At 41.5% G+C, this 141894-nt stretch overlaps 1 protein-coding gene across 1 annotated transcript; it reads right to left on the bottom strand.

Annotated features, from left to right (window-relative positions):
- Positions 1–26841: 26841 nt before the first annotated feature.
- LIN28B (lin-28 homolog B) lies at positions 26842–113535 on the bottom strand. The gene is made up of 4 exons (XM_074923186.1): positions 113502–113535; positions 106596–106783; positions 66242–66426; positions 26842–27261 (listed from the first exon to the last, which is right to left on the bottom strand). The coding sequence occupies exons 1-4, from the start codon at positions 113533–113535 to the stop codon at positions 26892–26894; spliced, it is 777 nt and encodes a 258-aa protein (XP_074779287.1). The 3' UTR covers positions 26842–26891.
- Positions 113536–141894: the final 28359 nt, after the last annotated feature.

Here is a 141894-nt window from a genome sequence, read left to right as displayed (position 1 = left end):
TGTGGATAAAACAGTCAAAAGAAGGCTGCCGACACATGATTTTTGGTGGTAAAAAAATCATGTAACCAACTCATTTGACCATGCTGAAAATATGCAAAAAACCCTCTCCTCCTCCCTGGATTATAAACAAAAGATCTTTTACACATAGGGAGCAAGTGGATCATTGGTTCAATGTCTCAAGGACAGTGGCTATATCTCTGAGGTTGCCTCTTGACTACTGGGAGAGTAAGAGAGGAAATGGGAATTATTTTACTTATGAGGAGATACAGGGAGCCATGTCCTTGTCCTGATGTAATTTTTCCAAACTTCTGCCATTTTTCATGTCCTTGAAGGAGAAAAACTAAGCTGGTGGAATAGAGTTCATACCTAGGATGACTGAAGTAAAAGTACCAGCTTCCTTCCTTCTTCCCTTTCCAGCAGAACAGTTTCTCTTCTACTGTTATCAATGCAAGTAATATTCAATGCGTGAAGAGATTACATCTCCTGAACAGAATCTGTCTTAAAAATCAGGGAGGCCCTGCAGGAGCAGAGCTCTGCATGCCCTGTTGTGTATCCCAGCCTCAGGACCACAAAGTCTTTGCTGTCTGGGAACAAAAACCAAGTCATCTCTATGCCTGCAAAGCACCACACATGCTAAGGATACTGCAGCAATAACACTGCAAATAATGATAAATAACTGTGTTAGTCTACTGGAAGCAATACATTTTATTACCTAAAATTATGTAACTGGAAGTTTTTATATCCTGATGAATGGGTAAAATTAATAGCAAATAAGTTTACTTGATACACATAACTTGCAAAGTCTGTTTACCTCTGTTGTTTCAAATAGAGTTGTTTCTGAGACAACAGAAATTAAAATAGACTGTAGCTTGCTTTTCTGTATCGAATGAGGCAACCCTTCCCATTGCTGTTGCAGAAGGTAAGGAAAAGCATCCTGTGATAATGCAGATTTAAAGAAGTTTTTGTGTGCATGGGTAGAGGATGGCCTGTAAACCCATTTTTAGCTCATTTCAAGGTGTGATTAGTAAATCAAACATAAACCAACATATATTTTAAAATCATAACATCATGTTCTGTTGGTCATAACTGTAAGTGTGCAGCGGATATGAATTGTACTAGCAAATAGTTCTTTTTACTAACCAGAATGCCTGTGAGGAAAAAGAGGAAAGTACTTATCAAATTGTATTTTTTATATTTTTTTAAATAATTCTGTGATTTCAGTGCATTTACATAAACATAGTAAAATGCATATTGAGTGCTATATTTGTCAGGAGGACTGAACTAAAAGGCGTCAATTAGCTTTATCAAGAATTGTCCCTGATTCACAGAATCATCTTGGAAAAGACCTTGAAGATCATCCAGTCCAACCATTAACCTCACACTGACAGTTCCCAACTACACCATGTCCCTCAGCGCTATGTCGACCTGACTCTTAAACACCTCCAGGGATGAGGACTCCACCACCTCCCTGGGCAGCCCATTCCAACGCCTAACAACCCGTTCTGTAAAGAAATGCTTCCTAATATCCAGTCTAAGCCTTCCCTGGCGCAACTTGAGGCCATTACCTCTTGTCCTATCGCTTGTTACTTGGTTAAAGAGACTCATCCCCAGCTCTCTGCAGCCTCCTTTCAGGTAGCTGTAGAGGGCGATGAGGTCTCCCCTCAGCCTCCTCTTCTCCAGACTAAACACCCCCAGTTCCCTCAGCCGCTCCTCGTACGACCTGTGCTCCAGACCCTGCACCAGCTTCATTGCCCTTCTCTGGACACGCTCGAGTCATTCAATGTCCTTTTTGTAGTGAGGGGCCCAAAACTGAACACAGGAATCGAGGGGCGGCCTCACCAGTGCCGAGGACAGGGGTAAGATCCCTTCCCTGTCCCTGCTGGCCACACTATTGCTGACACAAGCCAGGATGCCATTGGCCTTCTTGGTCACCTGGGCACACTGCTGGCTCCTGTTCAGACGGCTGTCAATCAACCCCCCCAGGTCCCTCTCTGACTGGCAGCTCTCCAGCCACTCCTCCCCAAGCCTGTAGCGCTGCTGGGGGTTGTTGTGGCCCAAGGGCAGCCCCCGGCATTTGGCCTTACTGAAACTCCTCCAGTTGGCCTCAGCCCATGGCTCCAGCCTGTCCAGGTCTCTCTGCAGAGCCTCCCTGCCCTCGAGCAGATCAACACTCCCACCCAACTTGGTGTCATCTGCAAACTGACTGAGGGTGCACTCAATCCCCTCCTCTAGATCATCAATAAAGATGTGAAACAGGAGTGGCCCCAAAACCGAGCCCTGGGGGACACCACTCGTGATCGGCCACCAACTGGATTTAACTCCATTCACCACAACTCTTTGGGCCCGGCCATCCAGCCAGTTTTTTACTCAGTGAAGCATCTGCCCATCCAAGCCTCAAGCAGCCAGTTTCTCCAGAACTGTGGGAAACAGTATCAAAGGCCTTACTAAAGTCAAGGTAAACAATGTCCACAGCCTTTCCCTCATCCAATAAGCAGGTTGCCCTGTCGTAGAAGGAGATCAGGTTTGTCAGGCAGGACCTGCCTTTCACAAACCCATGCTGACTGGGCCTGAGTATCTGGTTGTCCCACATGTGTTGTGTGATGGTGTTTCGGATGAGCTGCTCCATCAGCTTCCCGGGCACCAAAGTCAAGCTGACAGGCCTGTAATTTCCCAGATCATCCTTCCGACCCCTATTATAGATGGGCATCACGTTGGTCAATTTCCAACCTGTCGGGACCTCCCCGGTCAGCCAGGACTGCTGGTAAATGATGGAAAGTGGCTTGGCGAGCACCCCAGCCAGCTCCTTCAGCACCCTCGGGTGTATCCCATCTGGTCCCATAGACTTGTGTATGTCTGTGTGATGCAGTAGGTCACTGACTGTCTCCTCCTGGATTGCAGGGGGGTTGTTCTCCCAGTCTCTGTCTTCTGTCTGAGGAGGCTGCATTCCCTCAGTACAACTAGTCTTGTTTCTAAAGACTGAGGCAAAGAAGGCATTAAGGACCTCAGCCTTTTCCTCATCATTCATTGCCATTTTTCCTCCTGCATCTAGCCAGGGATGGAGGCTCTCCCTGGTCTTTCTTTTGCTGTTGATGTACCTATAGAAACATTTCTTGTTATCCTTGACTGCTGAAGCCAGATTAATTTCTAGCTGGGCTTTAGACCTCCTGATTTCTGCTCTGCATAGCCTCACAAAGTCTTTGTAATCACTGTGAGTGGCTAGCCCCTTCTTCCAAAGGCTGTAAACTCTCCTTTTCTCCCTGAGTTGCAGCCAAAGCTCCCTGTTCAGCCAGGGTGGTCTTCTCTGGCGTCAGCTTCTCTTACAGCACCTGGGGACCGCCTGCTCCTGAGCCATTAACACTTCCTTCTTAAAGAGCGCCCATCCTTCCTGGGCCTCTGTACCCTTCAGGAGAGTCTCCCAAGGGATTCTGTCAAGCAGGTGCCTGAAGAAGTCAAAGTCTGGAAGTCCAGGATGTCAGTTCTGCTTAGCCCTCTCCTGGCGTCACTAAGAATAGAGAACTCTGTTATTTCATGATCGCTGTGCCCTAGTCATCCCCCAACCACCACATCATCCACCAGTTCTTCTCTGTTCACAAAGAGGATGTCCTCCTTCTCTGGTCGGTTCTCTCACCAGCTGTGTCAGGAAGTTATCTTCCACACATTCCAGAAATCTCCAGGACTGGTCCCACTCTGATTTGTTGTATTTCCAGCAGATGTCTGGGAAGTTAAAGTCTCCCACAAGAACAAGGGCGAGTCTCTGTCCTGCTCTCATAGCAAAGCACTGTTTGTCTCACTCTTAAATCATGTGGAATAAGCTTCATGTGGAATAAGCTTCATGTGGAGCTGACCCGGCATCTCCAGCTGTAACTCACACACGCAGAAGCTTATGTACTCCTACCCCAGGAGGTAAATCTGCTTTGGAGAAATTGTCTGAAGCTTGAAAAAATTAATTTGAGCATTTAGAGAGGATTCAGAAAATCAGCTGTAGCCCAGCAGTCAGGAAGTCAGGTATGTAAAAAATGCTCCAGTTGTGGAGCTGGTAAACCTCTAGACCTTGATTACTGTAAAGAAAAGTGCTAGTCATTACCCACATCACATTTCTACAGGCTGAAAAGCAGCCTATTCTAGTCCAGGATGGATATTTGCAGTAAATAGCAAGCTTAGAACAGGTCGATTCAGTGATCAAAACTATTTCAATAATATGAAAGTAGTTTAGATAATCTTGCTTTTTAAATGGTCATTTTATAAACAAGCCCAATGTATTTAAATTTTTTTTAAAAAAAAAAGTGTTAAACTGATATGTAAATACTAAATGCTTATTTTTTTTCCTATACTATTTCCCTTTAAGAAATAAGTACAATGGAATTACAATCTTTTTATGGGAAATAGGCTACTTTATTCGATATATACATTAGAAAGCAAATCAAAGGTCTAACAAAAAGAAGCACTTCAGTAAAAAAATGGGAGAGTAGCAATGCTGATATAGTTAAAAGGCAAGGTCTTGGTTCTTCAGTACATTTTTGGCATCTAAGTAGAACCTATTGCAAAAGTCAGTACTAGGAATGTATCTTCACATGCAGAAGGCAGTAATTTCTTGAGCAACATTGTGCATGATAGGTAGTCACAGATACATTCACAAATCATTTTGGATGGAGTTTCAGGAAGTGAAGTTATAGTGACACATTTTAACTTTATCACTGGAATTACAGCAACAGTTACTTGAACTATTGTTTCAGAAATGTAGTCATAGGAAGTGCCTGCCAGTAAAACGTTGTTTTTCCGTCTGGTGCCATGTTGGTCACAGCTGCTTCTGATTAAAGGGGAATGGGTTCTCAGTACTTAAGGGATTAATAAGAGAGGACAAACCATCTTAATTAATTAGCCCTGACATTTAAACTTAGAGCATGATGATGATAATATGAGAGTCATTAGATAGTGCAGAGAGACAGTACAAAAGCAAAAGTTGCAGGATCACTCCCTATTGATTGCAATACAGTCTCTATACTTTTTCAATAAGGAGAGCACTGTGGACTGGCTCAACAACATGGCAAAAGTTGATGGGCTCATGCTGGGCCATTTAAGAGGACAAACCGCAAACAAAATTTAATACAACTATAGGTAGATTAAATAATCTTCAGTGACCTTAAATATTAGCTGAGTTTTAGTTCACAAGAATTAGCATTTAATGAACATAAAATAATTTACAAATCTAAATAACTTACAGCCATGTCACACCACACCTGTGTGTTTGCTAAATACCTCTAGAAATCTGAGAGCTTTCTTTTCCAGAAATCTTTTTAAGACCTGTAAGTCAGAGGTCAAGTAGAAAATAGGGCTTTGCACAGGGATGGATGTAAGTTGTGTTACAATCTCCAGACACCTGCTGTAGCTATCAGCTACCTCAAATAAATACAACCCAGCCCCTGCAATTTACCCTACTTGGATTCCTCCCTGACTTTCTCCTGGGGGATTAATATCTGTTACAGCCGCATCCTGATTTCCTGTGCAAAGTGCTTTTGGGATGACAGTTCCCCATCATCCTTTGTAGCAGAGATCAAAAGCAATGCCTCTCGACATGCATCCACTTGTATGCTATTCCATCAATAATGTTGTGTTCACTCTTCCTCGGTGCTCTACTTTGTTCCAGAAAACTAAGGAATGTATTTATAGTCTAGACATTGTCTGCCAAAATATTGTAAAGAAATATGAACCATCTAAGCTTTTAAATGCTGAAGAAAGCATGCTCTCCTTCAGATTTTTAACAATCATTTCCTTGATCACACCACCTTCTGGAGTTTTAAAAACTGTGCTTTTTTTATTGTTCAGTGTACTTGGACTTCTCTCCAAATGATGTACAACACACAGCAGCAGGCAAAATGGCTTATGGTGAAGGGACCAAGCACAACTGATAGTACATAAAATGCTCCAACACAATGAAAACACATTTCTGTTCTTATTCCATTCATGTGGAGGTGACTTAGGATGACAGGTTTGTCTAGACAGAAGTAAAAGAAAACCTGGACTGCTATCTGTTTGCAGTTGCTCAGATTGGGACAGTCCATATACTGCAGAGGTAAATGACAAAAGGGTGAGAATCAGATATAATGGAGGTATTGCTAAACACAAACCAATCTTCCACTTTTTTTTTTTTTTTTTCCATTTTATTAACTTGTGCTTGCTACACAAACATGTCACTATAGTTTGAGAGCATGGATTTCTCTTTCTAGCAGACCCTCAGCAGCCAACCTGACCTGCTTGCTGGGGACTCAGATCCAGGACATTGTGGAGAGTCTGCCAAGGTAGGCAGGTCCCATGTGTCTCATACAGAGGAACCCAACCTGGGTGCAGTACTGCAGGTCTGGCATCACCACTGCTAATGGAGGGGAAGGATCACCTCCCTTGACCTGCTGGCAACAGGTTCCTGAGAACTGGAAGAAAGCAAATGCCAGTCCTATCTACAAGAAGAGCAAGAAGGAAGATCTCGGGAACTCCAGGCTCATCTCTCATCTTAATTACTGGGACGGGGATGAAGTGTATAATCCTGGAAACAATCTCCAAACATTAAGGATACAAATGTGATCGAGAATGATCAATAAGGATTTATGAAAAGGAAATCCTGCTTGACCAACCTCATGGCCTACAGCTTTTCAAAAGCTGTCATAAGACTGAAGAGGGGATAAGGGAGGAGGGAATCCCTTTCAAAAGGCTGTAAATTTAATTTTGCAGTAGAGTCCACAGCTGGTCCTTTAGGCTACTTCTCCATGCAGGGGTAGGCAGGACAGTTAGCCAGTGACACTGCTCTTTGGCTGGGTTGCTGGCTTAGACTTAGGGCATGTAGCACACCTGCCTCTGGCTAAACAGGACATGAAGTTGGTATTGTGCTGATTTCTAAGGGCTCTGGGATAAGTGCAGAGGCATGCAGTTACTTCCAGGGGAGCAAGACAGAAACCTTTTGTACTGCTGAGAGGCAGGACTTTAAAGAGACCTTTTTATATATTAGTTGAATGTTAAAATCACAGCATTATTGTTGTGTTGATATTTTCCCATCACAGCAACACCACCATTTCCCCTTCCTCAGGCACACAATCTGTGTGGCCTGTGCTAAAACACAGACAGGACTGAGCTGTGAGCTAGTGGAAATAGGGTTTTCATTTCAGCATGGGGATTGCACTAGGACGAGCAGCAACAGGGAAACCCAGGTGGAGATACCTGATTCATTTGGCTGGGTGTGAGGAGAGAGGAGCAAGTTAAGCCAGCAGAAGTAAATCAGCACATGGATGTGGTAGAGGTGATCTCTGTCTTCTTGGAGTTGACCTGGGTCATCTTTTGGACGGCCAAAAATCCACTGAAGATCTGTCTGTGGGGGCGTGCTTAAATTGCTGCTGCTGCTGCTGTGGTGTGTGTCTGTGGTGGTTGTTGCTTGTGGGTTGGGGACAGGTAAGTGATCCTGAGCACAGGGCAAACAGTCTGCATAGTCTCTGCAGTTTATACCTCCACAGGAGTTTGTCCTTCTTAAAAATAAGGCTAGATTAGTCCTGTATTCCAACTCACATTTCATCTTTGCAAGTGTAAGGATGAATTGCAATGATATAATTGTGTCTAAAATTAGAGGATGAGGATGGGAAATTGCTCTTCTGGAAACTGTAGTTGCTCTTCTGGAAACTGTATGTTGCTCCTCTGAAAACTGTGTAGAGAAATGAAGCTCACATTGTGGGACTTGTCTGCCTGTCTCTTTCCTGCTCCCTTCCCTCTTTCCTTCTCGAATGAATCTTTATTATGCTCATTTGTAGACATTTATATGCTCACGACTAAACTATATAATTAGCAACAGCAAAAAAAAGCCCTCTTGAATTTACTTAAGTTAGCATTGTATTTGGAGGAATAACTGTCTAACAGATTACTGCTTCTTTTGACTTAGAGCATATTGGATAGAAAACTTTTTTACATGCACAAGGTACGTTACATCACACCTTACAGAATGTGAAAGTTTAAATATGTATTCTTACTTAAATGTCAAAGGAGAAATCATATGACTTAAATAGAAAAACGAGGAGTTTGTTAAAAAGTGGGGGCTTTTTTCCCCATAAAAAACTCTTCTGGTGTGTCTCAGACATCCTTTAGTTGCATAAACCTAGTACTATGAGCTTTTTTTGAGGAGGGTAGGAGAAGTAAAAGACCAAGAAAATGTATTTTTAGTGTGTGATTCCTAGAGAAACTGGGATTCTTCTCAACACTCTGTAGTGAACATTTGCTCCCTCTGCTGCCTTGTCCTAGAAACAGGGGGTCTGACCTTTGCAGGTGAAAAGACGATAGACAAATAAAACCCCCTAAATAACCTCCTAAAACAAATCTGTAACAAGATGAGTGGGGGTTTATTTTTACAGGTTTTTTTTTAGTGGGCTGAGAACCCTGGTTCACAAATAGACCACAGTTTGGGTTCAGAATATTTAGTTTGTGTCCTAAATGGCACATGAATACATAGGTGGCATGTATCCATGGGATATTACCATGGAATTTTTGTGTTATATTCTTTTAAACCAGTCAGTTAGAGCTAATTACAGTTTGTCTACAAGTTGCTTATATTGCATTCAGTTCAAACCAGTTTATTTTTACATTGACTGTCTTTAATAGATGAAGACAATTTTAAATCTTATCTCCACTCATCATAAGCATCTCAGAAGACTGACTGCTTTCTGAATGCTACCTTAAAAAACAGAACTGAATTGGTAACTCTACTGCAGGTAGGGTATTCACTGCTCAGAGTCGGGGAAGGTGGAGCTGTGAGGCAGCATTATGGCCAAGACTGTTCCTAAACTTCTTCTAGAGTGTACTCAGCCAGCACAACCCAATGCCCTGACTGCAGCTGAGCTCTGATCAACGGTCAGACGCTGTAACAGAAACAAGTTATGTGCAAAAGCACCCTGGAATTTGTGCTGTTTTGCTCAGCACAGGAGAAATCTAAAAATTGTTCATGTTGGAAGACAAAAATGCAGACAAACAGCAGCCTCTACTGGGGAGAAACCTCCCATGCTTTTTGCAAATGCTGTCGATGTCAGTGGGGAAGCCAAAAAAAATCAGTTAATAGGAAAAATATCAATTTGGCAAAGACTGTGGAAACACATGCAAGCTTCAGGCTTGGTGATGAACCAAATGATCTTAGAGTATGTCTCATGGTGCCCAAAGTAAGTGATGGATGTAACACTTCTCTAGGCTGGGATGAATAAGTATAGTTATGATCAAAAACTTTTGGGGGAAACTAATAAAATGAACAGAACTGTTTTGATAACTGGTAGATCTGTAAGTTGCCCCTGCACAGCTTCACCAGATAGCTATTCCCATTGAAGACGCATGTAGAAGCACGTAGTGTATCACAAGCGATGTTGCAACTCAGATCTCCCACCTCTCTTACCAATTCCTCTCCACCTCTCTGAGTTAGATGCAATAGAACCTACTGCAGAAAGACAAGGGAGAAATTAGTTGTGCAGTGAGTAACTTAGTCATGTCATGAAAAGAATGATAACTAAGCTACTTGTGTCTTGAAGCAGTTGATTCAACTTCTGCTCTTGTCCAGCATCATATTTATCATGCTATGCAGTGCATTCAGAAGTGTTAAAAAGTGCTGAACGATGAATGTAAAGGAAATCCTCAACAGGTAGTCTGAAAAAGGGAGACAATATATGTAAACAGTAGAGGAAATATTTTAATGCCTTCTGGAATGGGGAAAAACAATATTTTTCTTTTCCAAAGAGGAAAATGTTTCTGGAGAATTTCCACTGTTGTGTTGCACTTTCCAGCACTAAACTAAACTTTGGTTTGGAAAAACAAACTTTTATGTTCTTTCTTGTACTCCTTGTCAGCTGTGTTGACTGCATGCTATGTATATTAACCTTAATACACTAATATCCAAGCCCAGCTCTGGCTTCTTCAAAGAAGAGAAAAAAATAACACCTACTGAGCTGTTATTAAAGGAATTTTTGGCATCTGCAGCCAGAAGTGTTGCCCTCATGGCTGGGTAAATGCGATTTTCTCATCAAAGTCTGCCTTGTTATGATTTTGATACATTGTGCATCATAGGACAGAAGCAGCAGATTCATTTTGGCAGCTAATGCTGTGATGGTCCTAAGGCACCCAAGATCCCAGCTACCTACTCTGCTTCTTCCCTGATGGTCCCTACCCCTTTGGAATGGAGCAGGGAAAGAAAAGATGAACCCGCCTCTCCTGGGTTTGTCTGGCCTGACCTGGGAATTTCCTCCTTGTAAGGTCAGGTAGGTGGGTGTTCAGTGCTTGCCTGCTGCTGACCTCTTTTAAAACTGCCACAAAAAAGGTTTTTTTGCCTCTCCTTTGGACTTGGAGAACAATTTTTTTGTTAGTCCTTCTGAGCCAGCCTTCCCTGTAAAAAGAGGCTGCTAAAAAAGAGACAACGCCACCTGTTTCTTTCAACTTACTCTCATAGCTGTCATTTTTTTGCGTTTATTGCTTGTACCAGAAGCTGTCACCTTATGGTGTGGTACATTCAACTAGAAAATCTGCTCCAGCTGGATCTTTGGCACTAACGCCAGGAGTGAATTCCCACAGATGTTTGCTTATATGATGTTTTGATGTGTACTTTCTCAAACAAACTTCTTTCAGTATCAATTACATGTCGATACAGTTTCAGTAGCTAGCCCATCACAATTTTCCTATTTTTTTTTTCTTCTAGTGCTGCCAAATAATCTGCAGATACTCTGTGTCCTCTGGATAGGCCTTGCACCCTGCTTGGCACTATTGAAATCCACCACGTTAAATGTGTATGTTCTTATTCTAACCCTATCCTCTAAAGTGCCTGCAGTCATCCCTTTCAGCTTCATGCCATATGAAGGCACTTTCCATCCCCTCCTTGGTGCTGAGAGCATTGAGCAGGACTGGACCCATGACTGGGGCTTTCCATTCCCTTTCACAGGAAGAGGGTCACTGGTGTAACTACCACAGGTGAGACAGTACCACTAGTGCATTTTCACTGCTCAAGAGAAGCCCTGTCCTGAACTTCAACTGCAGTGGAGAAGATCTATCTATCTGGACATGTTTCAAGAGAGGAGCTCTCTGGAAGAGTGACACCAAAAATATATGGGACTTGTAATATTAGTAATTACATGAAAACATGAGGGAATACATTGATTTTCCTCTTTCATCTGTTGCTGATTTCCAGCAGAGATAAGGCTGACAGTGCTGTAGAAAGAAGAGAAAAATAATAAAGTGCTTGTGTTGGCATGTAGATAAACTGTGGGAGTGAAAAATAAGAGCTTAGCCTAAGGGGGCCTTAGCAGCAAGTCTGCGGTGCCTTGGCAAGCACAGGGCTGAGATCAGTGGTGGGAGACTTGCTCTGGCACCAGAGCAATGCCATGTCAGCCACGAGTAGACCGAGAAGTTGTTTACACACACTCCCCCCTGCCTTTTCATAGAGCTGTGCCTTGAGGCAGCTGGGCTCTTCTCACCTCAGGTGGCAACAAGAATAACAGCAGAGGTTTCAGGGTGTCAGATGCAAGTTCCCTCCACCAGGCAGGAGCAGCTGAGTGCATGAAGGAGGGCAATAATTCTGCTGGTGCTGGCAGACAAAAATTGACTTGAGCCCTTGGGAATCATAAGATCAGCTCACAGACTGGAGAGAGGTTGTTCAAAATCATAGATGGGATGTTATTTTGCAATGTATAACCTCTATGGCCCCACCTCTTCTACCTGAGCTAAAGTAACAAGTCTATACTTTCCCAGGAACATCCATTGGATACAGAGGGTTATGCTTCTTTTTGGGATCAATTCCTCATGTAAGCAACATGGCCTTGTACAGGCTGCTGATCTGCATTGATAATGCTCACAACAGCAACCCTGCAGTTGTGTGTCCTCGGATTTCTTTTGAATGGGTTGCGTAAGGTATGTGAGCATCCTTCATTCATGGGATCCTGTGAGGTGGATTTAAGTGTGTATCTAGAGATACACCTCTGAAATAAGGATCTTTGCGCAGGGCAAAACAGCTTTTATGTACAATAAATTCAACAGAGCCTCACAAAATCCTGAGTGAGGTAAGTGTGTGCCAGGGGTTGAATAGTGTGACATTCTCCTCTTGCTTTGAGCTTAAACTATGAATAAAAAATATATCCCTCAAGAAGATGGCCTTGTGTTAGGACTGCAGCCTGTCTTGTCTGAGCAAGAATCATGTCATTGCTTTCTTTGCCTTTTTTTTCTTTTTTTTTTTTTTTTTTAATGGGGAAAATACACCCAGGTATTTCTGAGTGCTTCGGTCGTGTATGGTTCGAAGTCATGCTTTTCTTATATGGCCTTATCTGTACTGTCCAGTAACATCACCAGGAGCTATCTTTGCTTCAGTGAATTCTAGATCAAGCCTTACAGCTAAAGGGGAGTATGTTATATTTGGAAACACACACTGCCATTTTTTTTTTGGTTAGCTGAGATTCCCCCCAATATCTATTTGTGTCTATGTGAGGCAGTTTTTCTGATGATCTGTGGGAGATAACTTCAAGTGGGACCTTCTATTTCCATTACCTGTAAGCATCTGTAAACTCGTCAAAGCTGTGTGGTGCCTGTCCTGCAGGCAGTGGTCTGAGGGATGCCCAGCAGCTCTAAGTGCTGCTCTAAACACCTCGCACTCTGCACACCAGGTCCTGGGTTTCAAAAGCAAAATCAGCAGGCAAAAAGCTGATGACTGGAAATAGTGAGGGTGGTGGCAGCAGAGGTGAGGATGCCAAGGGAAAGTTAGCCACTGCAGGCAGTTGGACTAGCTCTGTGAAGCTTTACAGCTGCCAACTGAGAGTTGATCACCCTTTCTGCTGGCAGGGGGAAGGCAGAGCATGCTCTGCCTGCATCGCTGTGTCCCAAGAGGGCAGCTCTTGCCTTGAGGAAGGGACAATGTGGGTATTCAAAGACCTGAGGTGGTTTAACAGTTTGATAAGCCTGTTGTGCTTTTTGTTGCCAGAAGCACTCCTGGTGACACTGGCCCACCACCTCGTTACCTGGAGGTGGCGATGAGCCATCCTGACATTGGCACCTCTCTCTGCCAGAGCCCCTGTCTCGGGCACTGGGATGACCTCGCATTTCCCATAGTTTCTCATGTCCCAAGAACAGCTGGGTTAATAGCTCTCAGCTGTTTAATCACATGTCCCTCTGGGACCATTGTGGACCATTTGGTAGCCTGGTTCTGATCTGTCCAATCTTGCTGGCTACCAGCAGAAGTTTGTTACAAATAATTCCTGTGCATAGTCTGGTTTTCCTGGTTCTTCATAGCAGGTATCCAAATGTGGAGGTGGTAACAGTGCAGGAATAACAATACATGTTCCTGTTGGCTGGCTGAGTGTAATCTGGGGATTTGGCTTCTGGTACAGCTACTACTACATATGAAGTCAAGACCAAGTGTTTTTTGAATTGTTAAAGTTAGTTATTTCAGGAAATTCCTTCCATGTAAAAGACTTTAAAATAGAAAAACACATATCATAAGAAGTTAGAGGAGCTGTTAGACATCTGTACACATGCTGAGCACTATCTCTAATATAAAAAGTCCAGATAAAATCTTCAACCAGGCCTTAGAGGAAATGTACAATTGCTCTGTGACCATTAATAACAACAATAGCAAAATTATGCACTGAATTAAAACCAGTTAAAGATACAGAGGAGGCAGATGAGTAGATCTGAAAATTTGCAAGGCAAATACCTTGCTATATAACCTGTGGGAATAAAGCAGTGCACTATAAAGAGATTTGGCATACATTAACTTTCCTCCTGAGGCTCTCAACAAACCAAGTAAAGTTAAGAGAACGAAGTGCAGGAGCAGTGATTTCCAGGCCCCTCGTCTCCTCACCGTGTCGCTGCTGGTACAGTTCACCAAAGCTGCTTTTTCAGAAGGGATGGGCGCTTTCTGGAGGCTGCTGAAGCTGCACTTAAGACATTTCAATCTTTCTCAGGGAAACAGAGGCTTGTCCTCTGCACTGACCTGTGACCTGGCTGTCGGGGCCTTGCTGAGAGCCAGTGAATAGCAGACAGGGATGAGACAGAGTAATTACAGCTGGTGAATGGGGAAAATAAAGATGGACCTCTTTCTTCCTTTTATCTCAAATAGAGGAGCTAATTTAGGGAACCTTTCTGACAAAAGCTCACAGTGACCATAATCCTTCCCCCTTTGAATCAGTGGGGACAAAACCAGGCTCAGAAGCCCCTCTGGAATAGGTTAGATGGACACTTAAGAGGTGCCTGGTGACGAGTGTGTGTGGATTCTGGTAGTGCCAGCATGGGCCTGGGGAGCTCTGGTGGGGGCTCCAGGTGACCCCAGGAGTGCTGTGGCCCTTGGGACCTGCCATTGTCTCTCTGCAGCCAGAGGAAACCAATTGAAAGAAACTCTTGACCTTCTTTATTCTCCCACCAGCCTTTTCTTCTTGTATCCTGTCACTTTACTTTCTCTCTTATGCTTTGTGGTGGTAGTGTTCAAGGAAACGGATGATTTTGTTTTTATTTTGAGTGAGTATAGCATGTCCCCATGTGAGACACAGGGGTGACACAGTTTTTCTGGTAACTGCTTGTGGCTCTTAGCTGCAAGCTAATAAATACCTTGTATTACTTAGGGGCTCAAGATCTGTGCTTATCAGTGTATTTTCTTCAATTACCTTCCCTGTTCCTGTTGTGTCTCTGTCTAGCTGTAGCTCCTCATATCTGTATACCCACGTAAAAGGTAGGTAGGCTTTTTTTCTCTGCAAAATTTCACCTGGAAATCAGTCCTAATCCCTGCTCTGTGGAAAATGCTGTCAGGGCTGCTGATTTGAGAACTTCTTAAGCTTGCAGAGAAAATACCTCAGAGATAGATCAGCCCATTGTCATTCCCAGCCCCCAAAACTTGCCAGTTGCCAGAGTGCTCAGAAAATGTTTATCTTGCAGCTGAATTGGGGAGAACCCTATGCCCAGCTTTGACACCTCGTCAAGTTGAACAGTAGGAAAGTGTGACTAGACAACATACAGGAGGTTTTATGTCATTATCTGTAAAGATACTGCTGTCTGATCTAAGGGCTGGAGGCAGGAACTGGAATTTTAATCTCTTCCTTGCTGCTTTCTTGGATCTGTGGGAGGATCTGTGCATCAGTGGAGGTTTCTGCAGAGGTGGCTGTTGCTCAGTTAGTACTGGCTCAAGGTGAAATTTTCTTAGCCTCTCTTGGGTTTGGACAGTGTGCTGGGTTGACCCTGACTGGATGCCAGGTGTACACCAAAGCCACTCTATCAGCTGGACATGGAAGAGAAAATATAATGAATGTCTCATGGGTTGAGATAAGGACAGGGAGATCACTCAGCAGTTACCATCACGGGCAAAACAGACTCAACTTGGGGAAATTAGTTTAATTTATTACCAATCAAATTAGAGTATGGAACTGAGAAATAGACCTAAATCTTAAAGAAAACCCCACCTTCCCCCCACCCCTCCCTTCTTCCCAGGCCTAACTTCACTCCTGGTTTTCTCTACCTCCTCCCCTGCAGTGGTGCAGGGCTTCGGGGAATGGGGGTTGCAGTCAGTTTATCATATGTCTCTGCTGGCCCCTCCTCCTCAGGGGGAGGACTCCTCACACTCTTCCCCTGCTCCAGTGTGGGGTCCCTCCCACAGGCGACAGTCTTCCATGAACTTCTCCAATGGGCATCCTTTCCATGGGCTACTGTTCTTCATAAACTGCTCCAGTGTGAGTCCCTTCCATGGGGTGCAGTCCTTCAGGAACAGACTGCTCCAGTGGGGGTCCCCCAATGGGGTCAAAAGTCCTGCCGGCAAACCTGCTCCAGCATGGGCTTCCCACAGGGTCACAGCCTCCTTTGGGCATCCACCTGCTCCGGCATGGGGTCCTCCCCGGGCTGCAGGTGGATCTCTGCTCCACTGTTAACCTCCACGGGCTGCAGGGCACAGCTGCCTCACCAGGGGCTTCAGCACGGGCTGCAGGGGAATCTCTGCTCCAGTGCCTGGAGCATCTCCTGCTCCTCCTTCTGCACTGACCTTGGTGTCTGCAGAGCTGTTTCTCTCACATATTCTCACTCCTCTCTCCAGCTGCAGTTGTGCAGTTTTTTTCTCCCCCTTCTTAAATACGTTATCTCAGAGGTGCTGCCACTGTCACTGATGGACTCAGCCTTGGCCAGCGGTGGGTCTATCTTAGAGCTGGCTGACACTGGCTCTATTGGACATGAGGGAAACTTCTAGCAGCTTCTCACAGAAACCATCCCCGTATCCCCCCCTGCTACCAAAACCTTGCCATCCAAACCTGATACAGGCAGGGATCAGTTATTGGTGCTAAAGCATGTGGTACCAGCTGGCATGTGATGCTGTGCTCACCCATTTGGAAACCACACATGCTGGAGAAACTTTTGAAACAAGACCAGATGGTTCACAAAAGCCGTCTGCTGCCTTGGTGATAAAAGTTTGTAGGTTTTAAACTGCCCTTCAGCTGCTTCATAGCCCCAAACAGGTATCTGACACAGTTGCGCTTACCAAAGCTGCATCTTACAGATGCTCTTGTCTTCCATGCTCTTACCAGAGGCTAGAGGAAGTCAGGAAGAGATGCTGGTGGCTGCACTGGGAGGGGAGGGAGGCTTTCACGGGTTTAATTGCTCTCGTGACCATAGCAGAGCTTCACAGAGGAGATAATCGTGTCTGTTCTTTGTGCCAAGGTGGGTTAGTCTGGTCTAAATTCAGATATCACCCCTCTTCTGTCCTTGTAAGTAGTAATTGCACAGCTTTGTAGGGGAAAGTCTGGGCAATGATGTTCCCTGGGTTGGGATCCACTCTCTTTAATGGTCTGCAAATACCATACAGAGGGGACACATGCAGCAGTGCATGTACTTGTGGTACTGGTCCAACATGCATAGACATCGAATGCACAAAATAAAACCTAGCCTCGTGAAGTGCTCTAGGGAACAGCTACAGCACATGCTCCAAGGCAGGTGTGATGTGAAAAGCTTTCAAGCACCCAAGGAAACAGTTAAACAGAATATAGGCAAGTGGGGAAGGAAACTGCACTGTGGGCAAACGTGTGGTACCTAAATGTCCACTGATGGGAGTGGTCCTCCTTGAGCTGAGCTGTTAAGAGGAACAGCAGGACATGTTCTGCTGCCTGGCATGAGGTTGGCCTGAATCCATAGAGCTGTCCCCAGCAGGGAAAAACATTTTCATCCCTAAGAGCCTATGTCTTGTCAGCACTCAGAACAGTGAAGTGATTTGTTCAATAATAACAGTGAGATTCGACTGGTATCAATGTACCTGATGCTTCTAATGTAATTTGAAGCTTGCTTTAACATCTGTATGCAATTTTCTTAATTGTGTGACAAATTCTTCTTAAAGTTTGTTGCTCATTTCAGGGTTGTGGGTTTTTTTTTTTTTTTTCCATTTTCATCCAACAGTGCAATGCTGAGAAATGCTAGTGAAAAAAAGGGCAGTAGCCAAGCTGGTGGAAGAGAGAACCTTAGGTTCCCTTTCCCAAATGCACTAACCAAAACATTTGTGTCACTCAGGAAGCTGTACCTGCCTACAGCAAAGTTCCTTCCTGCAGTCTAACTGTCCTGTCCAGGGGTTTCAGGAGACCAGGGTGAAAAGCCTCAGGGAGATGGACTAAATGCTCCTCCTGACACTTATCCTCTCTTTAGCATGTGAATGTGTATGTCAAGTTACTCCCAAAGATGCTAATACGGCTAATGGCACTGTCTGGTGTGGGCTGAGAGTGACTAAGAGCTCATCTAAAATGACTTCGGGGAAACAAGGCTGTAACTTTTAATATAGACGCCAATTCAGGGTCATCACTTCTTCATGAGTCATTGGGAAAAGCAACCCTAATCCCTGGTCTGGAAATGCAGCATTAGAGCAGTGGGTGGAAGGGGAGCTGAGTCTGTTGCTGCTCCTTGAAACCCCCTCATAGGCTGTCCCTAATCTCCAGGAGCTGAGCCTGTTGCTGCTCCTTGAAACCCCTTCATAGGCTGTCCCTAATCTCCAGGAGCTGACAGTAATCCTATTTTTTCCAGATTCTTTGGTCAGAAGGGCTAGAAAACCTTACCTTCTTTATTTTTAATTCTTTTTGAAATCACCTGGTGCTGGAACCATGTCTATTTCAGTTCTTTTGGTTTCATTCCCCTTGGCCTTTAAGACAGAAACGGATCCTAGTGCTCACAGAACACTGCGATGGCGCTTGCACCTGCCCCCTTTACCCTCCCGTGCTGCGGCTGCCGAGCAGAGGGTCTCTGCAAGGGACCCTCTGCTCCTCTCTGCGCAGCTTTGTGCCAGATAACTGCTTTTCAGGAACTCTCAGGCTTAAAACTATGCAGAAGTTATGGTTCAGCAGGCTTGACTGACTTTTTGTAGGTCAAGGAGGGATGAAAGAAATGGGGGCTGGATGGAAAGGAACTTGTGCTCTTCAAGCCTTGCTGTGCTGCCTTGGGGGAGAAGGAGCATTTCTGCTTTCTTTCATGGGCAGCTTCTAAAATACTTCCAAATTTAACTTAATTTTTAAAGTTACTCCAGTTCAGCCAATGTTTCCCAAAATATCTAGTTAGTCCGATTACCTCAAATATTTTAGATGCTTCAACTTAAGTTTTTTAAATTTTGATTGGTTTGTGTTTGGTGGGGTTTTTTTTAGCTAATTTCTTTAAAGGACATAGGGCATGATAATTCAGCATGTTTCTAAAAGGGAAAGAAGGCAAAAGAACATTTTCTAGAATACTGAAGACCAAGACTGTGGCAGTGCAATCACCTGCCACCTAAATCTGTGTAGTAAGCCAGAATGACCGAAAAACCTGAATTTCCTGTAGTACTGCCAGTAACAGATTTACTTAGCAATGGCCAAGATGACTCCATCAATTCTTTTCCAGCTACAAATAATCTCTAGATGTTTACTCTTGAAGACATCAAAAGAAGGAATAGCATTCCAACTCAATCTGCCCCGTGCCCCTAGTGGGTGGAATTCTGCTGGTTAATTATCTCCACTACTGGAAATGTCCATGTACTTCTGTCCCAGGCTTTTTGCTTTTCTCCTGCAGGGAGGAAAGCAGTGTTCAGGTTCCAGCAGTGGCCCAGTAAATGCTGTATGGCCATGGCTAGTACGACTATTTTGTTGAGCTAGTGTTTGTTTTGGGTAATGCAGCCTTTGAACCATGGCCTGCCTAGCTAAAGACAGGGGTCTGGTTTTAAAGCCAGAGCTGGATACATTATTCCAGAATCAAACCTGAAGGACTCTGGAGGAGGAGAGTAGCAAGTTTCTCAAAACGATGACGAAGGAGGAGGAGGCAACTCCTCATTTAAAAAAAAAAAAAAAAAGAAAAAAAAAGGCAAAAAAAGTGCGCTATTGGGTCTTGGCTATCATTTTAAAAAAGAAACTAAAATAGGTTTTGCATTTTCTTACTGGTGCACAAAGGGACTTTTTACTCTAGTGGACAAAGACAAAAGAGCTGGAAGTTGAGGCCAAAGGAATTGGAAATCAGGCACTACTTGTTAGCAGCAGGTGATTAAAACAAGATGTCACAGAGCAGAGCAGCATCTCTGTTTTTTCAAGAGCGTTCAGGTCTGATCTGAAGCCTAACTGGAAAATATGCTTAAGGCAGCCAAGCAAATAAGGCTCCAGTTAAAGCTGAGTGCTAAAATTCAATACAGTAGTAACTGTCCTGAATTTAATAGCCTGTGTCATGCAGCAGGTCAGACTAGATAAACAACTGATACTTTCTGGCCTTGAATTTGTATTATTTGGAAAAAAATAAGTTGTAGGTATCTAAAGCTGGATGGATACCTAATCTCAGAATGTTACTCTTCTTGCCTAGTCCACCTTCTCCTGGCTGGCAAAATGGGGGTAATGACACCAGTTCATGTGTTGGTTTATGAACTGTTTGGCTGCTCCAGCCCTGAATATCTAAGCTAAGTGCTGCGCAGCAAGTAATGCCCAGGGCCAAATATTGAATGGCCAGGAAAACAAAAATTGACCAGCTGCATGTTAACTGAGCATCAGCAGCCCAAATACGTGCCTGGAGCTTAATGGCAACTACTCTGCAATCATGCAGTGGGTAACACTTGCAAAAATTAATGGGTACAGAGTATGCTGCTCTCAAGGGGACTGGTTGTCCCCGAGGTCAACAGCAAGAAGCAGATGCCACTAGGCACAGCAGAGTGCTTTGCTGAAAAGGTTTTTAATTAATCAGGCTGTCACCTAAATGATGCTAATAAACAGAAGCAGGACAGCCACAGAATGCAGTCCCTCCTCTCTGTCATGAGTTTCTTCCTGTGCAAATATACAGGAGTTTTCAATATGTAAGCAACTTGAAAGTACATGAAATTATTTGCATCTGGGGTATTTTTATTATCAGGGAAAAGACAACTGGTGTGGAGGGAAGGAGATAGGTATGGAGCCTTTCATGAACTGAGAATAATTTTGACATGACTGACTTGTGTAAACAGCTCCTTGTTCCATCAGATTGCAGGGAAAAACACAATTCTTTCAAAAAAAGACTAAATTAGTTTTAGCACTTAGTGTTACAGAAAGGCTGGAAATAGCTTGTAAGCATGCACCCTAAGATCTACAGAACAAGGAAGCAAATGAACATTCTACTTTTGTAATTATTTCAAAGGGCTGCTGTGATTTTGATGTTACTCTGTTGACTAATTTAGAAGCTTCAACCCAAGAACAACTTCTTGTTGTCATGAATTAATGTCGTTAATGCCATGTGGCAGCTGCCTCTTCTCTGCAAGGTTAGGAAGGGGAGGGGCTTAACTTGAGGCAGTGGATTTAGGTACTCCTTGATGATCTGTCTTTGCCTCGTGGACAAGACATGACTTCCTGTCTTTAATACGAAGAGAATAGTTCCTAAGTGTCTGGGGGAGCTGCTGAAAGGATAAAGACCATTGACTTCTAGATGCTGTGGGGAGGGATGCATGCATGGATGCCATAGATGGGAAGAACCTGGTGTTGCTGCTCTTCCAGGCGCTTTGGTTTCAGTCACTATTAGGCACTGCTGGATGGGAGGTTTCTATGTTTTACGTGTTCCAAGGGCTTCTTACATCCGTGCATGTCCAGAGCTGCTTACAGCTCCCTGAGGTGTCGTCCCCTGCCTGTGTCATCTCTCGGGGTCTGCAGAAGTTAGGTGGTGGCATGCCCAAGGTGTCCCCTCCCATTCCCCAAAACACTGGGGTCAGGCAGGCCAGGAGCATGTGTAACAACCTGGTGTGAACTGTGTTCTTCAAAGAACACACTCGTTAAGATGTTTTAAAGAAAGTCTTGCTCCATGCAACTGACCCAAGAAGTGGGACATATGGGAAATCTTAGCCAAGGGGATTCAGAGTTGACTCTTTGCCTTTCCAGGAAAGTGATGAAACCATCTGGCTACATGCTAGGAGTGGAGTGGGGACAGGACTGGATGTTACGGAGCATGTGTTTGGGACACATGTTCGTAGCTCAATCTTTTCTGAAGTCATGAATCAGAGGGGTGTGGGGAGAAGTAATTGAAGTTTTCTGTGACTAGAAGTGTAGATGATGGACTGAGTAGATGGTAACCATTCATGCAGATCTTTGTACCAACAGGAAAAAAAATCAAACCTTTTCTGCCTTGTATTTAGTAGACAGTGATGAATTTTGCCATTAATCACCTATATGTAGAGCCCTGTACCGAAACAGAGGCACTGGAAATAGCATATACAAACCCTCAAATATTGTAATACAGAATGATGAGCTAATGCTATCCAATTCACTAATACCCTTTACGTAATTCAGAGATGGAATCTCCAGGTAATGGTAGATTTAGCACTTTAATTTCTAAAAAAGAAGCAACTCTTCAAATTTTAATTTAGCATGTAATAAATATGTACAAACTTGTAGATTATGGAAGAAGTAAAAAAGATGGGATGAGATTTAAATACCAAAAACTTTTCATCCCAGAGAATAACCCAAATGTCTGATAACTTTAATGACCAGTGTATTCTCTCAGAGAATAAGTACCAGAAGCTATAATCTTGCAGTGTAATTTCAATAGCTGAATAGGGTTTGGGGTGCCACTTCTGCAGCATTGTTTGTATGATCCAGGTATGCATTAATCACTTATTTCTCCCTCCCCCCTACAACAGCTTCTATAACTAAAATTATCTTTGCTGAAGATTATATCCTAAAACTAAGTGAACATAGGGACATATGAAAAGTCTGTCCAGTCATTTATCATGAAAATAAAATCTCAAAGACTTGCTGTAAATGCCAACGTTATATGTTTTATTTTTAATCAAGTAATTCTTTTAAACCTCACAATATCCATGACTGACAGGAAAAAAAGACATTAGGCATGAAATGAGAATATAAAATACATGATATGTAGAAAGGCAATCAGTGCTTTAGTCCCTCAAGACAGTAAACAGGTGAAAGCTTCAACTCAATGTCTTTTTCTTAAAACATAAAATTCAAGTGATTTTTCTTTTATTTCACCTTGTAAACAAAATACAAGTCAAAATGGACAATGAGGTAATCTATACTACAGAAGATAATTTAAAAACACTAGATAAGACACAGTATTAAAGACATATAGAAATCAGTGTTCACTTTGGTCTCTAGTATGGTTATTGTTATTATTACCACAAGCAACACATACTAGTTTAAGCCAGTCTGGTGATGTTTGTCAGCCAGTTGTTGCTTAATTTAGTAATCCAAGAGGTAGTCAAAACCATTATCCTTTGTAAAGATGGTTGCGCTTATGTTTGGTTCAATGACAATGGTAGCAAATACCTTGGTACTTTTCAACATTCTCATAAAAACACTGCTGAAGCTGCTAATACACAGCTCCAGTTTAATATAAAAAAAGAAGCGTGTGTTCATAGATCAACCTCTTATCAGTCAACAGTTTTAACAGAGGTAACACAACCAACGGATCTTAAAGAAGAAGCTGTTGATATACTAAGCAAAATAACATCAACGCATTTAACAAGGCTCCGCTTGTTTCTAAAACAATACTCAAATCTCAGTAAGACTTCTAGAAAATTAAAATCAGTGCATCTGCACATGTACATATCTTCCCAATTACTTTTATATCTAGCACAGGGGAATACATATATATTTTTAATGATAAACATTTCTTACAGATAAATTAATTAAATTAAATTTAAGACTCGATGAGATTTCCCATGTTCTTTTATAATTCTTCTTACAAAGAATGTTACAAGATCTATAAACACTTTATGGGGCTCTATTCACAAAACTATGACTAAGCAGGAACTCCAGGGTAACACTGGTGCAGAGTAAAACTGGGCTGAAAACGGTGGCCTGCAAAGGGAAGAGGTAGGATCCAAATGTGGTGTTTGGCACTCCCTGAAAGCTGGCTAAAAGCAAAATATTGCAAATGTTATTACAAAGCCAGATTTACCCTCTGCTGCAGCAAAAAGTTATTTGCCTCTTCCTCCAAATGCAAGTCTTCCTCATGGCCTAATTTTTGTAGCGTGTAAATAAATACCATGACCTCTCCTTGGGGGAAGAATAAAAAATGATTAAATCAAATTGAGTATTTTGAGGTGGGGGAATGGGAGGGAGAGAGATTCTTGTTCCAGGTTTAACCTTATCTCCGCTATTGTTAGGAGAAAAATACATCTCTCTTAGCAGTTATTTGAAATACTTCTACTCAAATGAGTTTTATTGTGAAGCCTTCTGTCAAGGATAGGCTGGTGAACAGGGGAAATCTAGATCGAACAAATGCTGCAGAATATTAATTTTGTCCTTAGACATGAAGAAAGAATCCCAAACTCAGTCTGTGCCTCTTCCTTTAAAGGGTTCTTTGCTTATTTGGAGCAACCTATTGAAGGAGTACAACTAGATTTTTTTTTTTTTTTCTACTGCAACCCAGTGCTAAGTAGTTACCTGCCACAGCTTGTGCTGCTATATGTTTAACTTAGGCGTGTATATTTTTGACTCTTCTGGAGATGTATTTATTTTCGTGAACAGTGCCCATAATCCTTTAGACAGAAAAAGAAAAACTTTCAAATAAATGTTTGGAAACGTCTCATAATTTCAAATGGATGCTTCATCTTAAACAAGTATTTGCCATAATGTATGCAGTGGTGAACTATCGGTTAGACATTTAGTACAGATAAAAAGTATGTACCATAGATCAACAGCCACCTTTAAGGCTAGAGCAGCACAAAGGTGTGTTTATGCAGTAAATATGAGGTAGCCTTTTGCTGTAAACAGAATAATAATTTTATTGTCACCTATGTAAACAAAGTGGGCTTGATGCTTCTGTGTTTTTTGTTCTTCCCCCTCCACCCCCCATCCCTCCCCTCCCAGAAAAGCTAAGCTACCAGTAACTCCAGCTGAAAGCCAGTAGGAGCTGCGGTTGCCCAGCATCTCTGAAAACTCAGACCCTGTGAATGTAAAGACACAAATGCTCACATAAGCAACCAGTACAGAATACCACTTTATCATTTCACAGGAACTTACATTACAAAACGCTGAGATCTGATTATCAGAAATGTAGGTCTATGTCAACTCAGAGGTAGTTACTAATATCAGTACATAATACTTATATAGAGATAAAAAGGTCTAAGACTATTTGGTTTGTTCTGAGTAAGCAGGTCTGTAGACTATTCTGTAAAGAAAAAACAACATTACATGGTATATTCCCTGAGCAAAGTTCTTTGTCCTGAGTATGTTATGTAATAGTGATAACATTCTAATATATAAAAATAAAACCTTAAGCTTTCAACAATAAGATAGAGTTTGGTATGTGCTCTTAGCAGTTCAGTCTGACTTTGGTGCACACAGTGATTTCAAACAGCACCAATAAAAAATCTGCATGTTGAAAATATTTCCTTATCTCAGCTCTGAACTTCTTACATATAAACAGGGAATGACCAGTTTTCAAATCCACAATTGCCTATTTCTATAAGGAACTTTGGTTTAAATTTTCAAAGTGACCTAAGTTTTGCATCTTTGCTGTTTAACCTGGTTTTTACACCGGCTAGAAGGTTAAGCAATGCCACTTTGATTTGTCTACATAATTTAAATAAGTTTACTTTCCTTACGTAAGGCAAGGAAGTTCTTCTCTATAGATATATCACATTCAATATCGTCAAAGGTAAGCTTTGCATTAGCATATTGAGAACTTCAGTATAAACCATCGAGATTCTCGCAAACACTGGCAAGGAATTCACACAAATAGTTTTCTTGAAATTGTGCCCTTCACTGAGGTGTTTGATTACTACCTGTTTACTGAAGCAGCAGCAGCAGCAACAGTAAAAGTCTCATCTGGCAGGCCAATGGGAAGGGGAAGGCCACATAACGAGCCAGCTGAATACCTGTTGCAACTATCAGCTGCAAAACAGTTACCACGGGTAGGACTTCGGCTTGCTGTAGCCTTTCAGGCAGGCTGTTCCTTTAGTTTGATTATCCAAGCTTAAACCTACCCGACTCTTTCAAGCTTTAACAGCCTGTGTTTATTGCCAATGTTAAGGATCATACAGGTTTCTCCAATTAACTTTCATCCGCAATGGGATTTGTCAAAGTACGTTATCTTACGTATGACTTGGTAATTCAGAAGTTACAAATGGAAAGAGACTTGAAGTTTTGATAGGCTCCAACTCTATTAACCCCGAGCAAGAGCTGCAGCCCAGGGAGTCTCACTCTGAGGCCACCAATCTCTCTCCTCTTTAATGCAGAAGTGTGTGGTCCCAGTGCACTCCGGACCAAGGCTGGTCAGCAACAGTCTCCAGTTCACAAGAAGCAGATGATGCCCAGGGCTTCCGGCAAATTTGCAGGTGCCTTCACTCAGGCCTGTCTGCAGCAGACACCTGTCCTTCTTGACTGTACACATGCTGCATCATCAGCAAAGGAGGCTGGCTGAGCAACCCCAAATACCCATACACCTTTATTCTGAAGAAACTATTTATCCCAGCATTTTATTAACTTTGCATTCAATTTTCTTTAAAACCAAACCAGACAACAACAACAAAAATCCCTAGGGAGTTCTCCATGGCATGTCAGTAGAAAACAAGGGGGTGGTCCCTTCAAACTGAGGGGCGCTACTTGGGACCAAGAGAAGTTGCTGCTGCTGCTGCTGCTACTGCCACCAAGGTCCCCTAAATGTTCACAGAATACAAAGGGTCTCAAAAAGGTCTGTTTGGTAACAACTTTTACATTCTCCCCTATGTAACAGTCATCTAAATTACAGTTACAACCATATTAATTTAACAAAACGTTTTGAGAAACCAGCAGAGAAACTACACATTCATTGTCTTTTTCTGGAGCTTTAAACTCCTTACCAACAAAGAGTGGTGGCAATGAGAGCCGTGTTGAGTCATGACACTGCCCTGTGAGGGCACAGGGAGGGGAGGGGTTTTGATACTTTGCGGAGATGAGAAAGAAAATAACTCAAATTGATGGTATGGGGGATGTCTTAGTATTTTTAGTACCATATGGCAGCCTTAAAATGTGAAAGTATCCTTTGGTTCGTAAGAGAAGTAACAGTCTTGATCTCAGTTCTGTGTGTGGTTTATCAGGTTTGGTTTCTTTCTGAATGAGATTTCTCAGGTTTTCTTGTTTGTGAACTAGGAATGAGTTCAGGAACGTTTGTGGATACTGTGCCTATTGCTTCACAGTAATGTCTTGTGGGAGCTAGAGAGTGGTCTGATGGAAAAAATATATATTTATAGATACATACACAAACACACACGCGCGTGCACACTCATATACACACACATACAGAAGGTAAAACGTAATGCACCCTGCTCAAATGTATTTTTCTTGGAGTGATTTGTCTAATAAAGAACAAAAATTCACAGTTCCTCAACAGTAGTTAAAATTCAAGGTCAGCTACTGATTATGAAATTATTTCCCCTGTACTTGCATGAGGTAGACATCCCAAGAGGATAAAGAAAATGGAAAGTTATAACAAATGCTTTAAGTTTTTTTCCTTTTCTGAACAGAAGGCCCCTTTCTGCTTGGTTCTTCGGGCGACGCAGACAACTTACTCGACGAAGCTTCCTGTGGTGACCTGCCCGAGCGCTCCGAGATCTCCGACCTGCCCTCCTGAGAGTACGATGGAGACGAGTAGCCGTGCGTCCCTCCCCCTTCTCTCAGGAAAGCAGAAGTGGAAGGCTGCGGTTCAGCTTCGTGTCTTCCCTGAGAACTAGTGGGCTGCTGCGAGACAGTTTTATGGGGGCAGTTAGCCACCATGTGCATGATGCTCTGACAGTAATGGCACTTCTTTGGCTGTGGAGGTAGACTACATTCTTTCGCGTGGTGGTCAAGGCCACCACAGTTGTAGCATCTAAAAGCAAAGAGAAACAGCTGGTTATAAAACGTGTCATCGGACAGTAAGATTTTCTATGGCCAGGGAAGCTCAGCGTGAGCGTGTGCAAGGTCTGCTGGTGAAATAGCGGGGGCTTCCGCACCGGTACTCCCACTGCCGCGGGCTGCGGTACATTTGAGTCGCTCGGAAGGTGCCGCTTTGTGGCACCGGTGCCAAAAACCACCCGGTGCTTGGGGCCGGGAACCTCCGGCCGGGGGACCTGGCCCGCCGGCCCGCCCCGCCCCACAGGGCCGCCGCCTCCCGGGCAGGGCCCCGGCCCCCGGCCCCACTAGAGGGCGCCAGAGGTTCAGGGATCCGGCCGCCGCCGGTGCCTCCGCTCGGCCCGGCACTGACGGCACGGCACGGCCGCGAGTGCGGGTGCCGCGGCGCCTGGCAGGGAGAACACCGCGACGTGGGGCGAGGAGGGGAGGCAGGGAAGTCACCAGCGCCGGCATCTCCCCCTGAGGCGGCGCCGCCCCACTCTGCGTGCACCCGTGCCGTAAAGAAACCTGCAAAGAGGCGATACTCGGCCTCCGCCGTGCCCGTGCCCTAACGGACACGCTGCTTTCGGCCAGGGGAACCCAAACGTGGAGGAGGGACGCGGCGCCCTGCCACTAGCCAGGCTCTCGCCCAGGGCCCCGCACCTTGACTCGTCCGCCTCGGCCAAGGCACGGCCAGGCACGGGCCTGGGCCAAACTTTTACAGTGCTTGTGTTGCAGGGGGCTCGTAACGGCACTTAGGGTTTCGATTCAAAAGAAAATAAATAAAGGCCCTGCAAGAGTCATAAAACAGGGTTGGTTTGTTTTCTCTTTAAATTCCCAAGCTACGTGCTTCCCAAGCGGTGGCGACCTGGGGTGCCATCGCCAACAGGACACGGCTGCCCAGGAGCCGAGAGGCGCAGAGCGTCTCCACCAACGCCCCACGGCAAGGCCTCCTCCTCCCCAGTTCTCAAAACTGGCTAACATCCACAAATACTCTTCTATTAACCTTGTTAGCCAGGGGAGTCCTGAAGAAATCTCCAGCAATTCCTTACTGAATCCTCTTGCTTTGTAACACGCGCCAGGAATGCCAGTCCTTGGATTACATTATTCTAACACGTGATACAAAGAAATAATTGTACGGCTTTGGCATGGTGACCCTATGCCGGTTATGTTCATCACTGAGCTTTCTCTTTTGGCTATTTTTCCATGGTTTCTGTTTCTTTGTTTTATATAACTTGCACTGAATGCACAGATACTTAATTTATTATAATCCAACATGCTACTGGAGAGAACCAGTAACTTTCTTTACTTTCCCTTAATCATCAACTAATTTAAAAATGAATGCACAAATACTTAGGCCTGGTAGAGTCAATTGAAGGATTAAAAAAGAGTGTAAGTATAACTAACTATATGTACAAAATAGTACAAAATGTTGTGGCTTGAGCCCACATGATGATATTTTAAATTTTCAGATTCCTGGACAGTAACAAGGCACTGTTTCAGTTACTATTTAGTGGTCACTACTAGACTATATAAGCCCAAGAAGTTTAGTCCATGCTAAGTTCTATGTACAGCTGGAGTCTCACCTACAGAATTTACTTCACCTTCCAAAGAAATGCTATTGATAAAACCTGCCTAATTTTTAAGAAGATTGCAAAATGGCTGTTAACATTTGCAAATCCACTCCAAGAAACAATCCCTCCGCACCTCTCTTTTCGTATCTCCTCTTCACTATTAGCCATACTAACCAGATCTTTATTTTAACAAATAAAAAAACCAGCATAAGTTGCCCATGGCATGCTGTCATGTCCTACAAGACTGACCTATAATTTAGAGAAGTTAAATGATGAACAGAACTTCATTATCTTTCAGAAAACATTGTCATTAAATTGTCATTTCTTCTCTAAAAATGGATAAGAAACAGGAAAACAAAGCCATTATACTGAACTCTGCGCTTCTGTGACAACTGCAATAACATATTTTAGGTGAACCAGTTCCATTTTTATGTTACCACTGCACTGAAGTTTTATGGGATTTTTCAGTGGAATTTGAAGACTGCTTACACAGTCTACAGACTACAGAATAACCCATGAAGAGACACGCAATATAAATCTTTCCTTGAATCAAGAAGAAAATAACATGTACAAGTCCCATTGTCATTTGGTATTGATTTCCCTAGCATAGGAAGGGAAAGGACACACTAGAAGTGTTGTAAAATACAGACATCCTGATCAAGACTGAAACATCAAGCTTTTTTTCTTCTATAATTAAAACAAAAGTTGTAAGTTATTAAACAATATCCATCTGACTTTTTCCCAAATCATTGCAGATATTTTCAAAGTAGTGATCCCCACTTAGTAGTAGAACTCTTAACTGGCATTCAGCTATGTTTTCCCAAAGAGCTTTCTAAACATCTTCTTGATAAAATAATAAGGAAGTGAAACTTGCAATTAGAGAAACAAAGAACAGCAGCAACAAAAATCCTTAAGTGTTTTACTTTCTCCTCCAATAAATACACCTAAGAATTCACAAATGTGGTATTCATTGTCATTTAGGTTATATTAAAGAATTATGTTTATTATTATCTTCTTTGTTTTCTAGTAGTGTATTTGTTTCTGGGCTAAGTAAAATACAGGATAACATGGGAATGTGCAGACATTCCACAAATCATGCATTTTATCTTAATTCAGAATACAGTATTTTATAGCTGTGAATGCATTTGCACTTGTTTATTTCCCTTAATATCACATATATTTAGAATGGTTAAAAAAGAAAAAGTTTGAAAATAGGTTAAAGGGCCTCAGTAGCAGGGTAGGTGGTAGCCATGGACAAATCAATTTAATCAGTCACTATGGTATGCACTGTGTTATCCAATTCAGTGAACCATTTCACCTCACCAATTGACCAAGAACCTGCTGTCAGGGCCCCTGCTTCCACTCAAGAGGCCTCTGTCACCTTTTGCATATATATTTATCAATACATCCTATTTGCAAAATATTGTAATTCCCTGCATGTATTCAAGTTACTGCTAAAATGTCACCATAAAAGAAAACTCTATCAGAAGCAGTTGTGATTAAACTATGATTTGGCTTTTCAGGAATGTTTTTTGTTACCAACCAAATCAAGCATCTGGCTAAAGTGTCACACTAGAATATATGTGCCAGCCGGGGTGTGCCTGGACTTAAACAGGAGGGTGGTATTTATTCAATTCTTTTTAACTATTTATTCATTCCTTGTCAATCATTCTTACCAGGAGAACAGATCACACCCCGCTCTGAACTGCCTTCCCTCTCAAGGGATTTACACCAAAATGGAAATGGTCAGCCACCTCAGAGCTCACAAATGATACCACATGGCATCATCCACGCACATTAAGGTATGGTATTAACCCTTTTGTCCAAAACGCTTCAACTCTTTTCTCCTCTCTGCTGTATATACTTATGTTACAACGTAATGAAACCTGATAGCACATGATATGTGCACATAAGCTCATACATCTACATCTCTATGTATACATAAATATATTGAACAACATACAAACTTGCTCCTGCTAAGAAAATTGGCAAATTCTCATTTGACTGTGTTCTCAGAAACTCTAGATTAGTACAACCATAACAAATGTTTCTTCACTTCAGAAGCACTACAAAAATAATGTATGTTAGCTTAAGCACAACATAGAAGTTTATACGTAAATTACATCATGAAATGAATAAACCACAAAAAGCCCTTAAAAGTGCAGTTATAGTAGAAGTAACACAAAAAATCAAAGGCAAGAAGGATTTGTTAAAATAGTACTGTCTTTCTCACAGTAGGCTCCCATGATTTACTAGGTAGCTTCAGGCTCAAAAAATGATGCAACAGAGTAAATAAAAGAGATAGCAATTATCCTAACAGGGAATCCTTTCTTCACTACAGCACAGGGTGAATCAGGGTGATTCTTTTTGACATAAAATAGATGAAAATTTTATTAAAGGAACACCCTGAGGCACTTGTCTAGCACTGTATTTCAATATTCTTAAGAAAACAGTAACATTAACACCTACTAATGAAGAAAGAAGAGAGCATACGGGGACGTTAAAAAACTCTGAAATTCTCCTCCACTACATATTTGTGATTGCACCAAACTGTAGATATTAAAGGAAATATGAACAAGCAAAAAGTGTAGATTCCAGCATAAACTATGATGTATTAACTGCAATAAGCTGATAGCTAAAATTCATTGGAAGTACTCAATTTCACAACTAAATGAAGATGCAAAATGAAATACACTCTAGGTTTCAGTTCTTTTCCTTGTCCCAGCAGTCAACTCCTAGGAAGCACACCCTAGCCCTACTCCTTTTAAAATTACAATACCCCTGCCTTGCAAATACATTCACCACAGTAACAGCTCAGCTGAGCTAAGCAGTAAGGAGGGTAAGCACAACTGCTTGCTTCTTCAATGCTGCTTTATAATATGATTTAGATGATAAACTAATATACATGAAAAGTAGAGGATCATTTGTGTGGCTCCACCCCATTATCTGTTGAAACAAGAAGATTTAAAATTACCCTGATGACTTTTCTTGGAGGGGTGGGTTTAACATCTAACAGGGATAGCAAAGAGAAAAAGAGTATACAGTCAGAGTAAGATTAAAATAATTCACCAATAAACCAACTCCTCTTCTGTTTTTCCTTTTCAAATGCTATCAGACAACAAAAAACTGCACCTTCGCTAACAATGCTCCATCTAGCAATGTTAATGCTTTAAAAAATGGTGTGGTGTTCTAACAGCATGTACAAGTGAGATGTTTTTACAGTACACTGAATGCCAACTAAGCGGTTAAATAAAGCATCAAGGAAATGTTTAAAATTGTACCTAAATGTGCTGTCTTTTTTAGCAATTACTTTCACAACATACCTAAAGAAAGTCCAGCTCTTGCAGACAGAATACATGGATCACTTGAACTACCCTGTTTTGCTGTAAAAGGAGGTTAAACTACCCATGATCTAACAGAAGTATGGATCTTAGACAAAACTAAGATGTTTTACTCTTCAAGGGCTTCAGTAACTTGTCTTGAAAATCAGGCCACGGGGCAGTGTAAGGGACACTTCTTGCTGGTGGATGTGAGTATTTAGAAAAGCTCCAGAAGGCATGTGCTTGCTCAGGCACCACCTGGGACGAGTGAGAAACACCCCCAACACCTCCGCAGGACTGAGTCTTCTGGACTGTTGAGGATCTGCTAATTTCAAATTGTCTTTGAGATAAACACAAGTATATTTTAATGGATTAATTAAAACATTCCAGTAACCACATCCTGGATATAAAATCTGTCACATCAGCACTCTAAAGACTGGCAGGATCACAGGTGATTGCTACTAAATGAGCACCTCTTGTATGTTACCGTATTATAAAAGGGCTAATCGCTTTTATTTAATACAGTCATAATACAAAAATCCTTCTTGCTGAGAAGCCTACACTTAACAGTGAAAAAAAAGCTTGAGTATTTTTTGAAACAGGGCATTACCCTTATGCCTTAAAACAGACTGCACATGCAGACCTCATCCTTTTAAAGCAAGAAATGCTGAAACTAAGTATGAGACTGCAGTTGCTGCAACTGAGAAACAGGCAGCAACTGTCCCTGGAAAACAAAAAAGTTTGATCAGCTGCCAAGGCAACCCACTGCAGGAGCAGCAGGAGCGGCAGCGGGTGGCAGGGGAGGAGCGGGAGGCAGTGGGCACCCCCGCGCACCCCCAGCAGCTGCCAGTGCCCACCGGCAGCCCCGCACTGGGCACCAGCTCCTCCCTCTGCCACATTTAACGGGGGATTCCCTCGCAGGCATTGTTTCGGGAGATTTCTTCCCCGCCCCAAACCTTTTAAGCAGCATTTTTTTAAAAAAATCACGGGGCGCAGGAGGGAGTCTCGCCACGGTGCATGGCTGTGTTCCCTCCCTCACTGCCGAGCCGTACCCTGCTCCCCGCACCCTGCAAGGGACTTAACACACAGAAACGTGACCCAGCTTTTTGTTTTTAAATGATGAAAACCACTGGTGAGTCAAGGAGACATACACAAGACATACTGAATGTACAACACTCTGCCCGCACCCTCCGAGAGGGAAATTGCTGGAATGTTTCTGCTCACATGCACATTGTCGTGTTTTATGTCATTTTGTTTATCAGCCTTTAATTCTGTGGCTGAATGCAGGAGAGAATACAGGTAACTCTGAAAACACTCTATAGAGCTATTAGTATTGAAAATACTGAATACTGAAATAGTACTGAAAAAAAAAAAAAAAAGATCAAGTGAAACTATCTTGTTAAATAAACTAGAGAATGGAACATTCAAACATCTTCATCACAGCATTTATGGTGTGTCCAAGCAAGCAGGTTCATACTAAGGCAGAAAATGTCACTAGCACTCTCATTCATCAATCCATTAAAAAAAAAAAAAAATCAGTTTAATTTTAAAACTCTAATTCTTTTTAATGAAGTATGTTGGGAAATGGTTTATTATCAGTTCACAAAGCAGCACATTGGGGCCACATTTAGATTTGTGCTGATCCTGTATTTGCTACCCTGTACCCCTCATTCACTCAACACCCTGTGCAGAGGCAACAAACTGGGAAAGTTAATTGCAGGCTGTTGTTCTTCAGTAAAATTCAGTTTGAAAATTTCTGATGTTTTACTAGCTTTTTGAGATTAACAGAAATACCATTTTCTAAAAAACACCCAAAAAGCCCAAACCAAAACAAATGAACTCCTAAAGAAATAAAGATTAAATAAAAGAAAAATGCTCATCTATTTCTCCTCCAAATTCTACAACACATGATAATGTACCAGGGATCAGAGACTTTCAATTTCATGAGAAAATCAAGGTCTCTCCATTTTTTTCAGCTTGCCTTCTTTCATCTTACAGATAGCCCCAGCATGCTGACACAAACCCACTGTCTGAAAGGCTTACAATAACACAGGGTCGAATACTGATGATGTTTACTCTTGTTACAAATAAATAAATAAAAACGCTCCATTGTAAACTCATCAGATCGGCTAGTTTTCTGGGGTTAGTTCTAAATCAATCTGTTTCCCCTGGTGTATCACAGAAGTAATATCAATAGGTTACGGTCTTTTGTTGCTTGGGTTTCCCCTCCCCCTTCCCCCCCAACAAAGAAGCTGACAAACAAAGTGGGGCATTTGCCTGATAAATCAGGCCTGTCGGAATACGATTTAGTTTTAGTTCGTGAGGAAATAAATCTGTTTAAAATCTGCTAATATGATTTTATTGGAGGGTGGATATTTTTTTTTTTTTGAAGACCAAGAACAACAATGAAACAGAAAGGTGGTTCAAAATGCACAAAATGCAGTCTTTTTCTCCACAAAAATTGAAAGGACTACATGAACAGCAGCTCTTAAAAAATAACCTCAACGATGTCGTTTCCATTCTTTTCTCCTTTCCATGAAATCTTATCTCTGCTATCCACTCCCCTCCTTACAGGCATGGAGGAAAATGATTTTTTACATAATCACATAAAAATCCTTACGAAATGCATCCTCACAGAGGAATGCTTTGGATGTACTTTCATTTCTTACAACAAAAGGATTTTCTTTATATATTGAGAGTTAAGAACTCCTGAAACAATTTACAAAGCAAGGTCTTTTTTCTAAATAACATGAAAGATGGTTTTGCTCCAATAGTATCAATACAGCATGGAAAGAATGTGTATATTTTAATGGCTTTAACCCATTCAGCTAAAGCAGATACAAGATCAGTGAGATGGTTTAAGTAAGTTATGTTTTAAACAGTCATATATCACGCATTTCAAACGTGAAATGTTATACTGTGATTTTAAATAAGTCTACTACTGTTAATCTTATTGCATTATGAAACCACACACACAAATATCCTCAACCACAAATTTCCCTTGTAAACCTTAACTTCTGTGGGAATAGTAAAATAAAAGGGATTTTAAATTAAAACAGTTCTGTATGCAGCACTTTTAAAAACAGTATTTTCCACAGTTCACGGTGGTGGAAAGGCTGCCAAACAGGTTTGCTCTGGGTGTCACTGCAGTGTGTACCCACATTTGCAGCCTACTGCCAGAGTTTGCCGGTGTGCAGTGCTGGGCGAGCATGGGGGTGACCAGAACGAAGGAGACCTTGGCAGGCTGAGTTTGAAACCACTCCTTGGTGTCCCTGTTTACATAGTTCACTAACACCAGAAGTCTTCACAGAGGTGGCTTGAACCTCCTGGCCATGTGGATAAGGGTGCACGCTACATAAAACCGGCTCAACTCTTTCTGGGTCAGTGAGGTGCTGTTCATGAGCTAAGAGGCATGCCTGACCTTATCTGCTGCTCAGCAGAGCTGGTTCCAGGGTTTCTACATCCACTGATCAGCTAATCCACAGATGAGATAAAAGGGTACTAGGTAACTGGGAATTAGCTGTTAAAAATTGTAATTTCCCTTTGGTTCCTTATTTTATCACTAATGTTAGCAGCAAATACAAGTAACACCAACTCATCACAACAGCAGGAAACAGCAAACAGCATCCTGGCAGTAGATCGGAGCACTGAAGCAAGTAGTGGTAGAGGAAGAGGAAGAAGGCTGATCTGGAAGTTCATAATCTGTTCTTCTTCCCCAAATACCAGTTTAACATCATATAACTTTAGGTAACCCTTATCAACTGGTATCATCCACAAAGTTTCAGATACATCTGGTGACTTAGATCCTAGCCTTAAAAGGGATTTTCCTATTACATTTACCAAATTCGATGGCTTCCATGAATATGGGCTTCACAAGTGTTAAGGACTGCAGGATTTGACCAGCAATTCGCATCTTCATTTCATTCTTCAGAACTAAAGGGAGGGTTACTGTCTGACACACTATGAGGAGGCGAGGCCAGCTATCTCTATAGGGGTTCCTTCCGAAGCTCATGGAATTGCTAGAGTAAGCTGTGTCATATGAAATACTGCAGGGCCTCCTTTCCCAACTGTGTAACAAAAGGACATCAAACATGGTGGTCTGTTTTCCTTGAAATCACACCTATAACTTCACATGCTCAATACCTGCAAAAACAATTAAGCCATTCAGATGCTCTATAGCCACAATTTACTGGTAAGGGAAATCTGTATCACCCTGATACACTCAGAAAGAAAGCAGTCAGTTCCCAATTCACTTTCCCAAGGTTATATCCTAAGCTGTCTAAAATGGACTAGCTCCATATATAGACATTACTAAATGGTTGTGTTCAGCATTTTCTGTAAGACATTTTTTAAGAGGTTTTCAACATCTTAAAGAAAAAATTAATTTGGAAACCTTTCATATCAAAATGCAGAAGCAACAGTAAAGCGGCTGCAACAGGATTATGCCTCATATGTTAAAGCTTTTAATTCCCACCTGAGGCAGGTACTTCTGTTGTCCCACACTGCCTGATCCCTGAGAATTAGAAGTGAAATAGTGCAATTTTCTACTATTCTGCCCTATCCCACCACCAGATTTATCTTTGTTGTTAGTTCTCTCTATAATTGTGTACATAGAAATAATAAACCACATTTGCGCACATAAAACCTACATTATTAATTCAAAATTTTACATTTCTTTTTTCTTAATATGGGCTCAGGATGGCAAATCTCATGCACAGGTGTGAGTTTAATACTTCTTTCTCTGAATTCTGTTAATTCTGTGTACAGTTAAAAATAATGAAACATAACTGAAAGCATTTCACTGTATGTGGTAAACTAGATCACTTTATCCGTCCTGGTTGTGATTACATACATTAAGTGATACCACTCCAGTAAAATGATAACGAGGTTAATAAAACTTTTTTTAAAAGATTGCATCTTCCCAGAAACAGAGCAACTTAATGGTCTTAATTCTGCTCTCGGTCATATGGGTGTAAATCTAGAGCAATTTTGATGACTTCACTGAGCTTATTCTCTGTTAACTTTAACAAGTGTAACTGAGAAAATAATTTCCCACTGTGTGTGAATACTGAAAAGTCACACTGCAGTAGCCAAGGCTGGTTGCAGAGGTCAGGCTGATATAAGCTGAGAGGCAATGCAGCAATGCAGGCTGAAGCCCCTCAGTTCCACCTCTAAATCTGTTTGTTAGTTGATGGAACATTTCAGAGCATAACGCAGCATAAATCACAATGTTGAAAAAAGAAAACCAAAGAATTACAGCCAAGGTAGACGAGTGATGTATTTGATTCTTCTTCCCATTCATGTTCAGCCTTTCGGGTTGAGAAAGAATGAACGATTTCAAAAGTAAGGATGTTTATAGGCCAAGGATCAATTTTCCTGGCATGACTGATGAACTCTGCATCAGGAGATTTAGATAAAATAGAAACCGTAGACTTAAATAAAATGTCTGAAAGCAAAGAACAATTCAGATAAGGGCACCCCAGTTGTGATCAATGCAAAGGGACAGCAGATTACAGGTCAGGCATTGAGTGCACTGGCCAAAGAAAATTGCAATGGATATGCTTACTGAGCACAGCACAACCAGCTATCTGTACTTTTGATCAGAAATTCGTACCCAAGCCACAACTTCAATTATGGAAGTCCTGAATTTACAATTTTGAAAGCAGTCACAACCAGAAGAGCGATTAATGCTAGCATCGTGTCTGTGCCCTAACAATTTATCTGCACTCTAACCAAACCACCTTCCAGTTATCAGTAGCATTCACTGTGCAAGGCAGAAAAGTGTACATTAAGACTGGGAAGTGCATGGAGGCAGAAAGCGCAACACATTTTTAATGCAAGCCCTGAAGTTGCTAGCAATGAATCTGACCTCTGGTTGGGATAGAAGGTGGCATGTATTTCTCTGCAGCCTCATATGCGAAGTGTACACAGACCAGCAAGGTACTGAAAATTTCTTGAGGGGAAAATAGTTACGAGTTCTTCTGTTTTGGAATGCAAATCCCAACTTCTGGAAAAATAATGGAATACTCAGTTATGCTGGTAGCCTGTCTGTTCTCCTCAGATTCCAGGCTCTGGAGACAGGTTAGAAGACAGAGGGGTGACTGAGACATACTGTGTTGGATGGGAATCTTACATAATAACATGTGAAATCCATAGAAATTCATAGGATTTCATTATCCCTGACTGAAACCCAGTTTCTTCCCCTTTTAGTGATTATTGGCCATACTACTACGAGGTTATGGAGACAACTCTTACTATTCATTGAACAGTTAATTATTCCAGTGATAGATCTTCCACAGGAAAAATTATGAGTATCCTTCCCCCACAAGGCCTTAAAATTATTGCAGCTGAACCAGCTAGGGCAGTGGATTTGAATTTACAGCTAGACAGAGACCTGGATCTATTTTTTTTCCATTCTGAATAAATGCCCATTGCTGGGTAGAGGGAGCAGGGAGTTCACTGGCAGGCAGAGTAAGGGAGCCCAGCTGCTCGGCACCAGGCTGGAGCAGGACCCCTGCTCTCCAGTCAACATCCTCCATTTGCGTGAACCCTTCCTCACAGCTACTCCTCAGGGGTGGCAATGGGTGCCACAACCCTCAATTTGTGCAATAAAAATTGTATCAGGTGTCAGTGTTAGGTGTCCATATTACTGCACCATTGTAAAAACCACACCACCAGTCAGGAGTTGCCATACGCTTTGTAGCTGAACTCTTCACCCTGTGCTGCCCAGAGCCTCCATCGCTGCCTGCCCTCCTCAGGCACAGTCTCCCCCCACACCTCCTGGTGCTGCTTCCACCACTGGGTGTAATCCTCCTGGAAATGCTCAGTGACCCCTGCTCCCCAGAGAGTGAAGATGAGAAACCCTTGTCTCTTACCTACAATCTACTAATCCTTCTTCAAAAGGCTGAACAACAACCATCTGGAGATCACAGCAACCTTCTGACAGAGGGAAGACTTGCATCCAAACATGTCATTCACACTGAGGTATGTGGTGAACTCTCAGGGACCTTTTGTGTAAAATGTGCTCACTGGCTTGGGCCATACAGGTGAAGGGGAGGGCTCAGAAGCCAACCTGATAATTTTGCAGGGCTCAGCTGTAAGCTGGAGCACTGAGTTGCTGGCTGTCCCATAGAAACTCCAACTGATACAAGACACAGCAAGTGAATTCAAGGATTCGTTTGAGGCTCTTGGCAGGACCCAAACATTAAATCTAGAAACCCAATGCCTTCTGTGTCGTTGAAAATAGTAGCATGTGAACGGTTTTAGCCATAGAAGACAAGGGACCAGACCTTTAAAAGTCTGATACTTCCCACACTATTCCTAAATACTTCCAGGAATAAGTCAATTGTTTATTAAATCAGCCTCACTCTTGAAAACCTGCAAGGCCAGAAAGCCTTGCTCCTAAATCAAAATCCCTTTGGCCCTCCTCCTTACAAACCTTCTAATTCTAAATATCAAAAACACCTGGAAATACCCAATTCCAAATAAGCACAGAATGACTGTATCCTGCATCCAGGACTCAGGACCTCAAGCACAGCCCACAGATTTCCCTCAAAAAAAGTCTCATCCTTCCCAGGCTCAGAGGCTTGTAATGGAGAGCGTGGCATCACCTTCTTTCTCTGTTACTGGGCACCCTGTGTGATCCTGTTGTGTATAATCAAACGTTTACAGGTATTTAAGTGCTTAAGTCCCACTGACTTCAGAGATAAGCAAGATCCTCATAGCTTTGAGGATCTGACCCTGTGCCCCTAAGAATTAAATCTAGAAAAAGCAAGGAAAAAAGAGTTATGGCACAACAGTACAACCATATGGTGATGAGGCCACAAGTTAACCGGCATTCACTGAACTAAAGCAGGAATCAAGCACCTTCTGAACAACACATGAAATACTTGATTTTGAAATTGTCATCATTGTTATGGCTATTTCACTGCTGTCCAACCCGTGGGATGAAAAGTCATAAACAAGCTGTGAAAAGTCATTTCACTTATGTCTACAACTGAAGCATTATGTGGAAAATGAGAGCTTAATTGGACCTCGCACAAATGCAGAAAAACCCTCCACAGGTCTTTTTCATTCCCTGTTGGCAGGAAGCACAAAAATGAGAATCGGATGTGGAAAACACACACTTTCTACATGGTTGAAAAGCCTGAACCAGAATATCTTCAATAAACTATTGTGCTTAGCTTTCATCCTGGTTTCCCACAAAGCTTTGCACAGTGAGTGCCACCGCTGCTTGCTGTCTTGGCAGCATCAGCGACAGCTTCTGGGGTGCCCTTCTGTTTTCACACTCCATACTGTGAAACAAGCCAGCAATGGTATGCTCTGCCAGGCAGGATGCAGGGAACTGCCAGGGATCCTGCTCAAGTGCTGCAACCCATCCAGAAACGTAAGCAGTGACCAGGACTCCAGCTCAACTATTTTGCATTTCATTCATAGCTTTTCTTTGGTAATGTGAAAATAAATGGAAGATAATCATGTAGTAAACAGTCCCTTTTCAAGAAGAATACTTCCAAAGCCAAAATGATCTGCTTTCAAAAACTCCCGAGAATGATCCATGCAACAACTAAAACTAGTAGCCAGTTCTCAACTGCAAAAGTTTTCAGCTAATTCATCTACTTTTTTTCAGTTTGTAGTGTTTGTTTAGCTTGGTTCACATCACACCTCCAGTTTGGAGGCAAAATCATAAACCATTGCATTGGCACAACTGTGGGTGTGATAAACACTGGCAGGAGGTGGGAGGGAATAGATTAAGCAGTGAGATTCCCTTCGTCCTCAAACACTCTTGCTCTAGAGGAACTGCAGTGTGGAACTGCACCCTGTGTCTGGGACTTACCCCTGGTCACAGCACACTCATGGCCTTTACACAAATATGTAGTGGATTTCTACCTGGGTTCATGAATATGTCTATCATAATATTTCATGTATCTGATCTGCACCAGTAGGAGTGTGTATGTGAAGGATGGATGAAAGGATCATGCATTGAAAGTCCAGGTACAAGATGCAGATACTGAACTTAGTTTTTTAAACTGACTGACTGTGGCTGAATTCCCTTTCAGTTAGCGACAACGAACTGGAGGAGAACTGACAAAAAGGTAGCTGAGTTCGCTGTGAAGTGTGCTTTGAGTGAAATACACACTACAGCAGACAGAGATGTATGTTTTCCCTTGTCTAAATATGGTTTTACACCATTCTTTTATATATTCCCCATAAAATTAACCATCCCTGTTTCTGGTTAACTAATCCTTTTTTGGTGAACTCTCCCTCCACTCACACATAGCATAACTGGGGCATTTCCCACCTTATGCTCATGCAAGTGCTACTTGCAGCTGGATTACCTTCTATCTCCTTCACAGGTTCTGCCTTGCCGCATTACAATTTCTTTATTTCCCTTCCACTCTGCAATTCTGGGTGTGGAAGCACTGCACCTGCCCAGACTCAACAAGAACAGCTCTCTGATTATTTTCTTTCTGAGGCTGTTGTGAAGATAGGGCTTGAGTCAAAAGTTGCTTCTCATGAACAGAGAGCAGTCTGGTAGCTAAAAAGGGAGAAGGGATTATCAATGGTTTGTGACCCGTTAAGTCATGAGATGACTTCTCAGCTCCATTTACTTTGCCTGTTGTTACTTCAAGCGCAGGACCCTGGCAACTCTGACATGCCTGTCAAATGACATCTTGCCATAATCATGGTTCCGATTACAGCACTGCTGCATACAGTCAGAAACTGAAGTGTATTTTTTAAGGATATTCCTGTCTTTCTAAGACATACGAAAGGGCAGCACAGAGGGGCCATCAGAGTGGGTCAGAGAGTTGGACAACAGAAGAGGGAGAGGGATAAACAAGCACAGGGCCATCCACACCAAGCCCTCTATCAATGTCACGTTGCTGAGGCGGACACCATTCATCATCAGTGACACTGGCTCACTGTCTGGCAAAACCTGGAAGGCATGAAGCAAATGCAGGGCTGTTGAGCACTGGTGAGGCCAAAGCCAACCTTTTGGCAGCACGCTAGAGAGGAAGAGTGCCCCGTCACAGCAGTACTGCACAGCTCACCAAGGAGGAAGCTCAGTGTGGCAGGCTGCTTGCTTGAGGCCTTCCTATGCGAGACTACTGCCATCACTAGGATAACGGCTCATCAGAGATGTCTGCTGGTTTTATGGTACACAAGTTCAATTGTTTAACTTCAGGAGGAGCATGAAGTTCTGCTTGGTTATTGAACTCATGATTTGGGGTCGAAGGCAGGCGAGATGGCTAGGTTTCTTGTATTTGTTGTTCGGTGCAACACTCGCCCTGCTCTATGGATTGCCTTGAGCACTTCTGCAGCAACAACAGATGTATTCTCTCTCTGGAAATTACCTTAGATCTTTACCACAGAGTTAACTGCTCAAATGCTTGTCTTACAGATCATAAAACAGCTTCACAATTGAATTATCAACTTTGATACTCATTCAATAACAACCAAATTTTTATTCAAGAACGGGACAGCCTATAGGACAGTCAAGTTCCCTTGAAGCGTCTCAAAGACAAGACAAAGAGCATGATTTCTGCAAAATGCTGTGATAACTTCAATGCTTTGTTACACTCTATGGCATAGAAATTAACAGGTCAATGTACCTGTTGATATACCGCTGGCTGTCTGCAGCTAAAATTTTTTAAAGGTCATTATTTACCATGGTCAAGTATGCTACTAGCTAAGTATTTTGAAATATATCTGAAAGCAGAATGTGTTTTACAACAAACTACGTTTCCATGTATCAATATCCTTTTTAGCTTAAACGTGGTATGTTAACCAGAAAACTCCAATCTAGAAATGCTGGTGGTAACATTTCTCAGGCCTTTAATAACTTCTGCTGTTAGTTGAATCCAGAAATTAACATTATAATGTCCTTAAAATATTCTGAGTAAACTATATTTGACTGTAATTCTAATTTGTTGACAGGATTTTTTTTTTTTTCGGTTAATGATTTAGCCAAAAAATCTGCACTTTCCAAATAGTACTTACAAATTATTTAAATGCTACCACTCTGTATCTTTCAAAGAGCATCAATACCAAATGCACTTGCCACACATGTTAGGAGACCCTTGCCACGTGTGTTTAGAGCGGTGCTCCCTCCGGTCTGGCTCCAAAGTTAAAGCATCTGAAGTGTAAATTGTGTGTGACACAGCCAAGGAAACCCACTTTACTTTAACCTTGTTAATGGTGAGCCAGATGGAGCTGCTGAGGCCACCCATTGTTCAGGTTTGCATTTTTCTGTAATGCCATGGTGTAGGTCCATAGGGCCTCATGAATTCCCCTCTCTGAATATATACTGTGCTGTTAAAGGCACTGAAAGGATCAAGCTCTGCTCTGAGAGCAGCTGGCTTTGTATTTTTTTAATGGCTGTTAGCAGCAGCAGCAGGTCCATTCTACTCCCCCATTCTTCCTCTACCCTTCTGAAAATCCTGATCTGTTGGTTCTTGAGTGAAACCAAACCCTAACTCTCTTATATAGCACATCATACATTACCTCAGGTTCAATACCCCAGATATTAATCAAAAAGATTCTCCCTCCCTTGCAGCCTCAGATCCTGCCCCAGTAGTTCTTAACCACACGAATAATCATCACCAACTTCATCAACAGGCACATCGTAATTTCTGTCATACCAAACCCAGGTAACCTGTGCCTACATAATTCTTGTTACTGATCCCCACTTTCTGAAAATTTGGTCACACTTCCCTGTCTTGACCTATTTAGTGCCTTTAAGATAAAAATGGAAGCAAGAGGAGTTTTGGATAAAGACAGCTCACAGCGGACTCCTCAGTCTGAGAAATAAGGGGAAGCTTGCAAATTGTTACATGCCAAGACCTATCTGTACAGTACGCGTGATACAGAAGACAACATCTTGCAATGCCTGTGCCATGATGCAGCAAAAACCCACAAGACTATGGCTGGCTGCCTAGCAGTGGTGTGAGATATTTTAAGGTTGGGAGAGGGCAGTACCCTTCTCCCTGTTTACTCCAGCTGTGGTGCATGCTGTTCTGAACAGGATGAGAAAAGCGTGAAGCCATCCCATCCCTCCAGTCCTTCCTCCCTAATGGGCTTGCCATCAGAAAAGCAAACTACACGTTACAAAAAGGAGACTGCAGCCAGAAATGACTGAATTGCACCACTGAGCACCAAATAACGTGTCTGCCTCCTTGCAAGAGGACTTTGACATTGTGGCTTCTGAAGACAATGCAGTTAACATGTGAATGGTATTAGAGGGATGCTGCAATTATCTGTTGTTACAGAAACTTTTGCAACACGAACTGATCAGGCTATTAAAAGGGCTGAAAAACCATAATCAATACTTTAGAGCAAATTTCCCTGACCCGTTCAAAGTGACTTGCTTTTGCACTACACTGGCAGAGTAAGGAAATAAATCCTACTACCAGATCCCCAGGTCAGTGCCTCATCTGGTGTAGGAGACACACTAGTCATTGAAATATATTATATTCCTGCCATGCCCAGCTGGCCTATGTGTCTTTAGGAAGAGGAGCCAGGAGGCACCTTCAGTTCAGTAGCACTGAGGCTGCTCTACTGTGAACCAGAGTAGGGAATCAAGGACCTGATTGTTTCTATTATTTTCTTTCCCCAAGCTGTTCTAGACACCATTGGAAAGAGCAGCTTCCCCATTCCTACATGCTCCCCAAAAGCAGAACAATGCCAGCCAAACTCCCTCCTGAGGTTTCTGTAACCTAGCATAAAAGCTCTGGGGCAACCATGCTTGGCTGCCAAAGGGGAAGACTAATGAACTGGGGAACCACAGGAAAAACACACCGTCAGGAAAGTCAGGGCATGTTAAACTCCTACTTTCTCCCCACAGCAAGAAGGTAATTTCAAATTCTGTCTCTCACCCCTTTATCTTTTACATAAATAGTAGGGAGCAACTTCGGAAAGTTATTTTTAACCTGAATATTTCTTTAATATGGTTGTCCTTAAAGGCTGCCTAGATGCTATGAGGTGACTTAGTGGGATACACTGCACAAGGCAGTTTTATACTCGCTATGTTGTTAAAAACATTTCTAATTCCAAATCATAAATCACAGGGCAGCACAGGAGGTTCAAAAACAAGTGAAGGACTTGGGCTCAGTATACTATTTTTTACCCATTTCAGAGTTCATGTGGTAAACCTTATTTTAACTGATCATTTTCCCTTGGACACTGTAACAGATCCTTTCTGAAGGTCAGATTGCCTTTAGTACATTTTGTCTAAGAAAAAAATCTAGTTAAAATACAAATGCTAGGTAAGGTACTATAATAAAGGTAAGGCACGATTTGCAATTGATAACCTAACATTGTACTTTACCCGTTTTTTCTAATTTTTCCAGGTCTTCTCTACTAGTGGGATGCAGGGCTGTCATACATATTTTGAGATCGGACTGGCTTGATTGCCATTGCCTGCAGCTTTTATGTCCTTTTTCCGTGAGCACTCTTTAGCCCAATGTCCATATCCCAAAGCAAAAACTCTTAATAACCCTGGACTGATGTGACACTTGGTACTTCAGCACCCTAGGATGGAGATTATATGCCCCCCCTTGATTTCAGCATGTTAAGCTTCCTTGAAGCTTTGTTTCTTTCAGAGGCAGCTGTCCTTACCCTGCCTCTTGCCACCAGAGCTAAAATCACATGTGTATCAGTTAGAAAAAATAGCTGCAAAATTATTTTCCCTATAAAGTCTTGTAGAATGAATTAGTTCAAATGGTGACTTTCCTCTGATGATGATAACAAGAAAACCTTAAGCTGTGTTATAGAAAGGGAAGTCATCAATAAATTGGGACTTTAGTTGCAACTATCACATTCTTTGTAGAAAAGGAGTTCTGAATAACATTATTAACACTGTAGAGCTTTATCATAAATTGAACTGGTTAGGTTTTTAGTGTGGGGGATTTTTTGTTGTCTTTTTTTTTTTTTTTTTTAAGGTACTTGTTTAACTTTCCTGATAACTAAGGATAATGGAAAGATTTGCAATAAAACTAGCTTGCTATCTCAGTATCACAACTTAGCATTTTATAGCATACTTTTACACTTGACCAGTATTTATGAATGCTTTGAAAACTCACTGTTTACTAGCAAAAACTAGGAAAATATGCATGACTGGAAATATCAGGGAATATACATTTTCCTTTTTTGGAAGCCTGGAAAACACAACACTGAACGGATTATATACTGAGTTTCATAAGGTTACTGACACTTATGTATACTTGTCAGCATTACAGTACTATTAGCTTTAAGGGCTGATTTTATAAAATCCTTCCTTTTCATTCAGTGAGAAAATTTCCTTTGAAGAACATTAACTTCTTACACACAAGTACTTTGCACACGAACTCTATAATTGATGCATGTGGTAAAATCAGATGGAAAGAATATGGTTTCTGCTATTCTTGTCATGGAGAAGGCAGGTTATCATTTTAGTACATTTAAGTTCCAAAGTAAAACTCTGAAACTGTTACACACATGATAATATGATCAATGTGAACTAGCAGAACACTACAATAGGAAATGCTAGTTTTAGTACGTATCTCCAGTTGTCTTCACATCATTCACAGCAGTTTAAACTACTGCAACAGAAGCAGAAAAAAATTTAAACAGATTGCTTAGAGGAAGCTGACAAGGAAGGAAGAGCTGTGATTACACCACATGCTGCACTCCTCCAAGCCTACCGCTCACATTTTGCAAGTTTTGAGGAGCAGCTGCTGAAAGACAGGAAGGGAACTGAGAAATGACCACTGCATACATGCTGCTCTACCATACTAAAACTCCAAACTAGAAGTTAACAGTGAATTAAGCCTGATCAGTACAGCTTTTAAAGGTTGCTTTTCAGTCCCGCAGGGATGTTGGGCACAGAGCTAAGGAACGCTGCTTACCTTCCCAGTCATTCACTGACTTCCTGGTACTGTACATTTTAATAGACAATTTAATGTTATGGTGACACCAAAGCATCTAGAATAGGTAGGGTTTGCTTTTCTCATCCTGTTTCTTTTCTTGGCCAGGAAAACCATAAACTGGAGCCCTGCTAAAAGCACAGACCATTGTTCTTGTGGGGAACTAGTATGCAGGGGTATCTGGTGCTTCAGATCTGTGTGGCAGATCCAACAGGGGAAGCTCAAATAGAAAAGGCCTTGCCTAGGACACCCCCTAAACCCTCTGCGAGATCTTGCCGATGCCTATTTACACCTCTGGCGTTTTGAAGGCCAGACCCAACTCCCCGCTGTGATCTGTGCTCCTGATGCTTTCCTCCAGTGAACCCTGCCGACTCTTAAATCACCACTTGCCTCCAACGAGGACAGACCTTGTATCATTCCTACTACAGGGACCACAAAGCCACTGTCACGTTGCAGAGAACATCTCTGGCATGCTGAGCAGAGAGCCCAACGTGTTTCATGCTGAGCTGCCTGTAGAGGTTTGTACTCCAGATAAACCCACCAAATGCAGAGCCGTTACCAAGAGGCAGCCCCCGCTCTGCTGACACCAGCCTATACGTTTGCTCCTCCATGCCTTTTTTTTTTTTTTTTCCAGGATTAGTTTCTCTCAGTTACGCTCCTTGAACTGGCTCTCTGCAGGATTAGATCAGCACCAGCGACCCTGAGGGAAGAGGACCACAACGCTGGCTGGGGGTGCAGGGGGGGCACGGCAGCCAGCCAAACTCCAGTCATGTGAAACTGCACGCTAGCAGAGACCTGGCCTACAGAGATGGGGCAGCATCCATTTCTTTCAAAGTCACAGTTCCCCTACAGAAAAAATAATGAATGGCGATTCAATCTGTTAATGCTGCCCAGTACCTGGGAGATTCCATTTTTTTCAGCTTGTACACCACAGTGCAGAAAAATTAACAACAAAAAAGCCCTAGTATGCTATATATGTAAAGCTAGTACAGTATTGCCTTATGAAATTTACAGTACTTTCAACTTAATAGTCTCTCTAACAAAGAAAAACCTGAAAGGCATCATTTGTCAGCCACAAAAAAAAGAATTTGGTTGGATTGTGAAGTGCAGCTGTCTTGAGTCTTTGGCTGAAGAGTTTTGGGACAATTACTGGGGAGAATTTTCGCAAGCCTGGACCAGATGCAGTCGAACACTAGATGTGTGTCTCTAGGGGATGTCAGCGCGTGAAGAGGAAGAGTCCCAGGACCCAGCTGTGTATTAATGGACACAGGCATGAGATACAGAACCAGCCATTGGAAATTTATGCTCCTGATATTTGGCACATATGATTTACAAGCACATACAAAGGAAAAAAAAGAGTCTCAGGATGTTCAATAGCTACATTGACCATAAACTAAATGTTCACATTTACTGGCACGTTTAAGAACGCCATTATTGACGCAAGAAATTTTAAATTAACCCTCAAATCTGAGGGAATCTGGCTTGGATCCCCCCTGAGAAAGGGTATAGTCTGGGGTTGGGCCAAGGTCACCTCTGTACCTTCCTCATCTGCTGAGGGGTACATTCCAATCCAGTTGTATTTGGCAGGGGAACCCTGATCTGAACAGACTGCAGACTTTGCCTTTCTTCCAAAGAGACTCTTTTTCTCTGTAGAAAGAGACTGCATAGGCAGAATTAAGTTACTGGTATGCTCTGTCAAACAGGTCTCTAGGGCTGCATCTATTACAGCATCCTCAAGAGAACTCTCCTGGCCACCTTGCTTGACCATCTCAGCAGTCTCCGCCTGTGGGTGCATGTGGCAGTGTCATGAGCGCTGCCTGTCTGAAATACCAAAAGGGGAATTCTACAAGCGCCTGTCTTTTTTACAACTAGCATTGTGCAGCCCATCCTCTCCCAGGAGGGGCCACCTGAGCCTGCCCATCCACATCCCACATGGCAGCAGCAGAACTCTACCTCCAGGCCATGTGCTTGCCCTCCCTTTTCAAATAGTCCACGCATAAGTCAGGAAAGCCAGCCCTTCTGCTCCCCAGGGCTACCTACCAGCCACAGAACACCTAAAGGGAGCCTGGCACTTGTCACCAAGCTGCTCCCCCACCAGACTTCAGGGCAACCACAGCTACAGCCCTGTCTTCATTTGCATTGGCTTTCCCAGATAATGCACTCCCGACACACATGGACACAGAGCGCCTGGGGCCCTGGGCAGATACAGCAGGGTGAGCAACCAGTGCCCTGGCAGAGAGCTGTATCCCAGCGAGCAGAGCCCTGGCTGGTCATGCACCCTGGACCATGAGTGCAAAGCACACAGCTACGGCCCAGTCAGCCCCAGTCCCACAAACTAACTAGTTCATATCCAGGGATCCCTTTTACGAATTTCCTCCCCATCTCCAGTTCTTCACACCCCCACCTTTACTTCTATCCCAATTCTCCTCCTAACTGTCACGTTTACCGTTTACATACTGATACGCATGAACCATCTGAGAGGTCACAGCTGGCTACTTCAAGGAATAAGGCTTTTTTTATTCTGACAAACTTGAACTATCATTTAATAAAGCAGTGCCTTTTTTTTTTTTTTTTTTAAAAAAAAAAAACCCAGATTTGTTCCAAGTCTTTAAACATAGACCTGTCCCTGTGGAATCCTTTGTTTCTTCTTTAACTAAATGGGAACGTGCTTTAAGAAAACAATTCCAAGTTAAATGAAAATGGATTTATATGCCATACACAAACTGTAGTCCTCTACAGTATAACAAAATATGCAAGCTTAAGCAAATTTACCACCTGCTACCACAGAAAGGGAACGTGGTGATATCCTGTTCCCAACGCAGCATCTCATTATAGCAGCCGGATGTTTCCACTACAGTGATTAGTGTGCATACAGTTTCACAATTAATTTCTAGTACTAATACCACCTTACAGTTCATATACTTTTTCACTTACAGTCTCAACCACAATCTGTCATTCAAGAATTTTCTGCAGGTTTGTGAAAACTCTCAACTGACCTTCTTACACGGGAAGACTAGATGCAAAAAGAGCATGTCATGACATTGTTACTTCTGTTGTTACCTAGCCTAATGAGAGCAAACTAACACAGCTGTATGGGTATAGCTTCATTTTGTCTAATACTTCATACTGCAAAAGGGGAATAACGAAAACAACATGCTCTAGGATATGTCAGCAGAGAGAACTGGGAGAAAGGAGCGCATGTTGTGGCCATGCTGACTACACAGACATAGACTGGCAGACTGTCAGTTGGTTACAGTAAGTTGTTCTACTAATGCAACACATGCAACATCTTTTAGAAGCAGCCAGTCACACGGTGTCTTAGCTACCAGTGACTGCAAAAAACTAAGCTGAGTTACAAAGCCAGGACTTGCCATGTTCCATAGCACTGCTACCTGTGCCAAGCTCACCTGGTGGAAGTTTGGAATAGAAAGGGAGTATCACTGTCAGCATAAGAAAGAAGCACTAATCAGTTCCTGTCAGTTTTACCTCGCAACTATAAAAATGATGTTTTGGGGTGGTTTTTTTTTTTGTGTTTTTTTTTTTTTTTTAATTGATAAGGTCATCAACATGTATATCTCATTCTGAACTTATCTCCTATTAAGTCCTCTTCCTTCTGATACCTACTTTCTTTGATGCAGCTGAGGCAACCTTTCATAAATCTTGTGCATTCTTTTATGCATATACTATATATGTGTATACAACACACACATAACAGATTTAGTATCTTTTCCTGGCTCTTCACAATTAAATTAAAAAATGAGATGTAACAGCTTAGATATATTACAACATACACTTCTAAAGATTTTATGCATAACTATCACCTGAAGTATCTCATAGACATTCACATTTACCTGGCAGTTGGGAACAACTACTGAAGAGAAAATCAACATGCTGCTTTTCTGGTTTCTCCTTCAAAGTAGCAGCTAGAAACACATGAGGAACAAGAAAACCAATAGTCCCTTCAACAAAATAGGCCACCAATAATCCATATTTCTGAAACCCTCTGAAATCAACTGCATTACTACAAAAAGTATTTTCTGATGAGTTTTTATTTTGAAAAGGAGGGGGGCAGTGTAGGCTAAACCGTGTAAAGCAAAGCAGAAGAAATAATCTCTTTATGGGAGTCCGTGGTAAGGAAGTGACTCAGCTGAGGCAAATTACAGAGCCCATTTGGAGACACTGATTCCAAGAGCAATAAGGGCTGCTGTCAGAAATCTGGCACAGCTGCACTGCCAGAAATTTCAACCTTCACAAGCACATAAGCCTGAAAATACTGTTTGCAGTATTTCTAATGACTTTTGTCTAGCTCTACAGCAATTTTTTGTTGTAAAAAGAACATGTGAGGGAACTGAGGATATATTCTCTACCTGTTTCTCACACAGATCAAGCTAAAACAAAGCAGGATTTCATCATAAAAAGACAAATATAACTTCTAAGTAATTCAAAAATTGTATTATAACTTCTTTGAGTTTTGAATTACCCCTTCCGCAGACTCAGCAAGCAGTCCACTCTGCCCTGCAAGCTACTGCACACAAAACTTGGAGGCATTTCTTAGTACGTTTAGAACTAATGCAACAATAATTAAGGGATGAAAAAACCCTCCAGAACTGTATTCTGCACCACAGCACTGTATTCTGCACCAGAGGAGTTTTCCATCTGTAGATCTCAGGTATCTGTAGGCTACTTTTAAAGGGTGGGCATAAGATAGTGAAGGAAAGCAGGCTTGTGGACAGGATGTTTGATCCTCAAATGTGAAACAGGAGAATACACACATCCAACAAAATCTCGGGGAGCAGATCTTCCAGATTAAAATATGTGTATCACTGCTCTCTAACGGTTCAAATAGCCACAAATCACAATTACTATTCTAATTAAAAACAGCAGTGATTTTGTGTATTGTATGGACTAAGAAGGAAACTAATTCTGTGTTGAAGAATTTACCATCTAAACAGACAGCACAGAGGAAAGGTACAGAGAGGGCTTAGGCAAACAAGAAAGTTATCAAGTCACATCAAGCACACTATCTTTGGGGTTGCTTAACTTTTACCCTTTATTAATTAACAAGTCCTCTGTTCCTTCATGATGATTCACACGTTCTCACAAGTGGGTAACCAAAGCCATTCCGTAAAACAGAATTAGCTCTCCATCCATTGATCCTATCGATTTATTCAATCACAGACAAGCTGACAAGCAAGAATCACAAAATGGCTGATCAGAAGCTACCCCATTTTATCCCAAGAATTAAAATGGGGAACAGATCTCCCAAGATACAACAGCTTTCAGGGTTGGTCCTGCCCCTTCAGATGCTCCCTGTTTCCCCTACACCTGTGGACCTCTGGGCCACAGCAGGTTGTGGCAGTACCACTGGGGACGTGGGGCACACCCGGCAGCCCTTGCAGCTGGTAGAGCTTCTCCAGCCACCCCAGTTAAGTGGCAGGAAGGAAACAAAAGTGGTGGCTGCATCCGTAGAACAGTCCATGGGCTGCTGCATTCCACTACAGCTCCTCCTGCTTTCCCTTCTCTTCCTTCCATGAAGGAGGAAGAAATTGTGATAATTTTGCTCAATTTCCCCTCTGGTGCAAGTCAGGGCTAAAAGCTGCAAAAACATTTTGGACTATAGAAGAATAGTTTGGAAAGTTATAAACTTCCAAAGGGACTTAAACCTCATATCCTTCACTATCACAGGAACAATAATAATGCATAGAGTTTAGACTGAGGCTTACAGAGGCTGTCCGCTTGAGTTTAACTATATTTTATAGTACTTTAATTTAATTAGTAGTCATACTGATAGGAGAAGTACCATAATCCATGCACTGTTAGTGAGATATCCATAACTTGTTTTCTTTTCTGCTAGGTGGGTTTGCACGCTGAAACACTAGTCTGTCTTTTCCATGTGATACTGAAACCACTTTTTGGTGGTTTAAACACTTTAAACAAGCATTTGCACTTTGAACAAGCAACACAAAAATGTGATTGCTTACACAAATCCTTGAACTTGCACCATTTTCAGATGTGGAAAGGTATCTTTTTCTAGATTAATATTTTAAATCAGTTGTATAGATGAAAGATGAAATCCTCATTCTTCTAAAAACACATACTAATAACTATGACAGACAAGAACAAACTGACAGTGCTGTGTTTTCTTGTAAATCAATTTATAATCTATTAAATAATATTCCTTGGTGACAAGTTTGCATTGGAAAGGAATTCACGTTTGAAAAGCTGTAACAAAAAGACATGCTTATACATGTTTTTAAGCATCACAGTCAGGAAATTTTATATGGGAATAATTTTTCCCATGTACTGAGAGCACTTTTATTCTCCAATGAGAGCAAGGCCACTTCAGCAGACCACAAGCAAGATTCAGGTTCCACAACACTTACTATTTCTGTTTGTAAGAAATAGGGCTAATTAAGTGCATACAGACTGTATGATCAGATCCTGAATTACTACCCTAAAAAACACTGCACAAAAGCATTTAGTATACAGAATACATAGTGCATTTATACTGAACAGGCATTATGCTTCTCCAATAAAAAAAAATTCTTCAGTGTTAATGTCCTCAAATAATATAAATTGCTTGCGTCAACAAACACAGTACAATTAGCTTGTTACCCTTAAACTGAGTTTAAAATAAGCAAATTGTTTGATGACTTTGATGTTTTCCACCCAAAATGTGCTGGCTAATTTTTCCATTCCAGTTCCCATTCCAATCTTTTAACTGCCTTAATCTCCTGCCCTCAGATGTTGACCTCGTAAGAACAGAGGTCATAGGTTAGCACAGACAGACCTCAAAAGATCTGGACTATCAATTCATGCCTGAAAGATTTCTCTTCCACAAAAGAACCACTAAAAAAGCAAATTCCAAAATCCAGCTCCACAGGCTGATAAAGTATAAACTTGTTGATATGTTACATTCATAAATATTCTAAAAAGGTTGGCTCTAAACAGGATGCATTAATTTCTGTAGGATACAAAAATAAATAAAACCGATGGCATCGACATGGAATAATGACTGAACTTCAAAGATAAAAGAGGAAAGCTCTGAGACAGGAGAGAATTAAGAGTCGACATCTTTAGCCACAGTTATGTACGTTTTAAATGTTTCTAAAGTTTGAAAGAATCATTTTTCCACACCACGCGTTTTTTAAACATGGTTTTCTTATAAGAGTGAAAGTTATGAGATTAGTTGACTCAGAAAATGAAACGGCACCGGTTCATACAAATTTCACTGATTATTAGTGAGACTACTACCTCATTTTCTTGCCATAATCAGCCATACAACAGATTCCTTGCTGCTTGTTTGGTCAATGAGTGTACAGCTCTCATTAAAAAAATGCCAGATGTTTCTTTTCTAGGCATAAATGAAATGTATAGATTGTAAAGGAGAAAGATAGCTTCATGAGGCTCCAGTGAGTTAGCAATAGAGGGCTAATAAGAATGAATGTTTTGATAAAATTATTTCTGAGTTCCAAGTAAAATTTGTACTTTACACAATGTACATAAGGACAAAAATTCTGAAAGTGAAGTGAGCAATGATACTCTCACATTTGATAACATAAAATCTCATTGAAATATTTAACAAAACATGAACTAAAATACTGTGGATTCTTTTTTGCCTTAGGAAACTAAAGTGCTTGGCACATTTTAAGTAATTCTTAGTAGGAGATGTAGGCACATATTCCTAGCAATTTTTCTGTAAGCAGCTAAAAAATCCCACCGAACTGTTTAACAAAAAGTGAATTAAAACACTGGATTCTTTTTTGACTTAGAAAACTGAAGTTGCTTAGCACACTAAATAATTATTAAGAGGAGGTGTAGGCACATATTCCTAGCAATTATTATGTGAGCAGCTAACCATGATTCTCCAAAAATATATCAAAGCACAAAACCACGGAAAAATAAGCCTGATCAACAGGAAATTAAAGATTTTTCATATACTTACTAGAAATAAGTGATTCACAACAACTCAGGAAAAAGAATGTAAATAAAATGAAACATTTAAAAATGGAAAAAAAATAGGCTTACATCTGAGCTATATACAATTTCTAATCCTATTGCCAACTACTGATTATTTCCTCCCATTGATGGAAGAAGTAACACCGCATAATTTTATAGAACTCGTCTTCATTATGCAGACTGACACACACACTCTGTTTTGTTTTACATTATTAGTTTAGCACAACAAAAATGCAGAGGTACTAATTTTAAACACTAGCAAATCTGAAGCTGAATTTGAAACATTTAACTATCTCAGTTTTTTATATTGGTCAAAAGATATCCATTTATCATTGAGGAAATCAAAGTGTTCTGGTTAAACTTTGATGCAAAGGCTGTTGCAACATTAATTGCAGACAATGAAATAAGAGCAGTCTGTAGTTTGCTATTGTTTTCGGAGCTTTCTGAAGCGAATTAAATGCTTAGCATTTAAACTGTCCAACAGCTAAAGGAGTAAAACTCCAAGTAACTTCTAGCCTAAAGAAAGCCATTCAGCATTAAGACCAGTGCAATTGAAATCAATTTTTGTACTTTCAACTATTCATTGTGAAAGCTCTAGTGCCAGGAGACTCAACACCAATAAGATTATAAATGAATGGAGATCAAAGAAAGGAAATTGTTTAGCTCACTCCCATATTTCATAGTGACCCTTCACAACTCCTTCCTCTTAACCGTTCCACAGGTCTGTTACCGAGCAAGCCCAGCTCCCTCTACTCCATCAATAACACTGGCCTCAGCTCGCTGTTCCTCCAGCTCGGCCACGGCCATCTTTGTTCTCTCTTGCACACATACATGCAATTTCTACTGTGAAGCCAGTCTCTTCATCCTCATCCTACAGTGTCACAGTACAGTTTCAAAGAAAAAACAGCCCAATTCCCCAAGCCTAGCTGCTAGTCAGAGGGGCATTCAGGCTAATTTCTACCCATTACTTACAAATTCACCATTCTAAAGAGAAAGCAACAATTTATGTTGTAGTAACAGCCGGTGAACAAACATGTCAGTTCCACACAGCTTTCTCTCGTTTGCTGCATAAAATATGTTAGTGATTGTATACTTCTTCTTTAGCCTACTCAGTTCAGTGCTTGGACTCACCACTAAATCCAGCTGTCTCGAACACAATACAGAAGTACTGACTTGATGCTCTCACTAAGATCTCTTCATGCATTACAAATACTAATTACTTTGCAATGGCTCTATGAAAATGTGTGGTTTAATTAGTGTCGATGAAATGCACAGGATTCTGGAGCACAAGAAAAAAAAAAAAAAAATTATTTTCCAGAGCTGCCTTATTCTAGGTGCCCAATTTGAAATACTAGACCCCATAGAGCACTTACTATTTTATAGCACCCAATACATTTAGGGCAAAGCTCAAAGTGAGCAACTGTTACAGCTGGGAGCATTTTGTGGTTCTGCAAAACAAACTCCAGATGTGTCATGTTTGTCACCCAGTAAACAAGCAACACACAATAAGCAGACTCCTGCAAAAAGTCCCATTTCAGATCAACCCTCCCAGATCTGCTGGAATCACCTCATTCTTCGCAGGGCTGCAAAACTGGAGCTTACATCCCACCCACACTTCAGCTCCTTAGCTCTTGCAGCAATCTTTCAAAATGGAAGAAACTGATTCAATCTCTCAGTGTCCCTGAGGGGATTCAGGCTTCTCTGCACTCCCTGAAGAGTGCCTGAACTACTAGCTCTGAGGTGGACATTTGGACACTGGGAAAACTCTGAGCTTTTCATATTGACACTATGTTCAATGGTCTGTCCTCCCCTCTTCAAGCCCCTCTCTTCCCTGACCTTCCCCATGTTTGTGCTTTCATATTCCTGCTCCTTCTTAATCTTCTTCCTATCCATTGTCCTTGAAATATCTTCTGTCACCCTGCCTGAGGGATCATGGACATCACAGGGGCACTTCTATTTGAGCTCCACTGTCTCTTCTGTGAAGAGCTTCCCATAACCAGCAGAAGCAACTGCAAAGTCCCACTCAGTCCTGCTACTTCTGGATGGAGGATGCCACATTACTGTGCAGGGGTGGCTTAAACCACTCCTTTTTTTCCAAAATAAACTTACTTTTCCTTGTGTAGATATGCCCTTAAACCCACAGTTTCTTTCAGGACTTCGTCTATGTCTTATTACCTGCTTGGGAAGTGCTCTAGCACGCTGCAGGTGCACTTGGGAGTATGGGGGGTGTGCACAGTGGGAATAGCAGTAGTGTGCCTGCACCACCATCATGGAGATGACTACCTCTGTGACACATTCCTCTTATATAATGAGCTGTTGATCTTCTTGACAAAATAAGATATTGAAGTAAGTTCACATTTTTAAATGATTCATATTTAAGTAGGTTTGATCTTTAAGTGTCAAGGACAGAAACATGAAGCCACAGCTAATAAAAGAAACAGCTGTAGTGACTTGGAATTATATTACTGTACAGACTTTATTAATTTGAAGTTAAAGGGCTCCAGAACTTTTATTCCTTCAGAAGAGCTTCAGATTTATCAACAGCGGTAAACAAAAGGCAACATTTTGGGAGTATCTGATTTAGCAGCTATGCTATAATTCAGTTTTCTCCAACTTTCAAATTCTTAGTATCTTTTTCAGCAGACCAAGATATATGGCGAATTTTCCCGTCATCTAGAATCATCAATAAAATCTTCCCTTAGTGTTATAGATTTATTACATGCTTTGAGTACATTTCCTAGGTCATGTTGGAGTGCAACACATCAAGAAAAGCAAGGAAATGCAACTGTTTTCCTAAAATAAAATGGATTTGGGGTTTAATTATTTACACTGAATATTTTTTTAGTAAAATATAGCACAGACTATGTGCATCTTCTTGAAAGAGAGTTTGTTCTCTGAGCATTTTTGCTCCCAGTTCATCGATAGATCATGAGCAAAAAGCAGCACAATCTGCAGTCAAGGTCAACATCAACTTAAAAAGAAATTTCCACAACAGAGGAAATCACTTCAAATAATGCCCTCTTCCCTACTACTTTCAAAGCACAGGTTTATCTATTTTCTGAGTTGGGCCCTGAAAATTTATGCACATTTTTGTTTATTCTTGTCTACTTGAAAGTAGCATGTTAGTATAGTTGTAAGAAATTTAACAACAAGAGAGAAATTTGAATTAAGGAAGAAGATAACAGTTATATTAGGAAGATTTTTAGAAACAAATTATGTTTTGTATAGGCTCCTGAAGTTACACATAATCTCTGCTAAATTGAGGAAAGTTCTCAATTCTTTCTTGCCCCTACATTCCTTCAGATATGGACAATTATTAATACAGGTACAACACCAGTGTAATCATTAGGCGTATAGGTACACCATAGCAAATACCTTTACTTTACTGTAAATGAGAGCTCGTCCCTTGATGAAAGAGGGTGAAATACTCAGAAAACATGAGGCCTGAGAACACATCCAATTAAATAAAAATATTCTGCATTCCGAAACAGTGTATGTACTTAAGAAACCCATCTGCTGTGCAGGGACAGCTTTACTCTGCATGAGGCTGCATAAAAACGACACCTTCCTACTCGCTTCAGCTGTTCCTTGTATATTTTCAGAATTGTATCTACTTACTTTAGCATCAAATTTGGATTTCTTATTATAAACACTATGAAAAATTTGGGACCTATCTTGTCTTATCTGTACATGCATACAAACAGACACCAAAGACAGCTTTATTCAGGCTCTACTCTGTTCTTAATAAAAGCTTGCAATGAAGAAAAGGCTTGGGTATCACTTAGTGGTATCACTGCCACCAGGCTCCCAGCTCTTGCTTTAACACAGGAATTTGCATTCACTTGAAGAACGTGAACAGCCCTATCAGAAGGCACATCTGATGGAAAGGAAGCACGTATTTTTGTGTGTTTTTTTGATTTGTATGCCTATGTGCAAAGCCCAATTCCCACCTGCACCCAAGCGAGCAGGCTGAAACACCACATGATCATGCAAGTTCACCAGCAATACGGGATCTGAAAAGAGCCCTTACTTTCAAGTTGCCTCATGATGAATTTGGTATTAAATTATGTCAAACCAGAAAATGGCCTTTCAAATGAATGAGGAATTGCCTGTATTACCACCCAGCACAATACAGTGTGCCCAGGGTACCCCCAAATAGCTCTAAATGACCTCAGTCTCAGAACCCACGCAGCTGGCTAGGGATCAAATTAAGCTTTGTAGCCTGTAACTTAACTATGGACACTTGGCTTTGCAAATTAAACAATGTTCTCTACATTTAAAATTTAGAATGGGGTTTCCTCCATGTCTTCTGAAAAACAAAGCCTTTTATTCTTGTATTACATACACATAGTGTTATGCACAACTGTAACCATTTCTACTCCTAGCTCCAACATTCAAGTACTTATCTTTCGGCTCTGCATCCTGGCTCCTGACTGTTTGAGCTACGGAAATAGGCAGGAACATAATAAATCCATTATCTTTTGAGGAAGGCAGCTCCTGATGCTGTGTGCTGGATCTGGGGGTAGAAGCTAGGCTAGCCACAGCTTGCTGTCTTCTGAGAGGTGCAGCTCTCCTGCTTGTGCTCTCATTCTGGGGTACTTATTCTACCATAGCTCTACATGTGGTATTTCCAGAAGTCTGAAGTTTAGCTACAACCTAGGCTGGAGATGAAATCATGCCAAATAGGGTATGGTCCATAGATAGTGGACAGTAGACACACCAGTCAGTGGCAGTTGTTTAGTCTTTCCTCTCTTAAGCCACCTTCCTTTCATCTTTTGGTGAAGAACATACATAGTCTTGGAGATCTGATTCTGTTCTCATCAGGCTGGATGGACCAAGTCCTGGAAGCACACTGTGTGTTTGGTATGCAGGAAGGCTGTGGCTGCTGAGCTCCCTTAAACACAGATGAATAATGCAGACTTTACCAAGGGCTGTCTAATGAATATATGCAGTAACACTTTTCAGAGGCTTCTTAGACTTGGATGGGTCTGCACAAAACCAGGCAAGATTAACCCCCTGCCCTAGAGATCCATCTCCAAGCCAGCTTTCAAGTCTCTGATCCACAGCACCAAGTAGCAGCTATTTCAAAAAGTTACCTGTTTTTAAACCTATTAATAAAGCCCTCTGTTTTTGTATCACTCTTGGAAAAAACTGAACTGTTGCTAAACCATCCAGAAAGTCATCAGCCTGAAAAAAAGGGAAAATATGGAAACCTTTGTCCCTAATGATTGCAGTCCAGCAAAAATACTGGAGCAGTGCAAAGCTCTTGGGCTTTTTGGTTTTGCTGCTTTCTTTTTTTGTGTTATCTAAATCTAGCAGCATTCTGCTGTTCCTGTTATGAGCAGTTTATGCTAGTTCAGTGGCTTATTATGGCACAGTCAGCAAACATCAATAATAAGATCACCTAAGAAAGCACACTCAGACTGGTGTTATCCCCCTTTCTAGCCTACTGTCTAAAAGTTGCAAATTATTAACTATATAAAACTGTGCACAAATAGTCTCAAATTTTGCTCGAGGATCCAAGGGAAAATTTCATCCAGCAACTCCGGTACTTAACACATCATCTAATTGTCTTTTGCAGATTAGGTGTTGATGCTGAAGAAATGCATAAACCACTAATTACCAGCGATGGAAAGCTGTACCTCCCTATTTCTCTCCTTAAATACATGCTTCTGTTGGAAAGAGGATAGTAGGTCAGAGTGACCTAATTTCACATGGCAGTTTTCAAGAGAATAAAACTACGGTGGTCTTTGCACTCCATAAGCCTAAAAGGGGTCTCAGACATCACTGGAAAGGGGAACTAAACACCCAACAGAATCACTGTGAAGCAGGGAAAAAGAAAACAGCCAAGAAAGTGCCCTATGCCTGAAAAATGGAAAAAACAAGAATGAGATAAATTCTTACCATCTAAAACTAGGTGAGAGTCAGGGATGTGGAGGAAGTGTTCACATTTTTATTTATGAAACACCTCCCTCAAGGAAGGTCCTCTTGCAAGGCTTTATTTTTAAGAAATCTGTATAAAAGCCATGCAAACTTCTGCATTACTTCTGCGCCAGCTTCCTCTTTAGAAAATGGCTGAACTGTGAACACGATCGACCTTGGGCAGAAGCAGGAAAATTCAACCCTTGCTGACACCATTTTGTGCCAAAGCCTACAACTCCCTGAACTTTTCATCCATCTCTGTGGTCAGCTGAGCACTCTCACTTTGTCTGTCCCTCATTTTGCCCCAGTGCTGTTCAGGACCTGCCCAAAGTGGGTCCCCAGGGCTGGTGGAGGACAGGAGCGGTTGTGCCCCTGCGCTGTAGCTGTGTGCCATGACCACCAGCCTGGTCCTGCCTCCCAGCGCTTGGGCAAAGAAAGGTACTCTGACAAGCTTTCCCCACCCACCTCAGCCCCATCTGTCTGTTAAGCATGGTTTTTATGAGCTTATCCCATTTCGGTACTAGTCCAGAGCTCTCCTTCCCAGTCTGTACCACTGCCATTATTCACTCCTTCACAAAAATCTGCTCGGCTTGAGCTGTAGGAGGTTCTTCTACGAAAATTAAATTATACACCTGAGCGTGATTCAGTCACTAGACATGGAATTGATATAATCTCAAGTTTGAAGTGACTTTGTATCATGGAACTTTGCTGTCCTAAACTAGCTCTCCTAGTCCTGTTAATTTCAATCTAAATGTCCTCCTCAGTACTCCACCAGTGTCATCTCTGCCTCCATCACACCAGTTTAGTGGCTGTTTGTGCAGATTGAGAGCTTTTACAGAAGATTTTTAAGATTTTCTTATTATAGTCTGACTTCAGATCATCTGCAGAATGTCTTCAGATATTAAATTCATTTTCTGTCTGACTCAGACAAAAACTAATTTTAAGTGTCAGTTCATCAGGGACATATTTTATTATTTAATTACATCCCTCCTTCCCTAAGTGTCTGTATTTCCACCCAACTGGTTGTTTAGAAATATGTTTTTATTCAATTGAAAATTGTGCTTTTGGTCATGTCCAAGAGTTACTGGCAAATACAATTTATTACATCTTAACACAAACCCACTTCTTTAATAGTTGTCCCTCCTTTGTAGAGGTCTACACTGGAAAAAAGGTTTTTGAAGTGTTTATTGATGCTGCAGTGATCATTACTGTTTAACCAACTAAGCCAGAAATACACAGCTATTTCACTAGCCATACTCCCAGAACACAATTCAGCATCACCGTTTATCCAGTGGCAATGCTTTGTTAAGTTCCCTCATTTCCAGCAGCTCCCACTCCCACCCTCACAGTTTACTTAGAGGGCTGTGCTATAAACCAAGTCAGTGAAATGTTTCATGTCAAACCCAAAATCTCACAACATACTGCTTATTTATTACATGTTTAAATCCAAACCACTGATACAGGTCACCCATGCTAGAAAGCTTCCCTGACACAAGTGTGATGTTAGCAGAGGGTAGCATAGGACTGAAATGTTATAAATGAGAACTGGAAGATGTAGCTATAATTTTAATTATTTCTTCCTTGTCCCTTCCTTCTTGCATTATTTTCTTGTTTCCATTTTGGTGTAAATACTTCAAAACCAAGAAAGAAAAAGAAGTTGTCATCCTCTCCGCACCTCCCCCCCCCCCAATATTCCACGTGAAGCAAGTACCAAGCTGAGCAGATACAGCAATGCAGACACTGCTGAAAAAGTATCCAACTTTGAGCTCCTACTAGAAATAGTTAGAGATACTGGATAATACCTCTAAGTCCCAAAGACAACTCTGCCTTCTAGTCCTGAGAGCATCATGCATTTTCTTTTTCAATATTGTGCCAAAGGACTCTAGGTCAAGTTTATTTAAATATACACTGTGCTAAATAATATTTTCCCAGCTAAATGTATGAATTTATAAAAATAATATTAAATAAAGAATTACAACTGATAAAATGGTCCTTTACCAGTTTAATTTCAGGTCACGTACAAACACTGGGAGTGTGTGTTTAACAACAAAGAAAAAAGGAGCACAGTATTTTTTTCCTTCCTCCAAAGTTTATTCTGAGATGGTGGGCTAGGTTCTGATTTCATTTGTTCTACTCTAAATCAAGATTTCACAGACTTGTCTACAAGTTCATGAGCAGGTGATTAAGGTGTACATTCTGAGTATTTTATCTTTTCTGCATCAGCTCCCCACGGTCATTCCTACAAAGCAGCATAGCGTGCTTTTGTGTCAGCTCACTGTCAAAGTTGAGCAAAACACAGTGTTCGGCATGCGTTAAGAGCTTCCACAAAGGGAGTTGCAACCTGCTGCAGTGTAACACGTTGCAAATTCATTCCCTGGCTGACTTAGGTAGAGGCCAGCCCTGCCACTGTGCATCTCTGCCATAAAACACCACTTCTGAACCCAGCACTTGCCAGATGCAAATCCCAGCCGAGTCTCATTTAGGAACTTCCCCTCTAGCCCAGATTGCTCTAGACACAGTGAAAAAAAACCCCAACAAAACAAAACAAAAAACCCCATGGATATTACAATAGCTTAAAGTAAGGTCTGTGAACCTAAAGCCTGCAGGCTGCTTATAGCCACAGCTTCATTTCACATGGACAACAAAAGACCTTCCCTTCGTCATACTGGCATGTGCTAGCACACTGGCTGAGAAAGATGCTGAAGTGGCCAATATCACTGACAGCAGCTATGAAGACTTCACACCTATGTTACAAAATTAATGTGGCCCACAGTAACGCTGAAGGGGAAATATTATCATAGCAAGGTCTCCACAGCAACAATACTCTGCAAATCACAGAGACTGAGTCTACTGTGGAAGCCCCACAAAATCTACCAACAAGCATCAATATTGGTAACCTCAGTGTCATGACTTTTTCTTCCTCTCTGCTTATACTGCTTCTTTTCCCTTTCTTTTTCTCACCTTTGCTATCTCTAATTCCTTCTGTCAGTCTTCCCTTCTGCCTTAATACACCATTAATAGAGTCAAGGGAACCATTCAAATAGGATCCATACAAAAAGATGCACTGAGGCTGGTCCTTACACTATTACATTGATAACGTAGAAAAGAAATGAACAGAAGAAGTTGGAATTAGCTTTCATAAATGGAGGCAGTTATCACAGTACAACAGCAATCTTCAAGAAATTTTCCACTACACGTTAGAGATGCACTTTTTTTATTGGTTCAATCAAAACTCATTTTCCTTCAAGCAAAGGAGTGATAATGTCAGTGCTACTTCAAACATTTCAAATGTCAGACTTTTTTGGTGTCTTATGACTTAAGCATAAGAATTTTGAGACAGAAGTGGGTAGATGTTTTTGCCCACATTTTCATATTCAAATCAATTTATTTTTGAATTTTTCTTTCTTTAAAGGCAAGCGAACATTAAAGAGTACACTGTCTCATACATCGCCCCTCTGCACTGTTCTTCAGGATATATCTGTTCAATTTTTTATATGCTTTAGTTAAGAAAAAACATCACTGAAAGTAGGATTCATCTCACCTAACGTTAAAGACTTGTAAGGGAAGTATCCACAGCATTGGAGCTAGGCTCCCTTTGCAGTCCCTGAAGAGAAACAGCCACAAGGCGAGATTCATTGCCAGTATATGAGATGCTTGCCTAGAATGAGATGAACTGCACTCTGGAAGTACTGCTTCCATTGAGTACACTGTACTCTATAGATACCTACATTTGTTCTAACCCCTTTCTCCTGCAATATGTAGTTTTTCCTTTCTACTTACAACCTGTCCATTTAAACATCAAGGTTTTTGAAGCAAGAACTGTCTTCCTTCATATACATGTGCAACAAAGAGGACAACAGGACCATGACTACATGACCATCGCCTTTATTTGTTGCCATAGTATGGAACATCAAAAACAATGGTAATGCTAACACCCTAAACAGATTAGTAATTATAGTCCATGAAAAACCAATGGTTTAAAGAAAAACTATATTGGAAGCCTAGCTCAAAAAACCCCCCAAAAAACCAAAACCAACAGATTTTTTTCACAACCATTGGATGCAACACAACTCTTGAAAGGCCAGATATGGTGAGCAATCAAAAAGAAGGCTTTGTCCTGCTTACAAAGTCTCTCCTTGTTGTGGTTATGGACTCTGATCTGTTACAGCAGCAATAAATTTTGTTCACGACCTTTAGCTTTTACAAAGAAGGTGAAAGAGGCACAACTATCAAGTTGTCTCCAGTCCTTAATTAAAAAAAGAGAAGAAAAAAAATGTGCAGACTTTTAACAGAGGTGGGGACAAGCGGAGTTCATCTGTAGCCGGCAAAGGCTTCTGATCACCCATTTCCTCGAGGCTGGGCTACACTGCCTTTTCACGTGATCCCCTCTTTCCCATGCTACTCTTTGCTTCAGAATTTGCAATGGAAGAGAGCCACCTCTCAGTCACGCCATACATGAAATAGTGCAGGCAGAACTTGGCCTTTTGGATGTTCTTACTAGGATCTTTCACAAACTATATATTCCCCTTGATTTCAGTCATTACAGCTACTGGGCTGAGCAATACCATGAGGAAAAAAAAGGGAGATTCACCTAAATACAAGAGCTTTGGGGCAGGAAGGCTGTCCTTGGGGAACCACGTGCAGGTGGCTTTGTAATGAAGAGGATTACACAACTTCAAGCCATCAGAGGCAGATAGTAAAACATTGCAGGCCAGCCTGCTGCACTTGTGTGTAAAGGAGGGCCACTCTCAAAACTAACTTGAAATTTGTAAAATATTATTACAACAGATCTTCAGACCACCAGGCATTAAAACCTTTGGAAACACCCAATACTTTCTCTGTTCACTAAGTAAAAATATAATCAAATTATGTTCATCTCAATCCTGACTGCACCACTTACACTTTCTTCTGTATAAAACTACGGATGCACAGTTTAAAACCTCACTGCACACAACAGTCTCTTTACCATACACAATTCTCACCTAAACATGATGTTATTTCACCTGTATTCAGACTGACCTCTCTTCTCAGTCTAACAGCATTATTTTCAAAATAACATTACATTCCTTTGCAGGCTCCATCTAATTCAATAAAACCTTCCCAAGTAAAAACAGTCAAGTGGGTGATTTATGTAGTTGTACAGATACAGCTTCATAATTTTAATCAAATTACTAGGTTACAGGTAAAACCCGAATTTACATAGAAGGGTTTCCTTTCACAAATGAATAAATGCTGAAAACATAATTTCAAGAAAAACTTGCAAAGAAAAAAAAAGCAGGGGAATAGCAAAGTAAGGTAATTACCTATCTCCCTTTGGTTTTCTTTTTTGTACTGTCTTCCCTTTGGGTCGTCTTTCACTTCCTAAACAGGGGCTCCCACCAGGGCCTGTTACCCGTATTGATTCAAGGCCTTTGGAAGATTTCTTAAAAGTAAATTCCACTGGTTCTCCTTCTTTTAGGCTTCTAAATCCTTCCATGTAAAGCTTGCTCTGTAAATAGGAAAAATACTCTTGGTTAACATTGCCTTAAACACAATATTTACATTCATAATCAACAGGACAAACTATCCTGTCTACTATCCTAGAATACATACAAGTTGAATAACAGTTCCCTCTGTGTAAGCTATAGCAGACGATACTACAAATTATAGTCATGGGTACACTGAAAACACTATTCAACACTAAACAAGTAACAAGAACCTATTTTCAGTATCAGCAAAACTGAAATAACATTTTTCTTTTCTGTTATTAATGCTATAGATACAAGAAGCAGAGAAAATGCTGCATTCTTAAAACTCCTAATGGGCATCAGGAACTGAAAAGGCTTTTTTAACAAAATGGAAAGAGCAAATGTTCACTTCAGAGCTAATTTGTTTATGATCAAAATTATAATTTGTATTCCTTATATCTGGGACATAGCTCTGCTGCTCTGAAAATGAATCAAAGATACAACAAACATGAGAAACAGAAGGCACTCTGAACAAAGTCCACTGAAATGGCCAATTAAAATATCCCTAGTGTGCTTCTAAATTTCTGTTCACTACCCCAAAATTCTTATCTAGCTAACACGATTTAGGTATGGATTTGTATTTTCATTCACAGAAAAGGAAAATATTATCATCAGGGCAAGAGAGACACATACTGATAAATATTTTGATATTACACTCTAGTAGCAAGATCTTGGACAAGCTGAAGTCAACAGGAGCTCACCACTGATACTGATGCAATGACAATTCTCATCTCAATTCCTAATAAAATATGTACCATAGTAAGTCTACATCCCAGGACAAATCTGATGAATCAAACTCATAAATGAAATGATCATCAAGCTAAGTGAGACAATTCAGGGAGGGTAGGTAAAATGATAAGACACTGGTTGCACTAAATGTTTATCTTAGAAGTTACACATTACATGAATGAGATCAGCTGGACTCACAGAGAATATTACAAAATCCATCAATTCCCAAACATTTGAAGTTTTTGCAGGAGAGTTATGAAACATGCTTTCCTTCTTTGCTCATGAACTTTTCATAGCAAAGAGAAAAATGTTTATGAATGATTCTGAATTTCCAAAGATTTCTGAAGAATCTGACTGCTGCTTATTCTGTTCTCCAGCATTCAGTTGGCTGAACCACAGCGTCAAGAAGGGAATCTTCACTGCAGGTGCCATCTCACTCTGTCACATGTCAAAAAGAGCGGAGCAATACTTGACTCTTCAGTCACATCTACTACCTGATAAGTACAACTAGGAAATGCGTTCAAATCAGATGGCAATCCCTGACATGGGCTCCCTGTAATCATGTTATGCATATGGGAGGTCTGCAGCACCAGGGTGCTATTTTAGCAGAGCACAGGAACTGACACCTACAGAGTTCATAGTTCATACACAGAGAGGGAGCTGATCTCTTCACAAGGATGCATGGAGAGCGGGACAGGAGGTAACAGACCTGAGCTGCTTCAGGGGAAACTACATCCAGACATGAGGAGAAGTTGCTCACTATGAGAAGAATTTGAAACAGAGAAGCCCAGAGAAGTAACATAGTTCCCTTTGCTGGAAATAGCTAAGACTCAGTTTAACAAGGCACTGAATAACCTAATCCAAGGCTCTGCTTTCAACAAATGGTTAGACCAGATGATCTCAAGAGGTCTCTCCCAACCTAGACTTTTCAGTGACTCAGATATTTTAATCTGGAGCTGAATCACACCCGGTGAGACTGGAAAACAGGATTCCAGGTCCTGGCTCTCCAGCAGAATGGGAGGACCTGTGTCACTTAGCTTTTCCCTGTCTTTCTAAAAAGGGACACCACTGCAAAGCCCATTTTTCACAGCACTAATAGATTAAGTTAAAAATTAAAAAACAATTGGTAATATTTATTTTAATAAAACCATGTGAAAGCATACGCATTTTGCTTCCAAAAAACCCAATTACTGGACCAGCTGAGTTCTCAGTCTACTCGGCAGCAACCATTCATAAAGCAACAAGGCACTACCAATGCCAGTCTGACTGAGGGACTCAGTTTCTTATAATTTTTTCAGTAGCCAAAAGTAAGCAAGAGCACAGCTCCACTGGTTAGGATGAAGGCTGCTTTTGCTTACCCAGTTGTGCAGCTCTAGTACACGGGGCTCTTCCACCAAATGTTGTAACATTGTGAAGCATGAGACAAATAGTTGACTTTCTAGGTGAGAGGTTGAGCACTATCTAAAAAGGGGGAGATGGTATGGGGTAGGGCGATACACATGAAAGAAAAGAAACTATAATATTTAGGTTCCCTAAATCATAAGCTTGACTGTTTTCTGAAACGAAAATACAAGGTGTGGAAAAGGATGAATGCAAATTTTCTCACACAACTGGAAGACAGTAATTCTACATAAACCAATGAAACAAACCATTCAGGAAAGCAGTATTAATTGAAGCAAGCCCTCCACTTTGAAATGTCTGTATAGCAATAAGGTAATCTTTGTTACAATGAGGAAACATCAAAGTTCAGAAGATGCCTAAAGAAGATACCACCACTCATCAACCGAAACAACAGATTCTGCCTGTGGCATGAATCCATACCCAGGTCCACTCACACCTCTTCAGTCTTCAGCAGCCACCAGGAGAAATCTTGTTAAAAGGAAAGAACTGAACAACATGTATTTTGTCCCAAACTAAAACATAGTCTACTGTTCCAAAACTAGACAATCGTGACAACATGGGTGGGTGCTAATCACAAGGGGAACCTCAAGCAGATAAGCATAAGCCCTTATTTCTTAGTAATACCGAACACGGCATGAATGCTTTTGTCTTTTTGTTTAATTACAACTTAATGAAGATATAGTTAAGTCTCAGCAAGACTCACGCATTTTTCCTTCCTGAGTTTCACTGTTATAAAACAAATGCCAAAAGACTGACATTTGATATTGCATGTAACATTATGTCTTCTAGTTTACTTCAAAAGAAAGAAGTATTTATTTAAAATGCAACCTATACCAGGGATTTATTAGTACACTAAAATGTTTTGGTTTTGTTTTTTTTTTTTCACTTAACTTTTAGGAACAACTTTTCAAAGCACTACATTTACAAGTGGGATTTTTAAATATATTTAAAAGCCAAAGTAACAGAACAATTATGCTTTCATAAATCCCATATTATGCGAGTGTACTTTTTTTTTTTTTGCATGTTTGGTTTTTTCAAGCACTTTTAACAACAGAAAATGTTGGAAAAAACCCACTCCACTGCACAGTACTCTCCTTGAACACATCCCAACAGCTTTTCAATGTTATAGATGGATGTGATGCTGTCTGACTTACTGTGTAAATGTATACTACTATGCTGTCAGACAGCTCATGGTGAGATTCTCTGAGGGTGCAATAACAATTCAAAGCCATAGTGAAAAAACAGCATTTCGAAACCAGCAAAACAAATCTAATACCTGAATTCCTCTTAACTTGTCTGAAGAGCTGGACAAAAAATGTCTCTAAAGTTAATAATTTAATGTTGAGAGACCTAAGTCAGTATTTTCCTCACATTACTTAAACAAATAAAACACACACAATTAAAAGCAGCCAGAGTTTCAAGTCAGCGAACCATTTCTAGAGCCATGAATGGGGTTTATGGGCACGCCGCCAATGAACAAAGGGAAAAACTTAAAAGCAACATGCTTTTCCTCCTTTCTCTCTCTTTCAGCTGTCAGAGACTTTGCTGTTATTTTTACCAGCAGTCAATACAGCGATTTCAGACTAAAGATTTTTTCCTTTTTTCTTTGTTAACTTGACAGGGCCGTTTCTATTTTATCTTAATGGGTATCCTATTATTTCTTGGTATTTTACCCTATAACATGAAGTCTCTCTCACACGTCTCTGCCACAAGCAGTGGCTTGGTCCAAAATGCTGGCAATTTCATAAAAGCATTATCAACAACAAAAAACAGAGTGAAAAAATCCATGATCACAAGTTCTTGGAAAGCATTTCCTACTATGAAACAAAAATCAAAATGTAACACATATAAACTGTATTAGCAAGATGGTCCCAAAGAAAAGTACTATTTCCTGCACAGTGTCAGGGAGTGCTTACAACTCTCACCTAGCCCTACAAAAGAAAGGAAGTTTGGGATTAAGCCTCATTACAGGGGCCCAATCACCTCTGATACTTATACATTACTTTTATTAATGTGTGGGGAGGTATGGGAGAACAGGGTCCCCATACGCACTGCCTCACAACATTTCTAGTCAGGGCTGTGAACAACTGCTGTCACAGACATTAAATTCTTTGGGAGGGGAGTTATTTGGTGGCATTCTGCTTAGATCTGGTTTGTTGGTTTTGGTTTTTTTTTTATATATATATATATCTCTCATTTCTGCCCCTTTTTATCTAGTGATTGATTGATTGCTCGGTACAATGACCAGATGCCACCAGTATGCCGGGTTTCCCAAAGTAAGAAATCAGTTTTCCCTCCAAAATTATCTACAATTAAATCCAGACATGAAGGAAAGAATACTCTGAAGCCCAAGTGCACTGAAGAAACTCTCTCCAAAACAACCTTGTACAGTGACATCAAGAACTAGCAACCTTTGAGTAAAGCAGGAGTACAAACAAGGACACAGAAGTAAAACAATTTACACTGGATCTATACTAGTGCTCTTACTTGCATTAGGTCAAAACCAGAATTCAAGTGTTGTACATTGCAAATGTTAAGGGAAGCACTGCAAAATACCATCAGTTGCATGATACAAGTCCCACTGCACAGACCTTTGCTGTTCACCAGAAGTTCATATTAGAAGGCTTGTGAAGATCATGTATTTTTGCAGGCAGAATGCTAAAACAGACCAAAAAATATCCACTACACTGAACAACAGCCCCTCTGAGAGCAATGCGTAGCTCTGCTGCACTGACACAGAATTTGAAGGCCAGGCACCCACAAGATGACTAGCCCTCGCTCCCACTGAGTGCCTCAAGGACTTTTTGCTGCTCCTAGAGGCTTATCTTGCACAAATCTGGCATTTCTTGGTCCTCCCCATAAGCCAATTTAACTCACTAATCTGACAGGAAACAAACTCAGTTTAAAAAGAGGAGGAAGGGTAAGAGGAAGAGGAAACAGGGATAGACTTTGTTTTCCCAGTGAGCTAAATCTGTTCAGAGAGATTCAACGAGCTCCAGGGCATACACAGTAGAAATGGCAGATTTTGAGATGAGAATGCATTCCTTAATATTTTATGTAAAAAAGAAAAATCTAGCATCTCTTTTTTTTTTTTTTTTTTTTTTTTTTTTAGCACAACATAATACAAATTATTCTTACTTTAAAAATAAAGCTACAAACCACTTTATTTCACAAAGATTTGCACTTCAGCTCCTAGGTAGTGAAGAACCATGTACGCTACATGTATATAATGTTTAATAGATAGGATGAGCTATTGCTAGTAACTTCACAGTAGGGAAAGAACTGGTACTTAAACAATAACTGCAATGCAGCTGGTACACTGCAATTTCACATCCTTAATTTCTTGGAATTTGTTTCTGTCTTGAATTTCCACCTCGACCGTAGTCATTTTCATAACCTTGTTTCCATTCATCATTCTGTCACTGTCCCCACACTGTTACCCTTCTTATTGAGAAGTGCAAAAAGGTATATTTAGCTTTTGAACAAAAGGCTTTCTCTAATTCAAGACCACCCTCCCTATACAACAGAAGGATTTGATATTTCTCAATTTATTTATATGTCTAAAGAAACTTTTACTAATCTAAAAGAATTTTAAGTAAATTCTAACTCAGGTTAATATTTTCAGTTCTTGTTCCACCACAACTTGCAAGAAGTGACTTCCTTTGATAATCTACGCCTCCTTCCTTTCACATTACCTTTTCTCTTTTGTCTACCAATATCCCTTCCAGGAGAAGGTTCTTTGCTAGAAGAATTGGGTAATTTTTCACAATTATCCTTTTCCTTTACTTGGGATTCAAGCTGAACCTTTTCTCCATTTAAACCTCCAGTATTTCAGCTCACCTAACAGTTCTCCTAATTTAAATAATGTTTGCCTTAAAAAAATTGTTACTGGCTTTTTATCAACCCATTTAAACAAACCAAATTAACCCAGTTTGTGTTTTGTCTTCATTTTTTAAATAATCAGTTTTTCTATAAGGTCCTTCCAAATCTGAAATAACACAGCTTCTATTCTGAATTACTCTTTTGGTAAGAAAACTACTGTCTGTCATGTACAGAAATACCACATAATTATAATATCATTTGTGCTTAAATAAGGATCTGACCTACTACATGGCCTATTCCTCTCATAATATTTTTACATTGTCTGTACATAAATCCTAAACTAGCGATCATGCCTACAACAGGCCTTTCAAAATTCCTTCCCAAAGTGAATTTGATCAAACAGATTCTGCTGCATCCATGCTACTGTTTGTTTCTTTACATGGTGCCACTTCATTCACAACACCTTACTAATTTTCTGTATTATTTTCAGTATCTGTGTTCCGGCCATGAATGCTATTTGACTGTGTTTCTTTACATGGTGCCACTTCATTCACAACACCTTACTAATTTTCTATATTATTTTCAGTATCTGTATTCCGGCCATGAATGCTATTTGACTGTGTTTCCGCTGCCTCTATATCTGGTTACACATTCAGCACCAGCTGTTCTAGTTTTGTATACTAATGAAAAGAGTCTGCATAATAAACATATTATTTGCTTTTCCTCCCTGACCTCATCCTCTTTTTCTTGCTATAGTAAGTATATTTTTTTGTTAGTATAGCACCTACACAACTAGTCTTCTACTACTAGTTTTCCCCCTTCCTTTGCTCCTTTGCATAGACAATTTGAGTTACTGCACGTGCAATTCTCATTTACCCAATTTTCCCTCTTCTGTGCTTTAATACCAGGTGTGAAAATCAAGCCAGCCTCTTCTCCCATTTCTTAGTTTAAGTATTTTCTCATCAGTCATGCTAGACACAAGATATGAGTCTTAGGACTCAGTTCAGTCAATTCAAAGAAACAGTTCTTCTTCCCCCACCTTAGTCTCACATTGACTCAGGATGAAAACCGTTTACCTCTTCTTGGTAATGTCAGGTTTTCTGCTGTTTCTGTTCCCTGAATCAGTTCTATTCAGACTCAAAAAACCTACCAGCACACCTCAACAGAAGACACGTAAGTGTGCAGCCATGGCAGGTAAAGCTGTCCTGTGCAGCACCTTGCCCATTTACCACTTACATTGCCTCAGTGATCTCCTGAAACCACACTGTTAACCCCAGACAGTTTATAATACCCTCTCTAAAGCCACCTATTGAGAAGCATGTTTTCTCTTGACAGTCTCCCAATGGTCAGACACCTCCAGGCTCCCTCCTCACAAGTGCTCCCTCACTACTGGCTGACCACACTGCCCTTGGGAGCCCTACAAATCCCCCCAGGATGGAGGCCCTTCCCCTTCCCTTCCTTCACTCACCACTGAGCTAATTCCACCCTCAGGTAAGCACAGACACTTCAGGCAACTGAAACTACCTCATTTTCTGTTACAAATATTCATCTGCTGTAAGGCAGTTTTGCAGAAGCCCAAAGGCTCTTCCCACAAAAATTAGGAACAAATGAACATGGTGTTTTATGCATTCAATAAATAGGGCAGATTATACTCTATTTTTACTGGGAAGATAATCTTCCATGAGACAAGGGCCTGAGGTCCAGATGAACAGGCTCTCCAATGCATCCTGATATTCAGTTCATTTCAGTGAAGTGTCTCAAGCGCAAAACTTCCCGATGAGGGGAAAAAACTAGCATGACTGTGAGCACCATGTACCTCTTCCCCTGACAACATGCTGTACACTGAAAAATACATGACAACGGTCCGCTGTGTACTTTCATATGTCCACCTAGGCAAAGTATTTTTCAAGCCTCCTTTCTGTTAAAAACCCAAACCTTCAAGGCAGAGGTCCCAAGCTATTCTTGCAGCTTGTCTTCTATGATCTGAAGAAAAGAGATGACACACAGAGTCCTAGACCTTTTTTTTCCCCTCTTCTGGAGGGAAAAAAAGAAGGCCAAAAAAAAGAGGGGGCAAACCAGAAAATCCATGAATGCCACTAAGCCCAGTTCTCTCATTTCTTCCACATGGGATACAAATACACTGCAACCTGTATGATGGATGTGGCTGAGCTGTCTCCTGTCTGGCACCTCTCCTATGAGTTTAATGGTGAGGACAGAACACAGTATGGCTATGATTCACTCATTTTAAAGAGCACACTGAATACAGTGGAATATAGTTCTCCAACAGATCTAAAAATCAGTCTGTTTCAATGTAGATTGTCCCATAAACACAGGTGAAAGTGTAAAAGCACAGGAAGACGCAATGTTCAACCCCCACAGTTTGCTTCATTTTTCAAGTACTGAAAACGTACTCTGGTAGAAAGCACAGACTCAGTGGTAGAGTTATTTCGCCTAAAACTAAACCACAGTTTCCTCCAGATTTACTCTACCTTTCTGGTGTCATTAACCACATTTTCAGAAACAACTGCTGCACCTCTATTTTCCATGCCTGCCCTACGAAGTCTATAAACTTTGTTTCTGTGCTCCTCTATACACCCCCATGCAAGGCTATGATGATGCCCTATGCCAGGGGGTTTTAGCTATATAAAGGTTTTCTACCCACCTCCCTCACCACCTCCTACCATTCCAAAAGACTGCATATAATTAAAAAGAAATTAGGCCCAGATTGTGCTCTGCTAATTCAGGTGTAGCAGGATCTCTCTCTGCACATGCATCTTTCCCTATCCCTTGCATGAACATGGCCTGAAAGAAAGTCATGTTTTCTTACTGCAGACCCTTAACATCTGTCTCTGGGAAGCTGACCTTTAAATTGGATACCAGTAGTGAAAAATAGTACCAGGAAAATATTGAGAAAAAATGGTTCATCCACCCTTTTGCATCCCAGCTTAACATAAGAAATCGAGTGGTTCATGTCTCACCATTAAACAGAAGAACGACTAACACTGTGGGCAACTACCAGAAGCCACAGGTTGACACTAAACAAAGGCATTTCATACAAACAATTCAGCAAGTCAGCAGTACAGAGGGAGCCCTGAACCTACTGAGACAGTTCAGCTCACCCTATTCTCATAGCAAAATATATCCCGATTATACTGACTTGCCTCTTTCTTCCTGAAAGCGTGGTCTAACAGGTGGCTACCAACAAGGTAATGAACACCAGGTTGAGGAGAGGGTAGCAGGACTGTGTTGGTAGACACAGGTTAATACATACCCAGAACAAAAAGAATCTTACTTGTGATCAGTAAGTTGAGGTAGTACTGTGGGGAGGAAGAATGGAGATAAGAGAGAGGATGCTGTTGGATTATGCTGGAACTCAACAAGCTGACTTTCTCAAGGGGCAGGGGATAGGGTGGTGGAAGAGCTGGGCCATGCCAGAAGGTGATAATCTACAATAAAGAGGCTGGGGAAATGACCTGACTGACAATTCAAGCTAAAACTGATCTGTGGAGAAGAGCTGGCTGACAGCTGCAGTGGCTACAGGTTCTCAAAGCTGCAGGAAAGCCAACTCCTCTCTTCCCAGGCTGCAAAGGCACAGGAGTGACCCAAGTCCCAGAAGCAAAACAAGGGTTTGCAGTCCAATCCTGACTTGGACTATGCTGGCAGTCCACCCCTGCCGCTACCTCCTTTTTTTTCCTCCTTATCCTCTGGTTGGTCCCAGCCACCGATGTAGGCTGGAGCCCAAAGAACTGGTCCTCATACCACCACCTCTCCCAGGCCCCGGGCTGAGAAATGGAGCCTGCCAGCCCAGCACAGTGCCATGACTGCAGCCTCATGGATCCCTGCCTCAGAAATCCAAGATCCCTCCTGTGGAGGATGCTTTCTGAAAACTGCCATCAGCTGCATTAGTGCAAAGCCCCTCCATGCTTCAAATGACCTCTTCTAATTCTTCAGAGAGAAGAAAGCTGTCTGCTTGAAAGCTACAGCGAGCTGCGGAGTGAGGGAATGAGTGAGCATGGATGATATTTTAGCCAACTGGGAGTAACTATGCCCTAAGTAATCCCAAGATAAAAAGCCATTATCTTGTAAACAGGAACCTCTCTCTAACTGTTCTCAAGCTTTTGGGCAAATATTGTTTTTACTTTCATGGTACAGGTGTCCTTAGTTCCCACTGAGGACTCACATTGCACCGTGCAAGGTCCTGCACAAATGATACAAGGCATGACTTATCACCAGGCAATACACCAATGCTGCTACATCGTTTGGAGGTCAGAATCTACATTTACTATTTCATTTTTAATTCCATTTATTTAAAATGCCAATATATAAGTGAAACACAAAAATAAAATACTGGTTAGAATATTTGTTTACTAAAATCAAAGTCACCATGCACTCAAAAATAAGACAAAATTGGTAGGGTTCAAATGTCATTGCTCATAAAGCAAAGAAGTGATATATATAGGCTGAAATTTTTATTGGGACTGATTTATTTTTAAGTTGTAGTTATTTTCACAACATTATCTATACTGTAAAACCAAACCACTTTTCCCTTTACTATAAAACCAAAATTAAACAGCAACATTTACACCATATTAACAATTCCTGACTTATGATTCAAGTTCTCTAGTATTTCTATGTTTTTTTATTCTGGTTAATCTTCCTTAGCTATTAATTTTTTACATTATTACACATTTACTAGTTTTTCAAATCTAGTACTGGATAATCTAGTACCCCATCATTTCTACCAAATTATAGTCAGCTATATCTCAATTAGATCCAATTCTATCAGAATTACATTTGTAACTTTAGTGTAAACTAGTTCACTACACAGCTGCATTTTAAAAGCCAACAGAAATGGTTGGTTCAGAGCCACTTTTGTTATCAAAGCATAAGCTGTATTCTGTTACAAAGGACGTGTTCTGTGTTTCAACGAAATGCCTCTGAATTTACAGTGATACAAATTAGAAAACAGCAAAACCCTTCTAAAGTAAATGGAAGGCAGATTAAAGTGATTTTTATGGAAGAGGACAAAGGATTTTAACTATAAAAGATAAACTATATATTAGCGTAGGTATTGGGGAAGTACTCAGAAATGCTTGAAAAACTTTAATTTTAAAATAGTATTATTACTATAGTTATGATTATATTTATTGAGGAAGTAATTGTGAAACTGGAATATCATGCATGCAACTCCATTAATTAAATGACAATAACGTTTGCTTCTGCTCAGATTACACAATGCAAGACTACTTAGATATTATTTAAGACTCCAATATTGAATCTGTCATTTTTATACCCTAATTTTAGCATGCTCTGCCAAAGAATGTAAATGTTTTCTGAAGCCTCCTAAAAGAGGGTCAGACCAGCTGCAGCAGGAAGACACAAAGAGGTTCCTTAAGGACAAGTCCTTCCTCTTACAATCTGCTGACACAGCTCCTATCAACACTCATGGGGGAGAGCAGACCCAGAAGTATCAGCCTGTTAATTCTGAATTTGTTTGGTTTTTGTGGGCTGGTTACACCTCAGACATGCCAGACACATCTCATTTTGAAACGCAGGCAGGTGACTAGTTCCGATGCAGTTGTAAGGCAAACATTCCACAGAAATCCTTCCAAACACACATTTACGGTTTAGCTGCATCACCTAGTAATATCTTTTCAATATCATGATTTGAGTTGTAGACTCTCCCCTGTCCTTCTTTCAATAGAAGCACGTTATTTCACAAAGGGAGCACAATTGAGCGACTATCTTGGCTTCCAAATACCCTTTCCAGGTCAAGGTACTGCAAGATCAAGGACACTGGCTTTTGCAGTAGTTATGTTTTCTTATCTTCCAAGAAGTTTATTTCTATTGTACCCATCTGTAATAACATTAAAACAGTCTTCTACGGCATCTCAGTTCTGGCTGAAGACTTTTCCTCTTCGTAACATTACACTTCATAGGAGAGAAACACCATAACTGTATAAAAATTGAAGTCTTTTTTTGTTTACTACAATATATTTATGTTTTCACTCAGTCTTTTTGATGCATTAATGCAAAAGTCTTGTCTCACAGACCTCCTAACATCAGTGAAGGCTGCCAACCCTCCCCTCCCCACACCAACAGCTCAGTACCCCCAAAAACTGAAACCCACAATAAACAAAATACAGCCCGAAATCTCTACCATCTTTTTCAGGTCCAATAAAAGTTGCCAGCTCCCTGAGCTGTTTGCTTTTAATACCAGAAGTAAACAAATTCTAGGCTCCAGTTTTATTGGACTGTTTGAAAGAGAAAGCTCCAAAGGCTAAAATCAGAGGTATGTTGCATAGTAACTATGATGCAAGAAACACAGCTGAGTTGTGGGAAACAATAAATTCTATGTATTATTTCTTTATGTAGACTCCTTTCAGTGACATATCTTAATGACCATATTCACACCAACATTTATTTTTGCTACTATTGTAAGATGCAGCCATTTGTAGCTGAAAGCACAACACATTATGTTGATAATAGTAGGTGATCATAAAAATCAAGTAAGTACAAATTAGAGAAATAAAACGGGGTTAGACTCACAGCTGTATGTGCAACTTCAGTATTCTCTAAGATTTTCCCTCCTTGACTGTACAAACTGAATCTTGCCTTATCACCGTTTACATACATGTGTATGTGCATGTGCAAAAACGTGTAATTTAAAGCTAACTCCATAACCTAGCTTGATCAAATAGATAAACAGTGGCCAAGTGAAACACTAGGCCACACAAGGTGCCCATTACAAAGTATAATAAAAGGTTAGCTAGAAAGCTCTTGCTGACAGAAAAAATTACTTGCCAGTAACTTGAGTTCTGCAAATATCTCTTGTACATATTATGCTACACAGGAACAGGTATGTTGCAATATTTAACTACAAAGGCTTTGTTTAACCCAGGCAGTACCTACATCGCATCCATGTGCCCAGCAGTTCTTGCACTAGCAGCTTCCACAGAAATCACCTGTTCGGAGGGCAAGTGAGCAGAATCGGGAGAAGAGGCACAGGACAAGCAACATTACTGAGCAATTGCTCAAGATCTGGTTAAATGAACTCTAATGATTACTCGTAGATTGACCTAAGCGTGGGTCAACATCTATCTGTGCTGTCTTCAACACAGTTATAGCTACAAATAGCTGTGGAAATGCAGTGAAGTGAAATTACCAGGAAAAACTGAAAAACTGTCTCTATGTGTGAGAATGACTCAGCTTTTGGTGAATGTGGCTTCGGAAGACAGTAGATGAAATTGTTTTGTGAAATAACTTGAAAACCTTGTGTAGGAACATGGTGAATCCTCAGGAGAGATTTGTTACTAGCGTCCTCTGCAATTCCCAAAATACCACACCACTTCCCAAAAATGTACTAGTAGCAAGCACGCTGTCATCAACATGAATGGCAGTCCCACCTGCAAGGCCACTCAAAGTTCCACCTTAATTAGCTCCCTGAAATCACTGTAACAGAGAATTAGAGAAGATATAAGTACCAGTGGAGAGAACACAGAGTAGACGCTGTGCTCTATTTCCACCAGGCTGGAGAACACGTTCACTTTTTAAACTGAGCAGAAGTGTTCACATTGTTTCGCAGAATTAATTGCGATGCGGTGCTGGAATGACACCAACCCTTATTCAGTGAGATTTCAATCACTCAGCCAAAAACGATCTCCACCTGAAGGTGGAGACTCAAAAACTGCTATAGATAAGAAAGGCGAGGAGCAGGATCTACCGGTTGTCAGGAGTCATCCAGGCTCCATACAATGATAGGGAGAAAATGCAGGTTTGGATTGCACATCCCCCTCCTGCCATGAGAGCGGAGGCACAAGAGCTCTGGCGTTTTACAGGGGGTGCACAGGGATAAACTGGAGAGCAGACCTGCCTACCTGAGCCAGATAGGAACGTGAGCAATGAAGTCTCATTTTCTCTTACAAAATACATGTAGGATTAAAGGAATAATAAATAGATGAGCGGATAAGAATTTCACTGACAGAAGGACAATGAAGGTATTGATACCCATACAAGGCTAAGACCTCCTCTGGAAAAAAAGTCCCAGCTATTTTGGTAACGCAATAAATATGTCTCTAATTAAACAGGCATAGTCTAAGAAAAATGTTCTGTGGTAGAGCTCTTGCATTCCTGTTCACTAGCTGACAAAGATAACCTGATAAGTCTTGTTTGATATTCTAAAGATTCAAAAAATAAGACTACTAATGGCTGTATCCAAAAAGAAATAAGTGCACTAATTCCAGAAGCCAATCACCACCTTATGCAGCAGGGAGAAGATGACAAAGCTTTTGACACAGCTTTTGCACCACCTTTTCAATGTCAGAGAACACAATGATTATCCAAGTGTGGAGAAGAGGCTGCATAAAGTACTGCATGAAGACTTGGCAGGCTGTGCAGCAATGCACCCAGCACACACTGTGACACAATCACAGCTGGTCAGGAGACTGGACACCATGAGCTTGAAGTGTACTCAGAGCATACTTGCACACCCGAGGGAAAAACTTGCACAGGACAGTTAAAACAGATGCACAACCACCTCTTCCAAGATACAGGTAAGTAATGTGGTCTACAGGACCATGTAGGCTCAGTAAACATTTTGCTCATTAGCAAAATGTGCTTGTGGAGAGAAACATAGGGAAAAAAAACGCCAACACAAAACTTAACGAGACTTTCCTACAGATGTGAATCATTTTGAGGCCAACCCCACATAATCTATCTCACTTTCTTAAACACATACCCCTTCAATTCAATGGATCTTAAGGAAAATTAGTAAACCAGCTTTTTTCTTTATAGCAAGACAGCACTTCTGCACCTCCCAGACCACTCAGACACGACCACTATATCTTGTGAATAGTTATTTTAAGAATAGGCAAGGAAAGTATAAGATTATGCTCATGATTAGTGACCTGTCAAGTTTCTGCAGTTCATATACCATGTGTGATTTCATACAGCTGGCTTTGTTCTGTGGACACAGGAATATCCTTCAGAGTAATCAGGTGCATAAATGTCTGTTATGTAGACAGGCAAGATTTTTTGAGATAAGAACTTAAGAAAAATGTTAACAAGAAAACAGAAAGAAATGTTAACAAGAAAATAAAAAGTCAAGACTGCACAAAAAAAAAAAAAAAAGTTTGACTTTAAAGTTAACACAAATTATCATGATTAATCACTCTCGGAGTTTCCAGAGAATTAAGCCCCTGCGGCTAACAACAAGCATGAGAAATTTTAAAAGAGAGGGAGAGGAGACAGCTCCTGGCAGAGTTAGGACATTTAAACACACAGAAAAAAGACACCAAAAAAAACCAGATGCAGAGCTGGGAGATGCATGATTCTCCAGAGACTCAAGACCTCAGGCTTCACTCCTGTAAGTAACTAGAAGTAGGAACAGCTGAGGATGCAAGAATTAGTTTTGCATCAGTAAAATGTTTTTCAGTTCAGCTGTTCATTTAGAAGAGAATTAAAGAAGTATAAACCACCAAACAGATAAAACAGCACAGCTTAAGACCTGTTTTTTTCTCAACTGACATAACCTAGAGTGAATGTAAAGCTTTCTCAAGAGTAAAATTGGGGATTGACTGCTGTCCCATGGATGCATTTTTAAAAAACTAACAGCCCCTCTCTGTCCTGTCTTCTAAAAGGCGCAGAAGGAAAAGAGGCATCTAAAAACTTTACAATATGTGTGTTCTTCAATGAGAAAAAAGATGTACTCACATACCCCTAAACCAAAGGTATCTCTCCTGGGGAATAACATACTTAAACAATCCATTTTTCACTGCCTGATATGATTCAGAATGAAGGCCTATCACACAGAAAATCAAAACCAGTAGCAAAGTCATTTGATGTCTGGTGAAAGGGACACAGAACCGGCTACATATGGTCAGTCAAGTAAGCACGCTGCCAGGGCAGTGACAGAAAGGCGCTACACAGTAACTTGGATGCAGGATGAAGTAACATACATATTCCACTTGGAAATTAAAAACAAACACTGAGGAGTTAGAACGACCCTTCTCAATGGAAAGGGCAGGGTCACTGTTCAGATCTAGAAAGACAGATGGGCCCAAGGGACTCCACCACAGCCATCTAGAGAAACTGGGTGCTACTTAACCCAGGAAATTACATAGCATAGCACTTCATTCACATGCTCTCTGGCTTATGGCTTTTAAAATCCTTTTCTCTCTTGCTTTTTGTTCTATAAAAACTATACTTCTGTTTGAAGGTCATTTCTGGTCACTGATTACCACATCACTGCTCTTAAGGGAATAAAATGGCAGCTTATAAGCCCAGTTACATTTGCTGGGATTGATGCCAAGTAGGAGCATCACAGGATCCTTTTTCAAGAGACAGGATGACTCGGGGCCAGGAGGCAGCTGGGTCGGGGTTTCAGCCTGAAGAGGCTGGCCTGGGCTAGCAAGGCAGGCAGCCTGCCTCAGTGCTTGTAATGCACGATGCTTCCCTTGTTTGGGAGCAAAATTTGCTAGGAGGACAGGGTTTTGAGTATTGTTAAAAGTTTCTGTATATACGGAGCCCAGAGCTTGCTTGCTGGAGGTTGGGATTGCTTGCACTGCAAATGCAATTAGTTTATTTCAACAGAGTCCTTGCACTGGTCCCTTTGGTTTTCTGACTCCTCCCTGACCCCCGAGATTAAGACGTAACGGCAGAAACATTGGTTGTGTCTACACAAAGATTCAGAAGAGGCTTGGTCTCAGTTACAGTTGCTGATGCTTGAACAACCATAGGTGTCTGAGCCCTTGACTTCATAGGAATAGCTATTTTCTTTGCTGGTCAAAATGCCTCCTGCTTCAAGCCAGGGTAAAACTCAGCTGAGCCAACAGGACCTTCACTCACCAAATCTCAGAGTTTAAACTATCATTACTAGATAGATGGCCATCAATTGTGTTTTCCTGAAATTTGAAAAACTCTCACCTACTGCAATGCATTTTTGATGTCCTGTTACATATAAAGACATTTGTTGCATTTGTTTTTGTGTTCCTTTTTCTACATCAAACAGTAACACTCCAACATTTCTGATGCAGCCTGCCTCCAAGTCTTGAAAACCTTCTGACTCAATAATATGCTATCTAAACATCAGGAATATATTTAGCTTCCTTAACATGTTTCAACTTCAGGGCTTAACTGGAATTTCTAATAAAGAAATGGTAATATGCTTAATAATATGCTTAGATTTATAACATATACTAATTGTATTTTATGCTGCAACAACCTGTACTTACAATTACATGTAATATGTTGGGTTTGTCCCTCTCTTTTTCTGCTCCATTTCACTTAATATAAGATATCCAGGCCATTTTTTTTGCCAAATATAACATTTTGGTCCTTAAAACCAAACCAACATTACAAATGAACTGTTCATAAAATAAAAATACCTGGCTCCTTAAGCAGCAGCTTGAATCTACAGTATCTTACTAAATCACTAAGAATATGTGTGGACAAAGACAGTGATATGGATCTCTCTACGTAGAAACATAGAGAGTATCCTGTTTCCTGAGACTGAGTATTTCTGCAATGACAACAAAACTAAAATGTTAGAATTACTCATATAAACTCATTAACATCATTTTTAATTTAAATGATGGCTTTTTTGGGAAAAGGGAGCAGCTCCCTTCTGCTTTTCCCAGCTGCAGATGCAGGATTCCTTCCTCCACCCTGAGTACCAGGATTGGCATTCACCTGAGTCATCACTAGCTGAGGTAGCAATGCCAGCACAAAATTAATTCTACAAAAAACGGGTGGGTTTTTCAGGGCTTTTTGTTGGTTTGTTTTTACAACAGGTTTAGCTTGCTGAACTGACTCATGCTGGAGCCTGGCCCAGCACAGAATGAGCAAAGCAGGTAAGACTGCTCCTGCTGATGCATCTAACTTAAACGGGCTAAACTGTGATGTCAGATCAGACCCTGAGCGTACCATTCACCCAAACCTTAGAAGATAAATGAAGTTCTGTAAATAATTGTAATTTCAAAATATTTTTATTTGTGGGACATTTCATTAGTCAGACACTATGGTCAGAACTTAGAGGGACACAGAGGAACTCTTCATGGAAAATCTGGAATCTTTCTATCAATAACTACAAAGACCAGTACAGACATCTACACAAAACAGAAAAATTTTTCAAAGTGAAAAAAACAATGGGAAGTAACATAACATAGCAAATCTATACAATTCATATATGATGAACTCATTAGCTGATGAGCCAATTAAGATACCAGGTTTTTTCAACCCCTTTCTCACATTATCTTCACACACTCGTTGCCTCCAAAATCATGGATTAGTAAATGCTAGCACTGAATTAGAGATGTCAAATACTGCTGGAATAAGTCTGGGTAAATAGATGAGCTTCTTAGTAACTGGGAACTAATATGAAGCAGGAATGAAAAAGTTTCTGAGAAAAGATCAAGCTTGCAGAGTAGTGAACCACAGGGCTTTAAAAAATACTTCCATGAGATCCCACCCAAAAGCAATTAAGTGTCAAGAAAAGATATTTCTTCCCCAGTATCAGAACTCAGCCTACAGAACAGCTAATCAAATAAAATGGTGCTGTGCACAACGTGCTGATTCCTCCCACTCTTCAAAAGGTGTATTATCAATATCTCACACAGTATATCAAAAATATATGCAAGGAAATGAAAACTACCATCCTAGGTTAAGTTCCACTACAACTGTGGTTGTAGCTAAAGTTAAGCACATTCTTCATTCACTGTATCGTGAAGAAAATTTTCAGTCTCCTGCAAGAATCAGTAACCCTGATGATCAAATATGAACTCACATTTTAGACTGTAACTGTGGGCTCATCTTCACTACTGTTAAATCAATTGTACTTAACTCAATTACAATGAGGTAATTACATTAACATGAGTCAGTGCATCCACACATGGCATTTGCACGTGTGCTTAGTGAATTGCTGTTACCTCCCACATGGCACAAGTACTTCACTCAATCACATTAAACAGTACGCAGGCTTAGGACACTTCCACCTGTGGTTCAAGCCAACACAAAACCATACTGCTGCCAAATGCCTCTATTCCGCTTGCATAGGGTAGATCTATTGCAAAGCTGTCCTGAACCAGGTAGAAACTAACCTCTGTGTGGGTTTACCTACCCACTGCAGAGTTTCTCATCTTTTAAAATTTACTGTGTCCCTTTTGGAATGGCAACAAAAATACCCATCTTTGCAATCTGTTATTATTAAACAGGAAGGTGAGGTGAAAATGAATAAATAAAAAAAAATATTCAACAAAACTGTGTGGGCTACAAAAATTTTACCATTACTACAAACATTGTGATTCATGGGCTCCTGACTACATCTGCTGGCAGTCACATATGTACCAATTTCAAAGCTTCTCCTGCCTCTCCCTCCCTCCCTCCCTCCCTCTGTGTCTCAGGCTACATACACCTAACTGAATAGCTCAAGCATCATTCCCTGGCTCTGGAGCAAGGTGGCACAGCATAGTTTAACATCCATCTGGCAAAATTATTTCCTTCCTGGCCCCATCTCTCTCCTGTTCCCAAAAGACAAGGTAGCTGTGCTCAGACTGCTGACTGGAGCAAGACCACTGGGCATGCACCCTTCTGCCAGATGTGCCAGATGTAGTAGCAGTTGATGTGGGGAGCAAAAAACAATAGGGAACAACATGTCACCTCTCACACTCACAGTGGATCACACTCCACTGCCTCAGCCTGCTCCTGACCCTGCTTTATTTATCAGTAAATGTAGTCTTAAAGCCCACGAAGTGAGTAATACTGATTCAGTTAATAAGGGAGACTTTCTGCTACTGATCAGGCAGGTGTTTGCAGCAATTATGTTTAGCTGGCCCATGCCTTAATTTAAGCAAGAATCTGTACCCTGATACCTGTTAGCACAGCTTGGCAGTAGTCCTCTCTCATGTCTGGATCCTGACAGAAATCTCTGCAAAACTTTTTAACATAATCAACAAACAGTTGCCAAGAAACTGAATCCATAGTCAAGACATGTAAAAAGCAGACCCACAGGTACAGAAAAATAGCAAACTAACGCAACACGTTTTCTCTTAAAGGACTTTTTAAAAGCTATTGAACACAATATTCAAGAAATCCTATAATCAGATACGATACCTATTTCACAAACCTTGTGAATGCTTCCCCTCATTGTATATGGAGAATCATGACTGATAAACATGGAAATGTAATACTGACTGCAGGATATGTTCCCTGGTGTTCAGGTGTATGACATGGTTAACAAATGGTGGTGCTCAAATCCTATCAAAGGAAAGATGAAAATCAAACTAAAGATGGATATGACTTCGGAGACAAAAGGACAAGAGGAATGTAGGTTTCTCGTGTTTGTGTAAAGAAACATTTTCTAAAACACTTCTAAGTAGTTTCATAATCTACTCAACTAGCCAGATATAAGCATACTTTATCACGAAAGTACAAATATTTTCTGCTTATATTCTGTAAAGTAATACACTGTTTTACAGAACACTGAATGTAGAATGCCAAGAAACAGGTTAAGCTTAAGGTTTTAGAATATAATTATTACAAAACACTAAGTTAAGGTCAACTTCTGAATGAAAAAGTGTATATATGCATAGATCAGAGATGTCATTTCTTAGGAATAAAAGGCATTTATTTGTAAGGGCCAATTAATATTTAAATTGTGCCACATGTTTTTCAAGGATTTATCTTAGGGAAACTTGTTTGAAATGCAGAAAACTGGAAAGGGAATAATCATTCTATTTGGCTCTTGCTTGCCTTTTTAGATTGAGAGTGCTTTTAACTATTCTTATTTTTTATGAATTGTGATAACAAATCACAATAGAGAAACAGATGTTAATGAAATCTATTTAGGGATATTTTACAAATACCTGTTCTATCTTTCAATATTAAATGTCAAACAATCTGTACAAAATCTGAAGCTCTGCTTAAGACTACTGCATTATTTTACAGATAAAACAGTAGGCCTTCAGACTTTCCTTTTGATGCCTTTGCAGTCTTTTTCCTGACTTGTGCATTCCTGTTTTAATCCTACAGTAGTACTCTCTGATCTTACCAGTGTCCTGTGTGGCCACAAGCTCACACAGTGGGGTCAAGAGAGAGCACAACCAGAAAACTTGTGAAAAAGGAAAACAAAATGGAGGAGGGGCACCCACAGAAGATGAAGGAAAGCCAGCAGAAACGGCTACAGCGTACACTGCATTTCGTTCAGCTCTCTGGAAGTAGCATTTCCTTATCACTACTTCAGAATTTAAAAAAAAAAAGTGCTAAAGAATAACTCTTTCTTGGTCAACCTCCCCAAATTTCCAGGGGCAATTCTGATATTTATTTACTATAGGTTATATCCTATTCATAAAGAAATAAAGAGTTTATGGGTAAAATGCTGACCCACAAATGCTAAGCTGATGGGAGAGAAAATAAGTTTATCAGGATTCTTCTTGTGAAATTACAGACATATATTTTTGCTCAGAAAAGGCAGGTATCGTTTCAGTTTGTAAAACAAAATTATGTGCTATGCAAATACCTTTCAATGGAAACTAAATTTACAATGGAAACTAAATATACATTTTACGGTTATAAGTTTTCAAAACATTATTTCCACAGGTAATACTCTCTTTAAAAATATTTTCTCATATGCAGCTTATTCTTTCTTACATTAAATCTCCATTTGTTTGCAAAATACCCTCCCCCAGTCACTGCAAAAAAAGATAAATTGCTTACTGTTAATGTCACTGTGGTAACTTATTATAACTATCTGAAATTTGGAAATCAGTAATGACACAAAGAAAAACCTACAAATAAAGATAAATGGTATTTTGTTCACTTAACTCAGTCTTTGCTAGAATAATGTGCTAAATAATTCAATTTGTTACAATATACCCAGTATTGATATCGTCCTTGTTCTTATCTGTGTGCCAGAGACAGCCATACCTACTTTGGTCAGTCTTACATTAAGGCAACTGTGTACAGTTGTGATTCACTTAGACCACGTACTAATATCAGTGCACAAGGCACACAAATTATTGTTTGCAAGAGAAAGTGACAAATTACATTAATCAATCATTACTCTATGCAATAAAGGGAGGTTATTAAAAAGTGTAATAATTTTTTACAGTCACATGTTGCAGTTGAACATAATTTTTTTGGCAGCATTTGGCAATTTTTCTTTTGAAAGTATCTAGATGCATTTACAAGAAATGCAGCTACGAATTCAAACTACATATAATTTTATATATGAAAGACAACTTTATTGTGAGGATCCTGATCAAATGCTATTAAACACAGAGCTTTGCTACTGGATAGGCTCCATTCACCAGTGGCAAGCTATCTGTATAAGAGAAGTATTTCCCAAAATTTCAGGGCATTTTTTTTCCTCAATATCAGCCACATGCAGCAGTTTCTTGCAAACCACACTGACCTTGCCCAGCATAGCACCCTGAGGAGCTGCCAGATCTCTTACGCTCCTACCCTACCATCCTAGCTGCCTGAGGTCACTCACCCCGACAGAAATTCTATATATAATATATCGAGTAAAAGGTGTGCCTGGTAAAGGAGACAGCTCAATTATACCTGATAGTTACACATCAGCAGGGCAGTCACAAATTACATGTCAAAAATGGCAATAGGAAACTACTCTCAAATACTTATGTTTTTGAAAAAGTTACAGAAAGAGACACATCCACTATTTGCAGGACTGGACTGTTAACATCTCTTTCTAAGGAAATGAATGCCAGACCAAGCACAGCACTGATACAAGGTGCAGTCACAACTAGCGTACGCCAGTGAAGATGGAGGTTCTGTGAGATGCAGTCGTGCAGTCTCACTCTGCCATTTTTTCCTAGCTGGGAAGTTAAACCAATGAGACCAAAGAAAAGTACAGGGAACAAGACCTCCCATTTTATTTTGTCTCAGTTCCTCAAAAATTACACTGTACCGCTGTCCTGACACCAAACAGAGTGATTGTATTCTGCATTTCCTCAGGCTGCATGCTTCCACTGCTTTCCTCAAGTTACTGCCAGTTTTCATGTAGGGAAACCAAAATCCTATGAGTTTGCTGATACCAATGAAATTCAAACATTAGATTACTATTACTATTTTCAGCTCAAAGAGCAAAGGATTGTAATTTCTTTTGCAGCTTACAAGGAAGCAGAGTCCAGGTGGGAACATGAGGCCAGGGTGGAGGAAGGGGTGGGTGGGATTGCCTCTTCTAGCAAAAGTCTACAGTTAGGTGTCTTAGGGCAATAATGAAGCTGCAAGGTTGTAACAAGCAAGGATTTTGTCCAGGAAAACAACAACAACAAAACCAACAAAAACGAACCAGAAGCTTAGCATAGTATCACATCTTCAGCAAACATTTATTTTTTTTTTTTTGAGACTACTAGAGATGCTTACTTAATTTAAAAATAACCATGCATACTTTGTTTAAAAATAACCATGCAGCATAATTCAGGGGCTCACAAAAACAGCAATGAAAAGTTTGATGTCCATCAACCAAAACATCATTAAAGCACTGGCGTATGGAATGACAATTATTCGGTCTTCTGAGATCGTGATTTTTGAAAAGCATTTCTACCACTTGGGATTGCAAAAGCAACTTTAAAAATTAACCCTAAAAAAAGATGAAGGATTTTACACAGAAAGGTTAAAGTTGTCAACCCCGAAGTAAACGTTATCTAAATATTCCAATTATCTGAGATGCACAGTAAAAAACCTGTGCATTCTGTAAAACAACCCTATGTTTAATTGCAAATCTGCAGCCAGACAGCACACGCGAATTAAAGCTATAGAAAACCTGAGACAAAGTTATCTGTACTTGAAATGTGAAATATTTCCACCTGACATTTTCAAAAAGCATGTGTCACCTTTGAAGCTAACAATACAAGTTAAAGCAGCCTTTAATAAACCCTGCAACTATTTTGAAACAATCAAAGCTACTGTAAGGTTCTGTCAGTACAAATTCCCTTCATAACACATACATCTAAAATAATCGTTTGCAAGTAAAAATGTTATCAGAAAAACCCATGAGATTCCAGTGAGGTGGATGCTGATGGGGAAGGAAGGAGCAACTGACACAAATGTATTACAGTATATGGCACCACACCAAACTCATCCCATAGGAGAGACTGTCCTGGGAGGGGTGTGAATCATTACACAGCATTTACAGCCTCTCAGAAGTGCCATGTGTATTTTCAAATGTAAAAAATACTGGGTTTAAGTTATACTATTATAAACTACAGTCAAAGAGCTTGTAAAATAGTTTTACACAACTCACCCACATAGATGGAAAAAACAACATATTGAGACCCACGTTATTAAAGATTGTTTGATTTTATTTCCTTTGCAGCAGAACTGTGGTGGAAGAAATAGACATATTTCATTTATACTATATAAAGTATATATATACACACAGTGGGTTTTGTTTTTAAAAAGAAAAAAACCTAATAGACTATCGATTGTTTCCTCAAAGAAGTCTTTTAAGTAGTGAAACTATAGTTCTGACACAAGAAAAGAAATAAAATCCCATCGAGTCAGGCTAAAGCAGAAGACCATTTTTAAGGGGTGAACAGTTACAAAAGTCATATATCTAAGGTCCTAATCTTGAAACCTTTATTTATATGAATAGTTCTTACCTTAAAAGAACAAGTGTTTGCAAGATCGGAATCCTACAATCATTAATCTTTTTGAATGACTTTTTAGCATTGAAGGGCTATGTTCACCTTCAAAACTAACAAAAGCAGGTAATTCTGCCGAATATTTTGCAAAGTCTTTGTGTTGTCACATTATATTAAAGAGAAATTGTAAGCCTCAAGGAAAAAAAATGGCGCTGAAAAGTTCTAACAAGTTTTTAAGAAAAATTATTGGTTGTTGGTAGAAATGTATTCACTCTAAAATCTCAAATATTTCTGTAAATACGACTGCTTCAATACAGCTTGTTATTCAGTAGCATGTTTTGCTTGATCATTAAGAGGGGAAATCTAGCTATTTGCCGACAGGTCTAAGAAAATCACTAAATGTCTACCCTTCTACCATATCCACATTTAATTCTCCATCCGGTATTCTTTCTCCTCCAAGCATCAACGGAGCAAACAACACATGAGACACTTAGCTCAAGTTTCATATGCTCCTTCAAAGGAGGCTGCATTTGTTTTTAAAGTCGTTTTTAATGTGAAGCGGGGGAAGAAGACACGACACCCCCATCCGCAAGCTCCGCGACCCCTCCGCTGTAAGGCGCCTAAGGTTGTTGCCGCCGGGGGAAGGGGCTCACCCCGCCCGCCCGACGGCGCGGTGGCAGAGGCAGCGGTTCCCCCCCGCCCCGCGCCGCAGCGGTGAGCCCGTCTCTGGGGTTGTCCTCACCCCCGTTAAACCGAGGCGTCGGCGAGGCACCGCGCTTCGAGCGGCGCGGCCGCTGCTGCCAGGACGCTGCCCGCACCGCGCCGCGCCGCCCACCTGTGGCGGCCACCGCACCAGCGGCCCGCCCGCGGCCGCGCTTCCCTCCTGTGGGGCGGAGGGAGGGGCAGGACCCCGCGGCCGCAGAACAAAGGGTGGCACTGGCCGCCCGCCGCCCTCCCTGGGTGGGGCCGAAAAGCGGCCCTGGGCCGCGGCTGATCGTCACGGGAGCCCCTGGCTGCGCCTGAGCCGGGCCGGGCCGGGCCGCGCTGGGTCGGTCGGTTGGTCGGGCCGGGCCGCCCGCCCCGCCGCCATCTTGGTGGGCAGCCCCGCCGCCTCCTGCGGGCCTGGTGCGGCCCGGGCTGGTGCCGCGGGCCCGGCCGGGCCTCCCTCCGCCGTGGGATGCCGAGATAAGAACAAAGCGTTGGGCGCTCGCGTCAGCCCCGGCTCCGTCCGAAGGTGCTTATGTCTTCGATAGCCCTCTGCGTTAGACACGTGCTGCCATGGCGCTAAGCACCGGCGTAAAGAGTAGCAAACCTCCAGGGAAAAATGGTTATTTGCTAGTTTTTAAATCTACATCTGCTGTATAGTAATTTGGTGTGTGGCTGATGGTAAAATAGTCCTCCGACATGGGAGACGGTGATCATCCCCACTGCGCCGTGCCAGCGCTCCGGCAGTTTTACTGCTGAAAAGACAGGCTGCAGCATTAAATCCATTAACTTACAAGTCCTGCCCCCTCGAACAGGTCAGGCCCTCAGATGGATCAAAAATACCTATCCTTATTTCAATTCGCAAAGATACTGACCGGCATTTCCCGTTCCGCCCTGCGTGCTAAATTACTTTTCTTTTTAAAAACAATTCACACCATATTAAGAAAGTAATAAAATCTTTGAATCTTTCACATCAATCACTTCCTTGGGCCGCAGTTAACTACCAGGGGCGGCCCGGGTTATAAACGGCCCAAGGAAGCGATAGGCAATGAATAGGCCTGACCCTGCCCTCGCCGGTTTGGTCGGAGGGCCTGCAACCCGAGCCGGGAGGGCGCGGGTTCCCCCGGCCCCGGCGGAGCGGAGCGGAGCGGGAGAGGCCGTCCTTAAGGAGGCTCCCGCCGGCGCGGCGGCTCCTGGGGGCGGCCGTCGGGTCGGGCCGGGCCGGGTCGGGCCGGGCCCGCCGCGCTGCCAGGTACACGGCCTGTGGAAGAACCGTGCCCCCCTCCCCCAAAGGGTAACACACCCCGCTTTCCAATACCTCGATTCACCTACCTCAATTCTTTAGCTAAGCGTTAACACCGGGTATGGGTTTATACAGCCACATCAAAAAATATCAAGCCCCAGCGTCTTTGTGCCTGTTTGGCCACTGGCATGAAAAAGAGCAGAACGGAATCATCTGTCTTTACATCTGGCAACCACTTAATCTGCATTTTATAAATCTGTAACGGAAAACAGGATTTCAGATGTTTTGTTCACTGTAATGGTCATGTTTTGCTGGGTTTTATGTTCACAGTGATGATCTGCGATAGAAATAGGCATAAGAACAACAACAAAAAAGTTCTGCGGCGATTCCATTCATGCATGTTTTAAATGAAGAGGTACTACCAGCACTTAACCTTTATCCTGCAGCCCCTTCATTACCAGAGCAGTCCAAGACAACTTTTATATGAGAAGCAACCTGCCCTACTAGAATATGACCAACTGAACATACAATAAATACAACACCTACAGAAAAAAAAAAAAAACCCTCATATTTTGAAAGAACAGAGGTCAACAGCAAAGCAGCAAAGTCAACAGCCATCTCAGCAAGCAGAAAAATTAAGACCCAGAATCTTTACTTTTTGCCCCGTCTAGATACTAATTATACAGATTTGCAATGCACCAGTCCAGAAGGGGACTGACAAATACAAAAAACAGTTACAATTAGCACTGGTCTCTGCCATTCCTTCTTACAGCAGAATCCAAACTGACCTACATTGTTAAAGGTATTTCCTGAAATAGGCATGAACACTGTAGAAGATGAAAACAAGGCTTGTATACAAATATTTAAGAGATCTTGTATTGATTCATAATGAATATTTCACTGTGGGGTTTTTGCGTATCAAAAATAATTTTGCTGATTTCATTTCTTATAGCTTGAATGTAGCTGTTCAATGGTAACATTTTAATAGCAACATTGTTACCAGAAAGTTAATCAAATGCATGGAAACCGGACATGTAAAAATCTGAACATCTGCTTTTGACACGAAAATATTGTCTAGTAAATGCGTCAAAACTATTTTACAATAACATAAACAGTATTTTTCAACAAACCAATTTTTAAAGGAAGCAAGAATTGCTGTCTTTCATATATATTTATAGCATGTACACTTATTGTTTGCTAATTTACTTCCACAGATTTAATAAAATGAAATAATTTGCTTTTTTTGTCTATCATCTTTAAAAATTTGGCAATGAGATGTGAGTGTGCCCAGAACAATGTGCTAGCAAGACATACAAATTCAGATTAGCTTTGTTAAACAGCTGGAATTCAGCAACAACAAACCCCCCCCATACTAAACTTTCTATGTGCTAACTTAAATGGAGAAAGTCATAGATTAGTACCTATTTTTATTCTCTTACATATTATCAGTAAATAATTATCTGCCAAATTAGTCTTTTAGACCTGAGATGCCAGGAATCTCAAACTTGTCCACATAATGGCTAAACTACACTTAAGCAAATAAAGACCCTGGTGAAAATGAACAAAGGAAGCTAACAGAGTATTTTCTGCCAAGTAAGATGTAAATAAAGAGGAGTCAGATTTCTCTTGATGTACATGGTACAGATGAATGCGCTGCAAGAAATTCAGATGAATATTCATGTATGATAAATTCATACATATAATACTGTTACAGAATTAGTTTGGGGGGGCATTTTAAAGGTTGCGAAGCACAAACATAGTAAAACAAGTACACTGAATGATAATTTATACACACCTTATATTTATATATGTATTTATACACTCGTTTATTTAATCAAACTTCTGTTTTAAGTATCTAAACTTCTAAATGAAACTGTAATAAAAAAATCCTTGAGAGAAATTGTGCATACCTATTGAAACTTCCTGATGGCTATTTCACTGATTTCACCTGGCTCAAACATTTCATCTCTTAGTAACATTTGGTCCTTGAAGTGTAGCTACAATATACTGTACCTTTAAAAAACAAGTCAAACGGAGGGAGAAAACAGAAACCAAGCTAGCTAAGGTTTACCAGTTTTAAAGAATTTAACAAATAGATTATATTCATCATCCTGAAATCAGAAATATTACAACAAACCCAATCATTTTATGCCAATTACCTCAGTACTTCTCAAGATACCATATACTCTAGTAGGTGCATTTCACGATACCTACTGTCGTCAGTACTGGTTTAGCTCCCCTGTAATGGACATACTATTAATCAAGAATAAATATTAAATTACATATGGATAAAAGGAAAACAAATTATAACTATAAAAGCACAGAATTGCTTTATGTATAATTTTTAAAAAATAGATTCCCATATGAAAAACCTGTATTAATATGTAGGAGATAACAGAAAATGATAAACATTTATTATACTATCAACTAATGAACACTAAAGACGATTCATTTTGGCAAAATGACAGGGCTTCAACTGTAGCCATTTTAACAGTCTAAACTTGGTCCATCTACAGTTGTCACCACTTAAAGAAATGAGCATCCAAGGGAGAAGTACACTCTATGTGAAGAAGACTAACAATAAACCCACATAAGCATGGGATGGGCTACCACTTTCCAATAAACTATCAATAATTGTCAGTAAAAATTAAAATATATTACAAAACCAAAATAATCTGCCATTTAAGAAATACATAACTGCTTAATGAAAACAAAATAACAAGATTAATGTCAAAATTATTTGGGGAAATGGAATCCAGCAATTATTATTAAACATAAAAGAGATTTTGTTGCTCAAAGCAGACTGCAGATTAATTTTCAAAAGTATTTCCTGTCTTGCAAAAATGTTATGTAGTCATTAAATGCAAAGACATCATATAAAATCAAAAATGCTTTTTTTTTTTTTTTACAAGTCCTTGCTAATTTCTACTGAAGACAATGTAGGCACAGATCAAATTTAAAGGAACCTTACCAACCAGGGTGTTTTGAATTTAAATAATTGTAATAATCATTTTCAAATCTTATAGATCAGATTTTGGAAAGTTTAGTAGATTTTATTTTTAATTCCTGAGGAAGAGAAGACATTGCTAAGAAGAGAAACTGAAATAACAGACTGTAGTCCAGGAGAACTAAGCACTCCTTAATGAAAAATGTGGTATTTACTGCTGCATTAAATGTTCGCAAAAGCATGAACTAACCCTAACAAAATCCTATTCCAATTAGTCTAAGCAAAGATTTTATCTTCAGATGTACTATATTCCTGCCTGAAAATACTGAATATGATTTACATCTTGACAATGCACCTTTAAAATCTTTTGTTCTCTTATCATCTACAGTTCAATCCCACAGTCCTCTCTTTGTGACTAGTCCTTTAAAGTCAATGGTGACATGAAAAGTTCTCTATAAAGTAACTCTTCTTTCCTGATAGTTTATTTATGCATCTGCTTCACATCCAGATCAATAACCTTACAAGTAATGTCTATCTTTAACAATCATCACTAATTCCTGAAGCCAATTAAAAACACTTAAAAAAATATTTGACTTTTATCTTTGTTTCTAGGTCGCAATATTTTCTAAACCAGAATCACACACAATGAACAGGATGCCCTGCTGAATGTCCTGTTAGTTAAAATCAGCATGCATGCTACAGCCACAGACCTCTACACAAGAAACCACGCATTCTTCACAGGGTTAACTTCCACCCTACATTTCCCATCCATTAAACAGTTTTTGCAAAACATGTGACATGAAAACATTAAACAACTGTGATTCTGAATCATATAAAGCAGCTATTACAAATGCAATATGCTTTCTTTAATTAACACACATGCGCAAACCCCCCCAAAACCAAACAATGAAGCAGACAAACAAAGGAGGTCCAGCAAAGCCAAATGAGCATTTAATCACTGTAGTGGGGAGCTATTAAGCACTGTGGCAAAATAGAAACAATTTGCCTAACTGCATTTACAAATGTTTTAGGACTATATTATGCCTCCAAAATCTGTAAAGGGTCCAGCCGCTACTGGACAGTACTTCCCCCTCCCCACAAGTCAGTGCTCTCCCTTGTCCCTGGGTGGCATCTCTACATCCCCAACAGAGGGACCTGGGAAAAAGGCAGATCATGATGGACTCTGCCTGGAGGATTCCCATCCTTCCCCTTGTGAACACAGGTACACAACATTGCAGTTAGAAAGGTCTTCAGAAGTTTTCCCAACCCCTACCACATCCCATTACCCCTGCCAAAAATCAAAGGACCTGTACAGGTGGCCCCAACTGTCTCTAGATTACCGAATAGCTGTTCAAGATCTCAAGGCACTTTCACTGTAAGGGTGAACTTCATTTCCCTTCAACAGAACCTGCCTGCACCCATGGTGAGGGGTCTTTTTCACACTGGGAGCATTTCACATACTACTTCTACCACTCTCTTCCTGTGAGGGAATGATTTGGAGCTGAGCATTTTTCAAAAGGAAGATGAAAAAAACCCCACAATATCAGCCCAAGAGCCTTGCATCAAATCAGGCTGGCAGATTAGTGGTCAGGTGAATTTAGCTAAGACTTTACGTATTATACATTCACAGTACAAAAAAAGTAGCATACTGTGAAAAGTATACACAAGTTACATAAATATCAAGTTCATGCATACACATTATGTTAAGGTGTATTGTTTGAACTTAACTTCTGATTAAGCAGCACTGACCAAAACCCTAGTTTACTACTCTACATTTTAGGCACTGTATAGGGAACACAACAGATCACAATACAGCCCTCAAGTTTCTAAGAACAAAAAGGACACTTACAAAACCAAAAGGATCTAAACTACATACTTCCAGTAAAAGCATTCATGTAAGAGACTTAAAATCCAATCCTAATGCTGTCCAGTTTATTGAACAAGTTTCACAGGTCACTGGGACCACTTCACATGAGACGCTTGAGCAGAATTTGGCCCACGAGGTCTGTAATATCCAGAAGAAAAGGAGGGACGTCACAGTTTCATTCCATTAAGGAGGAGCTTCTGTTTACTGTTGAAACAATTCTCAAATTTCATTCACCTGATGTTCACTGTTTTTAATATCTGGGGGAGAGGGTAGCAAAGAGGCTTGTGAATAATTCTATGATCTTATTCCGCTTTAGTGTTAACAATGGCTAATTCTCAAGATATGCAATCTACGTGTTTTAGGTCAGGTAATTAAACAGGGTAAGATAGCAATATATATCTGTTAAATACAGGGAGTAGTTGGGAGTCTAATCCAAAGTCTACAGAAGTCAGCTTGGGTCTATTAGGTACATTCTATATTAAAACTTTTATATATTTCTATTATTTCCAATATAACGAGTCTAAAAATATTCAGAAATTACTACACATGGTCCACAGAGGCCTTTAAAACCCTGTATTTCCACTAAGATTGTATTATTACAAATAGCCCATAAAACCAACCAAGATTTTGATTACTAGCTTGCAAAACACAGCTGTAAAATGAAATAAAACATTTTTTAAATTATAGCACATGTGCACTATTAAGAGATTTTAAAGACACCTATACTTTGAAAAAATATAAGTTCATGCTTATTCTAGTCTACTTAAAGTACAAAAGGGCTATCACTTTTACTCTCAATTTCAGCCCAGGGATTACTTTGGTGCATGTATTTATATGACCATTAACAAAGAAAGTTTTAACACAAATGTTAAAAGTAGCCTCAAGTGGCACTATAATAAAAGCAATCTAGGGAAAAAAAAAAATCCCTCAACACTGCATGCATACCTATAAACTACCATGACTAATTAGAAGAGGGCCTCTCTGCAAACAGATTATCTTGGATGGAAAAGCCACTATCAGCTATGTTCATGAGAAATACATATGAATGTCATAACAACACTAGTGTTTTCTAACAGAGCATCATAAGAACTGTAGTACTCATGGAACATCTGATGTTGCCGACAAATTCATACACTCCAAATATTGATTACGTAAGTATTCACTCAGATTTTACCTGTTGAACAATTTTAAGGGTGAAAATACTAACCTATGATGCTAACAAAACCAAACCAAACCTTTCAGCCTCCCTCCTTCCAAAAAAAATGTAATTCTAGCACAAGATTAGAACTTTGGAATAGAAAGTATCTGTGTGATATTCTTGGCTCCTGCACTGATAATAGAACAACGATATTCTGCATACTCTCAGACAAATAACTTTTCAAATGTACTGGTGCATTTAATTTTCCAAGATATATTTAAGGAGCTTTTCTCATTATCAACTAATTTCACTAAGCTCTCACTTTATCTGCTAAAAATTATTATGAACATGTCCCACAAATATCTTCTGTAGAAGAAACACACAGTCATGAATCAAAAATTCCGATTTTTTTGTTGTTGTTGTACTACAAATAGTGCTGTTTTAAACCTGCAATTCAATATATTTCAATTCCGCAGCTTAATTGTAATCAATAAAACAAGAAAAAGAGAAATGTGTAAGATCGAACAGAAATGCCACTCAAAAAAAATTCCTGGAACATTTAACTCCTGAGGAGAGCTCAGATGGATCCAACACCCACAAATGCCCTTTTTCTTGAAAAGTCACTAATACTTTTATCGTGTCTCTACCTCCTGAAGGTAACACCAGTATTCTGCTATTTTACACCAGAGAAGACCAGAGTTTCATTCACTTTTCTGTGACAGTATCTTCCATCCAGCTCTTTCCTCCTACACCTTCACCTTACCCTGGCAACTGCTTGTTTGCATCTTTGGCCACCCTTCCACAGTGCCAACATTGTCCACCTTTATTTGTGGTGATCATGGGGTTTCTCTGATATAAAAATGATAAAAATCAGATGCAAAAATCGAAATTTCCCCATCTGGGTTTGCCATGCAGCTTCACAAGTACTTATGCTAGCCCAACAGGCAGAGTGCTATAAAAGCTCTTGAAGCTTACTTAAGCAGCAGCACTGCTGCCAAATGTAAAATCACGGCTGTGGGACTCCCACCAAGAAGGGTGGCTGTAGGAGTTTCAACCTCCACCTGTTCACCACACTGCTACTGCAAAGCCAACTCAGCTGCCTGCAGAGCAGCTGCTGACCTGCTGCATGCTACAGCTTTGCATGTTAGGAAAAAATCAAAATCAGTGCCAGTTCTCCTTAATACAGTGGACTGTAAAACTTGCAGCAGTTTCCACAGCTGCTCTGCAAGCAGCTGAGCTATCTCTGGAGTGGGGATCTGGAATTCCCTCTAGCCATCTCCCAGGGAGTTAACGCCCCATTTTAAATCAGGACCAGCCAGAATCATCTAAGGAAAAGCCTGGACACCAGTTTCTCCAACTAATATGCTCAAGCGATCAGAACCACTTCCCCACCTTCCATGTAGAGGTGTTTACCAATACTCTACTGATGCAAAAGCAATTTAAGGATTCACTGCTTCCACCAGTTACATCCAGAGCAAGCAAAAGCTAGTCCAGACCTGCCCCAAGTAACTGTCCCTTAGAAAAAGCTATGTATCACAAAATACCTTTCTATCGGTCATGATAACTTTCAGCTGATTTAACAAAAGGGGAGGAAAAAAGCACCCTTAAATACAAAATAGCAATGGTATGTCTTTCTTTCTTTGTGTTCGTTTAAGAAACATCATAAACAGCCTTTATCCTCCAGTTTCTAGGATCTTACTTGAATTACACCTTTACAGTCACTTTTATGCACCTTTGTCAAAAACTGATAGTCCTAATTTTGCTTCTGTTGATAATTGTGGAGAAAGATGATAGGCCTTTACTGAAATAGGTTACAGAAGAAATAGAAATTCTTCCTTCAGAAGACTAGTATACTTCTCTTTGTATGCTACTCCTCTGTATACTTTTTAAAGAGTTTAAAACAAAACTCCGGATGGCTCTAGATATACTTACTACCTCAGTAATGTAGTTGCAAACCAGGACAAGCAACAATAACAACATTTTTCCCAATTTGACAATCCATTTCCTTTTAGCTTCGGTTCATATATCTGCTTTGATATCTTATGTTTGTGCACCAGACAAAATATCCTCTTCCTTTCAGTATCCCAACCCCTGCACACAACTTCCTCAGTCCTGAGAAAAGGAGGATAGCATGCTCTGGAAAGGATGTACTTACTGCTTTGCCAAAGACAAAATAGTCCCATTGCAGGCCTCAATCTTTGCACCGCTTGTGATTTTTGCTTCCCAACATTTCATGTTTAAATTTCTTCAGCAAAATCTGACCTGACTCAATACCATTTAGGTTTAATAAGAATTGCCGTTCACTTAAATACTACATATGTCTATCAACAAAAATGCACTGTAATGTTGGGTTTATATGTAAATAGATGAAATCTGGAAGGTTATTTCCATAGATGGTGGTTCCATAACTTAAATACCAAATTGCAAGTTTCTTCAGACAACCATCTTAAACCATCAAGCTCTCAGTGAAGTATTTTGCCATCTGTCTAGGACTTGAAATGCAGCACTGGGCTTAATTAGCAGCCAAAAAAAAAATTTAAAGAAATCCTAAACAAGGCTGCACCGCTCCATACAACAAATACATGGTCCCTATAATTTAAAGTCAATTTTCGCTGTATGCTTGAGTGCCAAAGCTTGGCTCCGGATCTCCAACAGTTACCCATTACAGATCCTACATGCGTTGAGGCTGCTGAGCAGACTTTTGACACCCACACCTTCAGTGCATGTTTGATCTCTGCCAGATCTCCAATACACATGCTCATGCAGAAACACATTTACTCCCCATTTGCTTCCTTCCCAGTTTACCTCTCTAAATCCTGCTAGCCACTTCTGTTTTGATTATGACTGGGCTTGCCTGGTCCCCAGCAGAAGTCAAAGATGACAAGTTGTAATAGCATAAACTGCATGGAGACTTCTGTACTTCAAACAGGCATTGCTATGTCATGTTTAACAATAAGGAGCAATGTAATATTGATCCTACTTGCTTACCCAGAACTTGCAGTTATCTGAGCAATTAAGTAGTTTTTTACAGGCTCCTAATAATACAGAAATGGAAAAGATGTGTTAGATGAGTGAAAGCATCCTTGCAAAAGTACAGGATCACATGTGTCACAATATAAAAAAGTCAGCATTCAGTGTATCATGCCATGCCCAACTTTATCATAGAAAAAGTAGTTAAATTCTGGCTAAAATACTAGGAATTTAAAGAATAGGCATCTGATTCATCAGCAAAAAGGATGGTCAGTCAAATGAGGGAAAAGACTTTTTAAATGCTGCTTACATGTCTAAGTTTCCATTTACTCTTCTGTTTACAATCATAATTGAATAGTCTGTAATTTTCACTCCTTTTGTTATAGGTACTTGCAACAATAAGAGCAAAATTTATAATATACAATAGCACAGTGCAAAAGAACTCAGTGAAAAGAAAAAAGGTGCTCTTCCATTTTTATCAAATCTTATAGTAACAGTAAGTTGCAGCAACTGTAAGAAAGTTCAGATAAAAGTGAAAAATTTCAAACCAACCATGTTCCTTTTAATGAGGAAACAAAATACACCAACTCCTGCATGCTGCTCCTCCCTTCCTTCCTCTCCCCATCTCATAAAAGAGGATCCCAAAGAAGGATCATGTTTAAGGTCCTAGTTCAGAAATCCTGTATCAATCCCTTAATGCGGTAAGAATTTTGGACTATCCAGCTAGATCCCAACAAACATATTCAAAATGAACAATCTATCTCATCCCCAAAGACAACATTACTCAGAAACAGAACACAAAATCATAACCTCTGATATTCACAAGCATGTATTTAATTGCATCTATTGCACCCTACCCCCTTCATTATCATCTTTAACATCTGGGCTTCATGCTAAGCAAAGGAAAACAGACATGTTTCTAACAGTCCACACAGAATGTGTGGAAAAAGAATCTGCAGCATTTTTGCCTTACTGCCAGAGTCCAAAAAAGTTGTATGCATTCAAGCTGTGTGTAAAATTTGAACATGCAAAAAAATTTTAACAACCATCATCCTTTTCTCCGATTTTATGAAAGCTTGAGCTCTTCTTAGTTCTTAGCAATGAAGACCTTTTTTTTCATGTGCATGACAAAAGCTTCCAGTCACTTCACCTCTCCAGTCTGTTTTACCCTTTGACAAATAAATCTTTTTCTAAAATTTAACAAGAGCTGCTCATACATAACTATGTGCAGAATTCACATCATAAAAAAACAAGCAAGCTATATTATTCATTCCATGCTAACCTATTAAAAGTCCAAATGACAATACTGAGCCAAATTCAGTAAGGTGCACATTCCTTGGATTTAACAGTTACAAAGGACTAACATTGCTACTCTTCTTTTTTTTTTTTTGTAAAAGAAACACAGTTGACGAGGCACATTACTGCCTTGGGCATGGCTTGTCTTTGAAAAAAAATCAAATCGTTTTTAGGACTCGTAATTTTGATGAGACACTGAGTGACTCAAACACATGACTTGAAGGTATAAGCTGTATCAGAATAAAGCTTTAAAAGGACAAGAGTGTAGATGTTTGACAGTTTACCCTATTTACACTGTACATACACACACACAGAGATGAACATACATAATGGCTAATGTGTTTCTACCTTAAATAATGCATCTAGCTCTAGGTACCTCATTACCGGAAGGGTAATAACAACCTGAAGGTAGTTCAGAGAAGATCAAACTGATTAATGCTGAAGGAAGGACTTAAAAGGTAGAGTTAAAAACTCAATACTGCAGCTGTTTCATGAACAGAACTTTTATTAGGTAAAGGGGAAGAGGAGTCCAAACACAAGCATAGTCCTCTAAAATGACACCAATATATACAATTAGTGAAGCATTGACTTTACAAAAACACAGCTGTAATCTGCACACAACCAAGGGGGAACTCCAAGAAAGCAAAATTATTTATTGCAGGCTCAAAAGTCTAGGTATAACGAGCTTAAACTATTATAGGAATTTTGACTTGTCATCCAGTAAGTTTCTGCTCATAGCAAGATCTCATACACTGGGCATAACCACACCAAGAAAAGGTAAGATAAGGAAGTAAAAATATTGTTGCGGCATTCAAGCTAGCTTTGACAGGACTTGGACTGAATAAAATAGAAGCTTCTTTGCTCTGCTTAAACTGTCTGATTCTATAAAATGATACTAGTAGCTACAAACATTGCAGAACAAGTGAATGCATGGAAGACTGTGTGGCACACGCTTAAATAAATGATGAAGTGTTTTCAAAGCAGTTTTGAACAGTAATATTTTGTTTCAACAGATTAATAAACTATCATCTTTGCCTTGAAAAGGCCTTTTCACATTACTAAATTTTTTGAATTAATAAACAAGTAGGAAAAGGGTCCAATCACTGTTCAGGCAACAGACTTGTAAAAGCAGCACTGTTAAATAAAATTGCTGATTTAAAGACATTTTTATGCTCTGGCTGCTACTGTTACCACTGTTCATCTAGTCAGCTAACACAAAGCATTCTATATAGCAATATAAATTATCTAAAATGTACTTGAAACGAAATAGATACTGCTTCTCCCCATTACATTAAACAGAAAAATTCTGCTTTTGACTGATGGAAAGAAGATTCATGTCATCATGAAGTATATGTATATCCTAGGTTTCATCAGAAAGAAAAAGGTGAGAAACGTATTTTCTTTGTTGTAAGAGCAATCCATTGAGAATACTAATAATTTCACTCAGTAAGACTTATCTCTAAGTAATACTCAAAATGGCTGAGGTGTACAGTTCATGTGCAATGAAACATGCTATTTTACACTGTGATATGTCTTAGAAACTGAAGGATAACGAGAAATTGTAGATTATGAAAGTGCAAAGAAACATGTCTAACATTTCCTTCTTGGGCCCTCCTTTAGGGGACACAACTGAAAAGCAACTTCCAAATTTACCACATACTTTTTTATACTTTCTGTTATGGAACAGCACACCTTGTCTAGTATTACTTACATGTATCACGTTACCATGCAGTTCAACACTTATCTATTTCCACATATCTAATATGTTTGTTTTCAAATGCATTTGGGTTTTTTTTAAACACCACCAATGCTATGGGTCAAATGTTTTGTTTTCTATTACTTGAGAAGCAAAAAGAAATGAGATATTAACACAAAATTCCATTAAGAAAAATGTTTATCTATAAATTTATAGAACTGTAAAGAGCAATTTCACGACCTAAAAAAGGTACAAAGAAGGGAAGAAAGGGGGAAAAACGTGAGGAAGACTGCTCCTTCTTTGGTATTTCATTCATTCAATTCTAAAAAGCACCAAAGAGGAGGGCATCTCATATACCAATACAAAGCAGGAAGTGCAAGAATTTACTAAGTTGACAATTGGATTCTACACTTTGTACATAATTCCAAATGCAAGCGCAGCAAATATTGATGTGCAGGCCCTTAGGTACAGGGTACATGTAAGAAAACCTCTCCACCACCACAAGGAGCAAGGCAACGTGCTGGAGCAGCAGCATTCTTTCTAATTTTCAGTCACCTTTTTATTAACATAATGAAAGGTGTATTCTTTAAAAAAGCCTGATGAAAGGTACTACTGAATAAGGCCGGGACATCGAATGGAACATTAAAAGGGAATCACAATATAATCATGGAACACCCCCCTGCCCCGTCATTGCAAACGTCATAGAAAATGGACAACCACGTAAAAAGTTAAGATGCCTTTTTGCCTTCCTAACATGGCCCTAGCCAAACCCAAAATGGTCTCTTTACCTGACACCGCTCTTCTGCTCTCTGATCACAGAGCAGATGGGTGAAATTCAAAATCGGGTGGCTGCAACTGGAGACTAACAGGAGGACCAGGGAAGGTGTACACATGCTGCTTCTCCACAACCCTCGCTACAGACCTTGGGAAAAGTTCCCTTATCATTTTGTATGTATCTTGCATCGGAAACTCCTGTGCGTGAAGGCATTCATGCCGGCTTCCACGCTCAAACTACGAACACCGTTCACGCTGCTGGACTTAAAAATAAAAGCAATGGCCACACTCCCTTCTCTCCCCGACAGCCTGATTCCTTAATCGTTACTTTTTTTTTTTTTTTTTTTTTTTCCCTAGGCAGGAATATTTAAAAACCAACCAACCAAACCACATGCACGCTTCAGTGTAGCACCACAGGGACGCTCTCAGGTCTGAATTACTGCAAAACAACACTATAATTATGTCTTAATTTCATTAACTAATCTCAGATGAGCTTTTAAAAAGCAATTCGAGGTCTACAAGAAAAGCGTTTAAAACTGTATTCAAATGTTAACTGAATGAAAACCGACATTTTATTTATCCTTTTCCCAGCTTAATTTTAATCAGTTTCCAAGGAAAGGCATATCTGCTCCTGATCAGTCTGGTGACAAATTATAAGCCTTGTTAAAAAGAAAAGTGCGGCATTTTAAAATAAATAAAAAGCACTGGAGGAGTTTCTAACCAGGGAGAAACAATATTATCCCTCTGCACAAATCTCCAGACACGGAGACTAAGCACAATCTAACGACTTTCTTTACTCAAACAGTACGCTGCCAACAAAACCACTACCTAGGGCGAATTTTTAATTACAGATGTACCTAAATACCTAGGAAAAATAGGTTACTTCTCTTCACATGAAACCGGAGTCCCACTGAGCTCAACTAAATGTGGCAGGCTGAGATGGAAGACAAAAATGGGTCTTACTTGGTGTACAAAGACATCAACCGGAGACTCCAAGGGGCTTCCCTCTCGGTTGCTCATGGAGATGAACCCGAATCCCATTCTCACATTGAACCATTTGCAATGGCCGGTTCCGTGCAAAACCTGGGATTCCTCCTCTTCTTCCTGCTCCGGCAACTTCCCGGGCTCGTCTCCACCTTTACTCGCCCCTGCTGAGGAAGAGGGAAAGGCGGGGGGGTGGGGGGGAAGGGGGGCGAGAAAAAGAAGGAAGGGGGGGAACAAGATTCAAAGCAAAGAGTTAAATTCTGGTAACATCCTTTTGCCACTGTATAAAGGAGTTACTACAGAAGAAACGAGGGGGGGGGGGGGAAGCAAACAAAACAAAATCAGAAAGCAAACGGCGAAAAGAGCTTATTTTTTTTCCCTCAATCCTGAAATAAACAACCCCTCTCCCCAAAACACGTAAAAAAATAAAATCACCGAGGTTACAGAGAGGAAACACTGCGTACGGAGGCTCTCCCTCTCTCTTTGCCCAGAGCAGCCCACATTTCTGTACATACGTGTATTTTTCCATTTAACTCCATCTTTCAGCCACATTACAGCACGGAACGCGATACTTTACTTGAATATTGCTGGTTTAAGACCGATCCCATTTCTCAACAGAAATTCTCAGCCCAATTAGTCTCTCCTCACAAGGCGCAGGACCGGGGGGCGAGGGGGGAGGCCGGCCGAGGAGGGGTGGAGGAGAGAGACTAAGCAAAATTGGGTAGATTGCACAACTGGTTATTGCACATGCAGCGCCGAAACCACTATTTTCCGATGTGTATCCATCCCTCCTTGGAATAAACTTTCGATTAAAGTTGGGACAGGTGTACGGCCGTTTTCTCATCCCACCACTGCAACTGTGCTTAATCAAACAGGAACAATTCAAACAATAGCCCCCTGAAAGCTTTTCAAGTTGTGAATCGGTGTGGGCGGTACGGAACAGTTTCTGAGCTTGGTAACAATGGGTTTGGAGAAAGCCCCCTTGCGCGAGCTGCTAAAAAAGGGTAATGCATAGTTGGGTTAAAAGGGGGGTGGGGGGAGAGGGGGGGGGTGGGGGGAGAGGAAGAGAGCGAGCGAGCGAAAATCATAGTAAAACAATAGAAAAAGAAAATTAACCTTCGGCCATGTTGCCCCACGGGCCCTCTGCTCCAAACTCGTGAGATGAAAACTTTCCCTGTGGATCGAAGTGGTCTTCTGCATTAATCTAACATCCTGATTTTGAACGATCGCAAATTTAGCTCGCATGGTCTAATGTGCTTTCCCTCTTTTGATTTTTCCCCTTCTCTCTCGCTCCGTTTCTGGCCCCCTGCGCACACGTGACTTGGTCAATTACATGCTTTCTTGCTACTAATTTCACATCGGATCCTTAAGGGGTTGGCAGGAGGCAGGAGCAGCCAATCGCCATTTCAACTAGGCTGACACACCAAAATAATTTATGAATGAACAAGAAATTTCCAACACGTCTCTTTTTCGACAGCTAATCTGCACGCTTCTTTACGGGAAACCGAGATGACGTATTATTCTGGGGTTTCTGCACTCCCGTGCACGCACAAATATACGTAGGAAGATCCGCGTGTTTCTAGCCACGGCCCGGAGAACACCCCGTTTGTGCAGCGGCGGGCGCGCAGATGAGATTACCGGGGTGTCCGTGCGCGCCCTGGGTGGGGTACGCGTACGCCCGCGAATGCGAGATGCTTACAAATGAGATACACACACGCGTATAGACATGCACTAGGTATGTTGGGAGGCATCTGTGTTACCGTCTGCGCAAAACACGGGCGGACGTATAACCGGGTCGCCGTCTCCACCTCCAGAAAAGCTGCCCAAAGCCCCCGCAGCGCAGCGCCGTCCCGCGGGGGGGTGGCGGGAGGAATCTGCCGCTCCCTACGTGTGCGTGTGTGTGCCTGCACGCGTGTGCGTGTGTGCACGCGTGTGCCGCCGCTCATGCCTTTGCTGCACGTTACTAATTTCGCATTCAAACCAAAAGCGCGCCGGAAACGCGAGATCACCTTAATACGGCCCAGAATGTGCAGAGGTTTAGCGTTTCAAAACATTTCTGGAGGGGGATGGGGCGAGGAATTGTACTTCACAGGTTTCTCCGCCATCTCTTTCCGGGGGAGGGGATGTGATTAATGACTTCCTAAATAAGAGCCCAGTTTTCAAGCCTAGTATTGGAGTGAACCTCAATCAGCAGCGATTGTTCCCCAGGAGCGCGGGGGAGAGGGGAGAGGAGGGGGAACGACTAACAGAGAAAAGGATTTGCTAGAGAAGAGGAAGGCGAAAAAAAAAAAAAAAAAGCCGGAGGAAGAAGACAAAGAGGGAAGGAATAACGCTGACCGGGGACTGCTGTTTTAAGTCTTCATTGCCAGTGGGAGGGGGGATCCAACTCGGAAAATAAATGTGTCGTGTGTAACGGGCTTGACAAGAGCACCCCTCTACAAAGGCACTCCCCTCCGGCTCTCACAGGTACACAGCTAGCAACGTGCTCGCAAGCCCCTGCTATTGCTGCACTTAACGGCCAAACGCTTATTTAAAAAAATATTTTTAGAAACGTAACACCCACCCACCCCCGCCAGTTAGGTGAGATTCCGTTTTATTTTCCATCTGCCCTGCCTCCTTCAGTGTAAAGGTACAGATGAAGGTATGAAAACATCATTTCGTCTCTTCTGTCGTCACCACCACCTACTCACATATAACCTCACTTTACATCCAGTATTGTATAACCTTTAAACGTTGCCTATACCTTGTTAAAACATGGGCTCACTTTCTTATTAAACCCCTCCCCCCCCCCCCCCCCCCCCCGGCATCCTCTCTTATCCCAAGGACACACACAAACAAAAGCCAAAGCAACAAACTGATCCGTGCAGAATCTGAATACTAGGGGGTGATGCATTTGCAAAGCACTTGCTGTTGTTTGGGAAGTGGCGTCGATCAGTCTGCCCAATTAAGGGGGACGCCTTTGCCCCGATGGGCCTGTTTACTCCTTTTGTTGCCTTTCAGGAAAGCGTAAATTCCCCTGCTAGCGCCTCGTTTCTGTGTGAAATACCAAGGTGCTCGGTTTGATCGTTTGCTAGAAAGAAGCGAGGGTGGGCAAAAGTGTACAAAATACGAGCAGCCAGGCAAGTGGAGCAGAAGCTTTAAATCCTGAAATTCCTTTGCAGTCTTCAACCGTAAATTTCCTATAGGTTATTTCAACAGTGGAGGTCGACTTCCTACACTGACTGACCTGCCTTACGCATTCGTGCAACATAACCACTTCTCTTTGCTCGTGCCATCCCTTCCCATTTTACAATATTAAATCACCAGTAATTTTATATGCTTGCATCTTATGACCGGCGCGATATCCAATATATAATGAATGTACGAGATTTTAACACACGTGAAAACCCAGCTATGAACAAGAAATTGAGGTTACCGGAAGAAAAAAAATGCTTACACCACTTACTTGAAGTGCCCAAGACTACATTTGTTGTACCAGAACGGCACATTTATAAAATACGAGCTCTCTCTGCTCCTCCCTTCAAAAAGACAATAAGTACTCTGTTCAATACAGTTTAAAAAGTCTTTATTTTTTTTTATATTGATTTAATCTACCGACATTTAGTTTAAAATTCCTTAGAAGCTAGAATATCGGTTAAACGGACACAAACGAGTTGACTGAGTTCATTAAATGGACAAAATGTCTTGTTAGCAAATTTCAGTTGAAAGAAAATTCAGTGTATGTTCTTCCATGAATAAAGACTACAAACCCACGCAAATAAATGGATGTAAAGATATTTGTTGCAAAGTATTTATTACATTGTAAAATCAACGCAGGTTTTGTAAAATGGACGGGGGGGATTTGCAAAGGGTCTTTACTGAGATTTTCAGGCCTCCAGTATTAGTGGAATTAAGGTTGGGGTCACTGGACTGGTCACTGGTGTCAGATGTTATCGACTCATTCATTTCCTGCAAGGGACATCAGCCTTTCAAGTTTTGTGGAAGGTAGAGAGTTGTTGCCAGCTGGGAACTCTCCGGGAAAAAAAAAAAAAAAAAAAAAGAACCCAACCTACTAACACCCTTCCAAAATTCATTCCCAAAGAATCGGGGGGAGGAGGGGGAGCCAAGAGGATAAAGGGAAAAAGCCCTAGAGAACAAGCCGGTTCGTGGAAAAATTAGTTTAATGCTAATAGGTCACATATTAGAAAAAATATTTCTATCCTTACATTTCGGTAAACATATGCTAATTTTGGTAAATACAATTATAGGAAGCTGGAATCATCTTTTTAAATACACAGTCAGAGCTCGCTTGAAACTATGTAACCAGAACCAGTGGTGTTGGGTTTCCAATTTGTCACCTTCCTAAAACTTTTAAAAGTCCTAACTGGTTTCTTTTACTCCCAAAACAACAACAACAAAAAAACAGACCGCGCCTCCAAAAGAGAAAACAAAACAGGAAAAAAAAAAAAAAAGGCAAACAAACGATCGACCCGCGTGCCTGTGAAACAAAACGCGTGTTTTACACTTGAAAGCAGAGCTCTGGGTGCTGCCACGACTTCCCATTGCAAAGCACAGCAACATTTCTCGCCGACGGGCAAGCAGGAAAAGCAGGAAAAGCGCCGCAGAGCCCCAGCCCCCCCTTTTCTTCACATGTTGGGGTTGGTTTGCTTTGCGCCGCGGCCGCCCCACGCACGACAGCGCCGGCCCACGCGCGCCGCTCCCGTTGATGTTTGACCGAGTAAGACGCCCGTCGTGTTTCCTATACGGTTCCTATCGAAACCGTCTCTTCCCAAGGCGGAGGGCGGGGGGAGGACGGGGGCGCTTCCCGGAGCTTCCTCAGAGCACAGACCCCCAGGCCGGGGGGTCTCTGCCGGTGCTAAGCTCTTCCCGCCAAAACCCTCTCACCTACAGTTTGGGCGCCAAAACCGCCTTGCCTTGCCTTTTCGCCGCCGTCAAGCGCCCGGGTCGAGGGTGGCGGGTCTGTCCCCGCAACCCTCCCCCGGCGCGGGGCTTTTTGCCTTTGGTCTTTTGTTTAACGCTTCCAGAAAAATGCGGTTTATTTCCAGCGGGAAATGCGGCGACATGCCTTCCCGCGCATTTCGGAGAGCAGGGTCGGTCGTGCCTAGCCACTGCCCAGCTCCCCCTTTTTCCTTGCTTCGGTTTTATTATCCTCCGTATTATTCCCGCAGGATTTTTTTTTTTTTTTTTTTTTTTTAAGAAAACACAACTCCGACCCAGCTGCGCGCTTCCCGTGGCTAGGGACGATGAGGGACGGGATTTGCTCGATGTGCATCCGCGGGGTATTAAGTTACCGGTTTTATAACGGTGACTTCGCACCGCGCCCGTGCCGAACGGCGGCTCTTTGCGGGAAATGCCGCTTTAAGGAGCAGCGGGCGCCTCTCCCCCCCCTCGCCCCCGCCCGCCGACAGCAACCGGAGAGCGGTTTAGGGAGCCCCCGACGGCTGCCCCGCCGCTCCTCAGCCGTTACACCTGAAGGCGGGCGCCCAGGGCTGCGCGGAGCCCGCCTCTGCCTTCGATTCGGAGACGGGGCGGCCCTCGCCGGAGGCTCACGCCGCGGTTTACCGGCGCCGCTGTTCTAGTTGACGGCTGGAGCGTGGTTTCCACCGCGCGCTATAGTGACATTTTCCGTGGAAATAAGACGCAGCGGCTGCCGGCGCCGCACAGCCCTCCGGCGCGGTCCGTCCTGCTTCCCGTGGATTATTGCCGGCAAGGCCGGCGGCTTGCGAGGGCGAGTTTTTAAAGTACGGGAAATTGCTCCAACCCCGCGCGTGATCCGAGGGCAGGAGGACGCGGGAGGCACCCACTCGGGAGAGCCCGGCCGCGGGATGTGGCCTCGTTACATCAACCGTCTCTCAGCTGCGGGTTCGCAACTGATAGCGACGGCTTCCCCGGCGGATTTAAGGAGGCTCTAGCCGGCCGTCGCGGGAGCCCGTCCAACACGGCGAGAACCCCGCCGGCAAGACCGGCCCTTGCCGAGGGGCTGGCTGCCCGCCTCTGCCCGCCCGGAGGACCCGCGCCGGCGGCCCGGTGGCGCCGCTTCCCCCCCGCGGTGCAGGCGCAGGAGGGGCGGGCGGGCCGGCGCCTCAGGCGCTGTCGCTCCAGCCCATCCCTTCACCCGGGGCACTCGCACCGGGACTCGGCCTGCGCGTCCGCCCCGGCGGGCCGGGCATCCTCCCCGTCGGGCAGCCAGCTGCCCAGGCGCCCTCGCCCGCCGCACAGCGGCCTCCGCGGGCCCGGCGGTGACACCGGGCGCACCCCCGTCCCCACCACGGGGGTAGAGCCTGGCCCTCCCAGCGCCAGCCCCGGGCTGTCCACCGCCGCGGTGAGCCGGGGCACGGCCGGTTACCCGCCGTATCTGGAGGGCGCGGGCCCAGCCGCCCTCCCTCGCGCACGCGGCGCCGCTCCCCGGGGAGCTCCGCGCCCCCTCCGCGCATGCGCCGCCGCGGGCGGGCACCCACCCGGGAAGGGCCGCGCCACGCCGCGGGGGGCGGGCGGGCACCGGGGCCGGTGAGGCTGCTCTTGGGAGAAGCGGCGTGGAAATAGCCCGAGGGGTCCTAATGGGAGAGAGCGAGCGACCGAGGGATGCGTGGCCGCCGGTGCGTGCGCGGGTGGGCAGCCCGACAGACGCGTGGGCTCCTGCCATTTACAACAGGCATGTGACGGTGCGTTACTGTAAATAAACTTTCCTGATGTAATTGTTTATTTGTCTTACAGAGGCGGAACACTCAAACTGCATCAAGCAAGATCTCCAAAACTTGCGCACTGGATTAATGATCTTCCCCTCCCCAGGAATTAAGTTCGTCAGGGTCACTGGGACGCAAGTGGTGCAGCACCTCAAGTTTCACAGATACACAGCCAGCCATGTAAGACGCTATAGAGACTGACCTGAGCCTGAGGAGACCTTCTTGAATGACCTCATCGTCTTCTGAGGAACCTAAAATCAGAGAGCTGGAGTCAGTACTGTGTACATTGTGCCAGAGTACCATATTTAATTACCTCTTCTCCAGTTTAACGGCTCATTAGAAGGCCATAAAATGCCAGGGCATTGACTCTGTGAAGTGACCTGTAAACTTATTAACTGTTTGAGACTTACCTAGCTCATCAGAACCACAATGAGATAACCAAGGCATAAAAGTCAGCTGCTTTCCCCCCCCCCCCCCCCCAAGCGTCCATAAATGCATTGCCCCTCTCAGTGGTCTCTTATGAAAGCTATGCAGTGGATGACAACAGAGGGAAAAGACACAGATTTTCAGAATATTGGAAGGTGTTTGTTTCCTGTATCAATATTTAATTGCAATCGGTAACCCAAGAACTAGTGACTTTACTACGCTCAAATTGTACCAATTAATCAGTCATACCTTGTATATGATTTACAAAAAAACAATTAAAATGATTCTCTGGGATTCTGTCATGCTCAAAATTGTAATTCGATGCCAATTTATGAGTACCAGTAGAAAAATGCTTTAAGTTATGTCAGTTTTAAAACTGCAGAGCAGACTGTGTAATAATACTAAACTCTAGGTCTCAATCTGAACAAAATCAATTAGTCATAAAAATAGAGATGTGTGACTTCACTGAGACTACATGGACGGTGTACTTTTATCTCCTTGAGGAAAGCCTGGCTAGTTTTTTATAATGCCAATGAAAACGTAACACAGAAAATGAATACTGCAGATGGCAGGAAGCATGAAGGGAAAGACCTTGATTTTGGAGTAAACTTGTAACTTAGGCTGTCCAGCCTGTTTAGCAAATGAAAGATGAATAGGTAGAAGCATGCACAAACTCACCTGCTACAAGCCTGTCCTCTTGTCACCCTCTACTGTCTTTTGAATAATCTACTTTAACTCAAACCCGACCAAAACAAACAAGGAGATGCATTATCCTCCTGTTTAGATACAAGCCAAATTCTCTTCTCTTTTAGAGAAATCTGAGATTTGTCTTTTTCTAATTTAAGACCACATTCTGACAGTTATCCTGCTTTCTTACTAAAAAATGGGATATTCCACTAGGAGTGGGCAAAGCCAGAATGACAACCAAAGACAAACAACAATCAAATTTCTCTAACTTCCCCTACAGTCAGTTATCCTAAGTGCTTTCCAACACCAAGAATCAAGAAAAGGGGATGTCAGAATCTTCCTTTTCAGTGTAACAACACTGGCAAGCTGATTCAGTTCCTCTTCTTTTATAGTAACTAAGTTTTCCACTGGAATCGTGTGGATTTTTGCCTTGCATTAAAGCTAGCTCTGCTTTTACACCTTCAAGCACTGAAGCACAATCTCTTGTGGCTGCTTCTTTGTTCTGCCAACCTGTGGCTATGTGGCTTTTGTGGCTTTTGGATTTACTTGCATTATTTATGCAACATAATGAAATATGCAAGCATAGAGTAAAGGATCCGTTTGTTCCTGGCTTTGGCACGTAGTCCGCTTCAGTTTATGAAGGGATTAAAAATAAATATTTGGGGGAGTGGTGTCAGAGCTCAAAGGTGAAAAGTACAGTTCTTAAAAACTGTAGCAGAAAACAGCATAAACTCAAGTTATTCTTATTTCCAGTACCACCATTTCATAACACATTTGTAAGCAACACGTATTTTAGTGTCACATAAACATATCAGATTATTAAGTAGAAATAAAGGAGATGTCTTTTTTTTACAAAGTAGTTATTATAAAAAAATTTCCCAATAGGATACAAAACTTAGTGTGGAAAAGCCTGGGCATTCCAATTCCAAACCAGATAGTTTAAATGAGAAACTTAATTGGCAGGTATTTTACTGCATGCTCCTAAAAGCCAGAAGAAATCAGTCCCTGACTTAAACAAGCAGGTTTGGGCTCTGAAATGGCTCATGGTGAACTCTCCTATGCCTCCTTATAGATATATACAAAACAGGAACATATTTTGGCATTTTAGTTCTGAAAACTATCTTGGCATTTAAATTAACTTTGTAACTGCAAATAACCAAATAAATGCTGTTCAGGAATTAGGTACTAGACAGCAAAATGTTTTTAGAGAAAAAGTTACCTGCTTTGAAAACAATCCTTGTTTTAACTATGCACTCACAGCATGTGGAAGGATACTGTAACAGTAGGCACAAAAATAATGCAACAGAACACCATATGGAATTATTGCAGGATAGGAAAATCAATGAGAAGAGTATCGGCAGTTAAAGGCATACTGACAGAAAACCAACAAAGGTAATCCACCTTTCCTTACAGGTAGCACATTCTGTAATTCAACTTACTTAACACCTTATAAAGTTTATTTTTTGACAACTTGTTGGTCCGTGGAAAATAACAGTAAATTTATATCTATTTAGAAATAATTCTCTTTGATAAGCATTGTTTTGAATTCATTAGCTTCACAAGTTTGCTGCCAAAAGATTCAGAAATATATTTGGTTAAAAGTAAAGCCAGATATACATAGTTACTCCATTTAAATAAATTATATGCTTCCCTCCAAAAGTAAGTTGAAAAGCAAAATTCAGATGTTAAACCTGTTTCTTCAACAGTCAGTGGTAGCCAGGGGACTAATTTCTTTCACAGAATAAAGGCAGCAGTATTTTTTTTAAAGAATACTGGATACTGTAAGTAGGAGCAGAACGCAAAAGAACTAGAAAACAAACCCCACCAATACTTTATTTTATAACAAACAAATATGATAGTGATGCAAAGGTAAAGATGCTTTTAGGTAACTCATCAGGAGTGAAGACTTAAATGGATGAATGCTGCAAAGTATATACAAAATTTTAAAAGTCTGTACAGAACTCAAGCATAGGAAGAACATAAAACATCAGCATTTTAAATATATATATACACACACATGTTGGTCAGATATATTCACTTAGAAAAAGCATTTTGTAATTAACTGTTGTCTATCTTTTTGCAGCAGTCAGTAAAAATTAACTAACTTTATTCTCATTTACAGTTCTGATGGCAGAAGCACTATGCACACAGTATTTTGATTTCAAACATCACAAATGAGTGTTGTCTTACACTCTGAATTAACTTGTTTTAAGTATGTACATGGATTCCTTAATGTACAATTCAAAATAATGGCTTTCCTCCTGCGATGTTTTCATTGTTTTCACTCTCTCTTTCACTCAGTAAAATATAGCTAGTTTGAAATTTATAAATAAGAAAAATGAAAATTCCCTGAAAATGTACATTCAGGTGCCAAGGTCCTTATATAATTACAGGGGGGAAAAAAAGAGTTGAAAGCTCTCACAAATTTATTCTTAGCCTAGCCATAATTTTCTCTGCTTTTCTTCCATACTTTTCTTACACCATTACAATATTTTTCTAGCAAGTAAAGATAAAAGCAAGTGCATTTTAGAAGTGCTGATTCAAGAAAATTAATTGAACAACTAGCAAATTAAAAGTTAGTCTGTCTTTATTAATTTCACACAATTTTGTCACTGATCTGAAGGAGAGTAATTACAGTTTGAAATAAATATAACAGTTTGGCAACAGTCCAGGTATGCTTTTCTCAGATATAAAAAGAGGCTAAGCATACCTTGTTTTTTAAGAAATTAAGTATACTTTTTTGAAGATCAAACACTTATGCACCTATTAACTACATGTTAGAACGTCATTTGACTACAGTGAGAACAGGAACAGAGAAAGGTAAAATGTACTTCCACCGTTGTTATGAATCCAATTTTTCTGGGTGATAAAAAGGAGAAATAAAGCCCACCATATCAGAATTGGAGCCAATGGAAGCCTGCCAACTATTTAAATAGGATCAAAGTTTCTCTTCAAAATGTAGTACTACTACTTAACAATTATTATAACATTATATTAACAAGTAAAATACTTAACAATTATTTTAACATTAAAATCTAGGATTTATTTAGGTTCAATCTTAATAATATGCACCAAAGGAACACGCTAAACAAGATTATTTTTAAGGACTGAAATTAGGTATACACTATTCTCAAGTTTAGTGTATTTAATTTAGTATAATCTTCAATTTCATATGGTCTACATTTGTCTCTACATATATTAAGCAACTAGGATATTTAATAAAAAGCAATGTAAAGTGTGTCAAACAGTATTTTATAAGATTCAAAGTTGAAATTTTTTAAATACACAATTTAAAAATAAAACACATCACACTCTACTACTATTGTTTTTCCACTTCCTTCATATTTAAAGGATTTTGTTCCCAGTTTATTGTTAGCATGGTCATATTAAAATTGCCACACATTGATTTGCTATTCAGCAAATGAAACTATAAGAAAACTACCTTGTGATGTTATTACATTTATTTTCAAATGGATTTTTCTTTGTGTTTTTTAAATTAATTAGCAGCACTACTTTGCAAGGAAAAAAACCCTTTAGAGGTCACAATTCTCAAATCATAGATAGATCAACAAATTTTTCCAGAGCTTGGTCACCTATTTATTTTGTAGTTATTTATTTCTATGAGAAACTATAAACACGTATTGTAAGATTTTATTTCCCCACTTGAAAACTATATGCCAACAAAACAATGCCAAATGAAGCCCTACAAAGATACATGTTAAAGGCCAAATTAAGAGAGCGCCATTATGGCAACAAGGGGAATTCAATATTTAAGGTTTTAGTTATGCTTTTTTTTCCATTCTCCCTGGTTACACTAAATTGAATGTGTACTGTTCACATTTAATGTAGAGATCTTATATTTTTAATCCAGAGTTGTATGTGCTTTCTCCTCAATGCAAAACCGTTATCAAACCCAGATTAAAACTGTTCTGGAAACAAATGGTATAACTTACAACTTCCATTTTGGTTATAAAAACAGTCTAACCAATTAAGACTTTAACATCATCCCCTCAAAAGTGACAGCACTACAAGTTTTATTTTTAAAAATTTATTCTATAGATTTTCATTTGCTTTTATGATTTTAGTATGGTTTGTTCAGACATCTCCTTTCTGAGATGTTTTACATTAATAGTTGTTTCCATGGAATTTACACATCTTTCACATATCCTTTCCTTTACACAGAATTTTTATTTTATTCGTACATGCCATTTACCGACAAAACAGAGAATCCTCCTTCTTGTTGGCTTGTTGGGTTTTTTTAAATCACTGAATTATTATTTAAAAGCATTAATAACGATGGCATGTTTTAAAATCATTTGTATTTCATAACATGCTCAAAAAATACTGCTATGGATATTGTGGATTAAAACACGCAAACCAAAGGACGTAAACCAATAGATGAGTGTCTGTATTTTAAACACCAGTATTCACATTTTCCTAGAAGTATAGTACAGTGTATATGACATTTCTGTCATTTTAACTGGAGTGGACAGCAGTCCTGTATGTCATACCTTCTGAGTCACTGTTTAAAACAACTGAACAAATAAAGTAATGTAATGGTAATTTTTTATAAACTTCAGTGCAGATAGATCATTAATTCAAACTGGAGAAAAGTACACTGGAACAGCAATGATATGTAACTAAAAATTCACAATCTCTAAAATTAAATATGGAAATCTTTAAAATCAGTGCACACATCAGTATTTGAAGTAGGTACAGCAGACACAGCATCTGAAACAAAAGCAAAAATGTACTACACAATACAAAATGTACACATTTCAACAGTATCATTTGTGGGCCTTCTCCTTAGGTGTTACAATACTGAATGTGGTCTAAATATATATATATATATATCTCAAATGTTACCTATAGAATGTTAATTAAACACCTTTGGAATCTTTATGAAAACATGGCTTAATGTCAATGTGATATTATTACCATAAACATTGAAACGATCCCTTAGAATTGTTAAGAACCCTGAATCTTAATTAGTGAAAGAATATTACACTGCATATAATAAAATGCTAACCACATACACAATACTAGCTAAACAGTCAGTTTTTAGGTCTGTGTTAATTACTGCATGATGACACAGCAAACACTGCAGACTGAAAGTAGGATTTTTGGGAAGGAAGTGCTTTGCTAGAAATAGTAAGTATGTGCATGAATGCCAAAATGCAGGGACCTGCAGTTTAACTTTATTGAAATCATAGTATGTATCATCAGGACAGACCTCTCTTTTTTGCTAAGATCACTGAAAAAGCCGAATATGGCTACACACTCTTCATTCTCAACTACAAATACTAAATAGAGATTGTAGATTTATAAATGTTAAATTAAAGTAGCACAAATAATTCCCTATTACAGCTACATTAAAGAGAAGAGGGAATTGTGTAAAACTATCTGTTTCTCTGTTAGAATTAACTAGTTAAATATTACAGTCCTTGCTTTTCTGTATAATTAAACTTTTGTTCAACCATGAAAAAACTAGCAACTGATTGCTTGAAAATGAGCTGCATGACCTTTGTCCCAGATTGTCACCTCTGACCTTTGGTTTGAAGACCCTGCATATCGATTCATTCTATTTTTAGAAGCAGAATGTTAAAAAGTCTGTATATTTTTAAAATTGTTATCCTCCCATATGAAACACCTCAGGTTGGTTTTGTCTTTTTTTAGCCTCTACACATCCAACCAGAGTAGCATATTTGCTCTTTATTATGCAACCGCATTTGAAACAGCCAGTGTGCAATTACAGAAAATGAACACTTGTCTCTGTGGCGAAAAAAAGCTTTTTTATTTTTCTAGTGTACTAGAGATGCTGAAGCACATTAAAGTGAATTTAGAAAAAAAAAAAATCTTCGGCATTGCACCCCTTTAGAAATTTAATTGCCTTTTCTTGAAGAGAGGAAGAAAGGAAAAAAGCTCATGTCAGTGTTTGTATTGCTGCTAATGGATACGTGTTTTTTTTCTTGAACCTTCCCCATACTACCAGTGTTACTTCGTTCCTTACTGATGACATGCTGTTTTGTTATTAGCTTTTAGAACGTCCTTTCATAAACTGAACCTGTGGTTAAAAATAGCAAATAAGTTCTTGTCTAGTTGCTGGTTTCAGCTGCACTTCCATTTTATATAGGTAACACTGTTCTTCACAAGTCGTCTACAAAAAGATCTTTCTTGCTGGAAGGGCTCCTTTTCTAAAGAAGAAAGCGCCACAGTATTTCTGTCACTGATTTAACTACCAGCACTCAGTACCGAAGCGATACAGCGCATTGCATAAAGGCGTTTGGCGAGAGCATTTCCCTACCGTAACCCCTCGTGAACGCCGCAAAAATACACGAGAGGAACACAAGAGGAAAGCGCGACCTGCAGCCGTGCCCGTGGCACCTGACGCCCCCCCGGGCGGGCCCCGGCCGGCCCAACATGGCTGGCGCCGTTCAGCACCCCGGCCAGCGCCGCCAGGCCCGGGGGAGGGGCCGCCGCCCGCGCCGCGCCGCCCCCCGCCAGCCCCGGCGGCTCGTCGCCTTCCGTGCCTGACGGCTCCTGGGGGTCCGCCGGCTCTGCACCGAGGGGACAACGGTTCCTCCGGGGACCCCCCGCCGCCCTGCTCGGGGCGCCGCTCCCAGCCTGGCCTGCTCCCGCAACGATCGCGCCCCGTGTCACCGCCTCGAGCTGCGTGCTCGAAACGCTACCACAGAGATACAAAAAAAAAAAAAAAAAAAAAAAAAAAAAAAAAAGAGGAGGGACAAGTATTTTAACTTCTCGGGCTTTAAAATTCATTTCTGTGCTTGGGGATGCAAGCTGAAGCACTGCTGGTGACCTGCTACTGCTTCATCGCAATGGCTGAGGCGGCAGCCGTCCAGGCCTAGGAGGGCAACAGCTTGGGGTTTCTTTCTTCATTTGTTTATCAACATTTTTCCTCTTCTGAAATATTTAATACATGCCAGCTAATACATTTTTAGATTAAAAAAAAAAAATTGATAAAACTGAGATGGCAGCACATGCCCTTTTACAGAATGTATTTTGAAAACAGAGTAGAAGACAGCTACTTTTGTCATACGCACATGGGCAGAGTTTTCACCACAGCTGCACTTTGGTAACTACTGCACGGGGCAAACATCAGCCATAATCACTACTCTTGCCATTATATACATGAGTCGTTTCACTACAGCGAAGGAAACTTGGCTTCCCGGTATATTAATAATTAAGGTCATAATTTAATTCAGTATTGATTCTTACTATTTTATACCAAGGGGAAAAAACCCATCATCATTCTTTAAAGAACTACAGCTTGGTTGCATATCTTACAAATAGTTCTCCAAACAAGCTTGTCAGTGTTGTCTCCTCTGAAGCATTAAGGTTTTTTAGTGTGTTTTAAAAAATAAATGACTAGTAGTTTTGTAAAGCAAAGCATACAGGTATGACTCTTAAGAGTAAACATGCTCTACTGCATTTCAGTACAGTATTATATCCAGATACCACTAAAACTACACACAACTATATTTGAATGAACCACAACCAAATTTAACTACAATTATTTTCTTATTATTTGATGACTTGTTCATGACAGGACATTTCTCCGTACTTGCAATTATTGTTTCCTTGCAAGATGTGAAATTCCCGAACAAGCTATTAGATTGGGGGGGGGGGGGGGGAATCCCCATTTGTATGTATGGCCTATTTAATGAGAACAGCAAGATCAGTTATATAAGGAAAAAGCATAAGGTCTGTAAAAATTGGTAGAGTGTACTACTGTTTCATCCCAGCCCTGTAAGAACGTCGTACATAATTTACTCACAACCACTAGCCAGCTAACAACTGATAAGAGAGAAACGAGTAAAAGACTCGACTCTCTTTAGGCAATAATTTATCAGATTAAAACGGGTAATTTCCTCGTGTTAAAGCAAAAAGAGATTTAAAATTAACCTAGAGTCCTCAGATTTATTTAGATACGCCAATTTCACATTTTCTAACAGCCTGGGCAAAACATTCACGTGCAGTGTTGCAGTTCGCTCGTTTTTAAATTAATTCCCTGGGCGTTTATCTGTTTCGCCGTGTCATTTACGACAGCCTGATCGCTGCGGCCGAAGGAAGTTGCCGGTGCCCAGCCACAACCGCCACCGAGCTGCTGCCGCCAGAGGCGCGGCGCGGGCGGAGCCGCCGCTGTACCGCCCGGCGCGGCGGCAACCGACCCGCCCAGCCTACGCCCCCCGGCCCAACCGACTCCGCCGCCCTTCCCCCCGGGCGTGGAACCAGACAAGGAGAAACGAGGCGTTTAGGAGGCACTTCTGCATTTTATTTGTTCTCCCTCGCACCGCGTTCCATCGGCACCGCCAACTCCGCCTCGGAGCCAGCCGTGAAGCTACATGTGACCGTTACCGGCAAAGCCCGCCCGCCCTCCGGCGGGGACGCACCCCGGCACCTCCTCACCGCCCCGGCCCTCACCCCGCAGCCCCGCGGGGCGGCCGCCGCCGAGGGCGGGCAGCGGCCGGCTGCGACCCCGCGCTCCCGGCGGCGCGGCAGGGAACCATTCAAAATGGCGGCACCGCCGCCACTCGCGTTTAAACCCCCCGCACCGCGCACACGGCGCTGCGCGTGACACCCGCCGGCTGCGCCCGCCCCGGGCCCCTCGCCCCCGCCCGCCCCGGCGGTAGTTACCACAGGGCGGCCAGACCCCGCGCCCTTCGGGGCGCGCCGCCGCGGCCCCATCCTCCGCTCCCCGGCCGCCGCCCGGCGGGCATCGCCCCGCCGGCCGTCCACTCTCCTCCTCGGCCTTCCCTTCCGCCCCGGCCGGCGGGCCGCGGGCGCCCCGCCCGCCCCCCCCCCCCCGACCGCGGCGGTGCGCCTGGCGCTCCCCGCCATCCGCCGGCGGCGCGCGGGCCGCCCCCTGGCGTCGGGCTGCCGCACCGTCCCCGCGGCCGCTGCCCGGCCGTTACCTCGGCCCCGGTCGCCGCCGCGGCGTTGGCGGCTCTCGGCGGGGCGCTGCGCCCCGCGACCCTCTCGGCGGCGGGGGCAGGCTCCGTCCCCGCACCCTTCCTGCACCGCCACCGCCGTCGTCGTTCGCGTTTGACGTGCGGAGTGGCCCGGCCCCCCCTTCCGCCCCGTCCCGGAGGGGGAACCGCGGCTCAGGTGCCGGCAACGGAGCCGGGGGCGACGGCTCCGGCCCCGCTCGAGGGCAGCGGCAGCCGACAGAGGAGGGGGCGCGCGGCGGCCAAGGAAAAAAAAGGTGCGAACCCGGAAGTACACCCGCCACGCCGCCGACCCGCAGGGAAACACCCGCGCCCGAGCACAACAATGCGGAGCCGCTCCGCCTCCGCCGAGCGCAACTTTCTCCTCCGGCATCGGACAAAACCCGCCCGCCGCCCCCTCCCTGTAGCTGCCCGCGGCGCCGCCCGGGACCGGCGGGAGGCGGCTCCGCGCTCGCCCCGGCACGGCAGGTGCGGCGCCGGCGGGAGGGCGAGACCCGGCGGCGGCCCCGCTGCGAAGCAGAGGTGAAGGGAGCTCGCTTACCTCCCGCGCGCCATGGTGGCCGGGCGAAGCGGGGCTGCGCCTGCGGCGGCCGCGGTGGGGAGGCGAGCGCAGGGGCTGGGGGCACGCACCCACCGACGGGCACCCCCGGGGAGGGGGGCGAGGGGGGGGGCTTTGCCTTCCCGAGCAGCTGGGAGGACGGACCGGCGGAGGAGGAGAAAGCGAGCCGCAGCGGCAGGAGGGAACCGGTGCTCACGCCGGGAAGGCGGCGGCAGCCGCAGCCAGCGAGGAGGGACGGCGGTGGCGGGCAGACGCGGCCCCAGCGCCGGCTCACGCCGCAGCCGCCGCGCACCTGCCCGCCGCCCTCCCCGCGGGCGGGCGGGCGGGCGGGCGGATGCCCGGCGGCTGCGCGCGGGGGCGCTCGAGGGCAGCGCGAGGCGGCGGGCGGGGCGGGGCGGGGCGGCACCGCCCGCGCCCCCCCGCGGGAGCCGCCCGCCGCGCCCCGCCGCCCGCGCGCTGCTCTCGGGCGCCGCCCCGCCGGTGCCGCCCCACGGGCGCTGGGCGACGCCGTCCGGGCTCTGCCTCCCGCCGGCCTTTCCCCCTTCCGCCCCGCCGTCCCCCTCCCGCCGCGCGGCGCGGCCTGGGCCCGGGGCACCTCGGAGCCCCGCGGTCTCCCGCTCGCAGAGGTCGACGGCCTCTTCCTCCGGAAGGCGGCCTGCGGGGCCCCGCTCGTCTCGTCCAACCGACCGCCTCCTCCCCCGGCGGGTGAAGGCACCTCCCCGCCTCGGGGCAGCGGATCGTGGAGGCCCTTCGGCTCCCGCGGTTGCATCTGGCTCGGCCACCCCGAGGACTGGACTCCCCACCGGCGCTCCTGCCCACGCCCAGACCTGCCGCGGGGTAGTGGGGCTTCGCTTGCGCGTCGAGGATCTCGCCCGGAGTAACGTAACGCCACCTCAGCCAGCCGTGACCTGCTGGGCGTGGGTCTCACACGACGGTGGGTTTCCATGTCCCCCGGAGCGCCCAGCTGCACAACTGGCTTGTCTGGAGCTTGTCTCACACCACGACTGGGTTCCTTTCCCGGCATGTGAGGCTGTTATTAATGCCAAACTTCCATTTTTCTAGCTCATTCTCACTCAACAGAATACCCCAATGGTAGTTTACATACCACCATGAACCCCAAGTACGTTGTTCTAGGAACAGCAGGGTTAACAAAGCTTGGTTACCTACGGATTAACGTTCCGCATCCTTTTTCTACCCATCCCCTCTATGCAGGCTCCAACAGTCCCCACTTTCCACACACACCAGAAAAATGGAGATGGTTCCTGGCAATGTGTATGCTGGCAGGCTCACCGGGCCCCTGTGCTGGGGATTAGCCAACTGGTAAATCAAGCAGTGGGTAACTGGTGAAGTGACACCGCCCTTCCTCGGGTGGGGACACTGGTTAGCAGACTCTTTTGTCTGAAACCACTGTTTTTACGACACTTAGTATTTTGGGGTCCTTTGTGTTGAATTTGGCTGAAATTGTAAAAAAGGGTTCAAAAAGTTATTTGGGAGCAAAGAGGTGGATAGTGAATGCAGTTACATTTTCTTAAGAGACCAAGATACAAATGTGGCATGTGGAAAGGATGGCTTTTTGAAGCACTCCTTTCCTGCTCTGTAGTGAGCCCAGTTCACAGAGGTTTCCATCGCTAGGTGTTAATATGCCTGCCTTGATCACAGCTTCCCATTCTTGGGCTTTCCTTTGTGGATTTAATTTTTGAGGCTCCAGTAAGACTTTCAGGAATTTATCGGCACTTTCTGAGTGCAATTAAGGTCCCAGTCGGTGCTAAAATACTTACTGTGCATAGCTTTTAATTTTCACAGAAAAAAGCTTTAGACAGAGTTTTGCTATGTGATCTTAGCCTGTGATTAAAGAAGCTATGGAGCCTCCTGAGCCTTCAAATACTGTGCCCTACTAAGCCAAAAAAGATTTTGTATTGGACAGAGAAATATTTTCAAGGCTCAGGAGAGAGTCTTGTGCAGGGAGTCACCAAAAGACACCATTCCACTTTAGACTTATGTAGGTACAGCCCTAGAAAGTTACTGCGTTCATGTTTCCCAGATGAGATTTAAGTAGCTGCATTTTGCTAGTACTCCTAATATTTGACTTCATTACCTAAAATTTAGTGCCAACTCTGTGTGTGTGTATATATATATATATATGTATAAATCTAGCCCAATATATATTACCCTAGCACAGCTCTAGCTATATTTTGCTAATGGTTTGAGAATGCATGAACATTTCTGAAAAAACAAAATCAAAGCAGTGTCAGACTTGATTTCTCACTTTTTAATTTCTAATAGATGAGGAAGAGTTCCTTTCTGGTCCCTGGTATTTGTGCTGAGGTATTTTTGCAGAAAACAGAAACCTACCCACCTGCTTTGTTTTTTGTACCCTCAGCATATGATATGATCTAATTTTATAGCAAGTTTGTATAAGCCAAGTTATATACAGAACATAAGCAGAATTGAACTCTTTCAATAAATAAGTGAACTGCCAGCAGTTGGAAAGGCTGTGAAAACACTGCCCATTCTTTTCTATTGTTTTCCATTTCTCATTCTTCTTTTTCAGTGGGCTTGCTCACAGGATTTCCCCTGAGAACTTGGTGAAAAATTTGTTTCTTCCTATGCAGATTTAACAGTTTTAGGCACTTTCATGAGGTATGGGCTTTTTTCCTAAGGTGACCCGTTAAAGTGACCTGCCATCCCTGGTGAAAAAGAAAAAGCACTGAAGGTATTTTGCAAAAAAAAAAAAAAGAGTGCCTGGAAAAACACTTTTAATTTTTCATGCTATATGTTCCACCCAAAGAAAAACAAAACATTTAGTCTGTTTGTATTGTGCTGCTATCAAAAATAATTTCTGGAGTAGTTCATGAAAATATATAATAAAATCATTATATATAATATTTTTCTAGTGAGGTCTACTAAAGCTTTTTCACTTTAGTAAAAACAAAAAACAAACCAACTTCCAGCAAATAGCACTGTTTTCTGTTTTCCGTTCCATAATGGTGTCCCCAGCTGTGGGAAATACTGAACATTTGAAAAGAAGGAGCTGAGACATTGATCGTGGGGAGGGAATTTCTGAGGTCCCAGGTAACACCTTCTCCATCACATTCCTGGGTTTCGGAAACCAGTCCAAAGCCACAGGTTTTAGACTGAAAGCGGTTGCTCCTATTCCACCCCCACTGCTACTCAGACCAGAGAGTACATTTACCCATTTTATCCTGCAGAGAGAGTCCTTTGCTCCCACAGCTTTGTGCGGCCTCAGGTTTCCCATCCTTCCACATTTATCCTCTTGGTGTTTTGTTTTGATCATGCTGTTTCCTGATGGTATCATCTCCCAGTTGCCAGCCCCTTCATTAATCTTGCTTTGTGCCAGCTTAATCAGGGTCTGAGTAGGCACTTCTGGAGATTGTGTATTTGTTTATCTGAATATTTCTATGAACTGTTACTTGTTTTAAGTGGGTGTGTTTGTGTCAGCTATTACTAAAATTGACTAAAAATTTCCAATTATAAGACAGTTTTTCAGTTGCTTGTATCTTTGGTATGAATTTTTTATGCCTCCTGTTATAGGCTGTTCACATTTTTTTCCCAGTCATTTTTGGAAGAAGGTTACAAAACACATATTTGGGCCAGGTTAAGATACTATTTTCTTCAAAATGACCTAGCGGTCCCAACATTTAGAGCAGATACTTCAAATCTGGTGTAATGGCAGGAAAATGCCTGTTGTTTGTGCAGGTACTCTGTCCAGATCTGGCTGAGCTATAATCCCTTGCCAAACTGCAGTTTGCACACACTGAGAGACTTTCTTAACAGCTGAAATCTACAGAGCCTTGGGTCCAATGAAAATCCAAGTCACTTTGAACACTGAACACCAAGCAGCCTGTGTGCACTGGCTTTTCTGCAGTGAATGGGTACTTCACATACATACTCCCCCTCCTTGTGTGGGCTATGGAATCTCAGGGAAAACTTTCCATGGATGCTTTTAGCTGCTCCCTTTCCCAAATTGGTTCTTGCTTGGGAACTAAGAACAAGGAATTTCTCTTCTTGTCCTTTCAGCGACCCTGCTGCTAACACTCTGGAAGCATGAAGGAAGAAGCTGTCTGAGTCAAATGGAAAAAAAGACAAATGCCAGACCAGGATGAGATAAAAGATTAAGAGGAAGAGTCTCCTGAGATCAGGACTGTTCAAGAGGCAGAAAGCTAAGTCTAGGAACTGGAGAGTGGAGGCAGAGACTCACTGCCCAAGAGCATTTCACCTCATATTAGTGTGTTTATTTGCCAGCATAGCATAATGCAATATATGTGAAGTATGAGTTAATGAAGACCAGGGTTACTGCTGGCTGGAAGAGCTGTCATATGTATCTGTGGGAAGTAGCAGCATCTCTCCTATTAGTTGTGAGGGCGGGGACCAGGAGTATGCATGGGGGAGACTAACTACAAAACCATGAGGGAAGCGTGGGAAGTTAGTAGGCGAATAGGATACACTAAAAGAAGGAATTAAAAAAGGTCTGGGAATGCAGTGGAGAAGGAAAAAAAAATATTAGAGTCTTGTCTGCGAAATGGGGATTACAAGACTATTGAAATAGATTTGATAAGGAACTGTGGTAGACAAGGGTAGGACAGAAACATGGAAAAAACTTGAGAGTGGAAACTATACATGGCTGGTGGGGGGGGGGGTGTCCTGTGTGCATCCCCCCTTCTGGTTGTGTGTGACTGCCTGGGCTCAGGGCCAGCTTAAGAGACAGTACAGCTGGTAGCCTTGAAAGAAAATGCTAAGAAGAAACCTCAGCGAGGGCCTGCTGCTCCTTCTCCCAGGAGCTGTTTTTAAGCTGAGGTGCTCACCCTTGCTCCCGGCTTAAGCTCCATTGCAGCTGCGCTACAGCCATGGCCATGCCCTTTGATATGGACCCTGACAGGTGACAGACCTGAACTTGGACCTGCCTCATCCCCACGGGCTTGTCTGGCCATTTGGACTCTTGGCTGGCCTTGGCTGCCACCAACAGACCTGCTCTGAGCCCTTGTCACCTGTGGCTTCCAGCTCCCCTTCCCCAGCGGAGCAGCCTCACTTTGCTGCCCCTGGCAGTGCAGACTCGCCGTGGACCTTTTCCACAGTTTCACGTTCCATCACTGGTCTCAGGAGCGGTAATGTAGTAAGATTGCAGTAAGATTACTCCTTCAGGTTTGGAAGGTGCATGCCGTGTATATACCCTAACGGTCTCAAGTCTGGTGATTAATCATATGACTACCATACACCCCATTTAACCCCCTTTGCATTTATTTTTTAAAAATGCATTGAGTCTATTGTAAAACTCAATCAAAGGAAAATTATTGTAGTTACAAAGCTAAGTGTCTGCTTGTGCTGGCAGCAAAACTGATACAGAAATGTGCTATAGAAGTACCCTGGTGAGGGTCTTGTTTTCTGTTTCCTGTTTTTCCCCCAGAACTGCTCATGCCTCATGAAGGTCCAAACTGTGCTCTATTTCTTAGCCTGCAATGGCTCTGCAGTTGCAGAACTTTCTCCTTTCTCCTTCTAGCCATTAGTCTCCTTCTTTGCCCTTTGGGATTGTTCTAATTTTTAATGACCCAGTGAAAATGTTAGTAACAGAGAAATTTCCTATTTTCTTCTGTCTTCCTCATATTTTATTTGCTTTTGCCAGTGGGGCCAAAGAAAGGAAGTGATTTTTTTTAAGTTAGTGTGGAAAAACTGTGCCAAAATATGCTGTTCTGCTTTATTTTGTGGCCTTGTGAAAATCATGCAGCATTTTATGAAGCTTTAAATTTTAATGTAAGACTCTCAAGAACATTCCATTTGCAAACCTAGACAGATATCTAAAGCACATGAACATTCAGTATGGTAATCAGAGAAAAGTATTTTATCACAAATGCCTTTTTCGACATTTATTTAATTGCAGCCAAGTCAACTGCATTTCAGTCAAGCCTTTATCACAGACACACTGAGCACTCTGCCAAGCCTCAACTGTTGACTTCTCCATGCCTTTTCTAAACCAATATTTACCACCTTTACGAGGCTACATTTAACTCCAAACCAGTAGCTATTTTGCCTTTTTCAAATGCTCGATCATTTCTGTCCTTGTTCAGTGGCTCAGATACGCTGATTTGAAAATTGAGGTTATCCTCATTGTTGAAGCTGGTGCAGAAACTGCGTAGTGTGCATCCAGCAACTTGCCATGGCATCAACTGGTGATGGGTTGATCAGGAAGACCAAACCAAAGAAGAAGTTGTGAACCTCCCTCAATCAGCTCAATGCTGCTTTCTGCATTCTAGGCCAAGGTTGCATGCGTAACTCCAGAAAAAGTGGTGTTGTCTTGGGGTTTCCGGTTAACGTGAATGGGCATGCCACGTGTGTGTCACACAGGTATTGGTCTTATACAAAGAAAGCAGACAAATATTTTTCTCCTGACAAAACAGAGTATACTGGACTACTGCTCTCAGTCTGTCTCTTCCCCCCATCATGTTTTGTTTCATGGATGGAAAATCATGCCTGGGTCTTCACTGCTGATCTGCCTGTTCATGGATATGAAGACTCTTTGGCCACATCTGAATTAGCAAAATGAACAGCGCCAGGGCAAATGCCAGAGCACTGGTAGTGCACAGTCTGTGAAGTGGTTCTGTGCCAACCAGGCCTCGTCGAAACAATTGGTGCCAGGCTGTGGTTGGGGAACTAGCATGGGCCAAAGCCAAGCCCTAATATGCAGATTGCCTTTGGCCTGTTTGCAGGGATCACTGGATTAAACCCTTACACGGTTGTGAGATGTGCCAAGTTAATTAGCTACAGGGTCAGAAAATGAGCCCTGTACTGTTTTATTTACTGGTATAGACATGGCCTTTGGGTCTTGACCTCACAATGACTTTCATGGGAGGAGGGGAAGGGGGTTCTTTATGATGACAACTCCTTTTGTAAGAGCCATCACCAAAGAGAGTAATAATTGAGTGGTTGCTGGTCTGAATTGCTTCTATATTTCACATTACACTGTCACTGAAGGAAAAAAAAGATAGTAGGCCTCGTTGTGTCCAGCTAACTACCCAAAGTGGCAGTTTGTGGCCAAGTTTTTAAATGTTTATTCTACTTTTAATCCCAGGATTCTGACTCCTGTTCAATCCAGTTCAAACAGAAAGGTTTGAGCATGCTTCTCTACAGAATAAGTATCAGAGTGGTGGTTATGGCACTTTCTAAAAAGGAAAAATGTATGTAGCTTTTCATCTAATGCTCATCAAAAGCAACAGCAAAGAGCCTGGTGCCGGATGAGGGATTTATGGTAAAGATGAATTAGTGTACGAGATCTTAAACAATTATTTCAAAAGGACCGCAGTCATGTTCAAATACTTTTTTAGGAATTCAGCGACATATACTTGGTTAACCATTAACTTTTTAATGCTTTTTAAATCAACATGTGTAGCCTTTAAGAATAACAACCATAAGAAAATGTTAGCTTAACATTAGGAATAAATTTTACCTTGTTATGACTGAGACTGGTCTGTGAGTTTTATTGCATTACACTGTATGCAGTTTTCATCAGCTCAAACTGTCTGGCTCCTTATAGCAGCTTGATTTAAGGAGTTTGAACTAGTTTCCTCAGGGAACTGCAGGCTCAAAAAATTGAATTGTTAGCTGGTAGGAAAAAATTACAGAACATTTTTCAAAGTATACAGTGGTGAAGAAAGGAAATGATTACTTGGAGTTGGGGGCGTAGAGTGAGAAAGTGCCTGCCTCATGCATCTGTGGGTGGTAAGCCACAGTTGGTTTATACATTTACTTTGTTTCTTCATCTACCATTACTCCAGTCACAAGAACTAATTACAGTCATTTAGGTCACCATTTCTCTATTCTATTGAATATTGAAAAAACAGGTAGAGAAGTTAACATGATTTAGAAGGAGCTTCTCTGCATCTCCACTGGACTAAAACAATATGCATCTAGAACAATAATTTCCAAGCCTTCATTTTCAGTGTCACTTTTATTGTTAATAATGAATTTTCAGAGTGAAAGCTTAATTAATAAGAAAGGCTTAAAGTGCTCAAAAACATTGTCTCAAAAGATTTTGTTTTACTCCTGACTTACCTCTGCCACTTCAGGTTGAGTCAATCAGAATTTACTCGTAGATTAATTGCAGAAGTAAAACACACTGCTAAAGGGTGAACTGATTGAAAGCCATGCTGATTCAAATGGAGACTGCTTTCATACGGGAGAATATCCCTTCACATTTTCTATATCCTTTCAAATAAATAAATTTTTAAAAGACAGTGGAAATAGAAGCATCGTGTTTTAATAAATTTTGAGTTATTTTCTGACTTTCTTGAAAAGTCAGTATGGTTTAAGTCCCATTTTACTTGCTATCAGAACTATTTTGGAAAACAATTAGGTAGACAGAGGCCAAGTTAAAATGTGAGTGGGGAAGGAAGCATGGAATGGAGATCTTAGCCAATCCTATTTATTAGATATTATTATTATGCAAAAAAAGTGACAGATAACAGCCAGAGATAAAAACCACAGAATGAAAAGAGTAAAAGAAGTGCTCCTTGGCCAAAGTGAAAGCTGAGCTAGGAAGCGGAGGATCAGCTTGGTGTGGGAACAGAAAGATCTTGGGACTTTATCCAACAGATTCTGGAATATAAATAACAAAGGCATGTCTGAGGCTCAAAATAAAGTGAACAAATCAGTTAGCTACAGAATGGCAATGGAGGCAAAAATTCTCTGTTCCATCAGGGAAGAATTACTGATGATGAAAATGAGGGCAGAGAAATTGGAGCGTCAAAAATCTGACAATCACTGAAGGACCGAACAGTGTGAGTACTGGCAATATTTGTCTGGTTAATGAAGCCACTGAAGAGAAGACTCCATGCCAGAGCCAGGTGGACACGGGGGAAAAAGGGAGGCAGGGCTGACAGCAGCTGAAAAGCTGGGTGATGAACTGTGAACATATAAAAAACCATCCAGGTGTCTTGCATTTTTCTCAGGAACTGACATCATCTGATTGACACTCTGAAGTTTATTAGGCTTAGTAATATAGGCTACTAAAGTGCAGAGCTAAATACATTGCTAGAAAAGTATCAAAGAAATTATTCTGGACCACCAGTACCGCAATTGATATAGACTGATGTGTGTTTAAGTAGCCAAGTGTGTAACTTCTAGCTGTAAACCCTGTCTTTTTTCCCCAAGAAGCTTATCCGTACTTGAGCAACACATCCTTCATCTAAGGAGCTGAAAGCTGCTCTGTTTGTGTGTTTAAGTACCCTGCTTCAGTTTTCATGTGACAAAGTATCCCTTCCTAATCCTAGCTCTATTTTAATTTATCAGAACACATGGACGTCAGTTTCCCATTCCTGTCTTATTACCAAGAGATGAAAACGGAAATGACACAAATCAGAAGAGACTTTTCAACCCTTACACATATGATTGATTCATACTGGGAAATTTTACCCAACAAGTAACTGTGGAAGAATCTAATTGTGAATTATTTTGGTGAAAGCACATTCATATATCATTTTCAGATTATTTATTAGCAGCGGCTGCTTGTGACCCTAATTAAAGTAATAGTTGCAAGTGACCCAAAAGTAACGGAAGAATGATCATTTCCTGTGTCCCAGTTTCATGAATGCATTATCTTCCTTTAAACCTAGACTTCTGCATTGGGAACAATAACATACCAACACTGTCTTGTGAAATCAGCCTCAATTGCCATGACCTTTGGTTTACTCAACCTTTTGCTTCCACTGTTAATTATATGTGCATTACAGTTAGTATAAAGGAGATTATTTGTTCATTATTAAAATCCTATCAAGCTTGCTTTCTTCTGAAGAAAGGGGAAAAGCTAACAAACAAGCCTGGAAAGAATTAAAGAGATAAAGCATTTGTGAGAGAGATGAAAACTGAACTCTTTTCAGCCTGGAACCATGAAGAGATACAAAGCAGGTAATGAGTAAGACATTCTTGGAAAAAGCAGAAGATACTTGCTGATATACACAGGATTTGTACTTGCTTTGATTTTTTCCTTGCATAATCAAGTGTAACAGCAATGAAAGATTACAAACTGACAATCCTCTGAAAGATAATCAGATATACAGTAGTTGCAACATGAGAAGTAGCTGAGCTCTTGCAATTTGGTCCTGACCTAGAGGATCAGTTTTCACAAATAGGAGTACAATTTGGAAGAGGGTGTAGTCTAGATGTCACAATACCTGTCTCAGAGGTAGGTCTTTGTTCTTTTCCCAGGTCTGGTCTCTTCATAGGGACAGCTTCTCATGCATCAAAATTCAAGCCATTCGCTAAGGTGGAAAGGCCACTGAAAAAAGTATTCTACCTCAAGCTGATTTGGGCACAAATGGTGCCTTTCCTCACCGGAAACTTGTCTGGGAAATGGGCATGGCTGAAGTACATTTTTTTTTTTTTTTTCAGCTAGATACTTTTTACAGAGAGGGGTTTTTTTGGTCGGTTTTGTTTTTTTTTTTTTTTTTTTTTTTTCCAGCTAGATGGGTTCCATGGTTGGGGTTCACTGTGCAAGTGAACAAGAGTGAGTTGGGTGGGAAGAGGGGGAAAGCAACCCCACCTGTCATGCCTGATTTAGTCCCTGAATTGTTGTGTTCATAAGACAGGAACAGAGCTATCGAAGGCTGCTGTGGGCACAGCAGGCTCTGAGCAGTGACAGCAGCATGAGGAGACAAAGACTCGGGTGAGAGAGCGTCACAGATCTCTTCATTCTGTCACAATGCCCCTGCTACCCAGTTTCACTTTCAAATAGGACAGTGTAGCTCAGTAGCATAAAGAGAAGAGGTCTTTAGGATACCTTAAAACGGTTCTTCAGTGCTCATTGAACAAAACAGTCCCCGAATGGGATCACAGAATGGTTGAGTTTGGAAGGGACCTCTGGAGATCACCTAATTCAGCTCCTCCTAAAGCAGGGTCAACTACAGCAGGGTGCTCAAGGCCATGTGCAGTCAGGTTTTTGGTATCTCCAAGAACGGAAACTCTGCAACCTCACCAGGCAACATGAACCAGTGTTTGACCACACTCTCAGTAAAAACATTTTTTATGTTTAAATGTGATTTGCTATATTTCAATCTGTTCTCATTGTTTCTTGTCCTGTCACTGGATACAACTGAGAAGAGCCTTCTCCAAGATAAACAACCCCATCTCTCAGCCTCTCCCTGTATGAAAGGTGCTGCAATCCCTTAATAGTTTTAGTGACCCTTTGCTGGACCTGCTCAACTTATTATATAGATATACAGGACTGTAACATCACAGTGAGTAGTCACAGCTGACAAGTACTTTTTAGAAACATATGCCCTTCCCAGGTGAGAATCACCTGGTCTAACTGCAGACTTTACAGACATTGTTTAGCAGCTTGCAGTGCCCTTCTTACCCTTTCAAACACACTGATAACTTTCAAGGCTTCAGAACCTGTCTTACATGGAAGTTAACTAGGCTATTACCTTTTCCAGCCTTTCTTCAAACACTGATTGTTTCTAGGAAAACCTAAAAACTACTAAAAATACTTCCTCAAAGATCTTGTTCTCTACCAAGCTCCTTTGAACGTGCATAATATTATCAAAGATTCAGTTTTACTTTTGAAAGGGGAGTTACTAAGAGGAAAGACTTTATTTCCTGTCATCAGTTAGCTCCCCTGTGCAATGAAAGACTATTTAAGGCAGATTTATTGCTTGCAACAATCTTATTTGAAGAACAGGTCATTCTAGGATTGTATCTCAGAATTGATGGGAGTTGTAAACTTGAGATGCCTTCTATAAAAGGGGACAGGCATAAAGGAAAAAACAACAAAAATATCTATCCCTTTTCTGCTTAAAAGTTGTGCTAGGTTTGATATGGGTTTTCACAGGGAGAGACCTGGGTTGGTCTATTCTGTCTATGAGACAAACTCCAGAGCGAGCCTCCACAAAGGCTAAAAACTGTCTTAGAGAAATGAGAGGCTTCATAAAAATTAATTTCAGATATGATAGCATTATAAGAGCTTTTTTTTTTGCTCTTAGTACAAAACTGGGAGGAGTGGTTGATAGAGGAGATCGTTACGCTGCCATTCAGGGGGATGTGGATGGGCTGAAATGGGCTGAGAGGCATCCTCTAAGATCCACAAAGAGAAGTGACAAGTCCCGCACCTGGGAGGGAACAACCCCATGCACTAGCACATCCTGGGGCCTGACTAGCTGGAAAGCAGGTTGGCAGTAAATGAGATGGGGGTCCTGGTGGATCCAGCAACAGGCCACATAGACGGTTAAGGGACTGGAGCATCTGCCATATGAGGAGAGGCTGAGAGAGCTGGGACTGTTCAGCCAGGAGAAGAGAAGGCTCAAGGAGATCTGATCAATGGGTATAAATATCTGATGGGGAGAAAGAGAGGAGACAGAGCCAGGCTCTTCTCAGTGGTGCTCGATGAAAGGACAGTAGGCATTGGGCACAAGCAGAAATACTAGAAATTCCATTTAAATACACTTTGAAGATCATCAGATGCCAGCACAGGTTACCCAGAGAGGTTGTGGAGTCTCCATTCTTAGAGATCATCAGACTGCCTGGACCCAGCCCTGAACACGCTGCTGTAGGTGACTTTGTTTTGAGCAGAGGACTTGGACCAGATGATCTCCAGAGGTCCCTTACCACCTCAGTGACTCTGTGATTCTGTGATCTATGAAATGGGACAAGCTGTGTACAAGGTATCACAGTAGTTAGGGTAAAAAAAATGCTAATCTGAGTGAAAGACAGGATATTGAAAGAAATGTTTGACTCTGAAAAGATTCGTGGATTAATTTAACATTAAAGAGAAAGGAAAAAGAAATGTTAGCAAATGGAGACAAAGAGGAAAATGTATCAAGGTGGAAACATCTAGCAAGACAACACAGGTAGAAACAAGACTGTTCTGTAATAACCCTGGGGTGTAATAAACACTAAATAAAGGGGTCCTGCAGAGGATGGACAACAGAAGAATGTATGTTACAAAACCAGAAATACATGATCATCAACACAAGGTAAGAGTTTAATAATAACGAAATAGTAACAGAAGTGCCTAACTCAGATGGTGCCTGTCTTCCACAGGTCTCCAAGTACTTTCACAGAAACAAAACTCAAGTATAAACACACAGCTGGGAGGGAAGAGGCTTGATGCATAAACAAAGCATTTTGCTAAAGGAAGCTCTGTTACAGACTGGTTTTACCCCTGGAGATAATACATAAGCAAAAAGTGAAATGCCACATTAAAAATGGAGCTAAGCACAAACATAATCAGAACCAGCATAAATGGTATAAATCATTCAGCATTAAAAATGAAACGTAAACCCAAGGTCTGCCCTGAGGGCAGATATCTGCAGCTCAGCTGGAGCTGTACTTAGCTGCATGGGCTCATCTGGGTAGAACAGCTTGCAAGATCCGTGCTCAGGTAAGGCTATGTCAAAATTAAGAAAAAGAAAAACTTAACTGCTTCTTAATTTAGATTAAGAACTAATCTGGCCAAGTAATTTGGGTAACTCCATGCTGTCCAAGTAGAATTTGTAATGGTGGAATATGACATAGAGTTACTGCAATTAAAGCTCATTGTGCAAATTGAAGCTGATCAAGTAAGTAAGAAGTTGTCTACTGAATTCAGATCATGGTTTTAAACTGGTCTCTCAAATATATTTTTGGGAGCAGAGGCAACCAGCATGGATACCTTGTTCTCTGACTTTCATGTAAAAAAATAAAGGAAAATTGAAAAGTCCTTTGTTTTCTGCACAGTGCGGAGCAGAGAGCTTTCCAAAAATTGATGGTCATGAAATGAGAAACTGTTTTCTTCCCCAAATCTGCTCACATAAAATAGTGATGTATCATATATTGTGGTATGTAGATCTAATTTTGTCATCAGGAATTATATTCATCAGATAAGTCCTACTGGAACAGAGAAAACAGTGCATCTCAGTACTAGCAGGCTCCATGACTTTCTCTACCTCTTGGCCAGTTGGCTTGGGGCAGCAAAGCCAAGGTCTGTATTATTAAACTCCCTAGATTTCAAATAGTGGCCAGATACAACCTCACAATTGGAAATGGTTGTCCTCTCTTTTGCTAACTTCTGAGCTGTGCCCTGAAATTGCTGAGAAAAGAGATAATTGGTTCAGTGTTTGTGTAGATGAGCAAGTTCCTGTGTTCAGACCCATCTTCTGGAACTGTTCAGTTTACTACTGTATGTGTATCCATATGTTTCTCATCCCAGTATCTGAATGCCTCGTAGCCATTAATGAATTTTATTTCTTATGACAGCCATGAAAGAAAAAGAAGTTGTCTTCTAATTTTACAGATAGGAGATACAGACTAAAAAAAATGTATTTTCTTGTTGTTGCTGATGGCTATATGCCTGAATTGGAAAGTGAACTACTATCACTTTATCTTTAGCCTAGTAGCCTATTCATTAGACTATTTTTTCTTATAAAGTAAAACCTTAAAAAGTTAAGCAAATTAAATTTGATTTATCGGTTTAGAGGTTAACTAGATCATTAGCAAAGCTGAAACAACTGAACATTTAAAGATTTACCATTGATCACAGAGATCTGAATAAATAAAATATCAGCTTTGACTGCTGCTCCTAGCGAATGTCTGAGAACATCATGTGTAGAATTTTGCATTTAAGAAAGTGTTCAGCTTTGCATTAAGCCAAAGGGAATCGCAGATCTGACCTGATAAAATAAGCACAAGTTTCTGCAGTTTTCATCACCTTTCAATTAGAAAAAAAAATGTTTACATATGTTTACACATTTGTTATAACCTCTACATCACTGATTTACCAGATCATCATATGCTAGTTCTTTGGGTTCTCTATAGGGATATTGTAACATCAGATTATGATCTGATTTGAGCTAAAACCCCTAGCAGTGTGATGTAAATTTAAAATAATTGTAAAATTTTCAGCACTCTAAAGACAAACGTATCAAACACAAGATGTCTTAAGTGAACACCACTGTAATTACATGAAATAAATACCCTACATCAAGAAAATTGGGGTGAATATTTGACCAGTTTTGAAGAAAAAATTAAAAAGAAAATTATTCCAAAGTTATAGATTAGGTGCAACATAATAGATACACTTTTGCTTACTAAAAATAAGTAAATTCACTACCTAAGTTCATCACAATTAAGTGTTCATTTGGAGTGCACCATGAGAGTAATTCAAGAGCCTTTGAATGACTGAATAATTTTTTTGATGGCTGAAATTCTTTTTTATTTATTGACTACTGCTCTAAGATGATAATCAGATAAGATCAGTGTTCTCCTAACTGTACGTGCTACACTATGTAGCAGGGCTACTTGTCAGTTAGCATCCTTCTAGTGAGTAACTTCTGGGACTTACAAAAATATGAGCCTCACTCTAGCGATACAGAAACTGACACATAAAAGAATAAATTGTACAGATCACTCAGTGAATCAGTGACAATATTAATGTAGAACCAAATGGAATTTGGGGAATCCATTCTGCCTGTTAAAAATTCTCTCTCCCGTGGGAATCAGATTCCCTCACTATTTCCTATTTATAGCACAAGAATAAAAACAAGCCTTAATGAAAGACTTTAGAGAAAAGAGTTTTTCACAAAGTTTGTTAATGACAACTCTCACCGCCTCTCTAAAAAAAATAATTGCCAATCTGAGGAAGAGTCAAGAAAACCTAGAGAACTGTCTCCCTCAGCATGCCATTTTCATAGTATAGGTGAAAACTACTGGGATTCACAGACTTCAGCTTGATGACATGCTGTGTATGCTGTTTAACAGCTAATAGTGGAACCCTCAGAGGAAAATTAAATGGAAACCAAACCACAATGAGGAGTCTTCTGTAACTCCTTGATAGATATAGATAGAGAACACTTCCTACCCTTAATTATAGCCCTTCCCAGGTCTGGATATCTAACTGTGCTTATAAATTCCTCTGCCATTCAACCATAAACTGACACTTAATAAGGGGAGACAAGTCTCATACAGCTCTGCAGAGCTATCCTATTGTTCTGCGCCAGACCTGGGAACATCTAAATAACAGATACGCTAACACAGCTGGAAGTCTGAAGAAAAAAGGATTCCTTATTTTCTTTTTTGTTTAACTAACCAGTCAGCAACTATGAGGGGGGAAATAGCAAAAATAAGGAAAGGAGGAGATGCAGGCTTTATTCCTTCATTATCTCTATGGTCAGGAAAAAAAGTCTGTTTAAAACAGAAGAGATTTTCAACTGTATCCTCCTGCACTGATTCATCCTTCAGGCTCTGCTTATGAAAACTGAAGTGTAATCATGCAAGCCTTCTACAGCTTTCATTTATCCAAGGGGACATAGAGCTTAAAGAGTAAGTGGAGAAGGCAGAGAATATGTGAATTAGATTATGTGGGTTGAATTAATTTTCTCGCTTGTTTTTTACCTACCTGATATCTATTTGTGTAAGGATTCATGCAAAGAGAGGAAAAAAAAAAAGTATCTTCACTAAAAAGTTTACAATTCAAAATGAGAATGAAGATCAATAAGAAGGTATCAGGAGACAATGAGATAACAGTGATCACAGAACAGCAGTAATATAACTGTTGTCTGTATGTTAAGGACTGTTATGATTGCTTTGAGCACAGGTGTAGTGAAGACAGGGTTGAGTGTCTTTGCATTAGAATCAGGGGGAAGGCCAACAGGGCAGATGTTGTAGCAGGAGTCTACTATAGGCCACCCAACCAGGACAGACAGATGGACGAGATATTTCATAGGCATTTAGGTGAAATCTCACAATCGCTTGATCTTGTTCTTGTGAGTGACTTTAACTTCCCAGACATCTGCTGGAAATACAACACGGCAGAACAAGACCAGTCCCAGAGATTCCTAGAATGAGTGGGAGAAAAGTTCCTGATGCAGCTGGTGAGTAAACCGACCAGAGAAGGTGCCCTGCTGGATCTCCTCTTTGTGAACAGAGAAGGGCTGGTGGACGACGTGGAGGTTGGAGGCTGACTAGGGCACAGCAATCTTGAAATAATATATTCTTAGAGAGGTCAGGAGAGAGCTAAGCAGGACTGACATCCTGGACTTCTAAAGGGCTGACTTTGTCTTGTTTAGGTACCTGCTTGAAAGGATCCCTTGCGAGACTGTCCTGAAGGGTATAGGGGCCCAGGAAGGATGGGCGCTCTTTAAAAAGGAAGTGTTAATGGCTCAGGAGCAGGCGGTCCCCAGGTGCTCTAAGAGAAGCCGACACCAGAGAAGACCACCCTGGCTGAACAGGGAGCTTTGGCTGCAACTCAGAGAGAAAAGGAGAGTTTACAGCCTTTGGAAGAAGGGGCTAGACACACACAGTGATTACAGAGAGGCTGTGAGGCTATGCAGGGTGGAAATCAGAAGAGCTAAAGCCCAACTGGAAATTAATTTGGCCTCTGCAACCAAGGAAAACAATAAAAGTTTCTATAAGTATGTCAGTAGCAAAAGAAAGTCCAGGGAGAGTCTCCAACCCCGGCTAGACGCAGGAGGAAATTTGGTAACAAGTGATGAGGAGAAGGCTGAGGTGCTTAATGCCTTCTTTGCCTCAGTCTTTAATAGCAAGATTAGTTGTACTGAGGGAATGCAGCCTCCTCAGCCAGAATACAGAGACTGGGAGAACGACCCCCCTGCAATCCAGGAGACAGTCAGTGACCCGCTGCATCACATAGACATAGACAAGTCTATGGGACCAGATGGGATACACCTGAGGGTGCTGAAGGAGCTGGCTGGGTGCTCACCAGGCCACTTTCCATCATTTACCAGCAGTCCTGGCTGACCGGAGAGGTCCAAACAGATCAGAAATTGGCCAATGTGACGCCCATCTATAAGAAGGGTCGGAAGGATGATCCGGGAAACTACAGGCCTGTCAGCTTGACTTTGGTGCCCGGGAAGCTGATGGAGCAGCTCATCCGAAACACCATCATGCAACACATGAGGGACAACCAGATACTCAGGCCCAGTCAGCATGGGTTTGTGAAAGGCAGGTCCTGCCTGACAAGC

Source organism: Athene noctua, chromosome 1 (assembly GCF_965140245.1).
Source record: "Athene noctua chromosome 1, bAthNoc1.hap1.1, whole genome shotgun sequence".
Lineage (NCBI taxonomy): Eukaryota > Metazoa > Chordata > Aves > Strigiformes > Strigidae > Athene > Athene noctua.
This window is presented reverse-complemented; position numbering and strand designations above follow the sequence as displayed.

What these genes read in the sequence shown, in the direction of transcription:
- LIN28B (XM_074923186.1), bottom strand. Translation starts at nt 113,535, where the DNA reads ATGAGGTCATTCAAGAAGGTCTCCTCAGGCTCAG. An exon ending in GAAGGTCTCCTCAGGCTCAG is followed by an intron (nt 106,784 to 113,501) that starts GTCAGTCTCTAT and finishes CCTCTTCCTCAG; the next exon opens with CAGGGGCGAGTAAAGGTGGA. An exon ending in AGAAAACCAAAGGGAGATAG is followed by an intron (nt 27,262 to 66,241) that starts GTAATTACCTTA and finishes CTTTGCTTTTAG; the next exon opens with ATGCTACAACTGTGGTGGCC.